A 144,179-nucleotide genomic window follows, 5' to 3' on the forward strand; every position below is an offset into this window, starting at 1 on the left:
TTGTTTAATTAGGCTTGTTTCAAAACACAATTCTAAATTGCTTAGTTTAAGGAAGCTTGTAGACCAGATTGAAACGAACATGTAGCATATCAACTGATGTGTTTTTAGTTGAAAGATTTATGTACTCAGGGAAGTTAGTTTTACAATATTAATTATGCGTAGCTAGGAACTACATCTTAAAGCTTTTACATGGTTTGTGTAAGAAGGGTATCTGGGGAAATATCCCATATGTATGAAGACACCCAATTGGCAAAAAGAAGGGTATATATATAGAAAGCAGTTCAAGTTTGTTAGGAAGGGTAAGAAACATCAGGAAGCGTGAAAGAAACGTGGTGTGACCACAATCCATTCCTCTGGCTTTGCTTTCTATGACAGATGATTTGTTTGTCTCCATCGTTGGTATTTCTTTTTAGCTTCTTAGCAATTGTACCTGTATTTTGTAATTTCGAAATGTTTTGTAAGATAGAAATCCTCTGGGAGTTTAAAAGTGTTTTAAGAATGTTCTTTGAATTTCAACATGTATCTCTGAGAATAAATGCAATGTTTTAAACTACAGCGCTTTGTCAGCTGGAAGAATCCTCTCCTTGGTAAGGACGGGGGCACACTGCTCAGATTGTGTGTGTGTGTGTGTGTGTGCACGCACGTGCACGCGTGCGCCCTTAACTCCTGGTAGAGTCGTCGGGGCGCCGTCATGACAAGCTTTTTGCACCAATCTTTTTGGTGTGCTCATCGTACGTTGTGTCTTGGGCATCTGAACCCTGGCGGAGCCCATCCCTGTCCAGGTTTTCTTTTACGAGGTCGAGTTGTTAGCTCGACACTCAACCCAGGCACGGATGGAGAGCTTCCAAGGGAGCCGGTTGGATTTGAACTTGAGACCTCTTGCCCCGAAGTCCAGCGCTGATGCCACTACGCCACCAGCCAGTGAAAATAGTGGGTATTGACAGCTAAAACTCACCATGGAGAGTAAACAGGGAATTAAACTAGTATTTGAATTAGGTAATTACAGCCTAATCCCCCTTTATTGCAAGTACTCATGGCTATTTACTAGATATCCAATAGGGCTTAAATTCTTTGTCTGAGTTTAGAACTTCATGGTCAGCAAACCCAATACCATCACACTCAATACTTTTGACTTATGAAGGTCAATGTGCAAAAAGCTTCCTTTATGACCCTATCTACTGTACCTGTGACTTCACTTTCAATAAATTTTAGATCTGTATTCCCAGATCGCTTTGTTCTACAGCACTCCTCCGTACTTTACCACTCACTGTGCAAGTCCTACCCTGATTTGTCCTAACAAAGTGTAACACTTCACACTTGTCTGCATTAAATTCCATCTGCCATTTTTCAGCCCATTGTTCCAGCTGATCCAGATCCTGCTGCTAGCTTTGGTAGTCTTTTTCACTGTTCACTACACCTTCAGTCTTGCTGTCACCCACAAATTTGTTGATCCAATTTACCACATTATCACCCAGATCATTGATAATAGATGACAAACAACAATGGACCTGGCATTGAACCCTGCTGCATACTACTGGACGCAAGCCTCTGGTTAAAGAGGCAACCATCTACAACCACTCTTTATTTTCTCTGGTGAAGCCAATGTCTAACCAAATTTATTACTTCATCTTGAATGCCAAGTGATTTAACCTATTTGACCAACCTCCCACTGGGGACCTTGTCAGAGGCCTTGCTAACATCCATGTAGACAGCATCCTCCACCTTACCATCATCAAGGTTACTTTCTTAAAATACTCTGAGATTGGTTAGACATGACCTACCATGCACAAAGTCATGTTGACTATTCCTAATCAGTCCCTGTCTATTCAAATATTTGTAGATATAGTCCCTAAAGAGACCTTCCAATAATAGAACCACTACAGATGTCAGGCTCACTAGCCTATAATTTCTTGGCTTATTCTGAAACAGTGGAACGTTAGTTGCCCTCCAATCCTTAGACACCTCTCCCGTGGCTAGGATATTTTAAATTCTGTAGTTTATTACAAACAATAAAACACATTATGCAAGAGCAAAAAAAGTAATAGGCAGTCCCCTTTGTTCTGACGTAGAGAATGGGTGGAGAGATCCCCATGTGGGGTGATTGCTCCAAATGGGTCAATTCACTTCTAAGGAGCTGCAATGGAAAAGAACTAGAACGGTGAAGAAAGAAATCAAAGAAACAATACACCATGTGGAGAGTTAGAGGCATATGTGATGTGGGAGGGGAAGGGCAGTGAACAGGGATGTAGGGAGGTGAGGCAAATTGAGAGGGTTGGTTGTTGGGAAAGGGGACAGTTAAGAGAGGGAGGTGGATGAAAGTACGGTGAGGAATGAAAAGCCAAGTTTTTGAGTCCTGCATTTGGTCTAATCTGATGGAAGATCCAAAAGGTGATTTGTTTTCCTTTTTACTCCCCCACCTAGTGTAGTTCTGAGGAAGACTGGCCTCCATTGCCCCATTGCTGGGGTCTACAAGTGATTTGGTGATAGAGCACCAGCTGCAGTAGGGAACCTGGGATCTGTATGTTTGGCAGTGTGCAAGAGTTTTGTAAGTAGGGCTTGTTTAGGGTGTCACTGTGCCTCACTTAGATCATGTGAGGGTCTGATGCCTCTCAGAACCATGCCCTCAGCTCCAAGTGACCTGGCCAACAAGATTAGATTTTTGGACAAGCAGTAAGTAAGAGTGGCATATTTTTATTCTTAAAGGCATATGAACTTATTACTTCAAGGACGTTTATGTTTTTTTAATGGTTCCACTTTAATCAATGTGCCTACTCTGTTAATCATGCAGTACACTGCATTCCATTTAAAAAGGTAACGAAAAATGGTTCCCAGTTTGTGAGTGGCTAGTCAATCAGCCTGATGTCAGTTATTGGTCACCAGAGTTCTCTTTTAAACTAGTTTCTGTTTGCAGTAGGTGAGGTAAAGGAGAAGCTTTTGCTGTAGGAATTGCACAATCTTTGTGTCTTTCAGTGCCAATGCATTATGTTCCTGAACATTCAACAAATTTAAACTAAAGATGCAATAGAGATGTAGTCTGCAAATAAAACAGAAATAAAGCTTTTGAATTTCCATGTAGAGTGTATCTTTATGAGTAATGCACTCATAAGTAGCATTTGTTGCATTTGGGCCTCTACTCACTGGAGTTTAGATGAATGAGGTGGGAACTTTTTGAAACCTGTCAAATATAAAAAGGTCTAGATAGAGTGGAGATGATATTTCCAATACAAAGGGAGTCTAGGACCAGAGGGAACAGCCTCATAATAGAAGAAATAGAATGGAGATGAGGAGGAATTCCTTTAGCCAGAGGGTAGTGAATCGGTGGAATTCATTGCCACAGATGACTGTTGATAGGGTTGTCAACTGTCTCGTATTTGCCGGGACATCCCGTATATTGGTTTGTCCCATACGGGACCGCCCTTGTCCCGTATTTCCCCCGCTAAGGTAGAGCGTTCCTATGAAACCGATCGTAAGCCGAAATGGCGTAAAGCAAGGAAGTAATTACCATTAATTTATATGGGAAAAGTTCTTGAGCGTTCCCAGACTCAAAAAATAACCTACCAAATCATGCCAAATAACACATAAAACCTAACATAACACTAACATATAGTAAAAGCAGGAATGATATGATAAATACACAGCCTATATAAAGTAGAAATAATGTGTGTACAGTGTCGTTTCACTTTACAGAATCGGAAAGATTAAACCAAAACCGATCTGTAGAAAAAAATCGGCACGTACACACACGCGCACGTCACGCATGCGCACACAGGTGCCTGTGCAAGGCTTCATGGTCATGGTAGTTTTTCTCGGGTTCAACACAAGTGTCCCGTATTTGACTGCTACTCTTGTCCCTTATTTGGGAGTGAGAAAGTTGGCAACCCCAGCTGTGGAGGATAAGTCAACAGTTAAATTTGAGGCAGTGCTTGATAGGTTTTGATTAATAAAGGCATCAAAGGTTATGGAGAGGTGGCAGGAGAATGGGATTCAGAGGGAAAGTAAATCAGCATGATGGAATGGCAGAGCAGACTTGATGAACCAAATGGCCTAATTCTGCTCCTATGTTCCATGGCAATGAAGAAAAGGCAGGCAACAGAAAGACTCTAAAATAATGGCCAATACTTTGTGTGTGTGTGTGTGTGTGTAGGTTAATATAATTGGTGGAAATATATGCGTAATCCACAACCACCGACATAGAGTTTAGAGTTCACTTTAAGACACAAGGACATTAACTATTTAATAACATTCAGATTTTTACATTGTAACTTGTTATTAATGTTCTCTAAACAATTTTTTTCTGCAGAATGATAGGTGCTAATAGAGAAGGGGTCCTTTTGTTAGAAGTTCATTCTGCCAATTAATGCCTTTCTTTGATGTTTTTGTTTTGAGAATTGCAAAATACATTCAACAAGAATTTAGGCAGTGTGGGCTAAGTATTGGGTTGTGATATATTGCCTGGTGTTAATTATAATGGTAACAAGTACAATTCCCTGCATCTAGGTCTCAAAAGGTTCCTGATTGACCTGGTAGTGAGGATAGTGATGAACAGGGAAATGCTCAAGTTGGCTTGAATGATTTTGTAATTAACTAGTCAATTTCCCGTGGCTTTGTATTTGGGGTATCGAATTGAACGCTATTATTCAGTTAAGCAGAAGTAGAGAATGGAGGGAGAGAACCCAAATGGGGAGAGGGTTGGATTTTTAAGATGGGAGGAGAAGATTTGGAATGAAATTGGATTGGAAAGGAACTGTCGAGGCAGTCATTTTCTAGACCAGAAGCCAGTGTTGGTGGGTCACAGAGTTAGTGCTGAGTAAGGATATAGGTAGAAACAAGGATAGATGGTTGCCATGAATGGTTTTGCATGTGAAATAAGCATGAACTGGACTGTCCTGGGGTATCTGTCCTTGTAATTTGAAGAAAATGATGATGTCCATGTGTTGTGTATTGAGAGGAAGAAGAGGAATTACGGAGAACAAAGTCTTGGTCAGTGGAACTGTGTGTATGATGACTGTCCTGAGAGAAGGCAAGAACAATCCTGTTAATCCCATTTCACCTTCCTTATTTCACTAACTCTGCAACTTGTTCCCTTTCATACTTGTCCATTGATTCTTTTCTCCTGTGTGAAATAGTCAGTTAATTCACTACCATAAATTACCACCGAATTTTACATGGGAATCACTTGGGTTAAGAACTGGTAAATTGGAGGAGCTAATAGAAATGTCTCATCCACTGTTTCAAATTTGTTTTGTATCCCTATAATCAAGTCCTTTGCTAACATCAGTTAGTTCACAGAACTGGCTCAGCAGAGGGCGAGGTGCCCTACAAAACCCATTAAACTAGAGCTTTATTGATTAGAAACTTCAGATCAAATAACTGAACAAGTGATTTTAGTAAAGGAGAAATGCTACACAAAACTTTAACGTTCAAAATTCAACAACATCTATTATCAAAGTATGTATACATTATACAACCTTAAGACTCGTCTCCTTATAGGCAACCACAAAGCAAAGAAACGCAAAACAACCCGTTTTTTTTAAAAAAGAAGATTGCCAAACATTCAATGTTCAGAGAGAAAAAAAAAACAAATTGTGCAAACAATAAAGTAAGCAAGTAGCATCCAGAACAAAAGTGGGTTCATAGTTTACCCCTTAATTATGGTATTTGGCACTAGATGGCTTATTGGATAATGATTGGATGGAGATTTTTTTTCCCAATTAATTTTCTGAAGCTCCATTTTGAAGTTAAAATTTGCAGTGAATTTGAAACCACCTTAAGGCAAAGAAATTTCATTAGGAACAAAAATAATTTAGTTAGATAATATGAGAGGAAAGAATGAAGACATCAGAGAAACTTGTGCTCTGTCAGTGGGCTGAATTGGTTGCTCTGCTGCAGGTGGTGTTAACTACAAATTATCCTAGGAACCATTGGTTCATCTTGGTTGTCTACAGCCAGTTTTATCACATAATTAAACGATTGATACATTTTTTGAATCTCACTGTAGACAATATTCTCAAAGGGTATATAGTGAATTCCCCAGCATTGAAAAACAAATAATGGATAATTATTGGTTATAGTACTTTTCCCACATTATGAAAATGTATTGAGCCAAAATTACATCAAAGAAAGGCACCCAACTGATACCATGGAAGTTAAGCATCGCAAAAAGTTTTGAATGAAGGCAGTGGTGCTGAGGCTGATGCTGTCCATGAATTGAAGCAATTCTGCTTTTAGCAGCTATAGTCAAGAACATGTTATGCAAATTAAAAACAAGGACAGCTTTGTAATTCTAAATTCTAAACAGAAAATGCTAGAAATGCTGTTCAGGTCAGATGGCATGTGTGAAAGAAGATGAGTTAACATTTCAGGTTGAAGACTATTCATCAGAACAAGGAAAGTTTGGAGTCTTGGGCTTCTTTCGTTGAAGTGACTTCAACAACATCAGGTTGGACTTCTTTCGTTGAAGGGACTGGTGCATGTTGGTGAGACAAACCAAGATTGTGTTTTCCTCCTGATGTAAAAGAGTCAGGCACAATTCGTTTTCAGGGATCCATGTAGTGAATGAAACCAGGCTACATGTCTCGGGGTGAAAAGTGGAGCTTTAAGTACAGATACTGTTATTAACTGAAATTAAAATCTTGAAATTTATTTTTATCCATAAATTTTAATGACCAATGAGGTAACTACAAGAAAATGCACCATTCCATTGAAGTCTCAGAAATCTCAAAAACAAAGGAGCTGGTTGTGGACTACAGGAGGAATGGAGACAGGCTAATCCCTATTAACATCAATGGAACTGGGGTTGAGGGAGTGAACAGCCTTAAGTTCCTTGGCATACACATCACCAAGGATCTCGTGGTCTGTACGTACCGGCTGTGTGGTGAAAAATGCACAACAGTGCCTCTTTCACCTCAGATGGTTGAAAAAGTTTGGTATGGGCCCCCAAATCCTAAGAACTTTCTACAGGGGCACAATTGAGAGCATCCTGACTGGACTGAATCACTGCCTGGTATGGGAAATGTACCTCCCTTAATCGCAGGACTCTGCAGAGAGTGGTGTGGACAGCCTAGAGCATCTGTAGATGTAAACTTCCCACTGTTCAGCACATTTACAAAGACAGGTGTGTAAAAAGGGCCTGAAGGATCATTGGGGACTTGAGTCACTTCAACCACAAACTGTACCAGCTGCTACCAGCCGGGAAATGGTACCGCAACATAAAAGCCAGGACCAACAGGCGCTGGGACAGCTTCTTCCACCAGACCATCAGACTGATTAATTCATGCTGATACGATTGTATATTATATTGACTGTCCTGTTGTACATTGCACATTTAGATGGAGATGTAACGTAAAGATTTTTACTCCTCATGTATATGAACGATGTAAGATATAAAGTCAGTTCAATTCAATTCAATTTTCCTCTAGTTAAAGACTTTGCACAGAGAAAGCAGAAAGGAAATAATAAGCACTTACTAAAAAGTATTTGTGTGTTTTGTTCCCTCTCCATCCCACCTCCCAAACATGCTACCTTCTCTCCCAACCATACTACCCTCCCTCCCACTCCACTTTTTATTATTGCCAAGATATGCTTTCCCTGTGTCTGACTTGCTGGTTAAAGGAAATTTACATTTATACAGAGCCTCCCTTGTTATTTCTGAAACATTCCAAAGTACCTTACAGCCAGGTGAGTATTTTCAATGTGTAACTTCATATGCATTGTAGGAATTGTGACAGGTGCACGTAGCACGCTTCTACAAACATTTGGCGAGGGCATCAGGGGTATTTGCTCTGTACTTCAAAATAATGCCTCTGGACATTTCCCTGTGAAACATGAGGCTGAAATACAAGGTTCTAAAAAATAAATTCTGGAACAATTGCTTTTGACCTTTAGAAGATAATGGTGCTTCAATAAGTAACACTACATCCTGTAGATATACTTTGCAGTGCTTAATACACTGGGGAATATATTTAATTAGCTACATCTTTGTAGATGGGTCAAAACTGGAGACTCTGCAAAGTTAAATAACCCACAGTGCCATGATCGTTCTGGACTGTTCACTCTCAATTCTGCTGCTTAGCTCTACGGTTATGTGTGCACCTATGCTCAAAGATAGTTTTGTGTAGTATTTCTGTAATCAAAAATGTTTTGTTGCTGTAATGTATATTACAAAATAAAAAATAATCCCAAAGCACACGCACTTACCATTCTAAATTTGATTAAAGATGAGACTTAAAAGCCTCTGAGTATAGTCAAGATTTAACAATCTCTTCATTGTTTTATTTTTGAACACAATACCACTTCTACTATAGCCTACGAGGAAACACAACATTTGAGAAGTGTTCTTGACTTGGGTTCTGGAAAAATGGGTAAGGCATCTCCACCTTCTGCTTGGACCTTTAGACAAAATTACACATTGGGTTCTAATTACACCTTCTGCCTTATCTGATTAGGGTTTCACTATCCCATTTGCTTTAAGTTGCAGTTAGAGAGTTTGGTGTGAGAACAGATTTAATAGGTTTGCTGGTTTCAATAAAATTCCCATTGCTAAACAGTCCCTTTGCAACCAATCTGGACTCCACTAGGTGAAGGGTTAATAAAATTGATGCAACAGGGCAAAAGTGTGTGGCAACATTCAACACAGCCTTCTATTCTGGGAAGGTCCTGCACCATTCATTTAACCTTTACTATTGGCAGAATCCCATCTATGAGATTCAGCAAAAAAAAATCCCTCAGGATGACATAAACCTTTGAACAGCCAGCTTTATTTTGGTATAATTACACTTAAAAAATATGGACACTTTTTGTGCAGATAAAAAACAAAGGTAGCTCAGTTCACAATGCCATTTTTTTAAGGAAAGAACAATGCCTTTTTTATATAGTATTAAGCACCTAATGGTTTATCTGTTTAAAAGATAACCCTGCCAGTTTTAACTTGTATTTATCCCATGCCATTACTGGTAATACTTGGTAAAATTTGGTAATACTTAAAGATGTTACTGTGATGTAGCTTGACAAGGAGGACTGTTGTTGATCAACTTTCTGAAACATTCCAGGAAGGAAACCCTGTATCACCGTTCCTTGAATTTTGCATTCTATTCTAACTTTAATTAACTTTTAATAAGGTTGAATCTACATGTCAATTCAAATGGGGAAGATTTTTGGCTATGAGTGGTATGGAGATGCATAAGGGCAAGATTGCTTGGTGAAAAGCTTGATGGAGTGGTCAGGAGGAGCATAACATAACATGATGGCATCATTGGAAATCTGAGGAAATGCTCCCTGGCTTAAGGTGTTCGGAGGGGGAAAAAATTTGGCATAGAGGATAATGGAAGGCTCTTTTGGTGAATGGAATCTGTGACCAGTGTGTAGCATAGAGGTTAGTGCTGGAATCCTTATTGTGATGTACAACAGTAATTTGTGTATGAATTTTAGAAGCAGAAGTTTGCAGATGATTCAGTGATATTGACAGAATAAAGGATAGTTGCAAGCTAAAGTGTGATAATTGATCAGTTGGTGAGATGGACAGAGGAATAGCAGATGGAATTGACTCCTGGTGTAAGTGTAAGTTGATGCATTTTGGGTGGACTAATAAGGGCAAGATGTGCAGTGCCCAAGAATTCAGGAATATAGAGGGACGTAGAGGGCGCAAGTCCATAGGGAACAGCAGAGAGTTGTGGGCACAGTTCAGCAGATCAGGGAAACCAGTCTCCTCTTTGTAGAAGCTGTCTATACTTCTCGTAGTCTTGATGAAGCAGCCTGCATAATTAAAGACCACACCCACCTGGACATTCTCTCTTCCCCTTCCTCCCAGTGGGCAGAAGACGCAAAAGCCTGAAAGTATGTGTAACCTAAGTGGCGGGAGGAGAAGATGGCGGCGTGACACAGTGCGCGTGGCCTCTCCGGTGATGATATCCATTATCTGTCAAGTAGGATACCGTGCACAATTCTGATTTGATGGAGGCAGATGTGAGAGCACAGAGGAACATCAGGAGAAACTTCTGAAATGCCCGCTTTGCTGCCGCCGCTACTGTAATCTCAAATCTCCGGAGGGGAAGGCCCCGAATCCTCGGCTTTGCCTGTTGCTTGGCGGCTGGGGCCGCGGTCGAAACGCTCAACAGAGATGGTGCTTGGTGTCGGAGGGCTAGTCGGAGGCTCGGCGTTTTCGGACGGACTCGGAGTCGGACTGTGGTCGGGTGTTTCCAGGATGCTGCATTGACAAGTTTGCGGCGCTGGAAGCTCATGGCAGGGAGAGTTTCTCCCTTCAACCATCTGCGTGAGATGATGCGACTTTCAAGAGACTTCGAGACATTTTTTACCATGCCCACGGTCTGTTCTTTATCAAATTACTGTATTGCTTTGCACTGTTGTAACTATATGTTATAATAATGTGGTTTTTGTCAGTTTTAGTCTTGGTTTGTCTTGTGTTTCTGTGATATCATACTGGAGGAACATTGTATCATTTTTTAATGCATGCATTACTAAATGACAATAAATGAGGACTGAGTGTCCTCATAATCTAATCTGACCATCAGGCTCAAGGATAACTTCCTTCTCACTGTTATAAGACCATTGAATGGTCCCCTAGTATGATAAAGATAGACTTTTGACCTCACAATCTACTTCATTATGGCCTTGCACCTTATTGCACGCTTGCACTGCTCTCTCTCTCTGTAACTATAATACTATTCTGCATTCTGTTATTGTTTTCCCTTCTGCTACCTCAATGCACTGATGTGATGAAATGACCTGCGTGGAAGGAATACAGAACAGTTTTTTCACTGTCCTTCAGCACATGGAATAGTGATAAACCAATTTATTAAGTCACTTTATGATACATTAGTTTGACCACAGCTGGAGTACTGCATGCAGATCAGTCCACCACACTGTAGGAAAGATGTGATTGCATTGGTGAGAATATAGATGAAGTTAACCCCAGGATGTTGCAATGGATGGAGTGTTTCAGTTATGAAGTGAGATTAGATAGTATTGATTCATTTTCTTTGGAACAGACGAGGCTGAGGAAGACCTGATATATATGTCCCTCATAACTCTATACATCTTTAAGCATTTTTTGAAGACAGAGAATAAGGGGAAAGAGGTTAAGAAGGAATCTGAGAAAGAACTTTTTCACTCATAGAGGGTGGTTAGAACCTGAAACATACTGCTTGAGTGTCTGATGAAGACAGGTACCCTCTTAACATTTTTAAAAGTATCTAGACAGGTACTTAAATCACTAAAGCATAGAAGTGCAAGAACCAAATGCTAGTAAATTATTATGGATAGTTACTTGTTGCTAACCGGAACATAGTTTGCTGAAAGGATGAATAATTCTGTGACAACCAAGACAGTGCAAGGGAGATGGGAACGGTGTGTAGGATTGGGGGGGAAATATTCTTCACACACCAACCATCTCCAGCTCATAAGCAAACTGTTGATTTCATTATTCGGCAGTCTTCTAGTATTGAAGCAAGGTTGTTATATAATCTAGCAGTAGTTTTATATGATCAGGGGTAATTAGAAATCCTTAACGTACTCTTCCAACAATAGTTTATAGCTGGAATACTATAACAAACAATACCAATTTACTTAACTTACAAACAATACAAGTTCTGGAAAGCTTATTTGAGAAAACCAAAGGGAATCTTTAATCCAATTAAGTGCAATTTCTGATAGGCTAGTGTACTTTTTATGAAATAATTATCCGGTTTATGGGAGGCATCAACGGCAAAATATAAATGGGCAACGAAGCTGATGGTTGATTGTGGCTTCCCTGAGGAAAAGGATCTGCATAAGCTGGAAGCGGTTTAGATGGTTAGTGCCAGGGTGGGTACGCCACCTTTCGTAAGGAAGTGTGAATAATCAGTGGCTGGGCATCAGTCTGTCTGAATTGCCTCTCTGAAAACGGTCGGAGTTAAACTTCCACACAGTCTTGCTATGGCCTGGCAGTTCCTACTGCAAGGGACATTTTCCAACGAGCTAGACTTCAACTCTCTAAACTAGTGGCTTGTTGAAAGATGCTCCTTGTAGTAGGAAGTGCCAGACAGAGGTAAATAAGAGGCTGAAGATTAGGATGTCTACCTGAAAGAATCCCCTGTAGAAACCACTGGGAACATTAGCTCCATTAAGATATTTTTCCTTAGAAATCTTGATATTGCCACTTTTTTTTTTAGGGGATAGGGAGTGGGGATAAAATAGGGGAAAAGAAAATTACCTCACTTTTCCCAGAGGTCTTCACTATTCACTCGGATCATAATGATTCCGAACTTTCTGAAAACTGCTGTGCCATTTTACTGCTGAATAATAAGCTGGTCTGTACATTTATAATAAGGTATGATACGTGCAAAGCCAATTATATTGCTGATAATGGTTGTGTAGGTGTCTAATTCATAGAGATAATTCTGTTTCCACAGCAGTGACGCAAAACTTGCAGCTGGTTCTGTGTAGCAATGACTATGCAATGTGCAACAAAAGCAAAAAAATACTGTAAACGCTCAGAAGGTCTGGTGGCATCTGTGGAAAGCAAAACAGACTTGACATTTCAGGTTGACCTTTTGTTTCGACTAGAATAGAGAGCAATTTTTGATTTTTTTCATTCTACGGAATGTGTTGGACTTCCCACACCCTATCCTATGGCTTGTTTTAAGGAAGTGAAACAGACATCAACAGACAGGCCTACAAAGAAAATATTTTAAATTAAAAATCTGGTGCATGTCAGTAATAAAAATGTCACCTTGAAATTACCTTAGGAGAGGCAAAAATACTTCAAAAATACTTTAGTACTTCAATGACGCGAGACTCAAATGTATGAATCTGGAACCAGGATCACTGCTGGAGCAACTGAACAAGTTGACCAGGATCAGAATTGGGGACAAGAATTGTTGACATTTTGGGTCAAAACCGTGTCCTGATGCAAATAATGAATTGGCCTATTTGTACCAGGCCAGTCCTATATTTGGCCTCCTGTTGATTCATCTTGTACAAGGTATATGTACCACATTTGTTGTCTAGAGAACATCTGTCAGAGCTGAATGAAGGAGAATGGAAGGTGTTATGTCTTGTAACTCCAGAAACTAATCAAAACAAAAGAAAACAAAGGAACCAGGATATGTTTTGTCTACTAAGTTTATTTTTACCTTTTCTTTAGCGAGGCATTCACTTATGACGTGGTGTAATAATGTATGCCATTCACATATTTCTTACTTATAACCCATAACTAATTACATAAACAAAGAATGATTAATCAAACAAAACACATGTACAATATTACTGAAATATTAAATACACTACTGAACGTTTGCATCAAAATAGCATGATTCATGACTTCAGCAAGTCCTCACACGTGTACAGAGAAATATTCACATGGTGCAGTCACTGTTGCATAGGAAATTGTGTAGCAGTTATTTGTGTACAGCAAAATCCCAAAGGATAATTCCTCTTATTTGAAGTAATGCTATAGCAATTTTTAATTCAGTATCTACCCAAGGAAAATAGCTGGCATGACATCTGATAAAATGCAGTAGATTCTCATTTACCACACTGGATTCTGCACCCAATTCTCTGAAGTAAGAACTGATTTCACAACCTTTTCAAGTTCAAGTTTATTGTTGTTAAAGGCATACATACACTATGAAAATTAGCCTTTTGCTGTGGGACAGTACATTACAAGGTGAGAACAAAAGTTAATTTAAACTAAAAATAACAAATTATACGTAACTTGCACGTGTGCAAAATAAACATGACACTAGTGCAAGATTAAGAGTGACAGAGAAAAAAGTCTAAAGTAGTGTTATGATTTTTCAGATTGGTTCAAGACCTTAATGGCAGTGGGGGAAAAAGCTGCTCTTAAACTTTGAAGCGTGGGTCTTAATGCTCCTATACCTCCTGCTTAATGACAGCATCGAGAGAGTGCAGCCTAGATGATGGGGGTCCTTAATGATGGATGCTTCCATCCTGAGAATTTATAGCATAGAATCAAAATTACTACCTACTGTGATACAGCTGTGGCTCCACTGGTATCTTTAACACATCTGAGAAGGAATAACGTCCAATTTTTTTTTCTGTACTCGTACATGTTAGGTTGCTGTTTGCTGGGAGAATGAGCTATTTTACTACAAACAGTATGAAAATAAGGTTCTTGCTTGGGAATATGACATTTCAGTCCCTGCAGGGATTGATGCATTAATGAGCATCATATTTATTAATTGGATAGATCTGTACCAGTCCATAGACAATGCATTGCAGCTGTGTTTGACTACAGGATCTGTACTTGACCTTCAACGTGACTACTCTTGTATAACGTCGGCAGTAGCCAGTTACTTACTACTCTTCACTATATTTTTACAACAAGTTAGATTGCCGATTGAACATCAGTGAATTTTCTTAAGTAAGTCAAAAAGAGAATGATCCAATTAATTCTAGGTTGCTTAATAATTTTCATGAAATTACAACATTTTTAAAATTCTAGAACAAGGTGTACAATTCAGCAAATTATATAAAGATCAGAACTAACGATTCATTAGCAAAAGGCAAGGAGTCAGTAAATACATGCTAATTACTACTTCAAAATAATATACTGAGGTGGACTTTGAGGTAACTAGTACTTGCAGTAATGATCCTTGATTATCTGTGCTGTTCTCATAAATGATATGAAAGACTCGATGGGCTGAATGGCCTAATTCTGCTCCTATGTCAGTGGCTAGAAATGACCAATGATATGAGCAGCTGAACTGAGGAACATCCCTTGCTCGTTGTTTGAGTGCGTGCTTTGACCTACTTAAACAATGGAATGTCATGTAAATCTTTGAACATATGCACATCACTGTACATTGTTGTTCTTTGGTAATTAATTCACTGGATGCAGACATTGCCAAGATCTGTAATCACCCGGTGAACTTGAGTGTTTATTTTAGATCATTTTAGGAAACATTACAGCTTAAACATATTGTGTCTGGGTGAGGTTGGCAGATTTCCTTAAGCTATCAGTGAAGCAGGTGAACTTAATTTATTTGGAGATACAGCACAGTAACAGGCTCAGCCGGCCTGGATCCACCCTGCCCAATTATACCTGCGAATTAACCCACTAAACTGTACTTCTTTGGAATGTAGGAGGAAAGCAGAACACCCAGAAGTTGTAGGGAGAAATGCAAGCTCCTTACAGACAGTAGTGGAATTGAACTCTGGTCGCTGTTGCTGTAATAGATTTATGCTAACCGCTGTGCTACTATGCCATACCCAACATTTATGAAAATCCAATGGTCATTCCCAAATCTAGGTTTTCTTTTAAATTCTGAATGCATTTAATTAGGGGAGGGAACAGTGGCTCAGACCATGAGAGGCCTGTGTCGGGCATTTTCATGCCTTACAAGGCGCAGATTGGAAGTCTGTGTGAGGCGCCACTCCTCGCACAGACTAGAGCAATGTGCGATTGAGTGCCTTGGTCAAGGGCACAAACATGCTGCCACAGCTGAGGCTCGAACTAGCAACCTTGAGATAACTAGACGTACGCCTTAACCACTTGGCCACGTGCCCACCGTATTTAATTAACTGAATTTAAAACCCCCACCAGTCTCAGCGATTGGGTCTCCGGCACTGAGTTTGCTTCTGTGACTCAGAAGACAAGGGGGAAAGAGGAACGGTATAGTGTTAGGGGATTCCGTAGTTGGAGGAGTAGACAGGAGATTCTTTGGGTGTGAAAGAGACACCCAGATGGTATATTGCATCCCAGGTGCCAGGTCTTGGATGTCTTGGTTCAGGCCACTGCATTCTAAAGGGGGAGGGTGATCAGCCAGAAGTCTTCGTACATATTAGTACCAGCGACATAGATAGGAAAAAAGAGGAGGTCCTGAAGAGGGAATATGAAGAATTTGGTAGAAAGCTGGACGTCCGGGCTCAATCTCTGGATGGTTGCCTGTGCCATGTGCCAGTGAAGGTAAGAATAGGATAATTTAACATATGAATGCATGACTGAGGAACTGGTGCAGAGGGCAGGGTTTCAGATTTCCGGATCATCTTCTGAGGAAGATGTGATCTGCACAAAAAGGATGGATTACAGCTCAACCCAAGGGAGACCAATTTCCTTGTGGGCAAGTTTACTAGAACTGTTGGGGATGATTTAGGCTAATTTGGTGGTGGGGTGGGGGGGATAGATAGGGCTAAGAGTGGGGCGGTTGGTATACAAGTTGATGCAATATGTAGTGACACTGAGGAAGGACAGGTAGATGATAAGGCAAATTGTCAGTCAGTGGGATGAGTGTAGGAGTAACATAGGGACAAAATCAAAAAAGGATGATGAATGCAGGACTGAAGGTGTTATATTTGAATGCACACTGTGTATGGAATAAGGTGAATGATCTTGTACACAGTATGAGATTAGCAGGTATGACATTGTGGGCATCATTAAGTTATTGCTGAAAGAAGATCGTAGTTGGGAGCTTAACATCCAAAGATACACATTGTATCAAAAGGACAGGCAGGTAGGTAGAGTGGGTGGGGTGGCTCTTTTGGTGAAAAATGAATTCAGATACTTAGAAAGAGGTATCATAGGTCGGAAGATGAAGAATCCCTGTGAGTAAAATCAAGAAACTGCAAAGATTAGAAGACCTTGATGAAAGTTATATACAGGCCTCTGAACAGTAGCAAAGATGTGGGATACAGATTACATTGGGATATAGAAAAGGCGTGGGATACAGATTACATTGGGATATAGAAAAGGCATGTCAAAGGGGAGTGTTATGATAGTCACGGGTGACTTTAACGTGCATGTAGTTTGGGAAATCAGGTTGGTGCTGGATCTCTAGAGGGGGAATTTGTAGAATGCCAGCAAGATGGCATTTTTAAAACAGCTTCTGATTGAACCCAGTCAGGGAAAAGCAATTCTGGATTGTATGTTGTGTAATGAAGCAGATTTGATGAGGGAGCTTGAGGTAAAGGAACCCTTCGGAATCAGTGAATGAGAGCGAGAGAGAGTGAGAAAAAGAAAAAGTCAGATGCATCACTGGTACTGTGGGACAAAAAGAATTACGGAAGGATGAAAGAGGAGCAGGCCAAAGTTGATTGGAAGGGAACAATAGCAGGGATGATGGCAGAACAGCAATAGCTGGAGGTTCTGGGGACAAGTTGGAAGGCACAGGAAAGATGTATACCAAAGATGAAGTATTCTAAAGGGCGGGTGAGGCAACTGTGGCTGATAAGTGAAGTCGAGGACAGCTTAAAAGGAAAAGAGAGGGCATATAATATATCAAGAATTAATGGGAAGTTAGATGAATGGAGAGTTTTTTAAAAAAAACACAAGGCAACTAAAAAATCCATAAGGAGAGAAAAGATGAAATATGAAGGTACACTGGCCAATAACATACTAGGGGATACCAAAAGTGTTTTTTTTTCAGATGTATGTATAAACAGTAAAAAAGACGGGAGAGCGGATATCGGATGGATGGAAAATGATGCTGGAGATGTAGTAATGGGGACAAAGAAATGGCCAACAAATTTAATAAGTATTTTGCATCGGTCTCTGTTGTAGAAGACACTCACAGTATGCTAGAAATTCGAGCGTGTCAGGGAGAAGAAGTGAGTGTAGGTTGCCCTGGCCTGATGTGCTCAAGTTGTGCTTGCATTTCTGCTAGATTGGCAATGAGTTTGTTGTAGAGTGGGGGACTCCTGTCCCCACAGCAGTCTCTGACTCTGCTTTATTGCTGTCTGACAGCAAACTGCATGACTGTGAGCTTGTGACAAACGATGCCAGTTCCTCTGTCACCTAATTTGAAGTGCCCTATTACCACAGGACGTGTAAGTAAGTGGCACTTCCAAGTAGATGCCGTAGGCAATGACTCCAACGGTCAGGACCATGACTGATGGATTTCTTTAAGATCACTCAGTACAAAGCTAAACTCTCTTGTACCTCTGTGTCTTTGGGTGAGTTTGAAGGGTTACGTACCTTTTGACGTGTGTTTGCTTGAATGTAGTGGACTCTTCGGTGACTTTAATTTTTTATTACTTAAATTAAATTGCTTTGATTATTGCTTGAAGTTCTTCCACTAACTCAAAGTGACACAAAGCATGTGAACATTTATAGTCCTGTATTGACAGAGCTGAACACAATTCAGAATTGTTATATGGATAACTGTGGAGATTTTCATCGGGTTTACTTAATGTCTTAGTAATACTGAAAGAGTCTTTAGGCTGACCGCATTTCCTAGCAAAACCTCAACCATAGTTGGTGGGTAGAATCTAATCTTATTTAACTTGGCATCAGGAAATCTTGGAGCCCGTGCTTGATGTAACGTTTGGGTTGTTCCGGGACCCCTCAGAACATTGTTGCAAACTCAGGATATTCAACAGTTGAATGAAAGTTTTTTTTCTCCCCCCCCCAGCTATGCAAAGAGTAGAAGAAAGGTAAAAGTAGATATCGGACCACTGGAAAATGAAGCTGGAGGGGCAGAAAGGGAGGCAAGAAATGGCAGACGAACCTAATAAGTATTTTGCTTCAGTATTCACTGTTAAAGATTAGTCTGTTACGAGCCTTGTGGCCCATCAGGCCGGTGCTTATGCCGGTTTCTGTGGCATGAAGCGACTGAGAGTACACTCTCCCACTCCGGATAGGATGCCAGTCTATCGCGAGGTTAACCCCCAGCATTTTTGCTGGTACCCATTCTCAGCTGGGTAGACGGATGCATTGTGTGGTTAAGTGCCTTGCTCAAGGACACACACGCTGCCTTGGCCAAGGCTCGAACTCACAGCCTTCAGATCGTTAGTCCAATGCCCTAATCACTTGGCCACTCGCCACCATGGGTTTGATGTCCACTCAAAAATCAGATGGCAAAGGGGAAGAAGCTGTTCCTGAATTGTTGAGTGTGTGCCTTCAGGCTTTTGTACCTCCTTCCTGACGGTAGCAATGAGGACACACATGCTGCCCTGGCCAAGGCTCGAACCCACAACCTTCAGATCGCTAGTCCAATGCCCTAACCACTTGGCCACGTGCCACACCAGTATTCACTGTGGAATACACTAACAGTATGCCAGTAATCCAAGAGTGTCAGGGAACAGAAGTGAGTGTGGATAATATTACTAAAGAGAATGTGAGAAGCTGAAAGGTCTGAAGGTAGATAGGTCACCTGGACCAAATGGACCACACCCCAGGTTCTGAAAGAGATAGCTGAAGAGATTACGGAGGCATTAATAATGATCTTTCAGGGATCACTAGAATCTGAAATGGTTCCAGAAGATGGCTTCGTCTAGCAGATCTTGTTCTCGCTCTTAAAAACTTCTACTTTGGCTCCTTCCACTTAATTCAAACAAAAGTCATAGCCATGGGCACTCACATGGGTCCCAGCTGTGCCTGACTTTTTTGTTGGCTACATGGAACGGTCAATATTCCAAGCCTACACTGGCGCCATCCCCCACTTTTCGTACGCTACATTGCTGACTCCATTGGTGCTGTTTCCTCCACGTATGCTGAACTCGTCGACTTCATCCACTTTTCCTCCAACTTCTATTCTGCCCTCAAATTCACCTGGTCTATTTTTGACACCACCCTTCCCTTTCTCAATCTCACTGTTTCTACCTCCGGAGACAGCTTATCCACCGATGTCTGTTGCACGGACTCTCACTACTACCTGGATTATACCTCATCCCAACCTGTTACTTGTAAAAACACCATCCCCTTCTCTCAATTCCTCTGTTACCTCCGCATCTGCTCTCAGGATAAGGTTTTTCATTCCAGAAAGAAGGAGATGTTCTCCTTTTTCAAAGAAAGGGACTTCCCTTTCTCCACCATCAATGCTGCCCTCAACCACTTCACACACGTCTGCTCTTACCCCATCCTCACGCCACCCTACCAGGGATAGAGTTCCTCTTGTCCTCAACCACCAAGTACATCTTTCGCTCCCCCGCCCCCTTCTGCATTCTGCAGGGATTACTCCCTATGTGAGTTCCTTGTCCATTTATCCTCTGCACTGATCTCCACCCCCCAGCACTTAGCCTTGCAAGTGGAACAAGTGCTTCACCTGCCCCTACATCTTCTCCCTCAATACCATTCAGGGCCCTAAACATTTCTTCCAAGTGAGGCGACACTTCACCTGTGAATCTGTTGGGGTCATATACTGTGTCTGGTGCTCCCTCTATGGCCTCCTGTATATCGGTGATATTGGAGCACCCATGCTCCATCAGCCAGAAGAAGTGGGATATCCCAAAGGTCACCCATTTTAATTCCACTTCCTATTCCCATTCTGATATATCAATCCATGGCCTCCACTACTCCTGAGATGAAGCCACACTCATCTTGGAGGAACAATACCTTGCATTCCATCTGGGTAGCCTCCAAACTGATGGCATGAATATTGACTTCTCAAAGTTCCACAAATGACCCCTTCCCCCTCTCCTTCACCATTCCCCATCCTCTTGTCCCTCTCTCATTTTATCTCCTTGCCTGCCCATTGCCTCCCTCCAGTGCTCCTCCCCCTCTTTTCTTTCTTTCAAGGCCTTCTACCTTCTCCTATTAGATTTCCCCCTTCTCCAGCCCTGTATCTCTTTCACCAATCAACTTTCCAGCCCTTTACTTCATCCCTTCCCCTCCCAGTTCCACCTATCACCTTGTGTTTCTCAAACCCCTCCCACTACCTTTTAAATCTGCTCCTCATCATTTTTCCTCATTCCTGCTGAAGAGCCTCAGCCTGAAATGTCAACTGTACTTTTCTTGCACAGATGCTGCCTGGCCTATTGAGTTCCTCTGGCATTTTGTGTGCTTTGCTTGGATTTCCAGCATCTTCAGATTTTCACTTGTTTCTTTAGCCAAAGTGGAGTGAAACTACGGAGGCCAAGTATATTTAAAATTGAGTATATTTAAAGTGGAGGTTGGTAGGTTTTTGATTAGTCGGGGTGTTAAATGTTACGGGGATGAGGCAGGAGAATGGGGTTGAGAAGGATAATAAATCAACCATGATTGAATGGTGGAGTCAACTGGATGGACTGAATGGCCTAATTCTGCTCCTATTTCTTACGGTCTTCTAGTCTGTTTGATGTGATTCAAACCCGTGTTTCTGGATTAATAGTATCACTGTCTGGATACTAGTCCAGTTGCTTAACTACTTCTTCGGCTGTCCATCGATTTTCGATGTTGACTGAGGCCTGGGCAAGGTTGTATGGAAGACCGGCAGTTGCCCATGCTGCAAGTCTCCCCTCTCCATGCCACCAATGTTGTCCAGGAGAAGGGCACTAGGACCCGTACAGCTTGGCTCTGGTGTCGTCACAGAGCAATGTGTGGTTAAGTGCCTTGCTCAAGGACACAACACGCTGCCTCAGCTGAGGCTTGAACTAGCGACCTTCAGATCACTAGACCGACGCCTTAACCACTTGGCCATGCGCCACACATACTATATTAGAGTAATACTATAAAACTGGCTAAATTATATGCCATATTTTGTATCAACATGACTTTGAAGCTTCTAAAGTATTTGTTAAAATCTGTATGTTATTAATTAGTCAATACATTGCAACCATTTTAACTTGTACTCCACAGTAAGCGAACATGAACAAAATTGCTTCAAGTCTGGTCAATGATTAATCTTTTAAGAGCTATTATACTTGAAATAATTCATACGAAGAGCACGAAGTGGCAACAGTTTTGGTTATGATGAAAGGTCTATGTCTTGCTTTGTTCTTGTTTTCTTAACGAGAAAACTGTCTTCACCCTGTAGTGGAGTGGAAGGGGAATTGTATGACTGCAGGTACAATGTTCTTAAAATGCAGAGAAATAACTTTATAATCTGATAAATTGTACTTTGTTTAAAATCCGCATATCTTTTTTTATAGAATGTGACTATTTCTCAGAATGCTTGCCACCTTTTGAAATTATTTTTCCATGTGGTGGAATCTATTATTTTTGGGACGTAACTGGGTCACTGTGTGAGATGTAAAGGCTGCTGCCTTCTCCCTCATCCAAATTCTTGATGGCTATCTGAAGCCCTGCAGCTGATGATACCATCAAGTTTATTACTTGTGTGCATCTGACCTCCTAAATATTTAACTAACCTTAAATAATCAAAACAACACACACAAAATGCTGGAGAAACTCAGCAGGTCAGGTAGCATCAATGGAAAAAAAAGTAGTCGACACTTCGACTGTACTTTTCTCCATAGATGCTGCCTGGCCTGCTGAGTTCCTCCAGAATTTTGTGTGTGTTGCTCGGATTTCCAGCATCTGCAGATTTTCTCTTATCTTGTGGTTTAAATAATCAAAGGTCCTGTATGTGTTTAAAAGGCCAAATTATTTTTTGTTAAGGATTTTATGTTAATTTGATATGCCAGACATTTTGGGTAATAAGTGGGAGGAAAGGGGGAAGAAATGAGATTTTTAGATTAGTCTGACTGAGGTATTTAAGGTTCCAAAGAGAGCTTGGCCAAAGATATTCCATACGACATACAATTCGAACAGCTTGCTTTTACTTCGGACCAACCGGATATGAAATGGTGGTTTTGCCAATGAAGCCGATATCTTGGGTGTGTCTCAGATACCTGTGATATTGTCAGAGTCAAACTGCACAGAAACAGGCTTCTTTGGCTCATTGAGTCCACCGTCAAGCACTCATTTAAGCTCATCCAATTTTTAAAAAAATTCTCCCTACATTCCTGTCAGCTGTCCTCCAATTCTCGCCTATACACCAGGGCCAGCTTACGGTGGCCAGTTAGAACCCTTAGATCCATTCTGAAATGCCAGTCCATGGCCTCCTTTTGTGCCAAGATGAAGTCACCCTCGGGATGGGGGAGCAATACCTTGTAGCCTCCCAATATGATGGAATGAATATCGATTTCTCCTTTAGGTAGAAAACATCCCTTCCCTCGCCTCTTCTTCTATTCTCCATTCTGGCCTTTTAGCTTCTCACCTGCCTGTCACCTCACCCCTCCTTCCCTTTCTCTTAAGGTCCACTCTCCCTCTCCTATCAGATTCCTTATCTCCAGCCCTTTACTTTTTCTAACACCTGGCTTCACCTGTCACCTAGTTATTCTCCTGCCTCTCCCGCATCATTTTCTGCTGGCACCTACCCACTTCCTTTCCAGTTCTGAAGAAGTGCCTTGGCCCAAATCATCCACTGCCTATTCATTTCCTTAGATGTTGCCTGACCTGCTGAGTTCTTCCTCTGTGTGTGTGTGTGTGTGTGTGTGTGTGTGTGTGTGTGTGTGTGTGTGTGTGTGTGCGTTAGTTACATAGGTTAGAGTTTTAAAATGGAGAAGTATTATCTTAAAATGGATAAGTTGTGTTCTAATTGTACAGGGTTGTGTTGGGGAACACCTGTAGTTCTGTTCACAGTTTTCATTTTTGAGGACATACCAGCATTAGAGACATTCCTAAACAACAGTTAGTTCCTGGGATGAAAGGGCTGGCCTTTCATAAACAGCTTGAAGGATTCGACTTGTATCCTCAGAAGTTTAGGAGAATGAGTAGTGATCTTATTAAAACATAGAACATCCAGGGGGAACTGACAAGGTAGATGTTGAGATCCTTCCAATGGTAAAAGAATCTTAAATGTGATGACATATTTGCAATATATCAGTGGAGTCTTTTAAAACTGGGATTTGTTCTCTAAGTATGGTGAATCTCTTGAATTCTCTAATCCAGGTGACTGCAGGTGCCAGAAGGCTGGAGGTATTTAATCACGGTCTGCTGCAAATATGTGCATTTAGGGGACAGTATCATTGTGTACGTTGCTGGAAACTGCTTGTGTTTGGGGACAGACTGTCAATTGGAATCTGTCTGGGTTTGCAGGAATTAATGTCAGTTTATAGGATGCTGGAATCTCCCTGTGTTTGAGACAGTAGATCAATGCTCCCACTACTGAAACAGTTCATAGGCAGGCAACGTGCCGTTAGTTCATTCAGTGCTGTAAACTTTGCTTGGTTGGTGAGCCTGAGCATCAGTGATGCTGTCCATGTTTGGTATACAGGCCGTCACCCTGCTGGACACTGTGGGTGGGGATATTGTATCAGCGGAACTGCTGCTGGGAACTGTCCATCTTTGATAAACTGATCTTTATAGTGTGCCCACGAACGGATGCTGCTCTTGTTCTGCACGATTTCCTGTCAGTGCCTGCACTGCTCTAAACTGTCAGTGTTTGCTGGACTGGGTATTAGTTTACCCATTCTCACTAAAATGTCCTTCTGGAGAACTGAGCATGGAGGCACACACAGCTGGGAACTGTCTGCATTCGGAGGGTTGTGTGTCATTGCATACCCGTAAGATCTAGGAGTAGTTTAGGCCTTCCTGCTTAACCTTCTCAACCCATTCTTCTGCCTTCTGCCCATAACCTGTTATGTCTTTACTAATCAAGAGGCTATCAACCTCCACTTTAAATGTACCCAATGACTTGGTCGATTGTGGCAATGAATTTACCACCCTCAAGCTAATGAAATTCCTCCTCATTTCTGTTCTAAAAGGACATCTTTTTATTCTGAAGCTGCACACTCTAGTCCTAGATTTCCCCACTATATGAAAGATCTTCTCAACATCCGCTATATCTAGGCCTTTCGATATTTGATAGGTTTCAGTGAGAGAAACCCTCATTCTTCTAACCTGCTGGAACTGTCTGCTTTGGGAGATGGACCATCGTTGTATGCTCAGCTTCAAACTCTTTGGTGCACAGAGCACCTGTGCTCTGCTGGTGATTGTCCATATCTGGTGAATGAAAATTATTGCATATATGACTGGAAACTGTTCCTGTTTCAGGGGACTGTACCAGCAGCACTTAGAGTTGTTCATGTTTACTGTATAGTACACAATGCTATACTTGAAGTCTCAGGAACTTCAAGCCTCCCTACCACGACAGGGTGATGACCCTTGGAGAAACCTACCTCCTGGTAGGGTCACCCATGGTGGTAAGGCCCAGGGGGAGGTCCCAGACCAAGACTGATCCAACCAAGACCTCAACGGGTTTGCTGGTGGAAGATGATGATACCTCAGTGGTAGTGAAGGTGCAGGAAGGCTGCAGTAGCGAAGGGTCCCCAGTTGTCTTGCATTCCATGCTGCTGGACCCTCACCCTGATATGTCAAGGACCATGTGGTGGCTGCCTACACATCATCCTCCCCACGTTAAACAAAGTCACGCCCGGGCATTCTCCATCACGGAAATCCACCCTAGCTTCCCAGATTAATTCCTGTGGTGATATGTAAGTGGTGAAGGGGGCAAGGTTGTAGCACCTGGAAGCCCTTAGTCACAAGCTGGCCACTGGAAGACCCACCAATGGACAAACCCTGAGGAAAACATTATACTTGAGTGATTGCACTACTGCACACTGCTGGATACAGTCAGTGCACGGAGGTGATACATCAGTCCAAAAGCTGCTGGAAGTATTTTTTTTTACAGCACCGACCCTAATATGCCTAGATTTGGATTCTGTCCTGTGTTTGTAGGACAGAGCATCATTAGTGCACTGCTGGCAATAGTGTTTTTGGTATACAGTACTTCATGTGAACGTGGCCTTTGTTGGAAATTGCATGTGTTAGCAGGACTTGGCATCAGCTCCTGCACTGCTGGGGACAATGTATCTGTGCATGCAGTTATGCAATATATCAGTGTTTGGGAGGAAAAAGCATTACTGCTCTCTCTGCTGGTTAACTATTTGTGCTTGCGGGGCAGGGAATGAGCACATTGCTGAAAATGAGCAGGCTTGAGAAGAGAATCAGGAGGCTACAGAGATTGGTAACTGCCCTTGTGGTTATCCTCTGCAATGAAGCTTTTGATCGCTCATCTTCATTGTGATGTAGTAATATGAACTTAGAACTAAGCATTACAAGTTGTTGGATTAGCAGGGATAACGGGCACAACAAGCAATAGATTTTTTAAAAAACTATTAATTATTTGGGAAATGGTCATTGCTGGTGAAGCCAACATTTTATTGCTCATTCCTAACTATCCTGGAGAAGGTGGTGAGTTGCCTTGAACGGCTGCAGTCCTTTTGATCCCGTAGTTCTGTTAGGGAAGGAGCTCAAGGATTGAGACCCAGTAATCGTGAACAGTCGTGCATTCCCAGGTGCATAGTAAGTGACTTGGACAGGGTGCTCCAATTAACATGTTAACCTTGTCCCTGGTGGAGGAGGTATTGAGGAATACTCCTGGCAAACATAGAAGGGATCAGCAGTGGAAAGGGTGAGCAGTTTCAAGTTCCCAAATGCCAACATCGCTGGAGATCTATCCTGGGCCCAACATACTGATGCAATTACTAAGAAGGTGCAACAGTGGCTATATTTCATCAGGAGTTTGAGGAGACTGTGGTGTGTCACCAAAAACTCGGGCAAATTTCCACAGATGTATCATGGAGAGCTTTCTAACTAGTTGCATCACTACCTAGGATGGAAGGGCCACCAAACGTTTACATTGTACTGTTGCCGCAAACAACATATTTCACGACGTATGCCAGTGATATTAAACCTGATTCTGATGAATAATGAATGGTGTGTAGGTAAAACAAATTTCATTTGTGAGACAATAAATGTGTTCCAGAAAGAGAAGTACTTTTAAGATGCAAAATGATAACAGTCCCTTATAGTCTATTGAGCCCACATCGCCCAGATAGGCCCACATGACCAATTAACACACTGACTTGTACATCTTTGGAATGTAAGAAGAAAGAGGAGCACCTGAGAGGAAACCCACACGATCACAGGGAGAACATACCAACTCCTTACATGCAGTGGTAGAATTGAACCTGGACTGCTGGCACTGTAGCAGCATTAAACTAATTGCTACATTACCATGTTGCCCAACGGTTGCTGGATAAAGGAGAAGGCAGAATTGAAGTCTTTTTTAAAATAAAATCTGTACTTTGATAATCTTTTTCCTCATTGTTTCTCTTATAAATGAATTTTCGTTGTGTATATTTTTATATTTAAAGAATATTTATTTAAAATTGTAAATGAGAGTGATAGGTATTTCTGATATTCTTCACTGATGTTCAGATGACATGTACATTAATTCTCATTATCCCCACAGCTGTGGTTAGTTCCTGGGCATTAACAGGCTGGCCACTGACAACATAATGGAAACATTCAGCAGTTAATTTCAGCTCGAGCTATACATCAGATAACATTCCCTGTAAGCGTTCTCAATTTTCTTAAATCTTCTAGTCCATCAAAATGCAGGATGATTCTGTCACAGGCTGCTAATGAACAATTAAAATCTGAAAAATCTCTCAAAAGGATTGTCAGAATTCTTTAGAACATGATTCCCATCAAGCAACTTGTCTCTGCTCAACGTGCCGCTGCTCTGTGAGCCTCCTGATTCAGTATCTTGCTGCATTTGAAGAAAAATAGACTCTATCCCACAGCAAATCAGTTCTCTGCAGAGAAAACAATCGAATCGCTATCCTTATGGTGATACATCAACAGCACTTCTTCCCTTTCAATTCCTGCCCCATTTTACCAGGGAATGTGGTGGTGGTATTGGGCAGGGAAGTACGGTCATATCAAATGCTAGAAATGAAAAGGCAAAACCAATTTTATTGTGTATAATAAATGGAACGGAACTCCTATGCTAATGCATCCATTCATTTCGTGTCGAGGAGGATGAAGACAACAGGTACATGGAATCTCCACCACCTAAAATTTCCAGCACCCTCTCACAAATTGTACACACCTTATCACCTTTCCTTCATATTGTCAGGAATGGTTTCTAGACCTTAACATTCCAGGCCACGAGATGTGCATGCTTCCTCCTGTAAGCAGAGCTCAGTGAGTTTCAAGCTGTTATTTCTATTAAATCAGCTGCCGTCAGAAGTTTTTTTTGAGCGATACAGCAAGTTAAGTTAGTAACACCAGATTCTACTGAGGCTCGGAATCTTGAGCAACTACAAAATTGCTGGGGGATCTTGGGAAATCAGACAGCGTCTATGTTTCAGACTTATCCCGAAATGTCCTGTGTTTGGTTTCGTCCAAAGATGCTGCCTGATTTGCTGAGTTTCTCCAGTATTTTGTAGTTGATTTGAACTTGGATGTGGAGTTTTTTTGGAACACAGTGAAGAGAAATTATCTTGAGTGGCAAAGCAACATCATTATTGGAATGTACACTCAACAGTACAGATCTGACTAGGAAGCTCAACTCAACAGTTATGATGACATCGCAGAATCAGGTTTAATATCATTGGCATATGTCGTGAAGTTTATTGTTTTGTGGCTGCAGTGCAATACATAATTTAAAAAACACTAAATTCCAATAAAATACATAAAATAGGTAAGTAGTGCAAAAAGAGAGAAAAAATAGGTAGTGTACCTGGATTCATTGCCGTTCAGAAATCTGATGGCAGGGGGGAAGAAGCTGTTCCTCAAACATTGAGTGTGTGTCTTCAGGCTCTTGTATCTCCTCCTTGATGGTAGCCGTCCTGGGTGATGTGGGCCCTTAATGATGGACGGTGCTTTTTTGAGACATCGCCTTTTGTCTTCGATGCTGGGGAGGCTAATGCCCATGGCTGAGTTTTTAACTTTCTGCAGCTTTTCCTTTCCCTGTAGTGGCTCCTCCATACCAGGCAGGGATGCAACTAGTTAGAATGAACGCTGTAGAAATTTGCTAGAGTCCTAGGTGATATACCAAACCTCTTCATGCTCCTATTAAAGTATAGCCACTGGCATGCCTTCTTCATATTTGGTTTTATATGTTAGGCCCAGTATAGATCTTCAGATGTGTTGACACCTAGGAGCTTGAGGCTGCTCACCCTTTCCACTGCTGATCCCTTGAGGCCTGGTGTGTATTCCCTCGACTTCCCCTTCCTGAAGTCCACAATCAACTTCTTGGTTTTACTGACGTTGAGTGCAAGGTTGTTGCTGTGACAACACTCAACCAGCTATCTATCTCACTTCTGTGACACTAACAATAGTTGTGTCATCGGCAAGTTTATAGATGGCATGTGAGCTGTGCCTAGCCACAAAGTCATGGGTATGCTCCAAATAGAGCAGTGGGCTATGCACACTTCTCTTGAATTCATTCAAATAAATGAGGAGCAGCTGAAAGTTTTTGTTCACAGAATGTAGCCGTTGCTCAGTAAAATTTTTATTGTTTGTTTTCCCATTCTGTTCCCCTTCAACTGAGTAGCTTGTTTGGCTCTTTCAAAAAAGTAAAGTCAGCCACTTAACTGTGGTTTAATTTCTTGCAGTCCTGCTAAGAAGAGTAGATTCCTTACCCTGAAGGGCAATAGTGAACCAAATGAGTTTTCATGGCAATCCAGCAATTTTATGGTCACCACTGTAAATTTATTTATTTAATGGTTAAATTTAAATAGGTCAGATGTCACCGTGAGATTGAACTCATGTCTTCAGATCAGTGGTCTGGGATCTGGTTATATGTAATGTAACTTATCCATTATACTGTACTAAAAGCATATTTTGCCAAATCTCTGGAGATCTATGTCACCCTTCATATAGAAGCATTGGTGTGTCCGACTGACTGGAAAATGCAATTAAGACCCAAAGCGTTTGTGTAGCAGATAAGAAAGTTGAGGCAAATACAGAAGTTAAAGTGAACATAAAGTAGGCAGGAGCAGGGCAGGGAGGAGGAAAGTCTGAAAGGCCAATGTGCATTTTCTTTCATGTAAGGACTTGGGGCATGAATAGATACATGGGTTGTGTTGAAGCTATCAAAGAAACATGGTTGAGGGAATGAATGGGAGTACAGATGCTAAAGGCAGGATGGAAGTGGAAGTAAGATAGAGGAGGGTGGGAAATTAAGGGGAAAATCATGTCCATGCTTGGGGCTGGAGAAGCATTCAGTGAGGCTACATGGGTAGATCTCAGAAATAAAAAAATATGCAAGGCCTTTAAGAATGTAATTAGTAACCTAGGTGTGAGGGTTGATTTCTTAAATGGGTGTTTCTCGTTTGTATTTACTGTGGTCTTGGGTGCTAAGGGAAGATAATTGTCAAACAAAAATAAAATAGATGAATTCTTGTGGCCTAACCATCTGTATCCTAAGATAGAAACAGTTAACGTTTTGGACCAAGCCCCTTCATCAAACCTGACCTGCTGAGTTCCTCCAGCATTTTGTGTGTGTTCTGCAGAATCTTTTGTATCCTAGGACATTATGGTAAGCCAGAGAAGCAATTGTTGGCATACTGGCAGAGATATTTTTATCGTTGAGAGCGAAAGGTAATACATAGACTAGAGGGTAGCTAATGTCCTTATATAAGAAGAGCTGCATGGAAAAGCCAATAAACTACAGGCCAGTGAGCCGAACGTCACGGGGGGGGGGGGCGGGGGGGGGAAGTTACTGCGACAAATTTTGAAGACAGGATCTACCTATGTGAAGGTAAGATTAAAGATAGCCAACGTGGCTTTGAGTTTGAGAAATTGTCTCAAAAATTTGATCTGAGTTGTTTTGAAGAGTTGACTAAGAAGATTAATGGGGACAGGGTGATAGATGTCTATGTGGACTTCCACAAGGCTTTTTGAGGTCTCACATACTAGGATGATCCTGAAGGTTAGGTCATATTGGATCTAGAGTGAACCAATGGCTGAATGGTCAAAGTCTTTTTCCCGGGCAGGGGTTCTAAAACTAGAGGGTAGCTTTTATGTGATGAGGGAAAATTTAAAGGGATTGGGAGGGGCAACTTTTTTCACACGGATGGAGGGTATAGGATTCAGATTCTGATTTATATATCCCATGTGCATTAAAACATACAGTGAAGTGCATCATTTGCATTAACAACCAACACACACAAGGATGTGCTGGGGGCAGCCTGCAAGTGTCGCCACACTTTCCCATGCCAGCTTTACATGTTCACAATGATCAGCAGAACAACACGGCAACAATAACAATCACAAAACGAGACAACTTTGCATGTTCACAATGATCAGCAGAACAACACGGCAACAATAACAACAATCACAAAACAAGACAACAGAAGCAAAACAATCCCCTATCCCACCTTCCCTCCTACCCACCCACTCACAGACACAGACAGGCTTCCAATCCCAGGGCAAGCTACCCTGGAATGTCTTTGATATCAGACTTGTGGAAGGCAGGCCCCCAAACTCCAATTCCTGGATCAGACTCTCAGACATCAGCTGTATGACATCTGAACAAACCGACTCAGGGGCTCTGACCTTCGGACTTTTATCTGTGGACTCACCAAGCCCTGGACTTAAAGACTTTTGCTTTGCCGTCCAGACTTTGCCAACCTCTGAGTATTGAGCCCCGGATTCTCTGATCACAGGTTTGACCTTCAGGCCTTGACTTCTAGAGTTGCACATCCTCCTACTCTGGTACCCTGGGGAGTCACCAGCCCTCACGACTTTCAACCCAGGAATTTTCAACCTGGGGATCGCTGGTTTCCTCAGCACCTGCCAACTCAACCTCCGAGATCACTGACCTTTGTGCAGTGCTTCGATCTGGACTTCAAATACCAGCTCCTGCCCTGACTCTTCATTTACCGCCCCTGACCTCGAAGTCTCCATCATTTCTGTCCCTAAACCCTAACTTGACCCCTAACTACCCACTTTGTCCCCAAAACCATCACAACAAACCTAAAACAACGATGGACATCACCACTCAGTGTCATCTTGACCAGAATATGATATGATAGGTGGAAGTGGTAGAGGCGGTACATCTACAATATTTAAATGGCACTTAGACAGGCTTAACGGGATTATGGACAAAATAGAGGCAATTAGGATGAGCAAAATTAGGCAACTGGTTGGGATGAATGAGATGGGCTGAAGGCCGATTTTGGTGCTGCATAGCTCTTGACTCCACATGGGGAGAACTGTATTGGAATCTGTACAGCATTGCCTGGAAATGTGGTGGAAGCACATCGATTAGTAGTGTTCGCATGAGACCTGGATAAGTAGTGGAAAGGAGACAAGGTTGCATGTTCCTAGGGACAGAGCAGGAAAAAACATCTCCAACAAAGAGTTGTCACATGTAAAGTGGTTTGAAATGCCTCCGACTACTTCTATTTTAGAAATATTTAGTTATTCCATACTCTATGTTATGTCCTATATTTGTGATTGAATATATAAAGTCACACCTGAGAATGACTTGAAGTCTTACTGCCGTGCATGATATACTAGGCATGCTCAAAACTATGCAAGGTTCTCAAAAAGAAAGTTAATTATTTTAAAAGGGAAATTTAATATGGTTACAGAACAAAAATTTAACAACAATGCAAAATGAATTGACAATATCAATGGAGAATATTCAACTCATATATAAGGAAAGGAAGATAATGAATGATACGAGGACAGACTTGTCTGGGGCTAATGGGAGGTACTCTAGGGGGAGAAAGCTGAAATCTGGGAACTGGTGCTTTGCTTTGATCCTGTTTAGATAGGGTTTCAGAGGGATAATTTGTAACCACTACTCCCACCCCAAGCCCTTAAATTCTACCCTTGCATGTACAGTATCTTTGGGCATTCCCCTGGCATCTGTTGGTGATGATGTAGTTACTGTGTCTTGCACATCTTCGGAGTTGCACAGCTTCAAAGCTGTCTTCTTGGATGCAGAGGGAGCTCCAGCATCCACCCATATATTAAGTGGATGGAACTAATCCCCTGAGAAGTGGGGAAATCAGGCCAAGGTTCACAGCGCTATCTGGAGAGCTGCCAGCCTTGCATTTAGCAACATAGCCAGCATTGAATGGGAGTTTGAGAGGAATCTCTCTGACACCAGGAATTCAGTTCAATTTAAGTGACAGCTGTGGACATTTCTTATTATTGATCCTGTATCTAATTTCTTCTTGTGATCATGGTGTATAATTCAAATATCTAAGTGGAAAACCGACTATATTTAAAAGGAGGAGAGGCACGTAGAGGATTATATACTCAAAGCACAAGTACATCACGACAGGGCAATAAAGATACTATGTTTTAAGTAAGCATCCAAAATATTTGGACTCGTAAATGGAGGTATAGAATATAAAAGGTAGATTGTTCTTACTCTGGATTTTCCTGCTGGAGCTTTAGCTTGGCAATGGTGACCACTTCTCAAAAGATGTCAAATTCTTGGAGCAATTATAAGGGAGAGCTGCTGAAGAGGATCTGTGGAAAACAGACATCAGGAGAGACCAGGAAAGTTGAGACGAAAGCTGTGTAAGGGAGTTTGATAGCATTATAAAAGAAAATCTGTCGCTCCCTTGTGTGCTCTTTCCAAATTTTCGTAATAACTGAAGCAAGGGTCACATCAGGAACATTGTTGGATATTGGCTGGACTGGACATACTTTTAGGAATTGCTATCTGCTGACCCTGCACTTGTTTGGCCCAGATATGGAGGCCAATCTCAGTGTCCTTCATGTACTGGAGACAAACAGCAACTAGGCCTTTGATGACGTAGTGGAAAGGTTTGGTCCCAGAAACATTTTGATGGGTACTGACAGGGGACTCAGCTAAGGTAGGGCTTTGTTTTCTGTCAAAGCTGTCATTGAAGTTATCAAGGTTTCCAATGTCTCTGACAGTCAATAAAAAAAATACAATAAAAAGATAAGAAATGGAAACAAGGGAAAGCCACTAGATAATCAAATCATTGCCTCAGCTCCACTTTCCTGCTCGTGATCCATAATCCTTGATTTGATAAAGCACAAGTTTGCTACTTCTCTGTCTATTCAGTGATTCACCTTCACAACTCTGGGTGGAGAATTCCAAAGGTTCACTATCCTTAGAGAGAAGAAATTCTCCCTCATCCTCATTTTAAATAAGACTGCCACCAAGTCACCAAGAAACATTAAACTTTTTTTCTGAATGATTTTATTTTACTTTTTCCTTTGTTTCCTAATCTGCAGGCCAAAAATTCTCACTCAGATCATTGGGACTTTAGATCCCTCAACAACCCTGGGACCAGATGCAAGTGATGGTGGACTTTCGAGTCCATAGGGAGTTTAGTGACAGTTTTGTGACCCGTACCCCAAATCTACCAGCAGGTCTGGACTTGCAGAGCATGTGAAACACTCAGACTTGTCTTTGTTTGAAGGACTGAATACCTGCATTTCCAAACAGCATTTTTCAATCCCATGATTTTCTGTAGAAAACATGGCTTATTGACCTAAAACACTTCCCTTCTCAACGATTGTGGCCTAATCTATTAAGTATTTTCAGCAATCTCTATTTGTCTTGGTATCTCTTACATCTGTAGTTATTACTGGAACCTGTATACAGATTATTTTGGATAAACTAGAGGTGAAGAGGAGAACTCTCAGCAAGCTAGAATATCGAAACATTTTTACAAATACTGTCCGGTCCTAATATGAAGCCTTTTTCTGGCTATTCAAAGGGAGATTAGCAGAAAGTGGAATGATAACCCTATAGGTCAAAGCTTTCTGGAGGCCAAATTCTTTCGAGTAGAAAACATTACTTGTATACTGTACTGGCAATGTTTGATCACTGTTGCAATGACAGGTAAATGATCGATTGCTTTGGGCTAGAATATGCCCATGCCTGGCTGGCTGGCTGGTCTGCCCAGCTCTGCAATACAGAATTCCAAGCTTAGACACTGTAGCATAGGTCAGATATGCATTTTCTCCCTGGATTTCCCATTGGGTCTAGGAATGCTTCAGTGGTTGCTGAGCTAGGGGAGATAAGTGTGCTTCATGTCTGGACCGTTAGTTTCACAGAAGGCAATTAAGTCTAAGTCAATCACATGCATTCATTCGAATGCAGTCACTGACCTTTTAAAGATTAGAGTCAAAGAGTCATACAGACTAGAAATAGGCCCTTGGTTCCAGTTTATCCATGCTGGTCAAGATGTTCATGTAAGCTATTCCTATTAGCCAGCTTTTGACCGATATTACTCTAAATTTCCCTATCCATGTAGCTGTCTAAATATCTCTTAGATTTTGTTATTGTACCTGAATTCGTCACTTTGCCTGGCACCTCATTCCATAGAAGTACCACCCCCTGTGTGGAGAATGTTGCCCCTCGGGTTCTGATTAAATCCCTTCCCTCTCTAATTCTTGATCTCCAAGCCAAGGAAAAACAGACTGTGCATTAACCTTTCCCTACACACCTCATGATTTTTTACCACTTCAAAATTGCCTCTCGGAGTCCCATGCTCCAAGGAATAACATCCTACCCTTCCCAGCCTCCCCCTATAACCCAGTCATCCGTGCCCTGGCGACAGCCTCACATCTCATCTGTTGTCTTTCTAGCTGAATGGTATCTTTGCTATAGCAGGATGACTGACACTGTACACAATGCTCTGTGTTGTCTCACCACTGTCTGGAACATATCCCAACCTCTATATACAGTGCCCAGACTGGTGAAGACAAACATACCAAAAGCCTTCTTCACTACCCTCTTTATCTAGTATTTTTTAACTCTATGTTTCTAAATTAACTACCAGTATTTTGGTATATAAATAACATTTAATCTTTTAAATTATTTCAAATACGTGTAAGTTACTCCAAGCATCAAAGCTTTTTGAAGCAGTGAAATAAAGTCCTTCTATGCTATTCTATCCTTTCTTGAGGAGCAAAGGAGCCAAATCTGTACAGAGTACCCTAGATGTGGCCTTGATACAGTTAACAATGTAATAGAGAGAATTGCAGGAGAGGATCATCAAAGAATTAAACAAGGATCATTCCACATATTCTACAAACAAAAACATGAGCATCCAACTATACATGACCTGGAGAAAATGAATGGAGTTGAAGGAGAAATTGCTGAAAGAGAAGGTGGAGTGGGATTGGTTGATCCTCTGTTCAAGGAAGAAATTAAGCATTCTCAGACCACCTTGGTGTGTGGTGGAAGCAGAGTGGAACCAGATGCCCATGGTGAAGATAAACTGGTTGGAGTTTGGGACCTGGAAAATGCTGACATGCCAGAGGCTACCAGATCTTATAGAGATGGAAGTGGGAAGGTGCTCAAAATAGGAGAAAGGATGGAGTTCAGGTGGGAACAAATACAGTTCAGTACAGAAGCCGTAGGCACAGGATGCCTAAGACTTTTGCACAGTACTATATTTGTCAATGTGGAGCGGGGGGTGAATTTGCAAATCTGACGGGAGCAAAGAATTTTGGGAATGGTGAGGGTTTAGAGCCCTGGGAGGAGTGTGGGGCAGGGGTGCAGACACACCCAGCAGGGAGACACCAAGCAAGGTCATTTGATTCCAAACAATTGGTTTATTGATCATTACAGAGGAACATTCCTTTGCTACTTCCTGCTCCCTCCCCTGTCCCTTCTTCTCCAACCCTAATTCCCTTCCCCCTACCCCCCCCCCCCACTGTCAGTCCACAATAGAGACCTATCTCAGAATCAGGTTTATAATTACTCACATATGTCAAGAACTTCTTTTGCAACAGTAGCAGTACAGTGCAATACGTAAAATTACTACAGCACTGTGCAAATGTCTCAGGCACCATAGCTATATATACAGTTGAAGTCAGAAGTTTACATACACCTTAGCCAAACACACTTAAACTCAGTTTTTCACAATTCCTGACATATAATCCTAGAAAACATTCCCTGTCTTAGATTAGTTAGGATCACTACTTTATTTTAAGAATGTGAAATATCAGAATAATAGTAGAGAGAATAACCATATAACCATTACAGCACGGAAACAGGCCAGCTCGGCCCTTCTAGTCTGTGCCGAACTCTTACTCTCACCTCGTCCCACCGACCTGCACTCAGTCCATAACCCTGCATTCCTTTCCTGTGCATATAGCTGTCCTGATATTCTGTAGTGGTTTCATGGTTTGGTTGAGCAGGCAGTAGGAAGAGGTGTCTGAGCACTGATATTCAGCTTCCACAAATTAGAGATTCATATCCTAAACCACCACAGTGCTGCCCTTATCAGCAGGTCTGACAGTGATGTTAGGATTGTTTCTTGCAGTGGAGTCGTGCTGTTTGTTAGTGGGTAGAGTGAGCAAGGGCACTGGAAAAATTGAGATGGTCAATATCAAAGTTCAAGGTAAATTTATTAACAAAGTGCATACATATTACATTGGCAGCTGGTGATCAAACAAATCCAGAGAGGGTAAGAGGCTGGAAGGAAGAGCCCAGTAGAATTAGGCATTCTAAAGAAGGGGTCTGCACAGAAATAAAGTCGTGGAGCTCAGAAAATCAACTTAGTTCATCGGTTTCCTCTTTATATTTCAAGCGCACAGGGAAAACCAACTGAAACCTTGAAATAATTCCTCAGAAACTGATGAACTAATACAACAAGAAAAAAACACAATGCTCTGGGTGGCAGAAAATCTACAAAAAAGGCATTAAATGTTAGAAGAAAGCAGTAGATCAGGCAGCATCTGCGGAGTAAGGAACAGATTTAACATTTGTGTTCAATGGCTCTCCATCACAGCAGTACTCATACATTATTAATGTATTGCGCAAGTATTGGCAGAGATTTGTCTCCCCAGTGTATTCTCCTAATGGCTCGCCATTCAGACAGAATAAATTTATTCATTCTACTTTCTGCCAATGCAGCACATATTAACAATTCAGCTGGTAGTTCATCTTTCCCTTTGCTTAACTAGTTTTGGAACAAAGGCATTTTGAAAACTGATAAGGGAAGACATCTTCCATTTCATCAAGTTTTTTTCATGACAGATGTTTCAACGTATTATAGGCATGTTGAAGATCCCCTATGGGATAAGATGGATAAGAAATAGGATAATAGATCTTTTAAATTATTCAATTATTCATTACTCAAGCAAAAGGCAATTGAAGCAGTTTGATTTTGAAACAAAATATTACATATTTGGCAATGGGAGAGTTTGCAAATACTTGCATTTGGTACTGTACCTTTTATTCACCGGAACCATATTGTTCTGGTCCTGGGGTCCAATGACCCCTTGGTTAATAGTCGAGGTCCATTGCACAAGCAATGTTGGGAACCCCTGCTCTAGAGCCTAAAAAACTAAACCTGATATTCTTAATGTGAGATTGTGGGGGGAGGGATTTTATCTTTAACATGAAACTTGAAACCAAGATTCTGTATACTTTATTGGGTGAATACAAAATGATCCCAATTCCTGTGGATAATATTTATTCTTCAAGCTGTATTTTGTAAAATGCATCTGGTCATTATTAGTGTGGGGTCTTGCTGTGCGCAGATTGGTGGTTGGGCGTCTTGCTAGCAGCAGTGACTAAAAATACTTCAATGAGATTCTAAAAAGGACGTCAAAAGTAACATAGAAGGGAGCTTCTATTAAAATTGGATAAATGCCTTTTGATGAAATATGATAGATACAATGAATATAAATAACAAAACAAAGAGTTTCCAAAAGTAACAATATCTAAACATTAAATGTTTCCTCTAAATTTTAACTTGAAGTATTTTGTAGTTGGATCTTTCTCCTGGGATCTCTAATCATTCTATCATTAAGTTTATGAGAAGCTATTGGATGAATCAGTGGTTCCCGGTCCACTGAAACTTCTGAGATTCAGGTCTAGAAAGGATGAGTGATGCTGTACATATTTATAATTTTTGAGATTTATATACAGAATCAAAACTCAAATGATGATGACATTGATATATTGCCATATACACTCCCTGGCTACTTTATTATGTAGAAGAGGTACATAATAAAGTGGACACTCAGTGTATTTTTGCATGTTCATGCTGCTGCAACCCGTCCACTTCAAGGTTTGAAATATTGTGCGTTCAGAGCTGCTCTTCTGCACACCACTGTTGTAACGCATGGTTATTTGAGTTAATATAGCCTTCCTGTCAGCTTGAACTAGCTTGGCCCTTCTCCTCTGTTAACAGTAACAAGGTGTTTTTGTCCACGGTATCACCACTCACAGAATGCTTTTTTTGTTTGTTTTTTCACACCGTTCTCTGTAAACACTAGAGCCTGTTGTGCATGAAAATCCCTGGCGATCAGTTTTTGAGATACTCAAGCCACGCCCTTTCTCATATTTCGCCCATAGCTTATATTTCTTCCCCATTCTGATGTTTGATCTGAACAACAGCTGAACCTCTTGACCATGTCTGCATGCTTTTATGCATTGAAGTTGCTGCCATATGGTTGGCTGAATAGATGTTTGCATTAATGAGCCACTGAGTGTATTGTCAGATGTTTTGAATTTTCACTGTTTCATTTTAGCTGGAAATCCACTATACATCTAATAGGACATCAGTCAAACCCACTACCTAGCCTAGTTCCAATACAACGCATTTTTAGAAGTAAAGAATTAAAACAGAAAATGCTGAGCAGAGAAACGATGGATCCTGAAGTACCCTAAAGTTGAATTTACTATAGACTAAATATCAGTTATGAAATCTAAAACTATAAAGCATGTATAGGTATAAATTCTTCAAATTATCCACCCATGTGGCTGATAATTTATCAAATGAAATTTGCATTTTTATCCTAAGAGAAATCGGGTACTAGAAATCAAATGTATTTTATTTCTTGGCTCTTAAGATCTGTACTTTTACCCCAGTAGCACTTGCAGATTTCCTCTGAGCATTAAACGCAATAAAGCATAAGCATATTTAGAAAGCCATAAAGCTGTCAGTAGGAGCCCCAAGTGTTCATCTGGGGGCATTTTGGTCAGGATATGCTTTTCCTGACTTGGATATCTTTGGAAGGCACTCAACATATTCTTGATACTATTCTCAAGGCAGTAATGAATAAAGCAGCTACTGATGCTTACTCTTTTATTAAGTAGACCACAGAACTAATAAATGCCATTTGAAAAGAAATGACATGTTTAATTTTATTCCAAGCTAGTTACTAACAGTTAATGCTTAACTTTAGTTTTGACACTATGTATGTTACATATCAGTGATGTCATATTCATGTTGTTACAGATGAGTTGGCGTTGTTTGAATTGCTTACCATATTGCAAATGATTGGAGATGCTTAGGTAATCAAACAGAAATAAAGACAAGTTCAAATGATATACTTTCTAGGTCTCTAAACTGCTTTTGAATTAATTATCTTGTCACCTTATTTCTTCAGAGAGGCTTCACAATGCATTGGCTAAGTATCTGCCTCCAGGGAGAGGATGCTAATACACATGCTGGGTATTTTCAGTGCTTGGAAACTTCACTCATTCACATGTGGTGATGTATGCTGCTTCACTGTCAGTCAAAGAAGAGCTGGTCAAGTTTAACGCAATGCAGCTGCTGCAAAAACTGCTTCACTGAGATGGAATGATTCCCAGCCGCCAAGTCTAACCGCACTCGGGTTGAAGTTAGGGAGAAGGGGCATGGCCAAACCCTTTGTCAGACTACAGCGATTTCTCCGACGGACACCCATACTCTTTGTTTTCCTCATTGTCGCTTACTTTATGGCTGGCAGCTTGCTGCTACTGCAGCGGTCGAGATTCTCCATCCCCCTGGGCCAGCGCAGTGCCTCCGATGGACTGGGAGCGCCAGCTTCTGCCTCAGCTGCCATAGAGAACTATGCTCCTGATACAGAAGGGATGTACAAGATGAAATACAAGTCCAGAATGCCTGTAAGCATGCAGATGTGGGATGAGCCAGTTCCTAATAGGAAATTTGGGCCACGATGGCTGATTTCAGGACATCCAGAAATTGGACATTTGAGAAGGAGGTGGTTTAACAGCTTTGTGAAGGAACAAGAACCAAGGCTACAATTGGAGATCGGAACGGTGAAGAAGACTGTTGGAAGCAAAGGTACTGTTTGCAATCACTAATCTATTTTCTCCTTCTTTTGACTGCTTTCTTTAAATTAGATAATTGATTTCTCTGGATTATATTGTTGACAGTTGGCAGATAATGAATTATTTCTCCAATGAGTAATATTGAAACTGAGCTAAGCTGAGCTTCGCATAGCTAATACTACTTCTATGCTCCATAGAGTTTAGGGTAGTGTTGTTCACTTTGTTGCATGGCAATCTAAATTGGCTAATAGTACTATTGACAAGCAAGGAAAACTGTAATAGATAATGGTGTATGATGCTGGGTATATGATGTTAACACTCATTTATGTAGAGAGTGGATTTTCCTTTGACCTCATTGGTGGTAATTACGTGAGATGAGTTTGTGACTTTTTAATGCTGTCTTCCCTATTTCATAACTACGGCTTGGCAAAGTATGGCACTCTTATATTTAATTGTAAACGGGTGTCGTTACTGATTAACTGGACTCTGACAAATCATTGCCATCAATCTTCAACCACACTTTATTTACTTGTGCACAAGGAGAATAGCCCGGCTCCTGATTCTGAACTGCTTGGAGGTTACAGCTGAGAATGGTCCATTACCCTACAGTTATTGATCCTCATGCAACTCCTAATTCCATATCTTCACAGAAAATACCGATCATAGTGCATATTTTATGTGTTAATAACCAATTAAATCTACATTTTCAAGGCCAGTCATACTTCAGAATTAGAAAAATAACCATTGCCATCAAGTCCTTCATTTGCACCTTCATCTCATCTTGGTACGTTGGTGACCTTGGTTCGCAGACTTGAAAATGTATACAAAAGCCAGTCAAGCTCTCTAAGATTTTGTTCAGCATGAGACTGTGTCTGCACTCTGTTCTGTCAACACACCATATTATCCCTTGCCTTGCTGCAACTTCCACACTGGGGAGCAATTTCACAGGCAGATGCTAGGCCTTTTGACCCTGCTGGGGAAAAGAAATGCTGGTAAGGGCAGCTAGGGCTAAAATTCTAGACTCTTGAATGATATGAAGTCACCTTCAATCCTCTTAAGTGGCTCAGAATCTTGTGAGCTGGTTGCACACTCTTTTATCACTTCATATAACTGAGATAAAATGGAAGCTAATTCTAGGCAGTTGTTCTGAAAATAGCAAGCGGTCATATTATTACCTAAGTGGTGAAAGTGAAAATTGCTTGTTGGGAGGTGCTGACTGTGGGTACTTTGGAATTTAAATGTGTTGATTCTGCTTTTAATGAAAAGGGGGAAAGTCTTTTTTTTTTGTGTTTGAGTTGCTTGTTATGGGTGATTTTACTTCCAAGGTGCACTGGCCTGATATGCACGAGTTGTTCTTGCACTTCTGGCAGATGGTCAATGAATTTGTTGTAGAGTGGGAGAGTTAACTCATTTACCTGTCTCCACAGCAGCCCCTGACTGCTTCGTTGCTGCCCAACAGCAAATTGCATAACTGTGGGCTTGTGACAAATGATGCCAGTTTCTTTCTCACCTCATTTGAAGTGCCCCATTACCACAGGACTTGCACTTTCAAGTTAGCGGCACTTTCAAGTCGGTGCCCCAGGCAGTGACTCCAACAGTCAGGACCGTAACTGATGGGTTTCTTTAAGATCACTCAGTACAAAACTAAGCTCTGTTGTGCCTCTGTGTTTCAGAGTGTGTTTGAAGTGCCTTTTGAAATGTGTTTGCTTAATTGTAGTGGACTCTGGTGACTTTAATCTCTTATTATTTCTTAAATTTATTTTCTTTGATTGTTGGTTAAAGTTTCTCACACTATCTCAAAATAACAGTTCCTTGATACGAAACAGATAATCTTATTTGCAATTTGTTAAATTCTAACCAGGTAAACATTTGTAGTTCTATATTAACAGTGCTGAACACAATTCAGAGTTGCTGTATGGATAACTGTGGAGATTTCCACTGGATTACTTGATAGCTAATACTGAAAAAAGTCTTTAGGCTGACTCAAACCCTTGCAAAACCTCACCCACAGTCAATGGGATGAATCCAGTCCCCGTAAATTGAACATCAGCAAGTCTTGAGATCCGTGCTTGATGTCATGGTTGAGGTGACCCTAGGATCCCATTGAACGTAGACTCTAACTCCGGACATTCAACAGCTGAATTAATTTTTTATTCAAATATATAAAGAGTAAAAGAGAGGCAATAATAATTAGAGTAAAAGAATAAAAATGAAGCTGGAGAGGTAGTATGAGAGCCAAAGAAATGGCAGACAAATTTGATGAGTGAAAGTTTGTTTGATTGCTGAGCTTGGCAAAATGTTTCCAGACATTTCGGTTCCAATCGAGTATCGGTGTATTGTGCATCTGTCTTGATCGTTGAATACATTAACAGTATGCCAGTTATTCAAGAGTTTTGGGATAGATGTGAGTATAGTTGCTATTACTAAGGAAAAGGTGCTTGTGAAATTGAAAGGTCTGAAGGTAGATAAGTCACCTGGATCAGATGGACTACACCACAGGGTTCAATTCTTACCACTGTCTGTAAGGAATTTGTACGTTCTCCCATGGCCATGTTGATTTCCTCCAGGTGCTCTGGTTTTCTCCCAAATTCCAAAGACGTATGGGTTAGTAGGTTAATTAGTTTAAAGTTAAAGCCTTATAGGCTCATCAGGCCAGAACTTATGCTGTTTTCCATGGTGTGAAGTGACTGAGAGTACAAGACTTCCACCGTGGCCTCCCCCCCCCCCCCCCCCCGGATAGGACGCCAGTCTATTGCGAGGTTAATTCCCAGCATTTTGCTGGTACCCATTTTCAGCAGGGTGGACTGGAGCATTGTGTGGTTAAGTGCCTTACTCAAGGACACAACACGATGCCTCAGCTGGGGCTCAAACTCACGACCTTCAGATCGCTAGTCCAACACCTTAACCACTTGGCCACGTGCCACAGGTTAATTAGTTACATGAATGCAATTCAGAGGCACGGGCTCATTGCTTTGGAAAGGCCTGTTCTGTGAAGAAAAATAAAATAAAATTTCTGCTCCTTGTGGAGTCCATTGAGGAATGAAGTTATAATTTTGACTCTTTTAGTGGAAATCCACAGAGGCATGGTGGGCAAAGCTGAACCTAGTACAGACATAGCTTCTTCATTGAAGTCACATTTGTTTTAAATTGTTTGGTTCTTTTAGTAATGGCTTTTGAATGTGTCTTTAAATATTTTAAATGTTTTGGATTTTAATCTTCAGACTTCTAGTGGTTTGATTAATTTTTAATATATTGTGTAGATTTCTGAATATTGGAAGCATTTGCTGTTGTTGACAGTGTGTTAACATCTGTAGAAGATCATTGCCTGGTTCTGCTCCCATCTCCCATCCAGTGCAGCTCCTCAGTTTGAGTGTGGGACTGTGTTCTTTGCGTGGAGGAGGGAGCTGTGTTTGAAAACTCCGTACGTTGGGTATTTAGTTCATCAGTATCTTGGTTATCCACAGAAATTATGTAGTGCTTTTATGTGCTTCAGTTTCATTCACCCAGCTGCTCTTACTGTTTGGAACCTATTAATATAACTAATGATCTTAAAAGTCTGGATACAATTGTACATTTTTTTTTGGAGTGGTTATCTTTTTTGAAACACAATTTGAAATGTAAATAGAAAACAAAAAAGCATTTCAAAAAGTATTTAAAATGCACAATTTTTTGTCATATGAAATTTTGCAAAGTGCAGGACAAACACCTCTGACTTTGAATGAATTCAATTTTCTGTGGTTGTCAAGCTCAAAAGGCCCATTAGGAGGACATTGGAGGAAGCTTCTTCTAGGAGAAGAGAGCTTCAGTTGAGGGTTTGCTTTGGGCATTAGGATTGTTGGTGAAGGTTTGGATTCAGATTTAACGTTACCTCTGCTCTAAATTGAGAATTGGTTTATTGTGTGAGGATATAGGGAGCCAAAAAATAATAAAAATTACCATGGATTTAACACTGCTTCTCTGATCTTATTCAAAAGCTCATTAATTGTTAATAATGGCTTTAACCTTCTGTTCCGATTAGAATGTCAGCCCACTTAACTGACACTCATCCACCACCATTGTTTCCCTTCAATGGTACACTGCTGCTGCACACAGAGTTTACTCCAGAAGCTGCTCCTGAGTCAACTTCTACCATCTGGAAGGACAAAGGAAGCAGTGAAGAAAAATATCACCATTTTTGGGGTTCTTCCTCAAGTCAAACACCATCTTGATTGAGAAAATAGCACTGGCCCCACATTATTGCTGGGCCCAAATTCTGCAAGTCTCTCCACCACCCCTCACCTCACCCCACCGCTCGTTCCAACAACTCTGAGAATCTTTACCACCACCTTCAAAGGGACACGGGTGGCTAGGCAATACATGGTAGTCTTGCCTGCACGTCCACCATCTATAAAAGAAAATAATCAAAACTAAAAGCTAGTCATTCCTTTTCTTTGCAATTGCAAAGAATCATGGCTTGAAGTTGAGCTGAATCATGCAAATTAACAACTTGGATAGGTAATTGATGTTCCTGCAGTCTCAGTGCATTATAAAGGCAAAGCTGTTAGTTGAGATTAGTTACCTGACGTCCTATATTCTGTGATTTGGCCCACTGGTTAAGGTGACAAGTAGAATGCATTAGACATCTGAGTCACTAACAACACATTATTAATTGTGAAAGAGTTTCTGCAGACTAGCAGTAACTAGCAGGGTACCCATATAGTACCATCATATAAATATTGATATTGATGTTCATTCCAAATCAAGGACTTCCAATTAAGCCACTTTTTGAGATTGTATCAGAATTAACCAGTTCTATCCTGCAGAGTGTTTCAAGCATTCTGTTTTTATTCTGAATTTTCAGTAATGGAAGTTTTCTGTATCTAACAATTTTACTTTTGCTTCTTGCCCTTGATATCACAGAACATTTGCAATTAACAAGCCTTCACCACTCTCTCACAGCTGGCATCACCAGTCCATTTGTTTTTTTTTAGCGTGTGCGTGCGTGTGCGTCTGCATGTGCGTGCGTCCATGATGTTGGCGGGAAAATGTGTTTTTCATTCCTTTACATGGCGCGGAGCAAGAGAGAGAGAGACCGTGTGGCGCGCCATTCCTCGCACAGACATTTCGCAGTATTTTTCCCTTTATTTTACGAGGTTGAGTTGCGATCTCGATCGACTCAACCCAGCACTGATGGAAAGCGTACTCGGGAAAGCTCCGACTGGATTCGAACCCGGGAACCTTCGTTCCAGAATCCGGTGCTGATGTCATTGCGCCACCAGCCGGCCCCACCAGTCCACCTGTGTTGCAGCCTCTCCTGGTATCTACCCTAATACTGATATTCCCTTTCTTCTGTCCAACCCTTGCCTTTCGTCTGACTTGTAACAAGCTTGTTTCATAACTTTTCTCAGCTCCAATGAAATGATGTTGATCCAATACCTTTACTCTCCTTTGCCAATTTTGCAGATAGTGCTGGGCCTGCTGATACTGTCAGTATTTTTAGTATTGAGTCTCTTTTTTGAAAAGAAAAGCATCCACTCTATAGCCTTTGAAGCTATATACCCTTTCGAAATCCATTGTATCTTGGGGCCACATTCATAAACCCCCTAAAAGTTGCCATGCAAGTTGATATGGTTGTTAAGAAGGCATGTGATGTTTTGGCCTTCATAGGTCAGGGAATTGAGTTCAAGAGTCAAGAGGTAATATTGCAGCTCTATAACACAGGTTAGACCACAATTGGAATATTTTATTCAGTTGTGGACAACTTATCATAGCAAGAGTGCAGATAAGATTTACAAGGATGCTACTTGGACTGGAGGGCATGTCTTGGGAAGGTAGGTTGAGCAAGCTAGGGGTTGCTCTTTGGAGCAAAGGAGGATGAACATGACCTGATAGAGGTTTACAAGATGATAGGTAGCATAGCTAGAGTGGATAGTCAGAGACTCCCCCCCCCACCCCCAAGGGTGGAAGTGGCTAGTACAAGCAGTCATAATTTTAAGGAGATTGGAGGAAGGTATAGAGGAGATGTTAGTGGTAAGTTCTTCACACAGAGATCGGTGAATGAATGGAGTACCTGCAGGAATTGGTGGTAGAAAGAGATACATTACAGGCATTTACATAGATGATAGAAAAATGGAGAGTTATGTAGGATGGAAGGGTTAGAAAGTTCTTCGAGTAGGTTATCAGGTTAACACAACATGTGTGCTGAATGGCCTACAGTGTGCTGTATTCTGCTATGTTCTATGTATTTATATATCTTTCTTTTAGCAGTAATTTATTTTGAACAAAAAGACTTGGGAAATTGGGTCTTTGCTGGAGAATGCAAGGAAGGACTGATTTGCCGTCAGCTGTTTGTGGCAACTGCCTGCACTGAATTTAACCTTCCTCATTATTATGGCCCATCTACCATCTTCACAAGAATACAAAATAGCAGGAGTAAGCTATTTGGCCCATCAAACTTGGCCTGCCACTCAAAATTATCATTGCTGATCTACCCCAGGCCTCAGCACTTCGTCTATGCCAATTCCTTGTAGCTCAAAAATGTATCCACTTCTAGTTTAAATCTCTTCAATAATTTACCCTCCAAAACCATCTGGAGTAGAGTTCCTATGATTCATCACTATGATCATCTTTGGGTGGGTGTCTCACAGCTATAATCTAATTTCATGATCTTTATTTATTTTCTATTCTGTCTATTGAAGGCGGAGTGTTGATTATTAATAACTGTTCCTTGCAGTGACATAAATAGAATTTTGGCAGCTACCTGGTCCCTGCTGCTAATGTTTTGCTGGTTTCTGCAGGAAAAGCAGCGACAAAATTTGAAGCTGTAAGGCATTCCTAAAGGGTGTTGTAATGAGAATGAAAAGCAAGCAGGAGAGTTAAGAAAATCCAGAAATCTGCAGATTTGGACATCCGAAATATATATAGAAGCAAAAGTGCTGGAGGCACTGTGTGGGTCAAGCAAAGAGAGAGACAAAATGAATGTTTCAGGCTGCATGGCTTACATGAAAGAGTTAAGCATTTGGCTCTAGAACATAGAACACTACAGCACGAGGACAGGCTGGTGATGTCTTCATCGAACACAATGTTGAAGTAAACTAAATCTCTTTTGCCTATGCATGATTCATATCCCTCCATTCCCTATTCACATGCCTATCTGATGGCCTCTTTCTTAAATGCCATTATTTGCTTCCACTATTGCCCCTGGCAGTGCATTTCCAGGCACTGTATATTTAAAACAAAACTTGTCCTGCACATCTCCTCTGAATTCTTTTCTCTTCTCACCTTCAAAGTGCGTACTGTGTATGTCACTGTATAACGCCTTATGATTCATTTTCTTGCAGTAACACAAAGCAGTACAATGGAATCGCTGAAAATCTGCACAGAAAGACTGACAAACAACCAACGTGCAAAAGAAGACAAACAGTGCAAATAAAAAATCAATAATACTGAGAACTTTTGTATTATTAGGTTACTTAACATACTCAATGTAATTAGTATATTGAACACTGAGGACCTTGAATGCATGACATCTATTTGACATTTTTATCCTGGGAAAAATTTTGGACTATGTATTTTATCTATGCCTTAAATAATTTTATAAACTTCCTTTTGCCTCTGGCATTCCAGAGAAAACAACCCAAGTTTGTCCAACCCCTCCTTACAGAAGTTAGAGTAGAGCTCACAGAGGAATATTTAACCACTTTACTTTATAGTTTAAGACACAGGCACTTGACAATAAAGTGACTGACTAGTTTCCAGAAGAAACATTGGAGGTGGGAGGGGGGCAACTAGAAAGGCCCTCAGCAATATCTACACCCAAGCTGTCAGGCCAAGAGCCAACATGGTGAATTGTGGATCCTACTCCACATCCAAGTCCTGCAGATGCAGTGAGGCGCGCACAAGCAACGCCATTTGGTGTATCCATTTTTGAAGGACAGCTCCCGCACAAGGCTTTACCCAAGCTCACTTTGTGAGCACTGAGCTGGACTATAAATACTGACGTAAACAGAAATGAAGATGTACATCATCTTTAATGTAAGACAAAGTCTCGTGGTGTTTCACAGGAGGGTAACAACAGGAATAGAATCCTCTTTTACACCACACACTGGGATGACACTATCATATCACAGACATTAATTCCACACACCAGATATCACTGCTGTGACCATCTGCAGCTTTTGTAAGTACTTCATAATCCAACTTGTATTTCAGATCTTTACCACATTCTCCATTGACTCCCTAAACTGTTTGTTTTGACTACATTATTTTATTTCAAAAATTTTTGGGGTCAGAATTGCATCCCACAGTTGAAACATCTGTGCAAGATTTTTTAAACAACTGCATCCGACAAATGGCAGGCATGTTCATCGGTGGTAGATTTACTGGACTAATTGACATTCATTGCAGCGGATTAAAAGCTTCTTGATTGCTTTTTAATTATCTTTAATAAGCCTTTAACTCATACTAATTTGGTAAATGATATAACAGTTTGTCATTTTGCCCTGTTGACATTTCAAAATGCATTGTACAAATTAGGTTCACTTGAACAGGGTGCACTTCAAGACAGTGACGACACAGTATTAACCTCTTCTGAAGAGTTGTTATTCTCCTTTCACAAATTAACATTCCTCGTGTCTTCTGTAGTCATAATCCAAGAGAAAGCGCAGCAGCAGATAAATCAAGTTTTTGTGTCATCGCCGTTGTGGCTTTTGTTATAAAGAATAGCTTGTGCTAAACATAATTAAGCAAATACTTAACCAGTGAAATCGAACTTCAACATACAAACGTACATTATGCCTAATGGAGCAGGCTTGGATTACTCATTTTGGAAGGAGACTTCCTTACCTTGTACTCTGTATAGCCACCTACCTCATCAATCTAGATTGAAACCCTACCATTTCAAAAGCAACGTCACCTTTGAGTGAAGTTTAATCATTCATAGGAGTTTTAAATACAGGTACAACCCCCACCCCCTCCCCAACACACTGCACTGTAGGTAATAGACTTTCACCACTACAGAATTCATAAGCTGCTTCCAAACAATCTGGGCTGTGGAATAAAAATTTTCTCTGATGAAATTTTTTGTGAAAAGAAGTAAATTAATAAACTTTTTTTTAAACCAACTGTTATTTTTTGACACATACTGGTGACATATCTTTGCCTTATGGAAAATCATGATGTGGATGATTTTTTAAGGACAAAATGTTGTTGTTGCCCTTTTTCAGGCCTCGTGGCGCATCAGGCGCTATTTTTCCATTTCCGTAGCATTTGACTGTTTTTTAGGAGGCTAAGTTGCCAGCTCGATGTTCAACCCAGCACAGATGGAAAGCGTGCAAGAAGCTGGCTGGATTCAAACTCGGGACTATTTGCCTCAAAGTCTGGTGTTAATTCCACTACATCTCCGGCTGGGTGAGGACAAAAAACCACTCCCGCTTAATTTGGGGATAATGGGGGGGTGTCACCTGTATTGAGTGAGTGGTGAATAATCAATTGAAATGAATGAGATTGATGAGATGAGTTTTGGTACAGAGAGGGAAGGTAAGAAAGCTTCTTTTCAAAATAGTTAATCTAAACTGTGGTTGGGCATGGCAGGGAGAGTTTTCTTCCTTCTACCGTCTGCGTGAGATGTGGGACTTTCAAGAGACTTTGAACATTTTTTACTGTGCCCATGGCCTGTTCTTCATCAGGTTATGGTACTGCTTGCACTGTTGTAACTATATGTTATAATTATGTGGTTTTTGTCAGTTTTTCAGCCTTGGTCTGTCCTGTGTTTCTGTGATATCACACTGGAGGAATATTGTATCATTTCTTAATGCATGCATTACTAAATGACAATAAAAGAGGACTGCGTGTCCTCATAATCTAATCTAATCTAATCTAAACCTGTTCCTGACTATGGTGGTACCAACAGAGCAGCGGCCTGTGTGCATGTACATAGAGAACAAGGGAGGGCTGGGGAGAGACTAGGTTCAGAATAAAATGAGACATTGCTCTTTGCTGCACACAAATGGGCTGTCATTTTTAAAATTTATTACAACAGTGACCAAAGCTGCTCTAATGCTGCAAAGTGCATTGGAATGAACTGAGGTGGTGAACGGCTCTTCAAAAATACGAGCACTTTTTACTTTTAAGCTATTTATTTTATTTGCATTAATGCATTTGCTTGTACAATTTCAAGGCATGTGTTTCTTTGCAAATAAATCCTTTTGGGATTCGCAAGCTTTCAGCACGGAATGTTAAATTGTTACAGTATGTTCATTTTTCTTTGAAGCTGTAATAATGGTGTGCTGCTTTAGTACTCAAAATAAAATACCTTGAATATATTTATAATTTAATCTGTTTTACAGGCCACCACACTGTAGTAAGGATGTAATTTTAATCCAAAGAGGGTGCAGGAAAGATTCATAACGATGTTGCGAGGACCATAGGTCAGGCACAGTCTAGCTAGACTGGGACTATTTACCAGGGAGCAAAGAGGAATCAGGTGACCTCAAAGATTTTATAAAGGGCACAGATAGAAAGTCCGTCTTTTTTTCTGACATGAGATTGGGGTCTAAAAGCAGAGAGCACAGTGTTATGATTCGTCAGCAAATGATTTTTAAAGGGGACCTGAGGGGCAAATTTTCAAACAGAGGGTGGTGGGTATATGGAATGAACTGCCAGAGAACGTGTTTGAGGCAGTTATAATTACAATACTTTTGACAAAAAGATAACTTGGACATGGACAGGAAACTTCAGAGGGATGTAGGCCAAAGGCTTTTTTTCTGTATAACTCCACGAATATGCTACTGTCCGCATTGTAGTTGCAAGTTTTGGGTAGTGGTTTTGCATCTTGGACATTTCCCCCAAGGGAAAGTCAATTGATGAAAAGAAATGCAAATTATGCTAGTTGTTAAATTCAAGGTACAATTCTGAAATCTTGCAAACCTTTACCTTGACTTTAGGGCCATTTTTTAACCTGAACAACAAAATTAAAAAAGAATTAAGTTTCATAAAGCACACAATAATATCATTTTCACATTAAATATAAAGAAGTAAGTTAAAGTGAAATAATTTAGACTTCCGGTTATAATGGCGCTACCAAACACATGTAACAGCTTACAGGTAGTTCAAATGGCAAGAAATTTGACTAAGATATCAATAAAAACATCTTTTCTGAGGTAAATTGTGTTAAATTATCCCCCCAAACAGATAGGGATGAGCGATGGCGAGGTGAGTTTGGGGAACAAGCTGGGCTGGTTTGTTGCAGAACCAATGCAAATGGAGTGAGCCATTCGGAGAGGAGAAGTCGGGGCTGCAGCAGAGGCGTTCTGTTATCCGTATAACTTCCCTGGGCGTGAGGTTGGATCGCTCTGGGCACCACACCGAGCAGATTTGAAGAGCTTGAGAACGGCTTCGGGCTGCGCGGTGAAATCTGAGCCCGGAGCAAGTCGCTGGGTGGCCTGTTCAAGGCTTCACAGCCGCCAGGTCCTACTGTGAGGCATGATCCGCTGTTTAGACAATTTAAAGGCAGGCCCAGATCGGAAGTGAGAGCCGACTTCGCTCTCTCTCCGCGATCTTCACTGCTCTTTCCAGGTGCCAGAGTCTGTTGCTGCAGTGGTTCCCAGGTACAATGCGGTACAATCCATTGTTTGGTCGATTTAAACACTGGCCCAGAAAAAACAGGGTGTCTGGATCCGAGGCGAGAGCCGATTTTGCTCACTCTCCACAATGGATACTCCTCTCTCCGTGGCACTGAAGCTACGAAGATAGCCTCGGCTGCTGTGCTTCATGCCTGTTCATATGATGAACTTATAAGCCTACTCCGGGCTGCTCCGGGGCTCAGATCTGAGGACAGTTTGGTGCAGAATGTTGTCGCTTGCTCAATTGTTTGCATGATCTGTATTTTTTCCCCCTTTCTCTTGTGCATCGGGTGTTGGCCTTATTTTAAATTTTTTTTTAAACTGTGTTCCTTTGGGTTTCTTGCTTTGTGGCTACCTGTGAGCAAACAAATCTCAAAGTTTGATAAGTTGTGTATTCTTTGATAATCAACGTACAGCACTTTGAACTTTAAATGCCATTTACCTCTTGGGGAACTTGAACTAAGAATCCCACAGGCAAGAAACTGATGTAGCAAAAATTAGCAAATTCGCACTAGAGGATAATGCTTTTACTAATTTGCCTAATTTTTGGCAACGCAGTAGTATCAGGCACAGTTAAACTGAATTACCTGTCTTCCTCCTAAAAGTGATTCTTGAAATGGTATGTCATCAACTGACTTGTCTTTTAACAAATTGGAATGCATACACTTGCAGCTTAACCTCATGGATGCAAGATAATTTTGTCACAGGAGTTAAAAGTGGGTCTGTTGGTTGATAGGTCTGAACTACTTCAAAACAACCTCTCTGCCAAGCAAAATCTAAGTATCACATACATCCCACCTCTCCCGGAACTTCTGGGAGTCTCCTGCATATTAATAGTGGCTCCCTGATGCCCGCAAATTATATACAATATCACGGAAATCAATTTTTTTGAGAGCGAGCGAGAGAGCAAGAGAGAGAGCGTGCACACAAGCGAGAGCAAGAAAGCGAGAGAGAGTGACTGAGCGAGAAAGCAAGCGAGAGCGAAAGCAAGAGAGGGAGAGAGAGCGAGTGAGAGAGAAAGCAAGTGAGAGCGCTTGAGAGCACGCGACCACGAGAGAGAGAGAGCGAGCGAGAGTGCGCCATTGCAGAGTGTTCCAAAAAAATACATAAAACATACGTCACCCCAGGCTACACTAAAGTGTACCCCTGCCTAATAGGGGTCAAAAATAATGACAGTGTTGCTCGCTGCACTCTTTGCAACAGTGTTTTTTCTATTGTCCATGGTGGGTTAAGACTGTAAAAGACATGTTGAGGTGAGCTTAACAGGTGTCATTCATTCATTAGCATTGCTAACGTCATTTAAACTAGCTGGCCAACTGCTAAGGAGCTATTCTATTGCAGACATCCCACCTCTCCCGGAAGTCTCCCGCAAATTGATGGTGCTACCTCCCTGAAATGAGTTTTTGCAGGGTGGGATGTCTGGTATTACGTGTAAATTTTCATTTTTTCTCATTTTTATCATTGGATGTCTGCTTATGAAACCAGTATTTTGTCACAGTGAGTTCCTATGTAAAATATCATGGAATGTTGAAGAGAAAGTCCACATTAAGTAATGCCATGATAGGAAAAAAAGGCCCATTAATAGATGTCATGTAGTACATTCATTATCCATTGCATTATATCTTCAGCAGACAGAGGCATCACAGTAAATCAAGGCAATTGTTATTATCAGCACCAAACAGTTGACTGAGTTAATGAAAGTCAGCTGAAAACCAAAAATTTTTCTTTGAATATTTGAATGAAATTTAGTTTCAGCATTAAATTTTCAGTATTCTGTTTCAAATAAATCATCCTTAGAATCTGAAGCAGCAAGTGTGATGTGGAATTTAAGGCAGCTTTGTTCTTCTTTACAGCAACACACATAGGATGCTTCAGAGATGAACTGAAGGAGAAGGCTCTGAAAGGAGCGGTGTTTTATGACTTCCGTAAAATGACGGTTTCACAGTGTCAAGACAGTTGTGCAGAAAGGTAAGGGAAGATGTGTTCAACATCAATTTTATGTATTTACCTTTTTTCACATTCCTGCATTTTTCCTAAATAGCTGTGACTACGAGAGGAACTCTATTAAAGTTATACTGAATTTGTAAAAGGACTGGTTGGTCTTAAAATGTCTGGTCCTCTCTTCATCCAGCTAATGTCACCAGTCCTTTAAATGACCTTTGGTGATTCGAAGATAGGTGGAGGGGAAGGTAGTGCTGAGGAAGCAATGTGATTGCAGCAGGACTTAGGCAAATTGGAAGAATGGGCAAAGAAGTGGCAGATGGAATACAGTGTTGGGAAATGTATGAAAATGCATCTTGGTAAAAGGAACAATAATGTGGAGTATTAACAAAATGGGGAGAAGGTTCAAACATCAAAGGTGCAGAGGGACTTGGGAGTCCTCGTGCAAGACTCTCAGAAGGTTAATTTACAGGTTGAGTCTGTGGTAAAGAAAGCAAATGCAATGTTGGCATTTATTTCAAGGGAAATATAATATAAAAGCAAGGAGATAATGCTGAGCCTTTGTAAGATACTAGTCAGGCTGCACTTTGTCAACATTGTCAACAGTTTTGGGCCCCATATTTCAGAAAGCAAGTGTTGTCATCGGAGAGAGTGTAGAGGAAGTTCATGAGGATGATTCTGGGAATGAAGGGGTTAACATATGAGGAACGTTTGACAGCTTTGGGCCTGTACTCACTGGAAGTTAGAAGAATGCGTGAGGATCTCATTGAAACCTACCGAATGTTGAAAGGTCCAGATGCGGGGAATGTGGAGAGGATGTTTCCTATGGTGTGGGTATCTGGAACAAGAGGGCACAGCCTCACAATTGAGGAATGACCCTTTCGGACAAAGCCAAGGAAAATGTTTTTAGCCAGAGTGTAGGAAATCTGTCGAATGCTCTGCCATAGACTGTGGCGGAGGCCAAGTATGTGTGTTTATTTAAGGTGGAAGTTGATCATCTCTTGATCAGTCAGGGCATCAAAGGATATGGCGAGAAGGCAGATGTATGGGTTTGAGTGGGATCTGGGATCAGCCATGGTGGAATGGTGGAGAAGACTTGATGGGCTGAATGGCCTAATTCTGCTCCTATGTCTTACGATGTTTGTATTAACGTCCTTTATGTTGTGAATTGCGTAACATCTTAAATCTGTTGGGGTATGTGACTATGTCTTCACTCATTTTATGAACTTAGAGACAATGCCTTAAGGAAAAGCAACATACATTAAGTTGCAGCACAACAAAATAAAAAATGCTGGACAAATTCGGCAGTTTGGGCAGCATGTAGGGAGAGAAATGAACAGTTGATGCCTTGGCCAGAGACCCTTCTTCAAAACTGAAAAGAAAGAGAGCAAAAGTCAGAATAGAAGAGGGGGGGGTGGGAGAAGAGCTGAAGCTGTTGGGTGATAAGATGGTGCTGCTAGCTTGCAGGATCATTGGAGTCAGTTTGTGATGAGAATCATATCATTTTAGAACACTCTCTTTTTTAAAAGACTTCCTTTGTAATCTGATGGCAAATTTGTCTTCACAGAGGTTACCTTTATGCTGGTTTGGAATATGGTGCAGAATGTTACTGTGGAAATCGAGTGACCTCAGCCAGTGCAAGGCAGGGTGATTGCAACATGGAGTGTAAAGGGGAGAAGCACACAATCTGCGGTGGTGTCAATCGACTGTCGGTGTACAAAGTAGAAGACCTTCGACCAAGCAGCAAACGATGTATGTTTCTTTCTTGGAAATACTTAAAGGAACATCATCCAACAGCAGGTTATAGAATGGTGCTCATTCATATAGCAGTACCTTAAACCCTTTAGTGGCTTAAAAACTTCAGCCAATTTACCTGTATTTATTTATTTATGGCACGTTCTTCACTGTATATTAATTCATGATTTTATCTATTATTTTTATGCGTTCTTTGTGATGCGAATATGGGGAAACAGCTATATGTTGCCAGGAAGTATGAGTATTTCTTTAAAAGGTTGCAAAGCTGAAACCAAAATGATCTGTCCTCATTATGTCTCTGAATCATCTTCTTCTTCATCTGCTTGTTGGTTTTTGTCCCAGCATAAGTTATCCATCTTCTAAGGAAAGCCTTTCAATGTAAGGTTACACACATAAAAATTGCTGGTGAACGCAGCAGGCCAGGCAGCATCTATAGGAAGAGGTATAGTCGACATTTTGGGCCGAGACTAACTGAAAGAAGAGATAGTAAGATAGTCAGTTAGTCTTGACAAAGGATCTCAGCCCGAAACGTCGACTGTAGCTCTTCCTATAGATGCTGCCTGGCCTGCTGCGTTCACCAGCAATTTTTATGTGTGTTGCCTGAAATTCCGGCATCTGCAGATTTCCTCGTGTTTGCGTCAACGTAAGGTTAGTAGCTTCTGCTTTGCTCACACTTTCCCTAAAAGGACCGATGTGGAGTCAAAAAGAGAGACCGCACAGAAACGGGCCCTTCCACAGACAAGTTGACTCCAACATTGACCACCTTTCCGGTCAAGATGGCGCTTGCGTACAATGCTCATTTGATCAACATTTTCTGCATAGATCATGAAAACACCTATATTTTACTCTAATCATACAATGAGCCCATTTTAAAAACTCTCTCTACGTTTACGTTAACTGTCCCAGATTCCACCACTCTTACCTATCAGGGGGAATTTACAGTGGTCATTTAACCAACTAATCTGTAGGTCTTTGGGATGTGGGAGGAATCTAGAGCAGCCAGAGAAAGCTCATGCAGTCAGTCGGAGAAGGTGCAAACTGCACATTGTGAGGCTAGATTTGAACCCAGGTCTCTGGTGCTCCGGGCAAAAGTTCTACTGAGTGTGTCAGTGTGTCATCTCATAATTTGCTCAACATGGGGCTTGAACGTCCGACCCTGAGGTTAAGAGTCTTGTAGTCGTGAGTCTTGTACTGACTGAGCCAACTGGCCTCCTTTTCAATTTCCTCTTGGGGCAAGATCCCAGACTTCTTCTAAAGAGGAGACAAATTGGGTACCATAACCATTAATTTGAGTTCATATTTGAATTACCATTGTAGAACAGAAAATATTTATTTGTTTAGAAATTCCTATCTAGTTGGTAGTACAAAATGAGCTGTATAATCACATCAGTACAGCCCTCTCTGCCTCATTTCAGCGTATTGACACTTATACATTGAATCTTGGAGGCAATGGCATCCAAAACCTGGGATTAAATTATTATCTATTTATTAATAGTTGTTGAAATATAATCAGCACCATTGTCTTCAATAAGTCATTATAATATGACTTTGTGTTTATGATGGACATTCCCTCGGTGGCTAGCTTGCCAGCCATTCTCACCAGAAGTGCTTCAGGATAGCTTTTCTTTTTTGTAAAACAAGGTAATACAACAAATAGATTAAATTCTGGTGCATTAGCCACGTTTGTGTATAAGTAGCTCTCCTTTTTGGGGTATTTAATTTTAGGAACAACTGTACCTTCAGTGAAAACTCCAGTATCTGCTCTCGATTTAACCAGCAACTGAAAATTGTAAACACTAGCACGAGGTGCACAATGTGAGAAATCTGAGGCAGGTGGAGCACCAAGACCAGCACTGGTAGTTGTGGGGTGGGGGTGGGGGTAGAGTATGCTGTGCTCTACTGGGAATTGAGAAGCCTTCCTGGCACTTGAAGTGGGTGCAGGGAGATAGTCTGGCTGCAGGAATGAGAGTGAAAGGTGGGACATCAGAGACAATGTGACAGGTGCAATGTGATCTCAGCTGATGTCATGACAGCCCAGAATAGATTTCAAACTTGTATCTTTCCCAACAGACCACAGATGTCAGTGGAGCTGCAGAGTACTATGAGATTCATGGGTACCATAGTTCAGACCATAGATTTCTTGGAGTGTTTTATGTTTTCCAGCACTGCTGAAAAGCTATTGACTGGATCAAAGTTTAATCAAGGTGGCAGGAACGGAAACATGATCCAGCAGCCTGGGAGTGTTCATTCTGGCACTGGATATGGCAAATAGAGTGCCCAGGCCTCCACTAGGAGTGGAGAGGCAGATCGTCCTATCTTCCACTGGGAATTGAAAAGTCTTCCTCCACTTGAAGTGGGAACAGAGAGATGGACTGGCAGCAATGATTGGGAGGGGAAGGTGGGACATCAGACATAATGTGATCTCAGCTGATGCCATGACTGTCAGGATGGAAAGTTTGATGATGTACACGTGGTTAGAACTTGTGCACAATCTCCTTCCACTAACTTTATGCAGTTCTTGAAAACAAATACTGGAGAATGGACAGATTTAACTGCATTTCTTGATCAGAACATCATCTTAAATTACCAAATAGAAATTTAGTTGATTTAATGGTGAATTTTTAGTCAATTTACTGCTGTATGAGAAATTTCCTACATTTTCTTTTCCAACAGTCTGGAAAACAAAATTTCTTACATAGGTCTGTTATGTGCAGTTTCTGTGATTTGCTGAGAGTACAATAAATACTCCACATTAAACTGATTGAAATTAAAGCAATTATCATTAAATTTGTCAACCACTGACTTTAAGTAGAGATTGCTCATGGTTTGGAGAGGATCGTGTGTAAATTATGTGTGCTCAGTCAAGGGTCCTTGACCTTTTAAAAAGTCCATTGCAGAGTGTATTGTCTTATATACGTGAAACATAAAGAGTTCAAAGGAAGTGTGCACTGTTTATGTAAGAGCTCTTCACAGTCTGTCTCCCAGGAATTTTCTGTAAATTATATATTGTTACCATCCAGTCAGTCACAAGCCAAAATCCCTGTAATAATTGGTGTCCTCAGCCTATTTTATAGCAACTACACCATGATCCTCCCTGGGTCTGAAAGAGCCCATTCAGATTTCAAAGCAAAAAGCCAAAGAATGCAGATGTTCTGCATCTGAAATATATATTTTAAAAAATTGCTCGAGATATTTAGCAGGTCAGACCATATATGTGAAGACAAAAAAAGAGACTGAATGCTTGAAACCTTGCAGTCGTATTACATTTTAGGTCACATTTGGAGTGCTGTGTCTGTGCATTTCTGGTCGTTACCTTACAGGAAGGACGTAGAGGCTTTGGAGGATGTGCAGAAGAGGTTTACCAGGATGTTGCCTGGATTAGAATGTATTGGCTATGAGGAGAGTTTGGACAAAATTAGATTGTTTTCTCTGGAGTGCCAGAGACTGAGGGAGATCTGATAGAAGCAAATAAAAGTTTGAGAGGCACAGCTAGGACAGATGGTCTTTTTTTCCCTGGGTAGTCATGTCTTTCAGCACAAAAGCCAGATGCAAATTATAATACGGCAATATCATTCCTTCTGAAATTTAAATGTTTGCCACTAAATAGTATCAGGTGGAGACCAATCAGAGAGCTGAGGAAAACTACATGGATTCACCCCTGTGGTTGTACAAACCAACATCTCCCGAAGCTTGTAATATATCCTCTCTGAGCTGATACTGAAGCCATCTGCTTTTTTTGTTTACAGAATGTCATCATTACAATGCCAAGACTTTGCTCTGTTCCAGAGGCCAGTCAGTCTTTTTATAAATAATGCTTGTCGACTGAGTAAAGTTGTTTCTTGAACTTGCCCTGCAGCAGCGATTTCACGTCCATTCCTTAAGACCATAAGATATAGGAGAATAGAGGGGCGTCCATTTAGAATAGAGATGGAGAGGAATCTCTTTAGCCAACGGATAATTAACCTGTGGAATTAATTGCCACCAGCGGCGGTGAAAGCCAAGTCATTTGGTGTATTTAAGGTGGAGGTTGATGGCTTCTTGAATAGGCAGGGCATGAAAGGTTACGGGAGGGAAGCAGGAGATTGGGGTTGAGAGGGAAGTGGATCAGCCATGATGAAATAGTGAAGTGACTTGATGGGCTGAATGGTCTAATTCTCCTATATCTGAAATATCTGAATTGGGCTGTCAGTTAAATGGAACTGCTACTAATTTGGGACAATCCTTAAAGAACAAAAACTAATCGAGGAAATAACAGGGATTCTCTTCATTTATTTGGGACAATATGCCCCTTAATTGGAACAGGAGACTTTCAATTTTTTTTTGAAGTGGATAGTTTGACAGTTGCTGATTTCTCTCTACTTCCATCTAATGCTATCTTTACAGACCTCATGTGATCGGGGACTTCCAAAGCAGAGGACAGAGGTCAGGGTAATGAGTTCAACTTCCATCATCTAGTTACTTTCGATTCAATGAGGGACTGTGGATTCCAGTTTATTGCGCTATCGGTTAGTTAGGGCAGCCACTTGTTTGGGACCACTCTTAAAGAACAAAAGCAAATGAAGAAAATTCCCTTTGTTAATTTGAGACACTGTGCCACTTAATTGGGACAGACAGCTGTTGCCAAAAATGTTCTAACTAGTGTCAGTTGCGTGCACGTCGTGTGGCCATTAAACACTACACTACTTAGTGAGAACAGTCTTCAAACGGCATCAGTTGCAAGTGTTTCTGTTCGAAAAGCCATGATTTTTGTCACTGATAATAAGCAAGAAAGAAGCAGTAAGACAATTCATAATTATTTTGCTCACTACGGTTACATGCATTCAGGCCTGGAGATGCCAGGAATGGCTGGGGAGTGAAAGTGAAACAATGTCACTACTTCAACAGGTTAGGAACAATGAAGAATTTGAATGTATTGACACTCACTTTGAATGCTACAATGAAAATGAAAACTTGTAAGATGCAAACGTCGGAAGTATTGTATGAACACGGTCTATAATCTGTACTAGGTGTCTGCCCTGATGTTGCTCATTTACAGTCAATCAAAACTAGATGGGAGCACACCCCGAATAAATTTGTCTATTGATGACTATTAGGAACTAAGACATGGTTTTATAGCACTGCAATAGCACTGGTAATATTCTGGTTTGTTCTGTATTTCAAATGATATAATTTGTTCCTCAGTGGAATGATAGGTTGTCTTTTTTTATACTATTTTAACCATTTCCATAAAACGTTGGCCAGTTGGGATAGCCACTTAATTGGGCCAAAATGCACAGGTCCCAATTTACAGGAATCCACTGTATTTGTGTGAAGGAGCAGGCATGGGGTGTACCTAATAAAGTGGCCACTAAATGTATGTTGAAAGGTTTGGGCAATGGAGATGACCTTGTACATTTTGTTTCATTTTCAAAGATTGCACATCTGCTCTAACCTGCAATAGTTAGAGCAAGCCAGCATTTCTGATCCATTAAGTTTCTTGATCTTTCTTTCAAATGAGTCTGAACTTTCTCCCTTTTTTGTCCTTTCTAGTCCTTTTTGGTCTTTGATTCTTTTGTTGGTCCCTCTGAACTTTAGAAAAGACAGGTCATAGCTACTTGATTGAATACTTTCATAGGATCTCAAAACCTATGATTATCTTATCTCCCCATCTCCTCTTTCTCAGAGGATCTATAGATCCTTGAAACCTTAAGCTAACTCTACGTTCTGGTTTATTTCACCTGTTTTGCTATTTTAACCTCTAACACTGATGGTCTTGATCTCTTAATTTTGTTTCCTTCATCTAAAAAAAGCATCAAGTTCACCTTTAAGGAATAGATCATCGTAGAAAAATTACTTACAATGTGATTGTTTTGTGTATATCCTGCACCAGGGAGAGAAAATGCTTGTAATCTGAAATCTCCCTTGATGCCTGTTAGCTATTTTTGCAGGTCCTGTGGTTCTACAAATGCAATTTATGCTTTTAAACTAGAATCCATCTGTGTTATCATATTTTATTTAGAAATCAAAATATAATGTAGTAAGATGCACTACTTCAATGTTAGTTTCTCATTACCTGGGAGGTGCATGAGATGTTCAGAATTAACACTGACCCTCAGCTTTTCTCTGCTACTGTCTACATTCAGCTTTTGATGAAGTGATAGATATTGCATTATAAAAATCCTCCCTGATACTGAAAGTAATTACCATGAGTAAATAGAGGCAAAATTTCAAATTGTTCTTCTTTTCGATTAATATTCTCTTTCTCTATGGACTGTAATCTTAGTCAGAATTGAGAGTTCAGATTCATTTATTTAGCAAATGCACAGTACATCAAAACACACACAGAAATATGTTGTTTGCGTTAACAACCCAAGGATATGCTGGGGACAGACTGCATGTATCGCCACACATTCCCACAGCAATGTCTTTTTAAAAACATATAGATTAGATTATGGGGACACTCAGTCCTCGTTTATTGTCATTTAGTAATGCATGCATTAAGATGTTTCTCCAGTATGATATCACAGAAACACAAGACAGTCAAGACTAAAACTGACAAAAACCACATAATTATAACATATAGTTACAGAAGTGCAAAGCAAAACCGTAATTTGATAAGAGCAGACCATAGGCACGGTAAAAAAAAGTCTCAAAGTTCCGGTAGCCACATCATCTCACGCAGACGGTAGAAGGAAGAAAAACTCTCCCTGCCATGAACCTCCAGTGCCGCAAACTTGCTGATGCAGCACCCTGGAAGCATCCGACCACAGCCGACTCTGAGTCCATCCGAAAACTTGGAGCCTCCCACCAGCCCTCCGACACCGAGCACCATCTCTGCCGAGTGCTTCGACCCTGGCCCCGGCCGCCAAGCAACAGGCAAAGCCGAGGATTCAGGGCTTTCCCCTCTGGAGATTCTGGATCACACAGTAGCAGCGGCAGCGAAACAAGCATTTCAGAAGTTTCACCAGATGTTCCTCCGTGCTTCTCACGTCCGTCTCCATCAAATCAGGATTGTGCACAGCATCCTACTTGACAGATAACCGATATTCATTCTGGATTGGCGGCTGCACGCTGCATCGTGCTGCCATCTTCTCTTCTGCAGATATATTTGAAGTCCAGCTCCAACCTGGGTTTAAAAGAGGCTGGACAAGAAAGAGTCAGTTCAGTTCATAGTGTATCTGAGTTTGATTGCAACATTTATGAAAGGTATTGGATAAGTACATGGATGCAAGACGTATGGAGGGTGAAGATCCAGGTGTGGGTCAATTGGACTAAGCAGAATAACAGGTTTGTCACAGGCTCAATGGGCCAAAGGGTCTGTTTCTGTACTGTAGGGCTCTATGGCTCAATTAGGTCAGTAAGTTATTGACACTAACACTTTTGACCTAGCATGCTTTGTAAATTTAATAGAACCTAGGAAAGCTGGGAGCTAAAGGCAGGTGAAAACAGCTACTACAGGAAAGTAAGCGATTCGCACCTTGTGCTCCCAATTCCCACTCCCTCAGTCCCTCAAATTATCCTCTTTCAATGAGGTGAGGTGTCAAATCTCACATCTATGGTCAATGGGCTCCCACACTTCCAGAGAAGCATAACATACAACTTACTATAGGAGTACTCTGCTCTGGAGGTGCTCACCACAGATTAGAAGACTAAAACCGACCAATAAGATCAACTTCAGTAAACATGAGAAAGTCTTCAGAAGCTAGAAATCCAAAGAAACACATAAAAAATGATGGAGGAACTCAGCAGGTCAGGCAGCATCTATGGAAATGAAGGAACAGTCAATGTTCTTCTGGACTGAAAAAGAAGGGGGGGGATGCCAGAATAAAAAGTTGGGGTGAGGGGAAAGAGGCTGGCCGGATATTATATTATGGCAACTTCCATAGTATGCAGGGAATCTGAAATCTTTGCTTTTCCCAACAGAACCTACCCCTCTCTGCTCATAGAGCTTGCTGCTGTTAAAACTCGGTTCTGAATTCTACTGCATCTCAGTTGACTTAGAATTCACCTGTTCTCAATGACATTTCGTTCTCAGTCCCTGCATTATTTTCATGGTTCTCCATTCTCATTGGTTAGTGAGACATCCAGTGGCGGGTTCTGAACAATCAGCCAACAAAATATCCAATCAAAAGGCAGTTAAGTAACGGCAGAAGCTGTTAGCTGCCCTGAAGCTGCAAAGTACTGCCCAATACTGTATACTGAACACATTTATTTCCATACATTAATTTGGCAGTGCACAGTGGTTAACATGTCTTTCATGTAAGGGCCCTTGACAGTAACTTTATATTCCGCATGAGGCCCAAGACCTCACATGCAATGAAATGGGTGGAGAGGGAATGGGGTAGAGGAACAGTTGGTGCATCAATGAAGGGGTGGAGGGCTGGGTGAGGTGGGGGTGTGGAAAGTGTGGTCATGGACAAGATGGGATTGGATTGTTGGGGAGTGGGGGGAAGCAAGGGAAAGACTCAGCAGGGGGTCTGTAACATAAAGATCTACCTATGTTTAGGTAGATCGAGGCACTGAACTTGATAGGCCTGGATGTGCCCAAGGAATTTAAGGATCAACAAAGTAGGCCTTACATTCTCAGTTAACTGCCCGCAGGGGCATTCAAACAACCATATCACGCCTTTGGATGCAACTGCACCGATTCTAGGACCTATGTCCTGTTGTGAGCACTGTGTTTGGAAAACCAGAGAGGAAAATTTCAAACCTTCTAAACCATGCATGGGGCAAATAAATGCTGAGCTACAAAATAGCACTTCTGTGTCATGTTATCTGACACCTTAACAAAAACTTGCCTTTATCAAAAAAAATGTTTTTATGGAAGTGAGTCAGCAGGGTTGTGTAGCAGCACTATTACAGCACCAGCATGGATGTCCTCTGGTTTTTTCTCACATTCCAAAGACAAGCACATGGTTAGAGTTAGTAGGTTGTGGACGTGCTATGTTGGTGCTGGAAGCATCGCGATATTTGTGGGCTGCCCCAGCACAATCCTCACTGATTTGATGCAAATGACGCATTTTACTGTATGTTTTGATGCACATGTGACAAATAAAGCTAATTTTATAAATCTTACAGAGAGAAGTTTACAGCATTTTGCAGTCAAAATTTAGCCCCAAGTTACAAAGAACAGGCAGTCTAAAGACAGGAGGTCTGAGGAGAAAGACAAGGGGGACCTCCTGTCCCATGATCCTCTCATATCCCCTTTGCCAATCACCTGTCCAGCTCTTGGCTCCATCCCTCCCCCTCCTGTCTTCTCCTATCATTTTGGATCTCCCCCTCCCCCTCCCACTTTCAAATCTCTTACTAACTCTTCCTTCAGTTAGTCCTGACGAAGGGTCTCGGCCCGAAACGTCGACTGTACCTCTTCCTAGAGATGCTGCCTGGCCTGCTGCGTTCACCAGCAACTTTGATGTGTGTTGCTTGAATTTCCAGCATCTGCAGAATTCCTGTTGTTAGAATTTACAAATCATTTCAAGTGTTACAAGCACAAGAAACTCTCCAGATGCTGAAAATGTTGCATAACAGTGCTGGAGGAACTCAGCAGGTAAGGCAGCATCTGTTGTAGGGAATAAACAGTCGACATTTCGGGCCAAGATCCTTCATTTGGACTCAATTTGTTACATTTATTTTGTCTTGTGTCTTTTTCTCTCTCCAAATCTGATACTTCTCTCCTTTTCATTTTTATTCTATTTTGAATCTGTTTAACTCCCAATCCTCACTCCATCAATAAAAAAAAGATAATTTTTTTTTCCTGCTTTACACTCCTCTTGTCCCTCCAAAATTACCTCCACCTTCAGGAGGGAATAGTCCAAAATAAAAAAGACACAGACCAGTAAGGATTGTTGAAACAGAAATGGAGACAAAGTAGGTTACTACAAGCTAGTTAGTTCTATATCTGTCGGGGGGAAGGGGAATATTAAAAAGCTATTTGTAAAGCCATTTTAGCAAGTCACTTAAGATTTTTTTAAAAAATCAAGCTAATAGGGCAGTGGTTCAGTCAAAGAGAAATCATGTTGAAGTCATCTATTTGAGCTCTTTGAAGAGGAAACATGCTGTTGATAAAGGGGAACTGTGAAATTGCAATAATTTGATTTCAAAAGGCAATTTATACATTACTGCAACAGAGACTATTGTGAAAAATAGAAGCCCATTGTATAGCTGTTAGAAAATGGGTTGGTTATCAGGAAAAAAAGCAAGCATAAACAGATCTTTTCCTGGTTGTTAAGGTGAAACACCAGGCCCCAGCGGTGATTACAATTAATTCAGACAACCTGTGGTGTAGTTGCTAAACCTGCTGATGTGGCAAAGTTAGACAGTTTAGTGGATCATGTAGAGCACATGCGGTGGTGCTGTCTGATCTGCTGAGTTCCTCCGGTATTTTGTGTGTGTCGACCGTGTACTGATACAGATAGATTAAGTGAGTAGTGAAAGTTCTGTCAAATGAAATATAATATAATAAAAAACAAAAATTGTCCATTTGGCTGGCGAATGCAGAGACCTGAAGTGTAATGGAATCTAGGTGTCTGAGTGTATGGTTGAGAAAAGGCTAGAGTGCTGGTTTCAGCAAGTCATTAGGCGAGCTATCAGAACAATACAGTTTATTGCCGAGGAATTGAATACATTCCTGGAGTTTATGCTTCAGTTTCAGCTTTGGGAAACTCAAGCCTGGAGTACTGTGTGCAACATCCGTTTCTATATCTAGAGAAGGATTAGATTATGAGGACGCGCAGTCCTCTTTCATTGTCGTTTAGTAACGCATGCATTAAGAAATGATACAATGTTCCTCCAGTGTGATTTCACAGAAACACAAGGCAGACCAAGACTGAAAAACTGACAAAAACTACATAATTATAACATATAGTTACAACAGTGCAAGCAATACCTTAATTTGATAGCGAACAGACCATTGGCACGGTAAAAAAGAAGTCTCAAAGTCTCTCGAAAGTCCAATTATCTCACGCAGACATAGAAGGAAGAAAACTCTCCCTGCCATGAGCTTCCAGCGCCGCAAACTTACCGATGCAGCACCCTGGAAGTACCCGACCACAGTCCGATTCGGAGTCCGTGCGAAAACTTCGAGCCTCCGACACCGAGCACCATCTCTGCCGAGCGCTTCGACCCCATCCCTGGCTGCCAGCAACAGGCAAAGCCGAGGACTTGGGGCCTTCCCCTTCGGAGATGTTAATGCATTGGCAGCATTTCAGAGAAGGTCCAAAGGGTCAGAGATTCAAAGTACATTTATTATCCAAGTATGAATGCTACAACCCTGGGATTCGTCTTCCCATCCACAGTCACAGGACATCGAAACCTGTTCAAGGAAAACATTAAACACCCAACACGCAAAATAAAAGAACATTTCATGCAAGCTGCAAAAATGAGCAAAAACACTGAATATAAAACATCAAATCACAATGTCTTTGAAATGATCTAGGAATATTCAGTTCAGTTCAGTTCAGTTTAGCAGTATCAGTTGTTTACTGTAGGCCACAGAGCCAGTCTGCCCCGCTCAAAATTGCACAACGTAACAACTATAAAAAAGGAGTAACCAAAAACCAGAAACACATCATAACAAGAGCTACAGGGTCCAATTTACAAACCGCATCGATTACACCTTCCCCAAGACCCAGGACCCCGGCACCATCTTCCAGCAGCTTCAAGTGAGAGGGAGGGAGTAACCAGTCAAATACAGGTGGACTGCACTGAATATCCGCTCATCTTCTGTTCGCATCCTCATTCATTTCAGTCTTGCTAGGTGCTTTAATTGGTGAGATCAGCGAGAAATTTATTACATCTATACGTTGAACTGGCATGTTCTGTGAGATGAGGTTGGGCGTGCTATCTTATATGTGCTATAGTTTAGAAGAGCAAGTGGGGATGACTGAAGGTGTCGGAACCCTCAGGATCTTATATCAGCATGGATATGAAGAGGATGTTTTTTCTTCTGAGAAATAGAGGTCACTGCTCTCAATGTGAGAGTTGCCTTGTGGCATGGTGATTTTTCTCTTCTTTCAAAGTGTTGTGAATCTTCAGAACACTCTCCCTCAAAGTAAGTGGAAGCAGAATGTTTTTATTTTTAAGGCTAAGGTTGAAAGATGCAAGATAAAACTAAAGGGCTATAGGGGGTTAAACTCGGTGTAGGTAGGCCAGAATGCGGAGCTGAGATGAGCTATAATCTTGGTAAATAATGGAACCGGCTTGAAAGGCCAAATGCCCACTCCTGGTCCTAACTTATATGTTTTTGTGTATCACGTGCAGCAACCACACCTATCTGACCCACCTCCAACCCTGATCTAGTAAAATATGTCCAATATTCCTGCTTCCTTCACATAATGCATTCTGTAAAACATAAGACATTGGTAAAATGAAAGGAATATGTTAGTACGTACAACTCTGATGATGATGGGGCTTTAATGACCAAATACTGAGGAAATGTTGGCGAAAAGCTTATTTTGACAACTACTGATTTGTTTACATTGGCTATGAAATTTCAAGGTTATGAGTGCAATCCAATGTCTGGCATAATATAATTCAGTCCAGCTAGTATTACGCAGCTCTAAATACTGTAATTGATTCAATTTCTGTGTTGCCCTGCCTTTCAGATTTTTGTTTATTAAATTATTTATTAATTTTGTTGCAGACATCGACTAGAGGTAGTCAGGTTGAACCTTTTTTGGATCCGTTTTCCTCTTTTGTTCAGCCGTGGACAGTCTGCAAATCTGCTTTTTAAGTGCAAGCCTTCCTTTGGTGTTACAGCTGGCGCAGGTGTTCCCATAGTGAAAGAGTAGGAGATGGCATATCTAAGGGAAGAAAATTCAATGGAATAGTGATCACTTTATCCAGAATTGTAGTGACAAATATATCACAACATGAGTCGGGCGTTAATTATTGCAAGAGCCAAAAAATAGACCAAATTGTAGGGAGAGAGATTTCAGAATATTTAATTAGGCTGTGCATCTCTAATCTCAAGTACATGTTTTGCTGGAAGACTGCACTGTTGACTTGCATTCTTGTTCTCTCAAGATGTAACGACAATTTCCCTTGTTTTAACTTAATTGTTTTGTCACATATCGTAATTATATTGGTTGTTATTATCATACAATGCATTCAAGTGAACACTTCAATAGCAGCGGAGAAGGTACGGCTGTGAGGAGAAGAGTGCGTTCAACTTCCGATGCGGACTTGGGTTGGCGGAATAGAGAGGGAGCTGCAAGAAGACTGCATCTGCAAGCTCCACTGCATTAGCTAGGTATCTTGAGATACAAAGATGGCGCTTTTCTTTAGCAGGGAGTTAGGGTGGTGGTGGTGAAATTTTGATATTAAGGAGGATGCTGTAATTTTACAGATTTTTGGGCAGGTGTTATTGTCATGGAGTACTACAGCACCGAAGCAGGCCCTTCGGCCTATCTAGTCCATGCCAACCTGTTTTTTCTGCTTCGTCCCATGCACCCGCACTCAGAGCAGAGCTCTCCATACCCCTTCATCCACGGAACTATCCAAATTTCTCTTCAGTGTTGCAGTTCAACTGGCATCTACCACTTCTGCTGGCAGCTCGTTCCACCTTCACATCACCATCTGAGTGGAAAAAGATCCCCCTCAGGTTCCCTTAAACATTTCACCTTTCACCCTAAACACATCTATGCCCCTCTTAATTCTGTACACCTCTGAGATTCCACCTCATTCTCCTGCCCTCCAGAGGAAAATCCTAACCTATTCAATCTTTCCCTATAATTCAGGCCTTCAGATCCCAGCAACATCCATTGACTTATGAAGGACCATGAGTCCTGTTGAAGGGTCTCGGTCTGTAATGTCAACGATACGCTTTTCCGTAGATGCTGCCTGGTCTGCTGAGTTCCTCCAGCATTTTGAATGTGCCAAAAGCTGTCTTTGCAGTCCTATCCACATCTGTCATTACTTTCACAGAATTATGGATTTCTATTCTTTGATCTCCTTGTTTACCTCACACCTCAATGCACTATCATTCACTGCGCAAGTCCTACCCTGCTGTGTCCTCCCAAAATTCAACACCTCAGATTTATCTGCATTAAATTCTATCTGCCATTTTGCAGCCCATTTTCCCAGCTGGTCCAGATCATGCTACAGACTTTGATAGCCTTCTTTGTGGCTTACTGTGCACCCAGTCTTGGTGTGAACCGCAAGTTTGCTGATCCAGTGTATCATCTAAATCTAGAACGTAGACAGTAACAACAGATGCAGCACCAATCCCTGAAGCTCACTGCTATCCTGGGCACTTTCTACACAAACTCTAATGGGAGTTTCTCTATCTCTATCTCTATCTATCTACCTCTATCTTAACTCTCTTAACTATCTGTTGCAGCCTGATCTGCATTATTGCATTGTCTGTTTTCAGATTTCCGTCATCTGCCATTTTGATTGTTTTGACTAGCAGTTCGACCGTGCTCTTGTCCTAGGTATTTGGTTGTCTGATACTATGTTAAACCAAAGTCCTGCCAGGCAAATAATAAAGGTCTTGTGCCCAAGTTGATAAAGAGTATAGAGATCTTCTAGCATCCAGCCCGGGTATCCTCTCACCAGCAATTATCATCAAAAGTATTATTAAGTGACTTGTCAGCTCATTCCTGTCTTGTGAGACCTTGTTGGCTTAGAATACCTGCACTTCAAAGTGATTTGCAGTGTGTGGACTTTTAAGGTATGTTAACAGGCCAAGGTACCCTACACATTCATTTTGAGCACCCCTTTCAGAAATGCTTGGGGCTAGGAGTGTTGCAGATTTTGGAATATTTGTATCTATATAATGATATTCCTTGGGGACGGGACCCAAGTCTAAACACAAAATCCATTTACATTACACATACAACTTATACGTATACCCTGAAGGTAGTTTTATATCATTTTTAATGGCTATCACTATGTTGGTCACACAGGTAGACAGTCAGTGGCTGTATGGCATTGCTATCATTCCCAACCCTATGTAGCAAGATGGCGCCAGTGACCAACGCAATTGATGATGATGTCCTGCAAACAGTTCACAAAACTACTTCTTCTTCGTTTAAATATATGTCTAAAACTAATCTGTGTACGATTGGAGCCTGTAATTTACATTTTGACAATGTGTTTTTGGGCTGACTCAGCGATCTGTTGCTTTTGCTGTCTCTGAGGGAGTTTGGCCTGTTGCGGAGCGAGGCTGATAACTGTATGTGCAGCCTAATGGCAGATCGCGAACCCATGATTGGCTCCATTACTCGCCGATCCCGCCAATTAAATCGCCGAGCAAGTGAGAGTGGACGGTGAGTGGGTGTTCAGCACCATCTGCTGTGTTTCACCGGACTCTCTCTGACTCTTGCTGCTGCCAGAGGAAGGTGCAGGAGTCTTGGGTCTTGGGCAAGGTTTCATCAGCAGTTTGTGGATTGGATTCATTTTTTATGGGGCTCTGCAGTTCTTGTCGTATGTCTTTTTTGTTTCTGGTTACATTATTTTTATTGCTATTTTGATGGGAGTACTTCGATGCAGACTGGCTGTGCAGCCTACAGTCAGTGAACAACGTAGCGTTAAATTGGACTGAAATGAACTACGCTGAACATTCTTATACTGTTGCAATAACTCTGCAGTTTGATGTTTAATATTCTGTGTGTTGTTCGTTCATTTTTTTGCTGCCTGTGTAATTTGTTCTTTTTTAGCGCAGACAGTGTTTGATGTTTTCCTTTGAACAGGGTTCCATGGTGCTTCTTTGTTTTGGGGCTGCCTGCAGGAAGAGTGTGTACATACTTTGATAATAAATGTACCTTGAATCTTTGACTTTGAATTTATCTGCTGCCAGTAAGCAGTCTTTGTCTTACACTTAAACAAGAAAATCTGTAGATGCTGAAAATCCAATTAACGCACACAAAATGCTGGAAGAGCTCAGCTGGCCAGGCAGCATCTATGTAAAAGAGTAAACAGTTGACGTTTTGGGCCGAGACTCTTCACCAGACCTGATGAAGGATCTTAGCCCGAAACGTCGACTGTTAACTCTTTTACATAGATACTGCCTGGCCTGCTGAGTTCTTCCAGCATTCTGTGTGTGTCGTTCATCACACGTATGTATTGATGCAGACATTCAGCATGCCAGATTTTTGTCAGCAACTATTTGGCCAACTCATCAATGAGTTTCTGTGCTGCTTTGTGATCAGCTGACATTTTATCACCACAAATCTCTAAAAATTTAATGCCATGTATTTTCTTGAATTTTTACAACCAGCCTGCTGAATATTTACAATTACCTTCAATTTTCAGTTTTTCGTGTTAGATCTTTGCTTGCTTCATGATCAGGATATCGTTAAGCAGCATATGTTCACTCTGACACTGACAAATCCACTCCCTCAATACACAATCAAATATCTTCATTTTTCACTTTATGCAGTGTTTTTCTATTTTTCATTAACTTCTGTTCTTTACATATGTGAGGTCACTTCTCTGAACTGTGGTGCACCAAGACCTACCTGCACATCACCTGGGAACCTTCCTAGCGCCTTATGGAATTTTCCAATTGTGACATTATGTCAGCGCTCAAAACAATTTCGGGTTTCTGATGTTTTCAGATTTTGAAATTTCGGATAAGGGGTGCCTAACCTGTAATATTGTTGCTGCTTCAACCTGCATTATTGTTACGACCTTTGCAACAGACACTGCCAGTCTTGCATTGCTTCTGTCAGCCACAGATGGCACTACACAAACAACCTAGATAGCCAGGACACAATATCCATGGTCGATCTAGACCAGCGAAAGGCCATACCATATAACCAGTTTACACTCTATGTATAGACAATAGACAACAGGTAATAGGTGCAGGAGTAGGCCATTCGGCCCTTCAAGCCAGCACTGCCATTCACTGTGATCATGGCTGATCATCCACAATCAGTACCCCGTTCCTGCCTTCTCCCCATATCCCTCAACTCCGCTATCATTAAGAGCTCTATCTAACTCTTCCTTGAAAGCATCCAGAGAATTGGCCTCCACTGCCTTCTGAGGCAGAGCATTCCACAGATCCACAACTCTCTGGGTGAAAGAGTTTTTCCTCAACTCTGTTCTAAATGGCCTACCCCTTATTCTCAAATTGTGGCCTCTGGTTCTGGACTCCCCCAACATCGGAAACATGTTTCTATATTCTAAATATAGAATATTTAGCATCAGGAAACACGCATAAACAGATGCTGGTGAATTTTCCTTTAGGATCATCTTGGCCTGTCAAGACATTAAAACCACTTGCAAGACTTAATGAAGTTTAAGGAGAATAGTTCAATTTAAAACAAATAATTTAGTTCTGTTTTCTATTGATAAAAATCTTGGAATAGATCTGAAATTTTGGAAGTGTTCGGCTGGTGAGGCAGCTTTCTTGGAGAGGAAATCAGAATTCATATGCAGTTCAATGATCTTTGAAAAGAATAGTTATACTAAACCAAGAAATCATCAACTTGAAATATTAACTATTTTTCTTTTTACAGATATTTGACTTTCTGAGTTCCTCCAGCATTTTCAATTTCACTTTAGATTTTTAGCATCTGCAATTTGTTTTTATATAAAAGTGACTGAAAGAGGCAAATAAAAAATAATTATGAAGTTTACAACTTTATTAGAATATCTGTAGATTGGAACGGAATTAAAGCCAAGCATGCTGCTTAGAAGCTGATAATGATTAATACTCTAATTGAGTTGAAATCAGTGGGATAAACAGAAATCTGTTTGCGATCATTTGATGTGATGAACCATGTTGTGATTATTAAATAGAGCTCAGCTTTTTAAAACAAATCACAGCGGATCAATGTGTAATTCTGGTATCTGCTTGGATTTTATTTGGAAACAGAACAGAATTAATTTGATCCATTGCAAGAGCAAGAACTTGCATTCAAACGCAACTTTTAATGGATAACACGGTCCAGTTTGATTCACGGACATCCTCCGTGTGACAACAAATTGAAGAAAGAAATGTTCAAGGAAAGTTGTACCTTGATCAAAGAAATATTTTGAAAGTGGATCTTAAAGAAGAATGGAGAGAGAGAGAGAGAGAAGAGCATAATACTAATTGGGCTCTTACAAATTAATGAAAAAAAAATTAAGAAGGACAAGAAATGTGATTATTCAGTATTTGTTAGGATTAGAGCAATAAAGGAAACAATGTTCCTTTGAACCTTAATCCTCCTTCTATTCTTAAATTAAAAATAACATTATATTTTGGGCAACGTTTCAAGATAAAATATTACCAGCAGCAGACCCAGTACTCTTCCTTCTCATTCAAATAAAATATAGTTGCTGGGTCAGTCAGCAGCTAATCGTCACTACACATTATCTGCTGACTTTCATGGACATAGCCATGAGTGAAATTCTGTTATTTCAGTTCTCAATAATTGTTTAGCAACCCTTAACTCTGCAGTTCTATTCAGATTAATTTATCGAACTATGAGGTATCCTCTATCATATCAAGTATCACTTCATCACGCTCTCAAATATATAACTTTTTAAAGAATTAGAACAATTTTGATTCATTAATAATTTAATCTGTATATTGTCACATTCTCAAGTTTTTAATATCAATTCTATGCTATTAATTGAGGTTTTTTGTCACTGGTCCTCATTTGTCTTGGTTTTATCTTTTGTATTGATTACGCTCCACAAAGAAACCAAATGTTCTTTCCTTCTATTTAATTCAAGTTGCTGCTGTTATCCATATGTATTGACTGCCATTCTTAGTGTTTGAAAAGGTTGTGAAATGTTTCTTCAAAAATCTCCCACAGGCAACCAAACTAAAGCTGCAGTCTCTGGTTTGGGTGAGCAGCACTTCCAACGCAGTTAGCAGAGTCATAGCCTATGCTCATTTATGAAAATAAATTGTCTTTTCAGTAAATGCTTCAACAGTTCCGTTGTTGTTGACTTAAAGTAATAAGCCCTTTTATGTTGCTTCAGATAGGAATGTTCTCTATCGAGGATGTTTCAAGGTACCTGCGAATCTAACAGAAACCTTCCCCGTCTATTCGATCCAGCCTAACCTGACTGTTGTTAAATGCACTGAGTTCTGTACTAAAAAGGTAAGTGCAATTTTCCACTATAGAAGATCAGTGATTGTAATAGCGTGTAGGTTTTGGTCTTTGTTTGAAATGTGTAAAGGCTGAAGGTGTAAGATTTACAAAATTCCCAGGCAAACGTGGAAGTTCTCACTTGACATGACTCCTCATGCAGTGTCTGTTGTGTAAGCTGAAGTTCCTGAATTGATTCTAGCTGGTTTTGCTCCTCAACCAACTAAAGATTAAACTTTTGAAAATAAAGATGCTTGCTCAAAAAGTGTGAAGGCAAAATCAAAAAGTATATTGAAGTCACATGTTCTCCTTTTCCTGACCTGCTCTGTCATACAATGTTGAGGGGAAAATAGACTTTGGCTTTTTCACATGCTTGCAGCAAGCTGGCATTCACTGGCTTGTGATTGTTATCTTACCATATTCTCCTCGGGGAGCCGTGTACTCTCTATCGATTTCTTCCATTGTACCGTCTCTGGGAGGGCATTTTCCCCTCTCTTCACCAGCCAATCCTTCGTAAGAAACAGAAACACAAACAGAAAGAGGAGTAAGTCATTTGGTCATTCAAACCTGCTGGACAACTTAGGGTGCTCACGGCTGATCTTTTTAAAATTCAAAACCTTGGCTGGGGTATGCAGACGAGGAGGAGGAGAAAGAAACTTGCCTAGAGACCAAGCCCTGTTGGCAGTGTTAATTGTTTTATACAATAACTACACGCAATACACTTAAATTTATTTCCATTGTAATATCATCCTTGGGTAAATGTCTGTCTAATGATGCTTGATCATTATCATCTGAGCATCATTGCATGGGATAGTATTTCCCTGTGTTTTTGTTACATTAATGTGCCTTTTCTTTCTGCGCTATGACAATGGACCAACTTTGTTTATAGTATTTTTCTTTACACTTCAGTTTTTTTTTCAGATTCTGATTCATTTTCAATGAAATGATGGGCCTGAACATCATATTGAGGAAAATTGACAAAGATTAACTATTACCTATAACGTGAGAGCTGAAATCAGTGGAGTTATGTCATAGGGTATGGTTACACAATGTCATTGCAGTTTAGAGTTACAGGGATGAGCTGTGCAAATACAGGGGAAGCTAATACCTGATGTGGTGTTTTCTATGGTCATAAAGAAGCACTGCTTGTGAGCATGGTAGTAAATCCTTTCGAATGAAATTTCAATGAATCACAGCAGAGAAGGAAAGCATCAATAAGCAGCCATTCTTTTGCAGCTATTGGGCATAAAAGGTCTAAACCAGTTGGTCACAAACTACCTCCAGCCGTCAGATCAGTTACAGCCTTCAAACCAAAGGGCAGAGCCTCAGCAGGGGGAGCTGATCCCACGTGAGCCACCTGGTCCCATTCAAAACAGTAAAATGCAACATTCTCAAAATCAGGACAAATCACTTTTTTGTCTTAATCATTGTGTCATGAGATCTTACCATGCACGTGCAGCAATAAACCACCTTCCTTTGCCTTCTCATTAAGATATTTAAAAGCCAAGGAAAGAATAGCTCAATGTTAAAATCAGTCACTAAAGTCCCTCAATCATCCTCTTGCCAGCAATTTTAACCTGCTCTCCTGATTTGGCGTTTGGGCTTTTCCTGTGGGTCCAAATGAGAGTGTGACTCGAAAGGCTCAAGAAAGTAATTCTCCTGGCTCCAGCTGATAATTAGGGTAAGGGCCATTGGTATTAGTATTCACACAAATTTTCTATACTGGTAATTACCTGTGAATCAGGATCATTCATTTGATATGTGGGGAGTTAAAAATGCTGATGGTCTGCACTAGTTCACCTCTGAATAATTGATCTGCTACCCTCAAGAGTAGAATTAGATTTATGATAGTAACCGTCCAGTGCTGTTGAAGAAGAAGAAGAAGAAGAAGAAATCCCTTAACTCCGAGTGGAGTCATCGGGACGCCATCATAACGGTGTATTTTTTTGGCAGGCTTTTTTATTTTTACGAGGCCAAGTTGCTAGCTCGACCCTCAACCCAGCACGGATGGAAAGCATGCAAGAGAGCCGCTGGATTCGATCTCGGAAGTCCGGCGCTGCTGCCACTACACCACCAGCCAGCCCAGTGCGGTTGAGGATCTTGTAAAAGCAATGAGAGGAATAGTCATTTAATCTGTTTTTCATGGTATTGGTGGAGGAATGAATATTGATCACAGCATCAGGCAACCCAGTGTGATCAGTCACATTTACTGGAATTGTACCAGGATGAGATGGCAAGAAAATTACCTTAACCTCTAATTTGGGCTAAGGTAAACTGAAAATGCAGCATTGTCACCATCCTGACCTACACCCCAAAGACAATCCTCCATTTTGGGCTTGGTAGCGTAGCAGTCGGCATAATGCTATTGAAGCACCTGCAACTTCTGGTTCACTTCCGCCGCGGTCTGTAAGGAGTTTGTACGTTCTCAGAACTGTGTGTGTTTCCTCCAGATGCTCTGATTTCCTCCCACGTTCCAAAGAAGTATGGGTGAGTAGGTCAACTTGTCACATGGTTTAACTGGGTGGCACGGGCTCATTGGAACCGAAAGGTCTGCTCCTGTGTTGTATTGCTAAACTGAAGTGTAAGGGTTTTTTCTTTTATGTTACTGCGTAGGCTAATTAAAATGGCTTTTTTGTTATGTTATACTTGAGATGGCTTCTTTGTTATGTTAAATGCTGAGAAAGTTCTGGTGCTAGCACTTTGCTTGGGTTATAATATAGATAACAGAGTAAATGAACCAATTGGGATAGATGTTATTCTTTCTAGTGTGTCTGTAAGTTATTGTGATACGTGGGTTTTGTGGCAGAAGGCGCGACAGAGAGAGAGAGAGAGAGAGAGAGAGAGAGAGAGAGAGAGAGAGAGAGAGAATGGGAGAATGGACAAGGTACCGTGAGTTGGCTAATGGGGTCGGACCCCGAGCAGGAGTCCGAGGTCCAGGGGCTTTGGCAAGGAGAGGAGACGGAGACGGACTCGTGTGGAGTGTCTGGTCGACCACCGTTGTTGGTCCCAGGCGGCAGGTCGAGGTGGTCAGAGGGGATCGAATGGTGAAGAGAGGGTTGTTACTGGAGCTCCAACTGTTTGTGCACGAAGAGATTGAACTTTGATAAGTGTGGCGCCTTTTATTTTCCTTTTATATTTTATCTCTATTAATTATATAGTTCCGTTAATATCTATAAACTGTAATTCATTTAATCGTATCGGGTGTATTATCTGTTATTTGGGCGGGGTGGGGTACATCACACAGCATCCACACAAACTAATTACCCAGGTTGGCGGGGCCAAGGGCTGTTTCCCTAGATGACAGCGAGCCGAGCGACACTGAGGCTTGCCGGGGGGGCTATAGAAGTATACGATCTGCTGATTCGCCATTGGGAATGGCAGTAGACAGCCCAATGCTGTGAGGCCTATGTGAAGGAAACTACTTACCATCCAAGTCTACAGTGGGAAGTTCCATTTTAATCCCAACAGTAATCCTGCAGAAGCAGTTTTGCATATAGTTGCTGTTATGGTATTGCAGGTGGACAGAGTGGTGAGGAAGGCTTTTGATACACTGGCTTTTATTATTCCGTGCATTGAGTATATCAGTTGGGATATTTTGTTGCAGTTGTACAAGATGTTGGTGAGGCCACATTTGAAATATTGTTTTCAGTTTTCGTCACCCTGCTGTAGGAAAGATGCCATTGAGCTGTAAAGAGTGCAGAGCAGATTTACGAGGATGTTGCTAGAACCTGAGGGGCTGAGTTACGGGGAGAGGTTGAGCAGGTTGCAAATTTTTGCCTTGGAGCATAGGAGAATGAGGGATGATCGAATAGAGGAGTTTAGATAGGATCTATGTGCACAGTCTTATTCCCAGGATTTAGGAATCAAGAACTAGAAGGCAAAATTATAAGGTGAATGGGTAAATATTTAATAGGAGCCTGACAGGAATCTTTTTAAACCCAGAGGGTAGTGGGTATATGGACTTAGCTGCCTGAGGAAGTGGTTGAGGTACATACATTAACAACATTTAAAAGGTATTTGGGCAAGTACAGGGATAGAAAAGTTTTGGAGGAAGATATGGTAAAAATGGGACCTGATTATATGGGAATCTTGGTTGGCATAGACCAACTAGGCCAAAGGGCCCCTTTCTATGCTATATAACTTTATTATTTACTATTATTGTCTTCACTCAGTTTTTATTTGTGTGTTGAAGGATTGTGTATGAAGGCTCAAGTAATCTTTCACTGTTTATTGATGTGTGTTTTGCAATGGTGTACTGAATTGCATTTACTTTTGTGGCCTTAAAAGCAACTTATTGAAGAATAACAACCATTAGAGCATAAGCCTGTTTTAATAGAGACCAGTAGGCTTAAAAATGGGTTATTGCTGTCAGCGGTTAAGTGTGGGTCATAACAGTAAGCAAATTTTATACAGAGCATAATTATGGCCCACATCCAAGCGTTCTGTGCTTAGCTTAAAGCCAAGACATTTATAAGCCTTAATGTAAAGACTAATTTTAAGTAGGCAAGATATTTTAAAAATTTAAATTTTTTGACGCAGTTGTAAAAGTTGCAATGACGTCAAATTTCTCTTTTGATGTGAGAGCATATGAATGTAAGAAATAGGAGCAGGAATATACTACAGGTCCACAATCCCTTATCCGAAATCCTTGGGGCCAGTTGTATTTCAGAATTCAGAATTTTTCGGATTTCAGACCCCGTCTCCCCCCCCGCCCCCCCCCCCACCGATACCAAAAAAAACACGTAAGCTCAAGTCCCTTATTTAACTTGTTTCAGTGCGGTGGACTTTAAGACCCCAGCGGCACACCAAACCTACACACATCCTCCGGTATACTTTAAATCATCTCTAGATTACTTACAATACCTAATACAATGTAAATGCTATGTAAATAATTGTTATACTGTATTGTTTAAGGAATAATGACAAGAAGAAATTTTATTTCCAACAAAAGCATACAATAAAACATAAAAAATATACAGCTTCAAATGAACCGAATCAAACACATGGTAAATGACTTATTGGAATAGATGTAGAATGTCACTGTCACTATAAAACTTCAATAACTTGTCTTTTTATTTATATCACATACAGTGGTAGTTCCGACACTATTTTCTTCAGTAAGACGCCGCACACACACACCACGATCAAGCTTCTGCAATAACTCCACTTGCTGCGTTATTGATAGAGAAGATTCCTTCTCTTTTTCTCATTGTTACCCATAGGGGTATCTGCAGCTCTTTTTGACATTTTCGCAGTGAAATTAAACACAAAGTCAACAGTGAACACAAAGTATCAGCGAACAGCAAATGCACGTGTAACCAGTACGAGCGCTGAGCCACAACTGACGTCGGTTTTCAGAGCTTTCTGGATTTCAGAATTTCAGATAAAGGAATGTGCACCTGTAGTTGTCTGTTTGGATCTTTTCCGCCACCTAGAAAGACCATAACTGACCTTCTACTTTGTCCCAATTGTTTGCATTACCCACCTATCCCTTATTTCACCCAGTTTCTGCAAACCTATGCCCTCATTTCTGTTCTAAGCAGCTTTCTCCTTGTTATGGTACCGTAACCTCTGCCAAGGTAATGACAACCAAGGTAAACATCCTCACTACATCCATCCTGTCAAAGCCTGTATTTACTTTTCAGTTTCAGTTAAGACCATAAGACACAGGGACAGAATTAGACCATTCAGACCATTGAATGCACTCCAGTATTTTATCATGGCTGATCCATTTCCCTCCCAACCTCATTATTCTGCCTTCTCCCTGTAACCTTTCAAGCCCTGACTAAACAAGAACCTATCAAACTCCGCCATAAAAACAGGCAATGACCCAGCCTCCACAGCCGCTTGTGGCAACAAATTCCACAGATTCACCACCCTCCTGCTAAAGATCACCCCTCATTCATCGAAACTCTGTTGACAGCAGACGTAGTTCACTCAGTTGCTCCTTGAAGAGCAAACCTGACAATCCTGGAGCCAGTTTGATGAAGGTTGTCGCTGTTCTTCTATGGCAAGTGCACCATTTTTTTCAGAAAGGAGATACAGTACAAAATACAGTACAATACTGCAGCTGTGATGATATCAAAATCCTAATTGTCAGATGACATCTTTATTCCTGCAACACACATAAAAATTGCTGGTGAACGTAGCAGGCAAGGCAGTATCTCTAGGAAGAGGTACAGTCGACATTTCAGGTTGAGACCCTTCGTCAGGACTAACTGAAAGAAGAACTAGTAAGAGATTTAAAAGTGGGAGGCGGAGGGGGAGATCCAAAATGATAGGAGAAGACAGGAGGGGGAGGGATGGAGCCAAGAGCTGGACAGTTAATTGGCAAAAGGGATATGAGAGGGACAGGAGGCCGAGGGAGAAAGAAAAGGGGGAGGGGGGGAAAAGCCCAGAGGGTGGGCAAGGGGTATAGTGAGAGGGACAGAGGGAGAAAAAGGAGAGAGAGAAAAAGAATGTGTGTATATAAATAAATAACAGATGGGGTATGAGGGGGAGGTGGGACATTAGCGGAAGTTTGAGAAGTCAGTGTTCATGCCATCAGGTTGGAGGCTACCCAGACGGAATATAAGGTGTTGTTCCCCCAACCTGAGTGTGTTTTCATCTTGACAGTAGGGGAGGCCGTGGATAGACATATCAGAATGGGAATGGGATGTGGAATTAAAATGCGTGGCCACTGGGAGATCCTACTTCCTCTGGCAGACTACCTGATCAGCACACTAAGTTAACTTATCTGATTTGAGGGTGTAATTTAGCTACTAAAAGTTGCTACAGTATCATCTGACAAAAAAGAAGCAAGCTGAGATAGGGTGTGGGCTCCCTGCTGAAAGTTACATGGATTGCCAACCAGTTAGAGGGAGCTGTGCGATCTTCTGTAATAGGCAGCTAGTATCCATGTGTATTGTGGCAGCTTTTTGAAGGGTCAAAGGGTTTTTGACCCTTCACAGCGCAGTTGTCACAAACTTTATAAAAACAGTTACAGATGAATATGTCCCCTCAAAATCATTCAGAGTCTTCCCCAACTAGAAGCCCTGGATGAGCAGCGAGATCCACAATCTGCGGAGGACCAGGTCAGTGGCATTCATGTCTGGCGAACAAGTAAAAAAAAAGAGGTCCAGGTACAACGTCCAGAAAGCCATTTGAAGTGTGAAGTGGCAATTCTGGACTAAACTTGAATCACTGAAGGATGCTGAACAACTATGGCAGGGCTTGAATGAAGTGAAATCAAGTGACATATGTGTCAATAAGGCTTCACTCCCAGCTGAGCACAATGCCTCCTATGCTTGCCTTGACCATCAAAGCATGGAGGAAACTTCACAAACTCTCACAGCCCATGATGATCCTCTGAGGCCAATGTGAGAGGATCCTTCAGGAGGGTGAACCCACAGAAAGCCTGATGGGGTACCTGGTTGAGTACTAAAGGCCTGTGCTAATCAACTGGCTGGATATCCTTGACCTTTGACTTTGGTTGTCTGACGACCCCACATGCTTCAAGCAGGCTTCAGTTATACTGGTGCCTAAGAAGAACGTGGTAACCTCTGTCAATGACTATCATCCAGTAACACTTACATCCATTGTGATGAAGTGCTGTGAGGGGTTGTTGATGAAACATATCAACTCCTGTGAGAAGTGACTTAGATCCACTCTAATTTGCGTACAGACACAGCAGGTCCACAGCAGACACCATTTCACTGGCTCTTCACTCAACCCTGGATAGCTGAAAAGCAAAGATGCATATATCAGGATATTCTTTATCGACTACAGCTGCGCATTTAATACCATCGTCTCCTTAAAACTAATCAATAAGCTTCAAGACCTTGGTCTCAATACCTCCTTGTGCAATTGGATTCTCGACTTCGTCACCCGCAGACCCCATCAATTCAGATTGGTTACAAAATCTCCTCCACGATCTCCATTAGTGCAGGCACACCACAAGGCTCAGTGCCTAGTCCCCTGCTCCACACACTTTATACTTACAACTGTGAGGCTAAGCACAGTTCCAATGCCATATTTAAGTTTGCTCTCATCACCACTGTCGATGGCTAAATCAGAAGTGATGACAAATCAGCATTGAGGATGGAGATTGCAGACATCCCACCCTGTTAAAATTCATTTCAGGGAGGTAGCGCCACCATTTCAGGAAGGTAGCACCCCCGCCCCCGCAACCCCATATCCCCCCTTCCCAACCCCACCCCCCGTCGACCTCCAAGGGTGTATGTAATACTTTGTTTAGTGATTTTGTCTAACCTGTAAACAAAGTTGGATATATACAGAAAATGTGGCATTAAAATATATACATATATTATATTATGTTTATTCTATTACAACTTTAAGTAAGTCTGCAGAGAGTTTGGCATCATCACGTAGGACATCAATAGAGTAGCTCCTTAGCAGCTAGCCAGCTGGTTTAAATAACGTTAGCAATGCTAATGAATGAATGACACCTGTTAAACTCACCTCAACATGTCTCTTACAGTCTGGGCCATCATGGGCAATAGAAAAGTCACTGTTGCAAACAGTGCAGCGAGCGACACCGTCATTATTTTTGAGGTCGATTGTAAAGCCCGCCCACAGAGAAAACTGATAGGTCTATTTAGCACGAAGAGGGACCAATCAGGATGCTCGCTCTCCCTCCCTCTCTCAAAAAAATTGATTTGCAGAATGTTGTATATAATTTCTGGGCATCAGGGAGCCGCTATCAATATGCGGGAGACTCCCGGAACTTCCGGGAGAGGTGGGATGTCTGAGATTGAAAATCTGGCTGAGTGATGCCGAACAACTTAGAGGTGGAGAGGGTCAGCAACTTTAAATACCTCAGTGTTATAATTTCAGAGTATCTGTTCTAGGCCCCACGCATAAGTATCATTAGATTCCCAGTTGCCCATATCTGCCATGCTTTGTTTCCCAACAGTCACTTAGCATCCCATCTGGTGTTCGCTAATCTTGCTGTCCTTGTCTTTCACTCTCACAGGAACATATCTGCTTAGAATTCTCATTATCTCCCCTTTACAAGGCTCCCACTTATTGCACTCCATGGGTCCTTTGTTCATCAACACTCCCGAGACCCCCCATGGTTATCCTACTGTTTGTTTATCTTCCCAGAGTACACCTCCTCACATTTACCATTGCACTGATTGACTTTCCAGCTAACATTTTTTCCTGCTGTCACCTTAATCAATTTTCCCTTCTATCCACATCATCATTTTTGTATTATCTGCAAACTTAGTAGCCATGTACATTCACGTCCAAGTAACAAACATCACGTGTCATAGCATAGATCCTTGTAATGTACCTACAGTCACAGACTCCATCAGCAGCTCTTCACCACCATCTTCTACCTCCTATTACCAAGCTGACTTTGCCAGCTTGCCTTGAATCTCATGGACTTTAACATTTTGGATCAGTCTCCTGACTGATCTCTCCCTATCACCTTTTAAGACTCATGTTTATTTGGCCCTATTTCACCTACAAGCAGCTGCACCCAATCTATTCGTGCCAGGTTTTGCATTATGCTATCGAACAAAGGTTCTCCCTCCAACTTAGGACCCTGACTTGCAGACCGTCCTTATCCCTCTTCAAGTCTAATCTGAAGCTTAAAGAATGATAATTACTGTTCCCAGTGTCCACTCTCTAGCATTTCTGCCATTTGCTTGGCTTAATTTACCAAAAATAAATCCAATAGAGCCCCTTGTCTGATATAATCATCTACATATTGCCTCAAATCTATCTTGGAGAAGTTCAGAAATTCTTCCCCATCTAAGACCATTTCCAGTCAATATTAATAAAGTTAAAGCTCCCACAATGATAACCCAATTGCTTGTGCACCTTTCTGCAAATTGTCCGTATTCACTCCTCCCTCTACAATATTTACAGAATTTGTCAATAGAGATGCAAACCTTGATACTGAAATGTTTTGCATGTTACCATTAATGGGACAAGATGATTTCTCTCTGAAGGCATTTTGTGCAGCAGAAACATATTAAAAGGAAAAGCTATTCTTTTCCTTATAAAGATTAAATTGCAAGACCTTGGCAGGAAAGTATGAGATTAGTGATGGCCGACATAATCCATGCTACAGAAATGCATGTACATTTGCATCCATTCTGTGGGAGTTTGCACGTTAAAGTTAATTCTGAAACCCAATTAAATCTCCTTTTCAGGTGTGCATTTATGCAAAAAAAAACTGTTGGAATAATAATAGAGCAAAATATTTTTAATATACTGCTCCATTTTCGCATTCTTTATTTTGTTAACACATCTCTGCCTGTTCATGCATTTATTTTTTCAAGTGTACTATGGGAGGTAAGATAGAGCCCCAACAGGATGCAGAAACAAAACATTAATTCTGAAGTTACATGTGCTGATGATTTAAAACCTCAAAACCTGAAAAAAGTTAATTCCTTTAATTAGTGGTGCAGAACAACATGTTTATCCTTAATTTATTTCATTTTGGGAACAAATAGTATGTTTATATTGTTTTGATAAACTGGTGTTGGTATTTCAGATGGATAATCTTTCCATTTTGTCTGATCTTGTTTATAGCATTTTTTATTTGTATTTCGGATTTCCAGAACGCATGTATATTTTTTCTTTCTAAATAATAACTAGATGACTGCCCCATTTAACATTTAATTATTTATTGAGATATAGTGTGGAATCGGCCCTTTGAGCTGCACCACACAGCAATTCCCCAATTTAATCTTAGTCTAATCACGGGACAATTTACAATGGCCAACTAACCTACCAGCCAGTATGTCTTTGGACTGTGGGAGGAAACCAGAGCACCCAGAGGAAACATGTGAGACAAACAAATTAAAGCAAAGGATGAGAAGTGGGTAAAATATGCTTTGTTGATCCTTGGGAATTTGCTGCATTTATTCGAGCTGATGTATCTCTGAGTGGTGGTATTAAAAATGAAATTAATATTCCATTAACAATTCCATTGTTGGTCATTTAAAGTTGCCATCCAGTTAGTAACAATGTGATCAGTATTAGTAAAAGGTATTGGTACTGGTACAAAATGCAAATAAAGGGAAATCATTTCTCAAGTGATATCAAGCAGGTTTGAATCTCACATTACTGGTTTGATTTCTGCCTTTCTGAGGGAGATCTTGAATTAAAAAAACTAATTTTTTTTTATTGCAAAGCATTGTAAAACCTCTATGTTGTCAAGCGTAATTTATAGTAGATAAAAAGGATAGGTAACTGTGGTAACAATACACTGAGGATTTTTTATTGCCAATTAGTTTGGGATTCAATATTGATATTTTGCAGGAGACTCCACTCTGCTGCTGTGAACTGACATGCTCCTGTCTCAGCAGTTTTTTTTATCTGTTGGTTCTGATGCCAAAGTAGATGTTTGATGAGGCTCGAGTGTGTTTAGATAGTAAGAATCTTATTTTAATTAGAAACTATTAATAGCTTATGAAGCCCTTGATTATTGTATAATGTATTGCACTATTGCTATAGTCATTGAATAAACCTTTGTTTAAAAAAAAAGTTTGATTGCAATTGTGCCCTAAGGTCAGTTGAATTCCTTGGGGTGAATGTCTTCAACCTTCATCTTATTTTTCTTGCAAATGCCATGCTGACAATTTTTCAGAATACATATAAAAGAATAAAGAAGTGTACATTGTGAACCCCCTCCATGAACCAGATTGTAAAAGCAGAGGGTAACTAAAACTTTCAGGCCATAAACTGTGGCAATTAACTGTGCTACTCTTCTGATTCTGTCATGTTCAACTTGTTCACTGAAGCATACAAGAGATAAAACCATTATGGAACACCACCCACCAGCAATGAAGGTCCATGTCACGCTCCTGAAAAATGCATACCTTTTCCCAATTCTCAAGACCCACCCATCAGTGAAGGTAGACACCTATCAGTGAAATTTACTATTCCATTTTCAACGCACTAGCACAGTCTTCGACAATCTAAGCAAAGTAGTATTTAAAGTTCAAGACCTCAGATATGGCATAGAGCTCATGGGTAGCAGAGTTTCTTACTCTTCTGTGTGTTCTGAGAGACAGATTACCTACAACAATCTGTAGTGGAGAGAAATCATCAGTGCGGTCTGTATATAAAAAATATTCTCCAAATCCCCACTGCCAGTTTAAGTGAACCAATGCCGACATCCTCTGCCGGATCAACATCGCTAGCAATGAGGCCTTAATTATAGTCTGCTAGAAAGGGAAGTCTATGTGGTTCTCACACCTGACACCAGACTTTTTAAAACTGCTTGAAGCTCCATCATGGTAAGAGATGACAGAGTAAAAATTCAGATCCTCTTGGAGAGTGGGGTGGTGGGTAAAGTGGTGAGAAAAAAATGTGATATCTCACTGACATAGCTCATCAGTTTCTAAAATGAGAAAGAGCATTCTGGTTAGTACTTCGTTCAGTACCACAGTTGTTAGTAGTACACAAAAGCCCATTGCCCCATTTATGACATATTGGTCCCATCAGCCACATTAGAATCCACAGAACTAGAAATGGAAGCAAGAAATTCTTGATCCTGTTGGACTACTAGGCAGCACACTACCAGGAGAGCTTTCTTTTGATTGAAACGTTGAACAAAGCACTGACAACTGCGCTGAAGAAGGACAGTTGAGTCCTCCTCAGTGTCCTAGCAAATATGTCTCCTTCAGCTAACATCATTACAATATAAAAAACTTATTATTACAAATTTCTCACATTTCCCGCACTTGCGACAATACTTCAAGGTTACCCAATTGGTTGTGAAGTACTGTGTGATGTTCTAAGATTATATGTACATGCCAGATTTTGTATTTTATCTCATCTGAGGAAAAAGGATTACATTGGGTTTCAGTGTGACAGAAAATGGCCAGGAGAAATCATTCCACATCTTGAAAAGCCATCTTAAACGCTTCTCATTTTCCAGTTCGAGAAGCTAAAAATGTTTGAGATTGTTTTCAAAGCTACCTTTGGAAGACTAATACCCCCAGTGACTTGCTGAAGTATGGTTCTCCTGTATCTTTTCTGGTTTTGACAAAGGATTTTTGACTGAAATGCTAACATTGTTTCTATCTCTGTAGATGCGGCCTGGTCTGCTAAGTATCAAAAGCATGTTGTTTTAATTTCACACAAGTGCCTGTACAGAAATGTGAATAACTTGCATACAAATATCTTCCATTGGACTCCCATTCCTGCTGTATAGCTTCATACTCTGGATTCATTCAAGTTGTGTTGCACATGCACTTCAGCTCTGGCTGAATGACCAATTCATCTAATGTAATGGATCTATTACTGGCTGCAGCTGGAATTGATGACAAATGAACTTTCTGACAGTCATCATACATTAAGGGAAATCTCTGGCAGCTTGGAATAGACCCAAATGTAGATTTCACAGGAGTAGCACATAGGAATGACAGTACAGGTAGACTACCTCCTATCAAAAATTATAAAATCCAAAAACTTTCAAAACCTGAATTTTTTTTGAGTGTTGACATGATGCCACAAATGGAAAATTCTGCAAGACGCTGGGCAAGTTCCCAGTACTTGTGCAGGTCTTTGCGCACCACAGATAATTCTGAGAAGTGACCTCATGCATGCAATAAACAGAAGTTAATGAAAAATAGAAAAACACTGCATGAAGTGAAAAATGAAGATCTCAATTGTGTATCGTAAAAGTGGATTCATCAGTATTGAAGTGAACATTTGCCGCTTAACGGTTTGCTGATCATGAAGCAAAGATCTACCGTGATGAACTGAAAATGGAAGGTAATTGTGAATATTCAGCAGGCTGGTTGCAGAGATTTAAGAAAAGGCATGACATTACTTTTTTAAAGGTTTGTGGGAATAAAGTATCTGCTGTTCATGAAGCAGCAGAGAAATTCATTGATGAGTTTGCCAAGATTGTCACTGATGAAAATTTAACTTGCTGAACAGCTGCATCAGTACATATGTGTGATGAACAAGTGCAAGGCCAAGGCTGATTACCAGTGGAACATAAATTCAGTCAGAGATGGCGGTGATCCCCTATAATGTTATATATTCAATTTTTTTTTTAAAAATCCAGAATCCAAAACGCTTCCTGCCCCAAGCATTTCGGATAAGGGGTACTCAATCTGTATTTTGCATAATAAGAGAGAGATGCAAAGAACACAACCAGGAATTGGACACTCTCAGGACAGGTCGATATTGATTAATAATTTATCTTAACAAAATATGAAATTCTTTGTAATAAATATCATAATAGAATATTAAGCAATCAATTTTGGCAGCTATTATCTTTAATGGCTTGGTTCATTGCATTAAAATTACATTAAACTGCAAAAAAAATTACTGGATTTAAAGATATGTGTAGCAGAAAATATCTTCATGAGGTAAAATCACCTGGAAATGTATTCCCTGTCTGCAGTGCTAAGCATACTGTTTATTGAATAGATTTATACTCAAAAGGATCGGCACCATAGAAAACTTTGTCAAGAAGTTTACTTTAGTGTCACTAACAAAAGAAGACTTGGGAGGTGAAGTTTTCTTCACTAATTTTGGCAAAGTACTTGGGCTTTTAAATTCATTTATCATTGTTCTAAAACTCTGTAAAATTTGCATTGGATTACTGTTTATGAGCAATCCCACCAACGTGCAAGCCAGGGTCTAAATACTCAATTCCTTTTTGAGGAGAACAACACGATTGCTTTTTTTTAAGTGTGCAGTCAACAAGAAGAAAGAACTCTTTTCCTCACTTGACAGCAAAGATACAGCAACTTGCAGGGTACCAGCTTAAAAAGAGATTCGGGAGCCCATGTCACAATTTCATGTAATTTTCTTTGACAGGAATTTCCCCTCGTTGTCATCAGAAGAACAGAATGTTACTGTGGATTTGCCACAACTCACTTCACGCTTCATGACATTGTGAACGACCAGCTCTGTGGGAGGCTGTCAAGTGACACGACAACAGAGTTCTTAGGAGATGAGAATTACTGTGTTATCTACCAGACTCCTGTTCAAGGTAAACTGGAACATCACGTTCTGTGGCACAAAAGTGACATGTTGATTTTGAAACCTGAAGGCAACAGAAATTACTTTCAGTAGGATCTGCATGCTACAGTTCCAGAGGAAACATTGGATTGCGTAGAGAGAGAGAGACAGTTTAAAAGAAGTGAGTACAGGCAGTCAGCACATTTTGCATGTCACAGTTCCTGAGGAGACATTGGATTGTGTATAATTAGGTACTTGGCAAGATCCAGTAAAAACAAAATAGGTTTAAGCTGAGTGGCCATTGTGTGAGTGACTTGGGGCTTTTGCTTATTGAGGATTTGTTGAGGAGAGGCATAGGCCATGAGTAGTTTTTTTGTTATTTATTCTTTCTTTCTGCACATTTAGGCAAGATAGTGGAATGCTCCTCTTATGGAATGATGGAAGGCTGGGAAAACTCCAGTGTCCCTGATGACTACACCTGTAAGAAGTGCATCCTGCTGCAGCTTCTAACAGACTGCGTTAAGGAGTTGGAGCGGGAACTGGATGAAATTTGGATCACTTAGGAAGCTGAGGGGTTGATAGACAGGACATACTGGGAGGCAGTTACATCCAAGGTGCAGGACACAGGTAGATATCGGGTGACTGTCAGGAGGGGAATAGGGGATTGGCAGCCAATGTAGAGTACCCCTATGGCCATTCCTCTCAGCAACAGGTGCTGTTTTAGATACAGTTGGGGGTTGGATGACCTAGCAGAGGAAAGCCACAGTTGTCAGGTCTCTGGCACTGAGTCTGTCTCTGTGGCTCGGAAGAGAATGGGGTAGAAAAGTTGAGCTGTTGTGAAAGGAGAATCATTGGTTCGGGAAACAGAAAGGAGGTTCTGTAGACAAGAACGAGATTCCCGGATGGTATGTTACCTCCAGGGTGCCAGGTTCAGTGACATCCTGTATTGAGTCCAAAGCATTCGTAAGTGGGAGGGTGAGGAGCCAGAGGTCGTGGTCTCCATCGGTACCAATAGCAGGGGTAGGAGTGACGAGGTACTGCAAAGTGAGCTGAGGGAATTATGTGCTAAATTAAGGGATGGGGACCTCTTGGGTTATCATCTCAGGATTACTACCCAGACCACATGTTAATCAGGCCAGAAAATGGAAGATCATACAGTTTAACATATGGCTAAGGAATTGGTGTAGGAGGGAGGACTTCAGATTTTTGGATCTTTTCCAGGAAAGGTGGTACCTGTACAGATGGGATGGTTTGCAGCTGAACTGGAGGGGGACTAATATCCTAACGGGAAGGTTTCTTAGCGATGCATAGTGGGGGGAGGGGGGTGGTGTGCTTAAATTAGAGTTGCATGGGGATGGGAACTAGAGCTCCACAACAGATAGTGGAGTGGTTATTGAGAAAGATATTGTTAAGCCTATATACAAAGTCAGGAATCAAAAGGATGAGCATAGCAGAACTAACAATCTGAGCTGCGTATATTTCAGTGCAAGGAGGATAGTAGGAAAGGCAGATGAGCTTATAGCATGGATCAGCATATGGAGTTATGACATTGTAGCCACTCGTGAAACTTGGTTGCAGGAGGGGCAGGACTAGCAGCTCAATGTTCTGGGGTTCTGTTGATTTAGACATGATAGCGTGGAAGGCATTAAAGGGGATGTGGTGGTATTATAGTCAGGGAAAATGTCATGGCAGTGCTCAAACAGGACAGGCTGGAGAGCTTGTCTAGTGAGGCTTTAAGGGTAGAACTGAGGAATAAGAAAGATATGACCATGTTAATGGGATTATATTATAGACCACCCAACAGCCAACGAGATTTAGATGAGCAAATTTGTAGAGAGATTGCAGCCTGTCGCAGGAAACATAATATTGTGATAACAGTTGATTTTAACATTCTGCATATTGGCTGGGATTCCAAAACAGTAAAAGGGCTAGATAGGAAATAGTTTGTCAAATATGTTCAGGAAAGTTTCCTTAATCGGTACACAGAAGTCCCAAATAGAGAGAGTGTAACACTGGATCTCCTAATAGGGAATGAGAGCGGGCAGCTGACAGAAGTTTGTGTAGAGGAACGATACATCTAAGGATCATGATGCCATTAGTTTTTAGGTAATTATGGAAAAGGATAGGTCTGGTCGTCAGGTTGAGATTCCAAGTTAAAGAAAGGCTAAATTTGATGGTTCAAAAAAGGATCTTGCAATTGTGGATTGCGACAGATTGATTTCTGGTAAAGGCGTACTTTATAAGTGGGAGGCCTTCCAAAGTGAAGTTTTGAGAGTACCAAATTTGTATATTCCTATCATTGCAAAAGGTAAGGATACAAATTTTGAGAACTTTGGTATTTGAGAGATATTGAGGCCAGGGTTAAGATAAAGAGGAGGGTGCATGTAAGAATCCTTGGCAGGTAGGAGCAAATGAGGTACTTCAGGAGTATAAAAAATGCAAAAGAACATTTGAGAAGGAAATCAGGAGGGCCAAAAGAAGGCATGAATTACTCTAGCAGGCAAGGTGAAGGAGGATCCTAAGAGCTTCTACAGATATATTAAGAAAAAAAAGATGGTCCTCTAGAAGATGTTTTCCATGCATGGAGCTGAAAGAGATGAAGGAGATCTTAATGGATTTTTTTGCGTCTGTATTTACTTGGGAGACGGACACAGAGTCTATAGGGTGTGAAAAAGTGAGGACATAGACAGTTTACAGACTACAGAGAAGGAGGTGTTTGCTGTGTTGAGGCAAATTCACTATCATCAGCATTGTCATTATGTGCCATGTCATATGCTGTAGGCGATCATGGTCCCATGACCATCCTTGTTCATGGCAAATCTCTCTGCAGAAGTGGCTTGTTATTACCATCTTCTGGGCAATGTCTTTACAATACAATTCTCTTCAAAGATTGTCTACCTGACATCAGTGATCGCATAACCAGGAATTGTAATATGCACCAGCTGTCCATACGAACATCCTTCACCTGTTCCCACAGCTTCTCATGAAACTGATCGGGGGATAATCAGGCAGCTTGCAGGCTAGCGGAGGAAAGGAGCACCTTAAACCTCCTTCGCTAGAGACCTATCTCCACCTCATCACCCGATGAACCCAATCAGGGTGGATAAATCCCCAGAGCCTGACAAGGTGTTCCCTCTGACCCTGTGGAAGGCTGATGTAAAAACTGCAGGGGCCCTAGTAGAGATATTTAAAACATCTGTAGCCACAGGTGAAGTATCAGAGGATTGGAGGATAGCTAATGTTGTTCTATTGTTTAAGAAATGCTCTAAGAATAAGTCAGGAAATTATAGGCTGGTTAGACTGGTAAGCTGTACTGGAAAGTTATTGAAAGTTATTCAAAGGAACAAGATACAGTAAATAAATTCTTGGATAGACAGGGACTGATTAGGGATAGTCAACGTAGCTTTTTGTGTGGTAGGTTATGTCTAACCAATCTTATAGAGATTTTTGCAAGAGTTATCAGGAAATTTGATGAAGGCAAGGTAGCGAATGTTTGTCTACGTGGACTTTTAGCAAGGCCTTTGAGAAGGTCCCGCATGATCTCACATGGGAGGTTGGTCAAGACGGTTCAGTCGCTTGGCATTCAAGACGAGGTAAATTGGATTAAGTATTGTCTGTGCTGGAGAAGCCAGAAAGCGGTAGTAGTTGGTTGCCTGGCTGACTGGAGGCTTGTGACTATTGGTTTGCTGCGGGGATCGGTGCTGGGTCCAATGCTACTTGTTATCTGTATCAATGTTCTGAATGATGATGTGGTAAACTAGATTAGGATATTTGCGGAAGACACCAAAATTGGGGGTGTAGTGGACAGTGAGGAAGACTATCAAAGCTTGCAGCAGGATCTGGAATGGATGAAAAGATGGACTGAAAAATGCAAGATAGAATTTAATGCAGAGAAGTGTGAGGGGTCAAATCAGAAACGAGAAAATCTGCAAATGCTGGAAATCCGAGCAACACACACACACAATGCTGGAGGAATTCAGCAGGCCAGGCAGCATCAATGGACAAAGTACAGTTGACAGTTCAGGCCAAAACCCTTTGACAAGACCCAAGTGTAGGGAGTTGCACTTTAGAAGGACCAATGAGGATAGGTCTTTCATGAAGAGCCATGGGCATTGAAGTGTGGAGTAGAAGAGAGGGATCTGGGAATATAGATCCATAATTCCTTGAAGATGGTGTCACAGGTAGATAGGGTCATAAAGAAAGCTTTTAGCATGTTAGCCTTCATAAATGAATGTATTGAGTACTGGAGCTGAGATGTTGTGTTGAAATTGTACAAGATGTTGAGGAGGCCAAATTTGGAGTATTATGTGCTGTTTTGGTCAGCTATCTGCAGGAAAAATGTAAATAAGTTTGAAAAAGTGTAGAGAAAATAACAGGATATTATGAGGACTTGAGGAAAAGGTTGAATAAGTTAGGACTTTATTTCCTAGAATGTAGAGGATTAAGGGGAGATTGGATAGAGGCATCCAAATTTACAAAAAGTATAGATAGGGTAAATGCAAGCAGGCTTTTTCCACTGAGGTTGAATGAGGCTACAACTAGAGGCCGTGGGTTAAAGGTAAAAGGTGAAATGTTTAAGGGTACCTGAGGGGGAACTTCTTCACTCAGAGGGTAGTGAGAGTGTGGAACAAGCTGCCAGCAGAAGCAACGAATGCAGGTTCAATTTCAACATTTAAGAGAAATTTGGATAAGCACATAAATGAGAGGGGTATGGAGGGTGATGACCCAGGTGCAGGTCGATGGTACAAGGTAGAATAATGGCTTGACACACACTAGATGAGCCGATGAGCCTTTTTCTATGCTGTAGTGTTCTGTGACTCTGGGCTTATAACATGTGGCTAAATATACCGGGAAATTAGACTTAGGTTTAGATCTAGACTCAGATTTAGATTTATTCATCATATGTACATCAGAACATCAGATTATTCACATTAATCCAGTTATTCTCCCTTTAATATTTTATTTGCTTTGTATCGGTAATTGTGCATGCACATTTTAAGCACCGTCAGTGTTGAAAAATGAAACCCTTTACAGTACAAGCCAATAAGTGTTTTAATTAAGCACTTGGGTAAAGTATTTCTGCATGACTGCAAGGACCTGCAATAATGGAGCAAAATGTTCAATCAGTCTACAATTGCTTTCCCAGTGAAACTCTCCTGCCCTGGCTTAAGCTTCTCCAGTGAAACCTGCTCTGAGCTTTTCTGATCTGCAATGCCCTCAAATAAACAGGATTTTCCCAACCAGTAGTTTCACTGTAGTCACACTGCCAGGCCTGAACCGACTCTCCAAGCTTTTACAAGGCTCGATTAATCACATTAAAAACAATTAAAAATAATCCCTCTTTACAACTAATTGTTAAAAGTTAAAGCATTAAAACAAAAAGTTACAAAATGACTAATAATTAAATTAGTTCAATTGAGTAAAAAATAGGCAAATTGCCTTGCACTAGCCCTTACCCTTCATGTATAAACCAGAAAATCTTAACTGAGGAGTCCAATATCAAGGTGCAATTGAAGTAAAAACAACAGCAATCAGCTGTGAGGAAATTCAGGATCTCCACTGTGGAACTGAAAGAATTAGAATCAGGCTTAATATCAGGTTTAATAGTGAGGTAGTGTTCATGGGTTCATTGTCCATTCAGAAATCTGATGGCAGAGGTGAAGAAGCAGTTCCTGAGACATTGAATGTGTGTCTTCAGGCTCCTGTACCTCCACTTTGATGGTAGCAATAAGAAGAAGGCATGTCGTGGGTGATGGGAGTCCTTAATGATGGATTCCACTTTTTTGAAGCATCGCTTTTGAAAGTGTCCTGGGTGCTGGGGAGGCTAGTGCCCATGTTGGAGTTTCATACGGTGCTCCTAATTTTTAAGGGGAACTTTCAGGCTACTAATGCTCCTCAGAGCCACCTTAAAGTTGCCACTGACTATGCCATTTCCCACCACCTCCCTAAGTAAAATTAACCATGCCATATCCAGTTTGGAACATGTTTGTATTGTGCACTTATACTCGGTGATTAACACCACTCACTTTGTGTAACTGAACACGCTAGCTGGGCAAGTTTCCATTCTGCAGCATTAAATGCTTAAGAATTCAAATCAACATAATCACACAGATTCATTGAAGTTTTCTCACAAACAGGGAAATGTGGAATCTTGCTCATAACTAGTCAGAAAAGAAGGAAATCTGTAAATACTAACCACCTCCTTGTTAAATTGTGTTTAATTAAATCCAGTATAGAATAAATGAAATAAAATATTAAAAGAAAAATCCATACTGGGTAGTATTAATTTGTTGTTGAAGGCAAATTTTGAGAAAATTCTAGTTAACAAAAGAACTAAACAAAAGTGCTTAAGCAAATTGCTTGAGGAATTCAGCAGGTGGAGCAGCATCGGTACAGGCAAAGGGATGGTCGATATTTCAGGTTGAGAATTTGAACCAGCATCTCGTTATCTCCAATAGTAAAAAACAAGAGTTAAAAATAGCAATCATGGACTATGACTGTAATCATCCACTTTGGATTGTTTATAAAAAACTTGAATCAATGTCTTTGTTAAGTTTTAAATCTCAGTTTGTGCTGAGTTAGTAGATTTACTAAAGATCAACCTTGGGGTGAGATCTACGTCTAACATGAACAAGAACCCCAAGGGCCACCTCCAACGGATATAGGAAAAAGCTCTGTCAGCATCAATATCTGTGGATCAAGGAACACAATAAAAACAACTTTTGCTTGATTGCTGTTTTGTAAATGCTTGTATGTTAGAATAGGATCATAACTGGGTCTCCTTGACTACATTGGCATAAATCATTTCCTGAAAAACCTTGAAGGATAGCTCTTGTATAGGGGACAGCCTTCCTGTAAGTGTTTAACGCAAACGGTATTCAAGAAAAGATGGATAATTATTTCATACTTTATTCCTTTTGCTCATGGTATGTGATTGTTGTTCTTCTGTGCTAGCCAAGATGCAGATTATGCTGAGTAATATGAGAAGCTGGTGCATATCACAAGTCCTGCTTATGCGACCACAGATACCAGGCAGACAATCTCTGAAGAGTATTGATAATGGCTGGGGTCACCCGTCTTGTCAAGACACTGCCCAGAAGAAAGCAATGGAAAACCACTTCTGTATAAAAATTGACCAAGAAGAATCATGGTCATGGAAAGACCATGGTCACCCATGTCATACGACAGGGCATATAACAAACGAATGAACAAGCATCCATAGTTTAGTTTTGGCAAAATAAAGAACTCTCTGTATATGTTGTAACAAGAGGAAAAGGCTTTTCTTCTCGAAGAACATACAGAAACATTCAAAATTTGTTGCGATAAGTACAGGGATCATTGCCACCCAAATCAGAATGAGTCCCAAAACCAACATATTAACCTGCACTGGTCACTTTTGGACTGATTCATATCCATATAGATTTGGTAACTTCTATACTAGTTGTCTCCAAAGCAACTCACTTAAAGCATTGATTCTGAATTGGAATATTCTGTAGATGATCCTTTGTGTGATTCTGTACTTACAGAGCAACATTTATTTGGAGAGGAAAATAAACTCCCAAAAAAAATCTACTTAACAGGAATTAATTCAGACTTCCTTTTTTAATCTGATCTGTTGAATTTTCCATTATTGGATGAACATATTGCATGCTCAGTCAATCCTTGACCAAGTGCATGGTTCTGATCATATGTGCCATAATTTTAAATGTGATAAAGGGATATATTGGCAGAGTTGTAGGTACTCTTGCATGACGAGCCCCTACTGCAGCAGTGAGAGATTGCATAGTCCCTGAAGCCGCTGACAGATGGAAGCAATAATGGAAGCTAAGCAGCTGATAATCCAAGAGGGAATCAAGAATTTGCATCAAAATCTGAAGGCTGATAAAACAACAATAACTAACCTTTCAGTCTAGTGTAGAAAGAAATTGAGGCACCACATTTTGATTGAAGGCCTGATAACCCCATTCTTCTCCATTCCCTAATAACTTGTCATTCAATTGAATTACCTATATTATATTTGTGACACTTTTTTCACAACCAAACCTGATCATCTCAGGCCTGATCAAGATTAAAATGTTTATCTTTCAGTTTAAGTGTTCACCCTCTAAATGCTATGCAAAGTCCAAGATTGACATAACTATACATACAGATGGATTATGTTGGAGATGTCTGGCCTAGCAGGTCACCAGATCAATGCCTGATGTTAGCATCTAATTGACCAAATGAAATATTCTTGTAAACATAATTTGCTCACATTGCTTGGAATTAATCAGAATGCTTATAGAAATGCAACCAGTGGGGAGAGAGTATTTATAAATAACTTGACTAACTTGTCCATTTTTATTATGGCTATTTTATCTACATTTAAAACACTAGGAACCAGAAGTTGACTTATTTCTGACTTTAAATCCATTTCAAATTTAGATTTTCAATTGGGCCAGTTGCCACTTTTCAATTTAAAATCCAGAGAGGGCAGATAGAGGTAAAATGAAAATAAGAATCCAAAATTGGACAACTGTTGAGAGGCCAAGTCTTTGAATATATCTAATATGGAGGTAGATAGGTACTGAATTAGTAAGGGTGTCAAAGGTTATTGGGAGGAGGCAGGAGAATGGGGTTGAGAGGGAAAATAAATCAGACATGATTAAATGGCAGAGCAGACTCAATTGGCCAAATGGCCTTATTTCCTCCTCTGTTTTTTGATCTGAAATCCATTACAAGTGATTCACTGGAGTACAATGGAAATGGTCTTACTCAGATCAACTCACATTAACTCGCTTAACATAGTGGGAAAGCATGCAAATCCACCAGAGGGACTACTTTAAAACTTGGGGCAATTCAGTGAAAATCTTTAGGCTATAGAATGTGCAATAGTTTGATCATTTTTCTCACCAAATAACTACAAAATACTGAATGGCATATATTATCAGAGGTAAATCACTAGCACAGACCACACTACTGCATGCATTTGAAAGCATTTCTTCATTCAAATCATCCAAAATTGTTTCAAATTAAATGTTGCTTTTCTCCCTTGAGGTGTCTAATCCATTTCTCATTCAAGGTCATGAGCCTAAAACATTATATCTCTCCCTCCATTGATGCTGCCTATTGTGAAATGTACTTCCAGCACTTTTATTTTTATTTCTTATTTATAGATGTGCAGGTTTTTTTTTTCAGTTACTATCAGGCAAAAAAAAAGACTCAAGAATGTTGAGATTTCAGACTCCCATTTCTTTCCCAGACACCAGATGTACTGACAGGAAATTTCTGCCTACCAAAACAAAGGCAATGGTTGCTCTCTCTAGTTTCCCAGGTGCTGGGAATACATGGGCCCGCCATTTGATAGAACACAGCACTGGATTCTACACTGGAAGCTATTATTTTGATGGGACCCTTTATAACAAAGGTATGTGCTGTTCCTTATCTTGCCATTTACCCAACAACTGAATGGTAAAGTTCTAGCTCCAGAGAGCCATCTGCTTTAGTGATGGAAACCTCGTGGGTAATGTAACCATGTAATAAATTATGTTTAAAGTTAGTTTCAGAAACTATCAGTTAAATTTGTGAAACCTGTTTCATGTGATTGTATTTAGATTTGTGCAGACAGTAATAGTTCTTATTTGATTAGCAAAGTAGAGAAACAAAGCCAAATTCAGCTATTCAATAGCATACAGTTGACATGAATTTTAATTATAAATTGATACGAAATCTGCCACTCAATATAAAACTACTGGAATCAACAGCTCAAATTGAAATGTATGTGTTATAATGTTTTGCATAAAAAAATCTTCCACACTGCTTAAGAAACATATTTTCCTTAATGGCAGATCCAGATTTACGATGAGTAAATAGATTTTAGGTGTACGCACACTTATTCTCTGAGAGCTTTGAGTCTAAATGATAAAGCACCATATATATGAGTGTTCTCTTTATCATTGTATCCAATTTCAGCCAATCCCAATTGAATTACATAATTTAACTTCTTGTCCAATTAATATTGTGTAAAAAGACCTAGCAGGTAGCTATGTGATCTGAAACACTGATGTTTGCTTCATACAATTAGGTGATAATGTCGTGGCAAGACCCTTGTATCGCTTACAATCTAGTACAGTGCATTTGATTTTTATAATATGATTTTGTACATATTGAAAAATCCAAACACAAATTGATGGACAGCTTTGTGTAGCACCTGCTTTTTGCCTACAAGCTATCCCCAGGCTCTCATTTGCTTGTCACTTTGTCTATTCGTCTCCCACTCTGACCTACCTTGGACATGGCCTTCTGCAATGTTACAATAAGGCCCAATATAAGTTTGAGACCCAGCACCTCGTCTTCCATCTAGGCATGTTGAAGCCTTTTAGAGTCAAAATAGAATTACACAATTTTCTAATAACTCACTGGTCAGTTCCATTGAAAGCTCAATGGCTACTTTATTAGGTACCTGCTGTACTTAATAAAGTGAAAACAGAGTGTATGTTTGTAGTCTTCTGCTGCTGTAGCCCATCCGCTTCACAATTCAACATGTTTTGTGTTCAGAGATGCTGCTCTGCAGTACTGTTGTAACACATGGTTATTTGAGGTACTCTATTACCTTCCTTTCTGTTTTTGCCAGTCTGGCCTTTCTCTTCTCACCTCTCTCATTAACAAGGCATTTTCACCCACAAAGCTGCCCCTCAGTGGATGCTTTTTTTTTCTTCACACCATTGTTTATAAACTCCAGAGACGGCTGTGCATGAAAATTCCAAGAGATCAGCAATTTCAGAGGTACTCAAACCGCCCCATCTGGCACCAACAAACAGTCCACGGTCAAAGTTATATCACACTTCTTGCCCATTTTGATGTTTGGTCTGAACAACAGCTGAACTTCTTGAACATGTCTACATGCATTCAGTTGCTGCCATGTGACTGGCTGATTAGATATTTGCATGACCAATTTTGTGGTGCATGTGTAACTAATAAAGTGGCCAATGAGTGTAGGCCATAATCCTCTAAGCTCTTCTCTCTTCACTAACATAACCTAAACATTGGGCATTTCCTACAGCTCTGCATTTCACAGCTTTGTTTGTGTTCTATGTCTCAATCTACCTTCATTAACTTGTCAACCAGATGGCTTCATCAATTGCTTATAACCATGGCAACCTGGCATCACTGTATTGGATAATTCCCCTTGTCCTATACCTCCTCCCTGACAGCTTTTGCGTTATGATTTCCAGTTTTGACAGGTGATTTTTGACCTAAAACATTAACTCTGAATATCTCTGGAAAAAGAAGCAGTGACCATTTATACCCTCTGTATTTTGAATTAACAAACAAACTGATTCCATATTTGTCAGGCTAGGTAGTATCTATGTTCTTTTAAGTCTTATTTCTAGTTAATGTTGATATAATTACTTAAACTCTTAATTTCTTGCATCTGATGCATTTGCCTTTATACTGAAAATGAGCGATATCAATCCAGCTGATTCGCGGTAGGAATGATCACAGGCAAAAGTCAAAATAGAATTACAGAAGGACAGTAATATTATTCATTCAGGTATTGGCATCTGTCACACACAAGAAGCTATTTTGCTAGCATTAGGCTTGCAACCAAGCAACTTTAATCTTCCTTTTGAATAAGCTCATCATTATTTCATAAGATAGCATCTGGAAGATTCCCATTCAATCCTCAGACGACAGTGTTAATTTTTAGCAACACACACAAAATGCTGGTGGAACGCAGCAGGCCAGGCAGCATCCATAGGAAGAAGTACAGTCAACGTTTCAGGCCAAGACCATGTTAATTTTTATTTTCCTCCCTCTTAGGTTTCAAAGGGGAAAAGGATTACTGGAAAAGTGGCCGAACTATCTGTATAAAAACTCATGAGAGCGGGAAGAGAGAAATCGAAACATTTGATGCAGCCATTTTATTGATCAGAAACCCCTACAAAGCTTTGATGGCAGAGTTCAATAGAAAGCGTGCTGGCCACTTGGGGTATGCATCAGAACGCCACTGGAAAAGCAAAGGTAAATTGGTAGACCCTGCAAAGCTTCAGCGGTTGTGTTTCTTATAGCAAATCAAAATCCCTGATATATCCGATGTACTTTTCAGGTCAGTGATTGATGGAAAATTTTCAGTAGTCTGACAGTGTGTTGGCAGATTCTACTCATGCCTGGCTACTCGATGACCTCCCAAATGTCAAGTGAAGTCTAAGATATAACTGAAATGAGTGAAAAGGGAATCTGAAGGGAAAGTCACTTTGATCAAAACCTGCAGCAGCGGCAATGTGTGATTACACAGTATCTTTAGTGTACAAAATGCTCCATGAATATTCTGCTCTTCTGAGGCAGATAACCACAGGTTTATCCGAGAGATTAATTTCAGGAATGCAAGAGATTCTGCAGATGCTGGAAATCCAGAGCAACACAAACAAAATGCTGGAGGAACTCAGCAGGCCAGGCAGAATCATTGGTGAGGAATAAATAGTTGATATTTCAGGCTGAGACCCTAAACATCAATTGTTTTTTCTGTATAGATGCTGCCTGACCTGTTGAGTTCCTCTAGCAGTTTTGTTTGGTGCTCTTAATTTTCATGCTTTTTTTTTAAGATACAGAGAGAAACCAAGTTCTGGATTGGTAAGGAATAAGAATTCAAGAGCTATATCAGCCAAGAGACTGCAGATCTGAACTTTGTAGCAAGAAAATAAAAACTGCTGGAAAAATGCAGTGAGTAGAGCAGCATTTGTGGAGGTTTCATGACAATACTTGACAGCACATCCTGATGTAGGGTCTCTAACTGAAACAGCGACTATTCCTCGGCAGATGCTGCCTGATCCACGGAGTTTGTCCACCAATTTAATTTTAGTGCATATTTTGTATTGGGGGGGTGGAATAGAAATGGAAGATAGGTAGATGGCCAGACTTAAATGACCAGAAAATCAGAAGGGCATGAACCTGAAGTACTTTGGAAAATTGGGTGAGTAGGATATAATGATGTATGTATGAATGGTGTTGAGAAGAAACAAAAGCAGTCCTTCGTGTAAAACAGTTGAAATGAATTGAATTAAATGTACAACAGCGAGCACAAGTGGTTGACACTGTCTGAGTTTAGTGCTCTTGAATAGATACTAATTTCTCCCACTTTAATGCACCGAATAATCAGCTAGAGTAGAGGCGAAGTGCAAGTTTTAAATAAGCTTAGAGTTTATGGAAGGTGGAAGTCAAGTAATTGATTGGTAAAACAGGGACAATCCTCTAGAAAGTTTGGATCTAGCAACATATATGTCAGATTGGTTGAGGACGGTATACCATCTTCTAAAATGGATAACAATGAGCCAAGTGAATTTTTACATAAGTCCAATAGCTTTTTAGTCACTGATAGTGAGACAGCCTCTTATTTTCATTGACACTATAATGGAATTTAAACTTGCCTCCTGATCATTTGCCCAGCCCTTAGAATTACCAAGACATGTAGTAAAACTGTGAAGCTTCAGCTTCAAGCATGCATTATTAATGACCTCAATTCAAACTCTTCCTCTGCAGAATGGCCAGAATTTGTAAACACCTATGCGTCCTGGTGGGCCTCCCATACTCTGGATTGGTTGAAATACTGCAGTCGTGTGCTAGTGGTTCACTACGAAGATTTGAAGAGAAATCTCCTTCCAGAGTTGAAGCGTATGGTTGAGTTCCTGAATGTCACGGTGTCAGATGACAGACTGTTGTGTGTCGAAACCCAGAAAGATGGAAACTTCAAACGATCCGGCCTGCGGCAGAGAGATTTTGATCCGTTCACATTAGAGATGAAAAATATCATTAACAGTTACATCAGAATGGTGGACGAAGCTCTTAAAAAGAAAAATCTCACAGGACTACCTGAGGAGTATGTTCCTGGATGATGGAGCCAATGAGGTAAATCAGTGTATCACCACTTCAAGCCTGTGTTTATAAGATAGAGCAAGAATGACAACTGCATTTAAAGATCAAGTGGAAGGGGAAAGAGTGGGACCTCATCACACGAACAGATCAATAGCCTCATGCTTCAGAGGACTTGTGTCAAGAAAAGAAGTCTCAGTTGTCTTACATGACACAAAATACCCTGACCTAAGTCTTGTCATCATACAACTCTTGAATTTTTACAAGGTGCAGGTAGATTTGATTTAACTCCTTACTGGATGTTTCCTCCTGCAGATACATTAAATCAGAGAGAACTTGCAGCTTGTTTATTCCACTATACCTGTCACTTTTCTAAGGAATGTGAAAATCTTTTTTGGCAATTCATTTAGCCCTCCCTACAAGTTGGTCCTGCCTACAATGCGCCTTCCATTGCAAATGTGTTAAATCAAAATTGTCAATAAGAAGAGAACTGTTGTTTTGAGGATGGTTAGCATTAGATAGTTCCTTGAAAAAATGTTTTACTGTGAGAATTGAGGACTGTTGGCATAGATGTTTTCTTGAAAAATCTTTTACAGTGAGAGTACTCACAGATCTTAATGAACCACATTTCACTGCAGAAACAGTGCACAGAACCCACAAGCCTTGCAATCGCTGTCACATGTACAATGTTCTTTCAACCATCTGAAAGTTAGAATTAAACCCCTTCTTTCAAAGCAACGCACAGTAATTCATTAAGAATATGGAGACAAATATTTAATAGCAATTTCAAAGCTGTAATATCTGAATTTATTTTGGCATTAAGCACACCTTTTCCTTCCATTGTCTCCTTCATTTTCTAAACTGCATCAACAGGTATTCCCTTAATGCTACTATTTTGCCTTAAAATGAACATATTAGTCACCTTTTGCAAATGTTTAACTTTCTGGTTTTAAAAAGAGATTTCAGCAATTCTGTGTAAAATAATTCCCTGCTTAGTTATGGTGACATGTGACAGCTCATTATGAAGATAAGCCTACATTGCAGTTATTGATTAGTGTCATCATCAGAAATGAATGAAGTAGGCATCTCTGTCAGTAATTGACGTGGAGTGGCTACATTTACAACGACCTCTGCTTGATCTATGAATTACTCTACAATTGGAATTGGTCCATTGATATAAACTGCAGCTGGAGCACCATCCCTTTGTAACTTTTTCATTGTAAGTTATGCTCTAATCCTTTGTTAAATCTGCATTTGCAGTTCCAACTTTTGCAGTTTCCTCAGATGTGCTGCCAATTTCATTTAGCAAATGGCAGCACTGTAAACTCTGTTAATGTCAACAAGGTCCAATTAAATTAGAAAGTTGATTGATTGATGATTGGATTGCCGAAAATCTTATTGTTAAGCTATTCAATCTTCATTGGTTTCAAATGGTCCAATGTTGTTTGTCATATAAATGATCTGGATGATGGGGTGGTAAATTGGATTAGTAAGTATGCAGATGATACTAAGATAGGTGGCGTTGTGGATGATGAGGTAGGTTTTCAAAGCTTGCAGAGAGATTTAGGACAGTTAGAAGAGTGGGCTGAAAGATGGCAGATGGAGTTTAATGCTGAAAAATGTGAGGTGCTACATTTTGGTAGGATGAATCAAAATAGGACATACATGGTAAATGGTTGGGCATTGAAGAATGCTGTAGAACAGAGGGATCTAGGAATGATGGTGCATAGTTCCCTGAAGGTGGAATCTCATGTGGATAGAGTAGTGAAGAAATCTTTTGGCATGCTGGCCTTTATTAATCAGAGCATTGAGTATAGGAGTTGGGATGTAATGTTGAAATTGTATAAGGCATTGGTAAGGCCAAATTTGGAGAATTGTGTACAGTTCTGGTCACTGAATTATAGGAAAGATGTCAATAAAATTGAGAGAGTACAGAGGATGTTTACTAAAATGTTGCCTGGGTTTCATCTCCTAAGTTACAGAGAAAGGTTGAACAAGTTAGGTCTTTATTCTTTGGAGCGTAGAAGGTTGAGGGGGGAATTGATACAGTTGACATGGATAGGTTTTTTCCATTGAGAGTAGGGAAGATTCAAACAGGAGGACATGAGTTGAGAGTTAAAGGACAAAAGTTTAGGGGTAACATGAGGGGGAACTTCTTTACTCAGAGAGTGGTAGCTGTGTGGAACGAGCTTCCAGCAGAAGTGGTGAGGCAGGTTTGATGTTGTTGTTGTTTAAAGTTAAATTGGATAGATATATGGACAGGAAAGGAATGGAGGGTTATGGGCTGAGTGCAGGTCGGTGGGACTAGGTGAGAGTAAGAGTTCGGCACGGACTAGAAGGGCCGAGATGGCCTGTTTCCGAGCTATGTGGTTATAACCTTCACCCAGAATTCCATTGAAGATCAAATACACTTTTCCCATTGTAATTCTGTCTTGACTTCCCACCTCTTTGTACATTCACCTCAGTGTTTGACTTCTTGTTCAAACTCGCCTGTCTCCTGGCAATTCTATTCCCATCCACTGTAGTCTTCTCAGACCTGTTGTCTGATTGTTCATCAGTGACAGAACCTCCAACTGTCTCTGGCCACACTTTTGAACTGCATCTTCTGAAGTTTTTCCTCATTGCTGCATTCCTTCTCTCTACAAAATACACTTAAACACTTATTAACCTCCTGTAATGGACCCTCCTCACAATTACCTACAGTTATGAAATGCTTTTACGTATCTTGTTCAGTTGGAAGGATGGATGTGTTGTGTAGTTATTAAGATATTATTTAGTTGAAGAATATCCAATGCATTTAATTTGGTATAGTTGGAGTTTTTAGCTAACGGTTGGCATCTTTCCAGCAGAAAACAATCATGGTTGCTCTAAATTTTTATATATAGTCTTGGGTTTTCCCCTGAATCAGTATACATCAATTAATAACTCACTAAGCCATTCTTCAAAAGTCTTACCATTACATAAGGACAACAGTACTCTCTACTGTTGAGGCATCGATCTTTAACTTTTCGTGTGTGTATTGAATGAGTATGACCAGTTTCTTGTCTTGGGATGGCGCTTGGGTTCTTTTCCAATTGGATGACACGATTAATATGATGCAATACATGATATTTTAGAATCCGATTCATCACTAGTAGAGCCAGTGCCTGACACCATCAAAGAGCTGGGATTGACCCTGACCTTGGGTGACACTGGTGTGGTGTTCGGATGTTTTCCCTGTGACAGCGGGGGTTTCCTTTGGTGTCCTGGTTACTTGCTACTTTCTGGAGAGTGGCAGATTAAATGGCCACTATAAATTTCCCTAATATGTGTCCAAGTGGTAGAATCACAGTGGAGAATGTAAAAGGGATACTTGATGTTTGGTGCCTGTTCAGTGGACCAAAGAACCTTTTGGTGCTCTCTCACTGTCTTGCAGCACAAAATCAGGCCCTTTGGCCCACCTTATTCATGTTGACCCATCTAGGACCTATTTTTACCAGTCCTGTTTGTTCCTGCCCATCTGTGCCTTGGTGATTCATTTACTTGAATGTTGTGGGTGCATTTGCCACAACTCACTCAGATGGTGTGTTTGGAAATATTACTATGGATTATTGCATCTACAAATTACAATTTGTGATTGGATTTCTCTAGTGGTCATCATGGAAACATAGGGGTGCCACAGTAGCCTAGCAGTTAGTGCAGTTCCATACCAGCTCGAGGCGTTCCGGAGTTTGGAGTTCAATTCTGGCGCCATCTGTAAGGGGTCAGTATGTCCTCCCCATGGAAAGCAGGGGTTTTCCCCGGGTGCTTCCGGGTTCCTCCCACAGACCAAAGTCGTACCTGGTTTGTTAATTGGTCATTGTAAATTGTCCCATAATTAGGTTTGGGTTCTTCGGATTTGTTGGTGGCTCATGGGCCCAGAAGGGACTACCCCCTGTGCTGTATCACTAAATAAATGTTAGGATTAGAAATAGCATTGAATCTCATATTTATTCCAGTAAGTTCATGGCCACTACGCTGGAGGTATTAATTGCAAAGCTAGTTCATTATACTGCAGACCCATACATAACTTGCATAGAAAATATAATCCTAGTAACTTTTTGAGGACAAATTGTAGATTGGAGTAGACTTTTAGCTTGTCATCCAAACAGAAACTAGTAATATACAGGAGCATAAAATGTATTTCATTTGTTAAGTTGAAAAGTTAATTTATATTGTCAATCTGGTTTGAAGTTTATTTGTTTCAACAAATGACCCAAGGAGTGTTCATGTGACAACTCAGATTAACTGCGAAACAAAATTGTAATCCCCATAGAGAGTGTGGAGGCCTACTGTAGAGACCTAGAGATACAAGTTTGAATACTGTCATGGTTGTGGGAGAATTCTGTAATAGCAAGTTAGAATCAGCCTGTTTAAAAAGAAACTAATCAATTGTTGAAGAAAACATGTGGGTCTTGTAGAGAAGGAGATCAGCCATCTTCAGCTGGTCTTGTCTATATCTGATTCCCTGCTGCCTTAATGATCCCAGTAAACCCATCCATTTAAGAGACAATAGATCTTACTTTTGCCAAGAGATTATATGAAGGGATAAAATGAACAAAATATAAAACTTATTTGCCATTTGTTGTAGAGCTGTTTTGAAAATTGTTCCCCTCCAGCGATTTATTTCCAAGGTTTTCTGAAAGTTTTTTTTTGCTAGAACAAACAATAGCATTTAGGTCATGTTAAATTCTGTGGAAAGGTTGAGTACAATTCATTCTATTGTTTCTGAGATAATTACAATTTTCTAACTGCAAAAACTGAGCATTAGCAATAGCACTTGAATAATTTGTGTTGATGGATGGACTGCATCATAATCATGACAGCAATACCACGACCTCAAACACTTAACAGCCCACCCCCCTCCTGCATCTGCACATTTAGAATATGGTGTGCACTTCTGAAATGACTCACCAAAACAACTTATCAACAGTGTCACCCAAACCTGGTTCATTGGTTGTGTGGAGAATTAGGACCGTTTGGTCCACAGGAACATTGACTTGGGATTATTGCAGAATTTATGTTATTCTGCAGTGCACATTAATTGATGTTCCTCCAACACAACAGGGAAGCTCCCTACACAGACTTCATTAGCTAACCACTGCCTTCTCAAGGGCAGCTGACTGTCAGTGAAGCCACATCATAAAATATGTTTGTAAATGTGTGGGATGTTGGAACTGTGAGCAAGAGAAAGTCTCAATGCTCAGAGAGATTATTATTATTGATCTTTCATCCATCTCTTACTAAAGGATATCGGTTTCAGCCAGGTCTATCTTTACATTAGGATCTCAATTATAAAATTAACAATTAATTGAATATCAGTTGCTATTTGCAGAAGACATTGCCAAACATTTATCTGCCTAAGTCTTTCCAGCTCCTCTCCTGAAAGGCCTGAACCTGAATTTTTAAAATTATGCCTCGTGGTGCTAGCCTCTCCTTTCAGTGGAAAGAGTTTATTGGTATCTAACCCACTGCTTTCTTTCATTGCCTTGAAAAGGTCAATCAAATCTCTCATTAACATACTATATTCCAGGGATTACTTATGTTTTCTATAATAATCTAACTTTGAAGTCCCATATAGGATTTGAGCAAATCTTCCCTGGAATCCCTCCAGTAATTAGTTATCCTCCTGGATTATGGTGTATTAGGTAGAGACATACACTTGGTGGCTGCTTTATTAGGTACTGTAGTAGAACCCATTGTGGTCTTCTGCTGCTGTAACCCATCCATTTCAGGGTTCAATGTGTTGTGCATTCGGAGATACTTTTCTGCACACCACTGTTGTAACGTGGTTATTTGAGTTACTGTTGCCTTGCTGTCAGCTTGAACCAGTCTGACTCTTCTCCTCTGACTGCTTTCATTAACGATCTGTTTTTGCCCACAGAACTGCCGCCCACTGGATGTGTTTTTTTTTTGTTTTTTGCAACATTCTAGAGACCATTGAGTGTTTAAATCCCAAGAGATCAGCAATTTCAAACCACCCCATCTGTCACCAACAATCATACCATGTTCACCGTCACTTTCTTCCCCATTCTGATGTTTGGTCTGAACAACAATTGAACCTCTTGACCATGTCTGCATGCTTATTATCCATTGAGTTGCTGCCAGATGATTGGCTGATTAGATATTTGCATTAATGAGCAGGTGTACAGGTGTGCCTAAAAAAGTGGCCAGTGAGTATACAGAATGAAACAGACTGATCAGCCCACTGAGCATCAATCGTTCATTTTACACTTATCCACTTTTATTCTGCCCGCCTTCCTGTCAATTCTCCCCTCAGCTGTTAGCACTCACCTAGTACTGGGGGCAATCAACAGAGAGAAATTCAACCCCTCAGCTTGTACATGCAAATTCCCAAATAGACTACAGTGCAGGTCAAAGCTGAACCTGTGTTGTTGCTGCTGTGAGTCAGCAGCTGAGCCATCTAACTTAAGGCGTGTTCTAACCTGGATTTTATATAATTGCAACATAACATTAACACTTTGTATTCAAGATTTATCAAAGGCATTCTACGTGTCTTTTGATTATTTTCTAGAAATCTGTGCCCTTCTTCAACATCCCACTGCAAGCCCCATCACTGTTTCTAGTACGTATAAGCAACTAGTTCAATATCCAAGTCTAAAAAGGGAAAACCTTCAAGTTCTTTAATCTTTGGTACAGATTTGACATTTCTCGGTTATTCAAATCGTATAGGAGAGGTATGAAATCTGACTGGTGATTCTGCTGTTGATGGACTCACTGTAAAGCAGCTTTTGATTTTGATCTCTTCCATCCGCTGCTGCTGTTGAGATTGAATTTCACCCATGAGACATTTTAGACAGTTACTTAAAGAAATACTGCATTTGATTTCATTTAATCTTCTATCAAATAACTGCTGTAATGGTGCCTGAAAAATTGATAAGGAGAATTTCTTCTAAGTTGCAAGGTGGCTACCATGGCAACTTCTAATAAAATAATATCTGGACATTTCTGGAACAGAAACCTGACATTAGACTCCCCTGTTAATAACAAAAGTCATTATATTTTCATTGAAATATAGGAATTGGACAAGTTGTTATGGAAACATGGATATGTACCATATGTTTTTCTTATCACCATTAATCTCATTTCTAGCCACCCAAAATGCTACAGACTTGTCTCATCTTGCACTGAACGCCTAACATCAGTGTGATCACGGGCCAGGGACTTCCAGCTCAATACACCAAGATTTTGCCTTATCTTCCTCTAATTTAAAATAATATTTGCTTGTAAATTTGTCAGTAGTTGGTCATGCTATATAGTGAAGAAAGCATGATGTACTTTGCATTGCATTTATAATTCATTTGGCTTTGGTATAATGCTGTAGGTATAATGCTATGCTTGTATCACAGCTAAGTGACGATGTCTTGCAACATGGAATCAGGCCCTTTAGCCTAAATGGTCCATGATGACCAAGCTGCCATTTAAGCTAGTCCCATTTGCCAGTTTCTTCTTCTTCTTGTAAAGTTTAAGGCAGTTGGCAGACCAACGTAAGATGCATTACCACCACCTTCTGTGTTGGAGTGTGGAGTAAAGACACAGGAAGTATACCTACTAAATTTCCCCCCTCACCAAAAAAAAACTCAAATAATATCAAAATGAAGCTTTTCAGGAACTCAAACATTATAATAGTACTGATATTCTAACAAACTTTCCATGTTAAACTGTGTCTGCCCCAAAGATCTCAATTTAGCTATTAAATGTTTCCTTTGCTCCTCAGAGGAAATGCTTTCAAGCAATATATGCTGCACCATTTCTTAACAAGTGTGTACTCCCTACAAATACCGATATCATGTATATTAATTCTGAACAAGGAATCATTCAATCTAGTATGTCCAATATGTTAATGTGTAGGTATAACTACTTCCCCCCCTTTTTTACCCATTTTCCTGTTGAATTTCCACTTCCTCTTTTCCTTTGCCCAACTTTGTTGCAGCAACAGTCAAATAGGTTTTTTTTAATTATTGCTTTCGCCTTCCCTTTATGCAAAGGCATCAGTACATTTACATCCTTAATTTTCAGTGATTACTTGGCTAGAATTCTTGCTTGCTCATTTCCTTCAATCACAACATGGGCAGGAACCCCTCAGAACTGCATGCACCAAATGAGAGAAACTCACACAAAATGCTGGAGGAACTCAGCAGGCCAGGCAGCATCTATGGAAAAGAGTACAGTCGACGTTACAGGCTAAGACCCTTCTTCAGGTCTACAGATGTTGCAGCCTCAACAGATGTTGTCTAATCTCAAGAAGAATATCCGGCATACAACTTGAAATCACATTTTAATGGACATCAAAAGCTCAGAGTACTGAAGTACATAAACAAGGTATACTTATTTGACCCATTCCAAGGTTAAAATGATAGCAACCATCGCAGACATGAATACTGATATTTTGCCTGATATCTTTTCCTAATAGTCACCTGAAACTTTGGAACATAAATAGAAACTCCTGAACAACCTGTCACTGGATCTTCTGAACTATCTGTTTAAATATGTAAGAAGCCTTAATACCTGCCCTGCATATATTGCTGAACTACCTGTGCCACTGATATAAATCAATCTTGACTTTGAAGGATTTGACCCATAACCTTCCAAGACTTTCCTATCCATGTACCTGTCCAACTGCCTTTTAGAAAGTTGTTATTGTATCTGCCTCAAATACTTCTTCTGGAAGCTCATTCCACATACATACCACTCCTTTCTGTGTAAAATAAGATGCTGTGTCCTCAAGTTCCAATTAAATCTTTCACCGCTCACCTTAAATCACAGCTCTTTAAGGGTCTAAGAATGACCATTTAAATTATTTCTTTTTCCGGTCAGTGGTTTTCACTCCTAGACATTTCATCTTTGCAACTGTAATGGCTATTTGATGCAAAAATATCTATGGCAAGATTACATGGTCCACATCTGCCTACATCTTGAGTTCATGCTACAGCTACTACCATGCATGATACAAAATTAGATGTGAATCAAATCTGATGTACTTAGATCTAAGGAGCTATAAAGTAATGCCTCTATCTTTGGTTGCAGCCGTTGAATTTGTTCAGCTATGGTTATGATAGAATTAACTGACAAACCATTAGCAGAAAACATTGACAAAACTGCAGAGACTAAACACAGGTGAAAACTAACATTATCTAAAGTAAAATGGGTGGCTGTTAAAAGCAATTATCAAAGTGATTTCAACAGCAAAAACAATTACAGGAGCAGGTTAGTTGCCAAGTTAATGATGTGTCTCCCAGCACCTGGTCTGTGAGACCATTATCCATTGTCGAGGAGTAACAGCAAGAGATGAATTTAGAAAAGAACTACAAAGTGAAAACACCAAAGCTAACTCATCAAAAGAGGTCCCTCCATCACAGCTAATAAACAAGGCTGTAATAATAGAAATTGGATTGATCTACCTATGATAAATACCACAATTATTTCCCCCACGCTGAATTAAGCTTGATGTAATGCTTTTAACCCATTTTAGATTATTTGCATAGCTATAATTTACTGCAGTCCAAGACTTTGCAGGAACACACTATTATTTTCTGGTCTCGCCTGGTATAAATTTATTTTTCCCAATTTAAACTCAAGTGCAAATGCTTTGAAAAGCTCCAGTCAGCCAGGTCTCAAAGACAGAAACAATATGTGCACAGGATTGGTAGGTAGCAGTCATGAATCAGGACTGTATCCAACGGGGAGGCAGTCAGTGTCTTGTCAACTGGTGTCAGTATACAGCAGGGAAACAATGTGATATTAGTATCTCATCTCGCCATTGGAATGCGCTATTTGTTCCCTTCGCTACCTTGCCAATTTTCGTGCTTGCCCATCATCCCAGCAGCATGATTTTCCTCCCACTGGCTCCATTGATTATTATTTCAATTTCCTTTCCCTCCCATAAGAACTCTGTTAATTCAGTAATAGGTTGTGCTGTGAGCTAATGGCCGATGGAATTCCATGCAGACTTAAAATAAAATGTAGAAGTTCATCTGGCTATCATATATTATCTGAACAGCAAGTTAAAAGAAATAAAATAAGATTTCATTTTTTATAGTTTGAAGTACTGAGCACCCACTGTTTCCTTCAGTGTTTATACTAACAAGAAGCTGAAAGATCTGTTTTGCCTGAGTAGGATTCTTGGGGATTAAGATCAATTCAGCCTGGAAGAGCAGCCAGAAATCTAAATAACTGTAAACCATGATGTGTGCCTGACTGGTTTGTGTCTGTTTTCTGTATGTACTGACTTCTGTGCCCACTATTTTTAACAAGGGCCTTATTGAATCCATCTAAATTAACAAATATCTTCTTAAAACTAAAAGACAAAGTAATTTCACATGGGCACATTACACAAAGTGAACGCAAGGTTTAGGTAATTGTTTTCAATGTCACTTTGTTGAGGAACAAGTGCAATTTTGTCTTCTCATCAGAGCATGGGAGCTAATGTGTTTTGCAGTTTGTCCCTAGTAACACTTTGTTAGTGGCATTGCTCATCTAGTAGGGATAATTGTATGGCAGATGTTTGAATCAGGTCATTTTGTTTTCCTTTCATGATTCATCTCTTAAAGTGATAGTATAGGGTTTCCTTATTTAGAGACAAAATATGCACTGTTTTGCTGTATTGAAGTCTCCTTAAATGCAATTCCAATTTTGTACCAAAACTAATCAATGAGGGAAGTGATTACTTCTAATTTCGTATAAATAATCCATCTCTCTATGTACTTCAAACTCAAGCATCAGCTACAGAAAAATAATTACGGATTAATTGAAGTTCATAAATTTGTTCTGGCAGAAGAAAGGGCCATTTGGCCCATCATGCACTGCTTTTATACAACAACCTAATCCAATCCATTCCCCAATTAGCTTTGAGGATTATTTTCCCTTAGGTGTCTGACCAGTTCCCTTTGTAAAGCCCTGATGTGTGAAATCCTATAATCATCTACTAAGGGGAACAGTTTCCTTCTCTTTGCCCATCTTGATCTTGTACAGCGCTTTTCCACCAGAAATGTCCCACTAAAAACATCACCTTCCCCAGTATAAATTTAACACCAGAACCTCTCATTGTGATGGTGGATCTTAGAATCAGAGAATCATAGCAATCTACAGCACATTGCAGGTCCTTTGGCCCACAATGTTGTGCTGACCATGTAACCTACTCTAGAAACTGCCTAGAATTACCCTACCGCATAGCCCTCTATTTTTGTAAACTCTATCTAAGAGTCTCTTAAAAAAAAAGACCCTATTCTATCTGCCTCCACCACTGTCGCTGGCAATGTATTTCACATGCCCACCACTCTGTGTAAAATAAATAAATAAATAAATAAATTTCTGACATCCCCCTTGTACCTACGTTTGTACTTCCGATCACCTTGAAACTATGCCCCTTCGTGTTAACCATTTCAGCCCTGAAGCCACTGGCTATCCACACAATCAGTGCCTCTCATCATTTTATACACCTCTGTCAGGTCACCTATCATCCCCGGTCACCCAAGGAGAAAAGACCAAGTTCACTCAACCTTTTCTCAGGAGGCATGCTCTCCAATCTAGACAACATCTTGGTAAATATCCTATGTACTTAAATCTTAACCGTACTCTCTTGGATTTGCCACCTATTGGGGTGCGTACTGAGACTAAGTCACTCGTGATTTTTAAACCTGTTACCCATATTTTAATTTCATAATTGAATAGAATTATACAATCAAAAATCTTGTAGCACAGAATGGTTGATGTCCCATGCCTCCTCTGCCGTTTGAATGAGCTGACCATTTGAATGTTTGTAACCCTGCAAATTTGCCAGTTGTGCAGAAGAAATTCCTGTTGTATCGTGCACAGACAAGCGGCTGCTGGCTGCATGTCAGCGGGTTCTGATCTCACACGCTCTGCACACCATGTCCAGACCGCAATGAGGTGAGGTGCTGGGTAAAGTTTACATCTAGCCCCTCTGTTTTCCCTTAGCATCAGCTGTTGAATATAGTATAACCACATTCATTTCATAGGGTCACTAAGGGCAGTGCTTTTTAATTGATGTTTTAAATGTACAAATTCAATATGGTTTCATATTATTAATATTTTATGTTATGTAAATATGTTTAACTATTTCTTAATGTCAGTGATCATTGGAGACATTCGGGACAGAGGAAAAGTCCTTTTGTAGTATGAGCTTTTCTAAGCCATCAGGATAGTTGGTGGATAGAGCCAAAGTTATTTTGCTGCCAGTAGCCTAATCACTACTCATAAACTGTTCTGCTTTATGAGTAGACCATGGCAGCAAGGCTGTCAGGACATTGGAAGCCCTACAGACACTGTAGGAAAGTACAACCGTGAACATCTCTGAAGAGACAAAAACAAGAGAAAACTAGGCTCATTAGACTTGGGCTCTTATCAGATTCTCATATAAATTATTTCAAATCTATTATTCCTAGTTGATAACCCGCTTGACAAAGGAAGCATTTCTACCTACTACCTTTTCCTATCAAAATCTTTCATTACTGTGAGTATTGTTCTGTTCTATTTTGATTTTCTTTACAAAAACAGTACCATCCCAGTTTCACTGCACGCCAGAGAACTGGAGTCCCTCAGTTCTAGTTTTCTGTAAGAAGCCTCTTCTGTTAATGCTCCAAGGTCTTGACCTATCTTCCTATGTGAAGTGCTTAAAATTGTACATGGTCCTCTAGCTAAGAACTAAATTTGGTATTTGTAAAAGGTTTTCTGATCAATGGCCCTCATTCATCGCAATGCTTCACTTTTACAATCAAAGCCCATCTGTTAAAACATTGCGTTGAAAGCAAAAACATTATATCCATAAAGTGCATCCTGATTCTCTAATTAGAACCCTTTATTAGAATGTATAGGTCCAGCAATCCTATTTATATTTTAAAAGATAATTTTTCCAGGGCTCAGGCTATATTTTTGTATGTTCATTGGCAGCCTAATACTCAAAATTTTATGTATTTGAAAAGTTGGCATGCTCTTTTCATTGATCCAACAAAATCAACCCATTTCACTTGACTGCAATTAATTGTAAACTGCTGGAAATATGGAGGAGATTAAAGGTGGTGAACACAGTTTCTTGCTTCTGGGTTTTCAATGGCAGAATGCCAGTGGAGAAACTCAGTGGTGAAACATCATCCATGAGATTTACAAATGAAGACCGGTCAATTCTGCCAGAGTAGCAGAGGTCCAGTTGTGCCTGCAGGTGTGTTCAGCATAGATCACTCTTATTTCTTTTGCAAAGCAGGAAAATGGTGGACGGAGCGAGAAATTTCCTTCATGGTTTTTTAAATCAATTTTTTCTCTCACTGTGGTAAACTCAAACTCAGATTTACTAGAACAAAATAAATGTGACTTAACTTGTAATAGTGTTTTTTTTCTAATTAAAAATGTATGAACAAGTATTTGGAATACATAAACCATATGTTATGATCATATAAATTTATTCAACACGAATCTTGATGCTATTAAAATGCTGCACAAGAAGGGCAAGTTACAAACACCCTAATGTTGCAAATTCCAAATGAATGTTTACAGGATCAGTTATTTGCATTTAAACCTAAGCATCTTTGTGCTTAGGGAATCTAAACAACGGCTATCTGATGAAGAGGGAGAACCACATTCAGAACCCATGAGCCACAGACCACTTAAAGATGAGAAAAAGAAAGGAAAATGCAGTGATGTGCTGGAAATTTGAAACAAAAAAAGCATGAAAAATGCTGCAGCATTCCAGGCAGCATCTGTGAAATGACAAACAAGAGCTAATGTTTCTGTTCAATTGATTGATTAATAGCAGAGATTCTTAAAACTGTTCAATATTTATTAGTCTGATGACCTGAAATGTTAATGCTTCACTCTCTGGAGACATGTACTGAGAATTTCCTGCATTTCGTGTTTTTAACTTGGCAAAGAGAGTACTATTATGATTAAGCATGGTATTCCATTGATGGCATAGGGAAATTCTAGCACTTTGTGCTTTATATCAAAATTGATCTTTTAAAGAGATTGTTCATACAAATAGTGAAATTGAAGCACAGCTAGGAACTGCTTGCCTTGACCTGTTGCATTATGAACCCAGCTTAGAATTCACAGGAGGGGGAGCTTCTCTCTGCCCCGGGCTTCAGCATCGAATTTACAGCTCAGTTGCAAAATGATTTTGTTTTGCATCAACACTGAACTCACTGCCTCTACCCACTGGAAGCAAGATAGCAGTGAGTTGTAAACACAATTGCTTCATGTACCAATTAGACCCATTCCGTCCTGGGCTGGCCATCACCAATTTGGTCAGATACAATCAATGTTGAAATCGATTAAGAATTGCTATCTTCATTTTTTAGTGTTTATGTGAATATATCCAGCAGTAATACAACATGCTTGCATTACTTTTGCAATGATCATATTAGGGGTTTAAAATAATATGATATTGTACTAGAGACATACAATACAGATACGGGACCTTTGGCCCACAGTGTCCATGGAAGCATCAAGTAGGAGCTGGAGTTGGCCATCTGGCCCATCGAGCCTGCTCTGCCATTCAGCGAGATCATAGCTGATCTGGCCACGGACTCGGTTCCACCTACCTGACTTTTCCCCAGAACTCGTAATTCCTCTACTATACAAAAATTGATTTCACTATGTCTTAACTATATTCAGTGAGGTAGCCTCTAATGCTTCCTTGGGCAGAGGATTCCACTGGTTCACTACTCTCTGGGAAAAGCATTTTAAAGTCATGAATCACTACAGAACAAAAAAAACAGACCCTTTGGCCCATCTAGCCAGTGCCAAACTGTTATTCAGCCTAATCCAATCAATCCGCATCTGGAATAAGCCTCCTGTCTATGTTCTTATTCAACCTTCTCTTTAATGTTGCACTCAAACCTGCAACCTCCACTTCTACTGGCAGCTTGTTTACACTCACACCACTCTCTGAGTGAAGAAGTTCCCCTGAAATACTTCACCTTTCACCTTGAACTATGACCTCTTAATTATAGCCTCACCCAACCTCAGTGGAGAAAGTCTGCTTGTATTTATCCTATCAGTGCATCTCATAGTTTTGAATACTTTTTTTCAAATCTCCCTTCATTCTCCTCGCTCCAGGGAATAAAGTTGTAACCTGTTCAACTTTTCTGTATAGCTCTGGTTCTCAAGTCCTAGCAACATCCTTGTACAAATTTTCTCTGTACTCTTTCCATTTTATTAATATCTTCCCTGTAGTTAGGTGACCAGAACTGTATACAATTCTCTAAATTTGGCCTCACCAAAATAGCATCCCAACTCCTGTACTCAGTACTTTGATTTATGAAGTCCATTGTGCCAAAAGCTCTCTTAACCACCCTACCTACCTGTGACACCACTTCCAAGGAATTATGTATCTGTAATTCCAAGGCCCTTTTGTTCTTCTACACTCCTGTGCCCTTCTGTTCACTGTGTATAACCTACCTGGTCTGTCCTCCCAAAGTGTAACACCTCACACTTGACTGAATTAGCTTTGTGGCCTTACTCACTGTCCACTATGACCCAATCTAGGCATAATCTGCAAATTTGCTCTTCCAGTTTACCTCATTGTTGTTCAAATAATAAAAACAGCAAACAGCAACAGTACTGAATCCTGAGGCACATCACTAGTCACAGGCCTCCATCAGAGAGACAGATATCTACAACCACTCTCTAGCTTCTCTCACTAAGCTAGTGTTGAATCCAATTTCTTACTTCATCCTGAATGTCAAGCAATTGAACCTTCTAGACCATCCTCCCATGCGGGATTCCTGGCTCCTGCAAGTGAAACTCTCAAAACAGTAAAAAGGAGAAACCTACTAGAAATTCATCTTAGCTTCTGCTTCTTCATGTCCTTAAGTTCACCACGCTAACCCTGTAACAATGGCTACTTCCACGATGTGCACTCTGTTTAAACCTTAAACTCTTCTTTTATTAAAACTCACAAACAACGAGACTTGTTCTTTTCAATACTTCCCACTTCCACTCATGATCCTCCAAAGTATCTATTTATACCATTCAAATTTACTATCACTTCTTCCCTAGCCATCTATACCTTGGCAATTCAAGTGCTCTTCCAGATACTTTTAAATGCAAGTAAGATAGAAAATGTGAAGATCAAGACCGAGCCATTGGGCTCCCCCTAATGTCAGAAAATACACAGCCTCTGTTCACTTAGATAACTTTGAATTTAAATTTAAATTTCATAGCATTACACTTTAATCTAATCATATGGGATTCTTCTGCCTTACTACAAATGATTGAAGTCTGCATATGATCATAAGAGTGTGATCAAAGTTTCCACAATCACTATCAATCCATCTTTGTTAGTAATAGAAGAATGTAGAGAATGTTATATGATCTCTATCATACTAGGTTGTTACATTGCCTTGTTCTGTCACTAAAAACAATAATTGGGACAAGGGTGAAAGACAAAACATATGAGAAACTTGCACAGGCCTATTGCTGCAAGTACAGTAGGACTGAATCAAACTTGTCATAGCCTCGGTGAGTTCTGACCTTTGATGCTGTCTGTGTGCAGTTTGCATGTTCTTCCAATGATTGTATGGGTTTAGAACATTTAAAAGATGTGCTGGTTGTTAGGTGAATTGGCTGCTGCAAATTACCACTGGCATAGATGGTTGTTTAGGAATCAGGGAAGTGAAGGACAGCAATGGGGGTGTGTGAGAGAATAGATTACAGGAAGATGAGTGGGTGAATGGATTTAATGGCTGTGAGAACCAGCATTGTCTCACTAGACTGGGTATCCTTCTGTATCACAGGTAAATATAAGTGGCAACATTAAGCTTTTTCATTCACAATAAGTTATGATTTGTTGATCAATTAGCACCTTTTGCTGATGTGTAATCTTTCAAGGATAAGCACTCATTTTTAGTGTATTACATTTTGCCATCCCAACTTAAAATAAATAGATAAAATATGAAAAAGAATTAGAAGTATTTAAATTGATTTGGTGAAGAGGTTTCAAACATAAATATTAAATCTGTTTCTCCCGGTGCAGATGGAGTATGATTTGCTGAGATTCTGCAGCACATTCAGATTACCATACTATTTTGCCCTCATTTGTATGATCATAGATCATACAACCTCGCTTGTTCAGCATTTTCTGATTTTCCTGTCAAGATGCAATATTCTTCCTTTGTTTTACAGAAATCCTATCAGTATTAATGCAGTATTAATAAGAAAAAAAATCAGTCAAGCTAAAACTTGGCCTTCTGATGCTAAATCAGCAGCTCTCCTAATGTTGTTAATGGAAATCCAAGTTTTACATAATTACACAGTCATGATCTAACCCATAAATAAAACATTCTGATCTGGGTAAGTTTTTGATCTCATTCATGAGGGCAAGAGATGTTATAATTAATTTCAGTATATGTGAGAGTAGTCAAAGACCATGCTTCATGCATTTCTATTGGAGGAGCCATGGCATATATTGTACACATAAGGATTAAAAGCATTTAAATTGAAGCAAAATGCACTGTACCTGTTAAGCAGAATTTATGAAGATTTCAATCATAAACCTAAAACATTAAATAAGTTGCTCTCTGTACAATTAGAGTCTGATTCAAATATTCTGCACCATTTTAAATCAGTATTTCAGATTACCACATTATTTTGCCCTTATTGTATTTGTATAAGATTAAAATTGATCTTGGTACAGATGCCCTACCTTAGTAGTTTCACATGTGGGTTGTGGAACTTCAGTGAGGTACTGAGGTGTACTTTGCCCAGAGACCTGGCATCACAAGAACACCACTATGAAGTGGGGAACAGAGTTATCATGATGGGTCACTAATTTAATTTATGATATTAAATGTATAATTCAATATGAAAGAAAACATTGCATTGAGGTCTGTGCTTTCAAAGTGATTTAGGTAAATAGAAAATCAACTGTTTTGATCTGGTAAGTCAGAGATATTTTGGATTGTTACTGTATATTTTTGTGAAAAAAATGGTTAGAAATAGCTCATTGATTATATGAAATAAAGATCTATCTGAATATGTGAAATGGTTCTAACATTGGTATTTTAATAGTTTAAATGTGCTGAAGGTTACAGTTCCTGTAAGATGACGAACATTGCATTTATCCTTTTGTATCAACAGAATTTATTTTTGTACAAAGCACTTTTGTATAGCAGCTTTGAATCATGTATGACCAATGTAGAAATAAACATTTTTCAAAAACCAGTATCTCTGACTTTTATATAATCTTTTGCATTTGGATGATCCTTCTTCTATGAATTAATACATAAATTGTGCTTCACATTCTGTGTTGGTGCAAAGTTGTTTTGCATAATACTGGATACACTAATGCAAATTTATCCCAAAAGCTGACCTTGCAACTGTGGATTCGGAACAAAGTGGCTTCTTACCAACTCCAACATAATGACTATCATCACACAAAGTGATAAATGTTCCAATAGATCTTTAATGACTCATAAAATTTTGATATTAACAGGGATCATTGATGGTTCCCTTCTCTTGGTTAGAAAGAAGAATATAATCATCAGCCTAGAAGTCTGACTTTATCCACTGAGAAATATGTGTAAAACAACCCCTAATTTATTGTAAAAGAATCCCTCACTAAAGTAAAACTTGGAAGTTAATTACAGAAAATCATAAACATCCCTATTCATATAGAACAGATGAGTTAGTAATAATACCAGATCCAGCCACAGTGGAGATGATTGGATGACTCCCTGCTGTACTTGATTGTGATTGAATTTTAGGGACATAATTTAGCAATACCTTACACTTGCTGCCTTATCTCTGGAGAAATAACCCAGCTTTTATTATAGATGATGTAGTTTGTGTATCCTGTTACCTTGCTAAATTTACAACATTTTACTATTTCATATCCTGTCCCACCTCCATTTCAATGGTCAGTACAATGCTTTAACACTTTGAAATCTTGGAATTAAAAATATATATTCCAATTTGAAAAAAATATTTTTGTAGAATAAGTACACAGATTTGCTTTGCTCTGTTTTCTGTTATATGGTGCATTTTTTCCAAACTATCAGTTTATTACCCAATCACTTTCAACTGAGTTAGATGATAGAGGGTCAAATCTCAATCTTCTGACCACAGCATTTAATCTTGTGTCCTGCCAGGACAGGAGGAGGGTTAAGCACCATTTATCCTTTAATAAACACCCAACAGCAAGTTTTATGTAACCTATTGCTGTTTGTGGGAGATGGCTGGGCACAAAGTGGCTACTTAATTTTTTTAAAAACTGAATAAGATCAGGGTTGATCCGATCTAAGACTGAACTGCACTTTCCTGCTTGTTTCATATAATCCTCAATTTTTTTTTTTTGCTTTGAATATATATACATAACTCTCCCACAATAGAAAATTCTGTTTACCTGGTAAAGATGTTTATCTTTAGAAGCTTTTTATGTGACGCATGGCTCCGGGGTTGAACACCTAATGGTTTTTTTTCCCCTCACTTTGCTTTAGTAGCGGTTTTTTTTTCTGTCTTTATTTTGTCACCAAAATGTTTTCAATCTTTAAAACAATGTTTTTTTTTCTCTTGAGACATTGTAAGTGTTGCCTACTTCTATGTACTCTTGTTAATTTTGGATAATAACAATAAAAAGATTTGAAAAGAAAGAAAGAAAATTCCAGAGCTTTAACACCATCTGGGCAAGTAAATTCTCATCATCTCAGTATTAAGTGAATTATTCTGAAACAGATATCCCCAATTCAAATGAAAGTTTATTGTCATCTGACTGTACAACGAAACAATGTTCCTCTGATCCAGGGTGGACCCACAAAACGTATAACATACACAGCACATAAACCAAAATAGTACCATAAATAAGTTATTAAAAATAATTCAAAATGTATGCAGCACAAGTGGAGTATACAGTAAACAGCACACTGACCTAGTGATGAGACCTCAGTGGTGGCAGGGTGTCCATTCCTCTCACAGCCTGTGGGAGGAAGCTGGTGCACAGACCGTCCTCCTAGTCCTAGTCCTGATGTTTCTGTACCTTCTTCCTGATAGTACTGAGTCAAAAAGATTGTGGGATGGGTGGTGGGGTTCCTTAACAACGTTTTGGGCTCTTCGCCTGCAATGCTCTCATTAAATCTGACAAATAGGCTTGAGGGAGATCCCAATGATCCTCAGGGTGGTTTTAACAATCTTCTGTAGGGTCTTGCGTTCTGATGCCTTGCAGCCTCCGTTCTTCATTCCACTATTAGGAAGACATTCCCACTCAGCATTTATTTTACCAGATTACCTTATAATTATAGACATGAAGTCTTACTCCTTGGTAAAAGGACCTTTAGCCCATTTCATCTGTAACAACCATCAAACATTTACGTTAAACTTAAAATAATCCTATTTTATTCTCCCTTCTTTCCTATCAATTCTCACTCAGATTCTACCCTACATACTAAGAGTATTTAAAAACCTACTATCCCCATACTCCAACAGACAACATCTGAGATTCCTTCAAGCAGTTGTACATAGAAATTGATCATTTAAATGAGGCGTCAGAGCACAAACAATCCGCCATCAAAAAAGTAAGGGAAAATAAATATAAGGTTCACAAGAAAATGGTGGCTCCAAAGCAAATTATTAATGTTGCCTTTTTTAAAATGGATTTTTCATAGTTGCAAAGAACTTTGTCCTATAAAGATCGTTCAGCTATGGACTTCGTTGCCAAGAGCATTAGAAATGTTCATTTTGAACAGCACCACTATTACTTCCTGTTTTTCAGAGCAACACACTCAAAATGTTGGAGGAACACCACAGGTCAGGCAGCATCTATGGAGGGGAATGTACAGTATACATTTCAGGCTGACACCCTTCATCGGGACTGGAAAGGAGGAAGGAGGGTAGAAGAGCGAATTAGAAGATGGTGCAAGGGGAAGGACCACAAGCTAGCAAATGATAAATGATAAGTGAGACCAGGTGAGGAGGAGGGAAAGAAGTGAGAATCTGGGAAGTGATGGGGGGACAGATAAAGGGCTGAAGAAATAATCTGATATAAGAGGAGAGTGGACCATATGAGAAATGGAGGAGGAGGAAAAGCACCAGAGGGAGGTGATAGGCAGGTGGAGAAGGAGTAAGGGAGGAGCCAGAAAGGGGAATGAAGAAGAGAGAAGCAGGAGGGGAGGAAGAAATTACTGGAAGTTAGAGAAATTGATGTCCTTGCTATTGTGTTGGAGGCTACGTAGACAGAATAGAAGGTGCTGCTCCTCCAAACTGAGACTGGCTTCATTGTGGCATCAGAGAAGGCCATGGACCAACATGTGAGAATGGGAATGGGAAGTAGAATTAACATGGGCAGCCGCCCAGAAATCCTGCCTGTGGTGGCAGAGGAAGCGAAAGCAGTCCCCTAATCTATGTCGGGTCTCACCGATGTAGAGAAGTCTGCACCGGGAGTGCTGGATGCAGTGGGTAACCCCCACAGTCTTGTGGGAGAAGTGTTGCCTCACCTCGAAGGACTACTTGGGGCCCTGAATGGTGATGAAGGAGAAGGTGTAGGGGCAGGTGTAGCATTTGTCCCACTTGCAGGGACAGAAACCAGGAAGCAGATCAGTAGAGCGGGTTGAGTGGACAAGGGAATCACATAGAGAGAGATCCCTGTAGAAAGCGGAGTTCGGGTGGGGGGGGGTGTGGGACGGAAAGATATGTTTGGTAGTAGGAGCCCTTTGAAGATGGCAGCAGTTTAGTATGAATAATAGAAACAAAATTATGCTGAGTTGAATTTCTTGGAAGCTTAAATTGGGCTTAAGATCAGCTCCATTAATAATTTTTATCCACAGTAAGCCAAATGAAAATTACTTTTTATAGTTTTGTATATTCTCATAGATTATTATAATAACTAAATGCTCCATAATATTTTCAAAGCTTACAGACTTACAGAAGTTATTGGAAGGTATTCTAAGGGACCAGATATTTGAGTATTTAGATAGATATTGACTGATTAGAGATATTCGGCATGGCTTTGTGCATGGTAAGCCGTGTCCAACCAAATTTATAAAGATTTTCGAGGAAGTTAGCAGGGAAGTTGATGGAGGCAAGGCACGGAATGTTGGTTACATGGACTTTAGCAAGGCATTTAACAAGGTCATGAATGGGAGGTTAGTCAAGAAGGTTCAGTCACTTGGCAGTCAAGATGAGGTGGTAAACTGGATTGGACATTGGCTTTGTGGTAGCCGATGGTTGCTTCTCTGACTGGAAGACAGTAGTCAATAGACAACAGGTGCAGAAGTAGACCATTCAGCCCTTCGAGCCTGCACCACCATTCTGAGATCATGGCTGATCATCTACTATCAATACCCGGTTCCTGCCTTGTCCCCATAACCCTTGATTCCCCTATCCATAAGATACCTATCTAGCTCCTTCTTGAAAGCATCCAGAGAATTGGCCTCCACTGCCTTCTGAGGCAGCGCGTTCCACACCTCCACAACTCTCTGGGAGAAGAAGTTCCTCCTCGACTCTGTCCTAAATGACCAACCCCCTTATTCTTAAACCATGCCCTCTGGTACTGGACTCTCCCAGCATCTGGAACATATTTCCTGCCTCTATCTTGTCCAATCCCTTAATAATCTTATATGTCTCAGTCAGATCCCCCCTCAATCTCCCTAATTCCAGCGTGTACAAGCCCAGTCTCTCTAACCTCTCTGCGTAAGACAGTCCGGACATCCCAGGAATTAACCTAGTGAACCTAAGACTAGTGGAGTGCGGAAAGGATCTGCGCTGGGTCTATTGTTTATCAGCTATACCAATGACCTGAGTGATAATGTGATAAACTGGATCAGCAAAGTTGTGGATGACACCAAGATTGGGGGTGTAGTGGATGGCGAGCAAGACTTTCAGAGCTTGCAGCAGAATCTGGACCAGCTGGCAAAATAGGCTGAAAAATAGCAGATGGAATTTAATGCAGACAAGTGTGGGGTGTTGCACTTTAGGAGGACCAACCAGAGTAGGTCTTATACAATGAATGGTAAGACACTAAGGAGTGTGGTAGAACAAATTGATTTGTGGATATAGAAACATAATTCACTGAAAATGGTGGCACGGGTCATAAAGAAAAAATTTAGCTTATTTGCCCTGCATTAATCAAAGTATTGAGCACAGGAGATGGATATTATGTTGAAATTGTGTTAGACTCAGCTGAGGCCTAATTTGGAGTATAGTATGCAGTTTTGTTCACTTACCTACAGGAAAGATGCAAATAAATTGAAAGAGTTCAGAGAAAATTTACAAGAATGTTGCTGCGTCCGTAGGACCTGAGTTATAAGGTAAATTAAATAGGTTAGGACATTATTCTTTGAAAAATGCAAGCAGACTTTTTCCACTGAGGTTGGGTGGAACTTCAATTAGAGTTCATGGGTTAAGTGTGAAAGGTGAAAAGTTCAAGGGAAACATGAGGGGAAACTTCTTCACTCAGTGAGTCGTGTGAGTGTGGAACAAGCTGCTTGTGCAAGTAGTGCATGAAAGTTTAATTTCAAAGTTTAAAAGAAGTTTGGGTAGGTACATGAATGATAGGGGTATGGAGGGCGATAGTCCCAGTGAAGAGTAATGGGAATGGGCAGTTCAAATGGTTCAGCACGGACTAGATGGACTTAAGGGCCTGTTTCTGTACTGTATTTTTCTATGACTATGACTATAATTTGACAGTACTGTTTTCTCCTCATGTATTTGAAAAGCTGTTGACTAGGAGATATATTTAGCTAATGGTTAATAAGAAGCCAGCTGTTGCAGGTTTTGGACTTGTCCTTGCTGTAAACTACGCAGTAGGATTCCTACACAAAGTAATTCAAGGAAGTACTCACATGTCACCTTTGTCTTCTTAACTACAGGTATTGTGCAAAAGTTTAGAATGCTCCCTAGTGGTTCAATGAACAGCTTGGAAACTTTCTCAATCACATTTTTAGTCTATTTATGGTTGGTCAAAGGGTGACAACATTGTTAATATTAAAGTCCAACTGATGTTCCAACATGGAGACCTCATTTTTCCAACCACTTCCATCCCTACTCTTGGAATATCGAGACTCATACACCCTAATTTTAGTGTCCCATTGCTGCCTTCAGCTATCTAAAGTTTAAGATTTTGAATTTCATTCCCAAAACTCTTGCTCCTGTTACTTCTCTGTTTCACTGCTGCCTCAAACCTATATCCTTTTAACAAAGCCTTTAGTCACTATACTTGGTATCTTCATAAAATATTGTGTCAAATTGTATTCAATAATATCCTTGTAATTCATTGAGGTTGTTTCCTAGTTAAATAAACACAGATTGGTGTCATGAAATGTTATGGCATCATCAATCCCTAATGCAACACAGGATTTTAGTTGCACTAAAAGCAATAACTGAGAGAAAATGTTTGTGACCTTTTGGAATGTTTGACCTTTAAGAGAAATTAGAGTTAAAGAGTATCGTACAACAGAATGGAGGTGGTTAAAGATTTCATTAGCCATAATTTTATGAAATAGCAGAGCAAGTTTATAAAATATTACAATACTCTGCTAGGCAGCATCTGGAATAAAGCATAAAATTCTTGTCACCCCATTATACAAAGGATATTGAGGCTCTGAGATCCTGCAGAAGACATTTATCAGGATGGTTCTTGAATTGGGAGGACATGTGCGAAAGAACAGGTCGGACAAACTTGAGTTGTTTTCTCTGGTGAGGTGGAGGCTGGGGAGAGACCAAATTTAGTTTATAAGATTATGAGAGGCATAAACAGAGTAGGCAGCCATAACTATTTTCCCAGGGTCAATATGTCTCATACATGACTTAAGATGAGAGGTGGGAAGTTCAAAGGAGATGTGTGGAGCAAATTATTTTTACTAAGCACTGAAAGTGGTGGGTAACCTGAAACTCATTGCCTGGAGTGGTAGTGGAGGCAAATATGACAGAGGTGTTTAAGAGGAACTTAGATATTGAAGTTGTGTAGGTAGAAAGGGTTAGATTAGTTAGGAGTTAAGTACTAGTTTAATTACTTCGGCACAACATCATGGGCCAAAGGCCCTTTTCCTGTGCTTAAATGTTCTGTGTTCTAAGTTGAAGAAACTACACAGCATATTCCTGCTCTTAATTCCTTTCATCAAGCAAAGAGTGTTAGTCACTCAGTGTCAATTGCTTACCTTTTCCAACCCCACTGTATTTACAACTGATATACAATCACAATGACACTTGGTACGTAACGTCGGAGTATAGATTTAAAATTATTGGAAACAAATCTGGAAGGGAAATGCTGGTTATTATTCTATGGATTGGTGATGGGATCTGAAACTCTATCTGAAAACATGGTGGTGGCTGATTCTGTAATTAATTTCAGTAGCAACTTGGCAACTACTAGACACCTGGGGGCCTAATTAGAAACTTCAAGTTGGGATTCTTCCAAAGAGCCAAAGGGGCGCACAGTGGTGCAGCTAGTAGAAATGCTCCAGTGACTCCCATGCAATCCTGACCTCCAGTGCCATCCGTGTAGAATTTGCATTTTCTCCCTGTGACCATGTGGCTTCCTCCGGGTCTCTAGTTTCTTCCCACACCCCATCAGGGCTGTGTGGATTAATTGGCCACTATAAATTGAGTTTAGTGTATGAGTGTTAAAATCGGGGAGGAGTTGAGGGGAACATTTGGAGAGTAAAAGGAATTTGTATAAACTTAATGTAAAATCAGTGCTCAATGTTTGGTACAGAAAGTGGGCTGAAGCGTCTCCTTCCATGGGCCAAATGGTTACCTGCAGTGTAGGCCTCTTCTTCGAATACAGTGGGATGTGGGCCGTTTCTAGTTGGCTATTGTTGAAGAATATCTGGAGTTCTGAATGGCAGTAATGACGTGTGGCCTCTCAGTCACTAGGTCTGAGGATGTCTTAGAGTGGCTGGAAAATGTTCTCAAGGGCAAAGGGTGAGCAGCCAAAGAGTGTGGTGCATGTTGGCACCAAGGACACAGGCAGAAAGGGGGGGGGGGAGGTCCTGTGCAGCACTGGAGTTAAAAAGAGGCTGATAAGCAGAACCTCCAACGTAATAATTTCTGGATTACACCCAGTGCCACATGCAGTCAGGGCAGCAGGAGAAAGATAGAGCAGATGAATGAGTGATTGAGGAACAGGTGCAGGATGAAGGATTTGATGTTGTTGGATAATTGGAACTCTTCTGGGCCAGGGGACCTGTACAAGAGGAAAGGGCTGCACCTTAACTCTCGGGGGAGGGGGGAGAGATTAATATCTCAGCTGCAGGATTCACTAGTGCTACTCAGGAGGTGTAAACTAGTTTGGTAGGGGTTGGAAACCAGAGCACCGGGTCAGAAAGTGAAAAGAAGGTGGACATCGTGTTCAGAACAGGCAGGAGCAAGGAAGTAGACATAATGGGATGGACAAGTTGAATTGTATGTACTTCAATGCAATGAGTATTATAGTGATGAACTTAGAGTATGGATTTATACATGGAATTGTGAAGTTGTGACTATATCAGAGACATGATTGAGAGAGGAGAACTTAGTGTTCCAGGAAAGTTAGAGGAGCTGGTGGAGGGGGGTGTTATTACATTGATTATCGGGACAAAATCACAGTTGCACTCAAAGGCGACAGAACAGAGGCTCATCAGCTGAGGCTATATAAGTAGTGCTCAAAAATAAGAAAGGTGCAATCACTATGGTGTGATTATACTAATGACCACACCCCTCTCTAATAGCCAGCAGAATATTGAGGAACCCGCACTTACCATCTTGTCTGGCAGCTCATTCTTCACACAGAGAGTGGTGGGAGTGTGGAATGAGCTGCCAGACGAGGTGGTAAATGCGGGTTCTTTTTTAACATTTAAGAATAAATTGGACAGATACATGGATGGGAGGTGTATGGAGGGATATGATCCATGTGCAGGTCAGTGGGACGAGACAGATAAATGGTTCGGTACAGCCAAGAAGGGCCAAAAGGCCTGTTTCTGTGCTGTAGTTTTTCTATGGTTTCTATGGTTCTAACAGATACGTAGATAGATTAGGGAAAGGTGTAAAACCAGCAAGGACTTTAACTTCCCCAATATAGACTGGGACCTCCTTAGTGCAAGAGCTCTAGACAGGGAAGGGCCATACTACAACTGGTGTTGGGTAATGAGCTTGATTGGGTGACTGATCTTTCTGTGGGAAGACAGTTAAAGACCAGTGATCACATGTCCTTAAGTTTTAAAGATAGCTTTAAAGTATGAGCATTTCAGAAGAATGTTAAATTGGACCGGGACAAATTACAAGAGTGTTAAGGATAGTCAATTGGGAAGAGTTGTTTTTAGACAAGTCCACATCTGACATGAGGAGGCTGTTTGAAGGCCAACTGCAAAGACCACAGATACAGGTATGTTCCAATCAGAAGGAAAGACAAAGATGGTAAGATAAGGGAGAGAGGCTACAGTCAAACAATTCTCAAGGATGATAAAAAAAAAGCTAGAAATGAAATCAATAAGGGAATTATAAAAGCCAAGAAGGGCCATATGGAAAGACTTTGGCAAGTAGGATTAAAGAGAACCCCAAGGCATTCTATATGAAGATCACAAGAAAGAGGATACTAGAGAGAGGGTTGGAACTCGAAACATAAAAGGAGGATTATATCCTTGGAAGTAGAGAATGTGGGTGAGGTCCTAAATGAGCAATTTGTATCAGTATTCATTAAGGAGAAGGACCTGAAGGATGGGGAGATCAGTGTGGAGTGTCCTCATTTGCTAGGGCATTACAAGATAGAGGAGGAGGAAGAGTTAGTTCTCTTAAAGAACATTAAAAATATCCCAGGGATGAAATATACTCCAGTTTATTGAGGGAGGAAAGAATTGAGATTTCTGGGGCCTTAACCAATATTTTTCTGTGCTGTCTAGCCATAGGCAAGGTCCTAGAGTACTGGTGAGTAGATCATTTTGCTGCATTTTTCAAGAAAGGAAATAAGAATAATACTGGAAAATATAGTCCCTTGGGTCTCATCTAAGTGCTAAGGAAGTTACTGGAGAGGATTTATGAGTATTTGAAAACCCATAGCCTAGTTAAGGACATACAGCTTGGCTTTGTGTGGGGAAAATCATGCCTTACTAACTTGATTGAGATTTTGGAGGAGCTGCTGAAGGTGATTCATGAAGGTAGAACTGTGGTTGTTGTCTACATTGATTTCAGTAAGATATTGCATAAGGTCCTTCATGGGAGGCTCATTCAGAAAATTAAGATATATGGGAAATGTTACATGGGCAAGTCAGTTTGTAATAGGTACGTTGACAGGTGGGATAGTAAGTTTGCAGATGATATGAAAAAGATTGATGGATATTGTAGAAGACTGGCAAAGGATAGAGCAGTATAGAGATCAGTTGATGATATGTGCGGAAAGATAACAGATGTAGTTGAACGTGGCTAAACATGAAACATTTCACTTTGGGAGATCAAATGTAAAGATACACTGTTAAATGGCAAACTTTAAAGTTCAAAGTAAGTTCATTATCAAATACATGTATGTCATCATATACAACCTTGAGATTCATTTACTTGTGGACATACTCAATAAATCCAAAATAGACTAATAACCATAATAGAATCAACAAAAGACTGCACCAGCTTGGACATTCAACCAGTGTGCGAAAGGAAACACCATCAAGCTGTGCAAATACAAAAAGAAAGAAATAATAATAAATAAGCAACAGATATCAAGAATATGAGATGAAGAGTCCTTAAGAGTGAGTCCATAGATTGTGGGAACATTTCAATGATGAGGCAAGTGAACTGGAGTGAAGTTGCCCCTTTGGTTCAAAAGCCTGATGGTTGAGGGGTTAGAACTGTTCATGAACCTAGTGGTGTGAGTCCTGAGACTCCTGTACCTTTTTCCTGATGGCTGCAGTGAGGGAAAAGCATGTCCTGGGTGTGGGGATCTCTGATTATGGATGCTGCTTTCCTGAGACTGTGTTTCGTGTAGATGTGCTCAATGGTGGGAAGGGCTTTACCTGTGATGGACTGGGCCATATCCACTACATTTTGTAGGATTGTCCATTCAAGGGCATTGGTGTTTCCATACCAGGCTCTGATGCAGCTAGTCAATATACTCTCCACTACACATCTATAGAAGTTTGTCAAAGTTTTAGATGTCATGACGAATCTTCACAAACTCCTGAAGAAGAAGAGGCACTGCTGTTCTTTCTTCGTAATTGTACTAACGCGCTGGGCCTAGGACAGGTCCTGTGGGGAATTTAAAGTTCTCATAACAATTCCGTGAACAGTATTGATGTGCAAATGGATGTTAGTATCCACGTCCGTAGCTTCTGGAAAATGGCTACGGGTGATGATGGAAGGTGGGGGGAGGGGGTTAAAGATATATGACGTGCTTGCCTTCATTAGAAGTGGAAGAAGTATAGGCATCAGTAAGTTATGTAGTAGCTTTATAAAACTCTAGTTAGACAACATATGGAATATTGCATTCTGGTCTGACTGCCCTATTATTGGAAGGATATCAAGGCTTTAAGAGGGTGCAGAAGATTTTTACCATGATGCTTCCTGGATTAGAGAAAAGACTTGTGGTGTTTTCTCTGGAGCTCTGGAGGCTGAAGGGAGATCTGATAGAGTTTTATAAGGTTATGTGGCACAGATAGATAAGATAGCCTATCTTTTTCTCACAGAGTTGAAATATTTAATACTCGAGGGCACGTAGTTAAGCTGAGAGGGGGCAAGTTCAAATATATTGTGTGAGCAAGTATTTTTGTGTAGAGTGATAGGTGATTGAAATGTGGTAGTGGAGGAAGATATGATGGAGGCATTCAAAAGGCTCTTAGATAGGTTGCCGGTTACTAGTGGTGTTCCGCAGGGGTCGGTGTTGGGGCCGCTTCTTTTTACAATGTATATCGATGATTTAGATTATGGATTAAATGGTTTTGTGGCTAAATTTGTGGATGACACCAAGATAGGTGGAGAATCAGGAAGTGTTGAAGAAGCGGAAAGGTTGCAGAGAGACTTGGTCAGTTTAGGAGAGTGGGAAAAGAAATTACAGGTGAGATACAATGTTGAGAAATGTACAGTTGTACATTTTGGAAGAAGAAATAATCGGGCAGATTATTATTTAGATGGGGAGAAAATTCAAAAATCAGAAGTGCAAAGGGACTTGGGAGTCCTCATGCAGGATACCCTAAAGGTTAACCACCAGGTTGGTCGGCAGTAAGGAAAATGAATGCTATGTTGACATTCATTTCAAGAGGTGTAGTGTATAAGAATAAGGAGGTGTTGATGAGACTCTATGGGGCACTGGTGAGACCTCATTTGGAATACTGTGTACAGTTTTGGGTCCCCTATCTTAGAAGGGATGTTCTGATGTTGGAAAGAGTTCATAGAAGATTTACGAGGATGATTCCTGGAACGCAGAGGCTAACATATGAGGAGCGTTTGTTGGCTCTTGGACTGTATTCATTAGAGTAGAGAAGAATGAGAGGGGATCTCATAGAAACATTTCGAATGTTGAAAGGGTTGGACAGAGTAGATGTGGAAAGGCTGTTTCCCTTGGTGGGTGAGTCCAGGACAAGAGGCTACAGTCTTATAATTAGAGGGTACCCGTTTAAAACAGAGATGAGGAGAAATTTTTTTAGCCAGGGGGTTGTGGATTTGTGGAATTCGTTGCCACATACAGCTGTGGAGGCCCAATCATTGAGAGTGTTTAAGGAGGAGATTTATAGGTATCTAATTAGTCAGGGTATCAAGGGATATGAGGAAAAAGCCGGAAATTGGAACTAGATGGGAGAATAGTTTAGCTCATGGTGGAGTGGCAGAGCAGACTCGATGGGCCGAATGGCCTACTTCTGCTTCTTTGTCTTGTGATCTTGTGACAGGCATATGAATGTGCAAAAATTGGAAATATCAGGATTTTGTGTAGGCAGGAGGTGGCCAGAGATGTCCTCCTCCTTTAAAGAATGGGATTTCTCTTCCGCTACTATTGATGCTGCTCCAACCTGCTTCTCCGCCACTCACCCCATCTGAGGAAAGAAGGGGAAGACTTGAACATTTCTTTTCCCGATAATATTATCCGCTATTTTAAACTGCTTTCAGGCATCTGTTTTTCATAATTATAAAGGCACGTTAAATTATTTCAATTTTAATTATTTTTAAACGTTTCTGAAGGCGGGTTTTTCAAAATGATTAAAACTGATGTATATCGCTGACAGCTGATAAAGCTGGCAGTTCTGTTTAGCAAGCTGTCAAAGTATTATGGTAACACAAGAACTTCTGCAGATGTAGAAAAGCACACATAAAATGCTGAAGGAACTCAGCAAGTCAGACAGCATCTTGGAGACAAATTAGGACTGTCCTCTTGTTGGGTGTCAGCCCAAAACATCAGCTGTTTATTCCCCTCCATAAATGCTGCCTGACTTGCTGAATTTCTTTCTTCCTTCCTTCTGCATTTTGTGTCTGTTGCTAAAGTCTTACTGAGGCATTTTTGGAGCACAACCTCCAGAGGTATTGCTGTTGGACTCGTTCTTGTATGTTGATGCTGCCATTCACATCTATTTCATACAGGTGGTGCATGAGAAAGATCTAGTATTATCAGTCAGTAATAAGTTCCTACTGGGAACTTCAGCATCAGATGCCATAATCATTTGAGACCTAGTAGCAACTACTGACGTGCACAGTTTTTAGATAACTGACGAGTCAGAGCATGTTTAAAGTTTGAGGTGAGGACAGTATCATGCCATTAATCATCAATACATCAGCTATAGCCTTTCAGAGGCCAATTATAGCCTTTTACATTTGAAGCACGAATGTATGTGATGTGGGATGGAGGAGACAGAGTTAGGCCTAACTGCATAACTCTTCCAATGAGGCCTCACAGACATGTGCCTGTGGTCTCCTATAAATATAGATTCAGCCTTTCTACACCAGAGTTAAACATTAGGAATGCAGCAACACTTACTTAAAATGCTGAAGTTAACTTAAATTTCACTGAGTAAAATAAATTTGTTTGAATTCAGCAAATAGTCAAGACGGTAGACAGAACTTTCCTGAAATCTGGTTTCACTAGAACTGGAACTCCTGTGGTTAGGTAGGGTGTGCTTTTCTTCAGACACCTCTGACCTTGACTTCGGGTTAATTCCACTACAGGAAAGAATCCCTTAAAGCCGCCTTATTTTATTGAAATCAAATGTTAAATTAATAGCTACAATTTCATTTACTGCAATGATAGTATAGCTCTGCTGTTATTATTTGCGTGATTTCGAGGCAAGGACAAAATCAATTTGGCTGAGTTTTTATTTTTGTGCCAAGTGAAGCATTTCACAACATGTTTTTAATATTTATTGCTTCAATTTGGAAAACATCATCTTTCTATTTTTAACAGTTAATGCTTCAGCCACAGGACGAGAGCCTGCTTGCAAATTTAATTTCTTTTTCAGCTTTTATTTTGTTACTCAAGTAAGTGTTTTGCCTCATTTCTAGGGTGGCATAGTACTGTAGTGGTCGGCGGAATGCTTTACAGCGCCAGCTGTAAGTTCGGAGTTCAATTCCTGCCATTGTCTGAAAGAAGTTTGTATGTTCTCCCCGTGACAGGCTCCTGCTTCCTCCCACATTCCAATGACTTGTGGGTTAGGGTTAGTACGTTGTTGGCTTGCTACGTTGGCGATGGAAGCATGGTGACACTTGCGGGCTGACCCCGGCACATACCGAACTGGGTTGCTTGTTATGTATGTGTCATAAATAAAGCTAATACAGTGATTCTTTATTTATCTACCAGGGCCTATTGATTAGGTTAAAGACGTAATAATGTACCTCAGATGTAAGTGGTATGATTGTAGATTAATACATTTAGACAGACCCCATAATAATAAATACGTGTGTATTGATTTGTTGATGGTTTAATTACAAAATTATCAAATTAGTATCATTAACACTGACAATTGTTCCCATTTGTACAGCTTCTTGAATAAAACAAAAATATTCCGAAGTACCTGACAGGAATGTTACTCATGGAATAGAAATTACCATGAGCCACATTGATCCATTAGGGTAGAGGGCCAACGTTTAGGTCAAATAGGGGGGAAAAGAGAGAAAGACTTAGAAAGGTACTGAGGGGGAATTTTGGAGAATAGTGCCAAGCAACTGAATAGATGGCCATCTGAGATGGTGTGCTTAAATTCTGGATCCCTAATTTCTTCAATCCAAAATGTTATTCAATGAAAGAATTCCTTCATTTAATTTTTTAACCCAATAACTGCACTTCTACTGTGCTTTGTAGTTTGTTTAATTCTGAGTTTTGGTAGCTTCAAAAGTACAGTTAACTCCTTAACTCAACAAAGTTCTCGAACTTCTATGATATGTTTTCTCACTTCTAGTGACATTGTGCACATTGTGCTGTGGCTCTCTTTTCTCAATCAGGTTCATGATTCATTCTAGGAATCAGAGTTAAGTTTTGCCTAGTTGTCAATTCAAGAAACAATTATTTTACACTTGCAGGAATTAGAAGAACTGATTCTTAAAAATATAACAATGTAGAAAGAGCTACTCAGACTATCAACTCTCTGCTTGTTTCTTGCAGTGCAGTTTATACAGACTCATTTCTCTGCTCATGGTCCTGCAATTTATTTTCTCTCAATTGCCTATCCATTCGAAAATTCTTCTAGTTTATATTTGCTCCACCGCTTAAGGTAATGAGATCTAGATAATGGCCACACTCCACTTAAAAGTGTTTTTTGGCTATATTCCTTCTGAATCTCCAATTATCACTTTGAAACTATGCTACTTGATCTTCAAACTAATGGAAATACTTTACCCCAGTTCCCACAAGTAAACATAGCAGGATTGTGTCCTCTCAACTTTATTGCACAATCTCACCTTCTGCAATCTAGATCAGAAGTTGTTAAATTCATCACCTATTTGAATTCCTTTCTCTGGTAAATCTGCACTATTTCTAGCACCTTTCTGGGACCTTCTTACTTCCTAGTTTATGGTGATTATGAATGAGCAAATTTCTATGTTAACCTGACCACTTGCTTCTTAACCAGAGGCCCTAAATGGAAGCTTGCCATCAAGGCAACAAATTGGGATTTGTGAAGAGACTGAATTATTCATGTGGGTGATGAGAACATGGAACTTGTAACCACAGGAAGTGATTGAGGTAAACAGAGTTTATGAAGTTAGTATAAGCAGGAAAGGGATTCTGTCAAATTTCGATCAGGAATTTTGAATCAAAGCTCAAAGTATGATTGGTGCAACAAAGGTCTGTCTGGTACTAATTTTCATATGTAAAACTTCACCGAAAACTTCATTGGCATAAACACCACAATATTTCAGCTCTTGGTTAAATTGTAATTAGAGCCATTCTTATGTGCATGCCGATAAATAGACAGTTCAAATATTTCATTTTCATCCATTTGCTTTCTTGTAAGTGTCTGTACATGTGTGCATAAAAGCAATTATTTCTGCTTTCTGTCATTAATAATCCATGAAGGGAAGCCAAGAAAGCAAATTTATGCTCAATAGAAACAAAGAAGATTAAAGGGGATATATGTTTCCAACTTTTAGAATTATGTAAAGAACCAATGAATTGGATAGTCATGCAAAACAGTTATAGAAACCCCACTGGGCATGATTATAAACTAAGGAACCCATAAGTTAAGCTTGGTATTAACATGCCTTTGATTGATGGTGAAAACCAGCATTGGCTATAATAAAATCTCAACTTCATTCAATTACTTAAAAGGGGCTCCAATTAATTCCTCTATAATTTAGTTCTCCCTTCCCTGCTCCATCAGTTCTTCTTATCTACAGTTTATTTGTGACATCACCCACTTTTACAACTACTAGCTTCACACAGGATCAGATCAGGCTCATCAAACCTTCTCAGATTTGCTTCCTGCTCTCCAGATGAACAAACTATTCTCTGTCAGTTGGATGTATAAACCATTTTAAAGGCTTTAGCCCAAAATGTGCCTGGCACCAAATCTCATTTTAGCACAGTTTAACAAAAGGTTAAAAATTGCATTTCCTTAACTTCAAGTTTCATTGTTCTCGATGAGGGGTTTTTCCAGACATGTCACCGTAAAGGACATCACGGGAAAGACCAGATAAAGCTCCGTTATATTTCACAAAGGTTTTACAAATTTTCAGAACTTTACTAGAAATTAAACATATTCTTTGATGTAATTAAAATTTTAAAATAAGATAGGGAAGGTCAATCATTTAATCAGGACAACACTCTCAAGGAATTTCTAATGCCATCTATGGGTTGAGAGATCAATACCACTGTACATCCAGACCACGGCTGAAAGTAGCAAAGCAATTTTGCTTGCATTCAAATTTGTTATGAGTTATAAAACTTTTCAAAATGCAATTAAAATGGATGATTCACAAGTTGTTTATTCAACTAGACATGAGAAATGTATGTAACACAATAAATTACATATATACTGACCTGAACATTCTAGCATTATCTCTTAGAGAAGAAAATTACTTCGTAATTAGTGCGATTATAGGAGAAGCTTGGTGTATTCAGTTTATTTAATCAAATATGTTTCTGAAGATAATTATAATTATTCACAAAATTTAAAATATCAAAGACAAGTTTTAACATTGTAGATGTTAAGGTGGGGTGAGTTTATACAGATTTAAATAATCTCCTTTCTAAAACTTTATCTCAAATAGGAATTTACAATACCCTTTATTAAATAAATAATTTCAAGGCATAATTGTGAAAAATAAGAATATACCTGCCTTTTATGATTGTATTTAGTGTGAATCTGCAATTGTAACATTTGGATAATGCAATGGAGGAGTGCACTGCAGGTTTAGTCATTATGCAGGAGGGCCATAAAAATTTAATACTTCAATTTGACATTTCCTGCATAGATATTAATTTTGCAGGATGTTTTCATATTTTAACTCAGCTCGTCTTTGTGAACCACACCATTTTTCTTTCCAAAGCCTCTCAGAGTTTGCACTGGCAGAATCAAAGTACAGACTTCTGTGATAAGGTAACGCTCAAGACAGAGATCTCATTTTCAAATTACTTTGCTCAGACTTTGTATGGATTGCTGTGAAGTAGAATAACTAGAAATAAACAACTTTTTAGCATTGAAAATAAGTAAAAAGTTGGAACTACAAATTACAAAATTTATAAAAATTATATATTATTCAGTAACCTGAACTCAACCAAATCTTTCTCACTTCCTCAGGGAGTTCTAAATTTATTTTTAACTGTTATCTGTTTTAAAAGTGCAATAACAATTGGTACATACAGAAGCATAACTAGATTCACACAAGAGATTCTGTAGATACTGGAAATCCAGAACAACACACACAAATTGCCGGAGGAGCTCAGCAAATCAGACAGTATCTATGGAGAGGAATAAACTGTTGACATTTCACCTTTCATTAGGACTGAATCCCCCTCTCTCCCACCTTCTTATTCTGGTTTCTTCCAGCTTCCTTTCCAGTCCTGAGGAAGGGACTCAACCTAAACAGTTTATTGCTATAACTAGATTGTGTGTTCATCAACATATTTCAAGAAATAAATAAATGAAGAAGCAGTTGAAATGCTGTTGTGATGGTGGATTGAGTTTTATTGAGGTAGATATATTGACCCTGATATAAACGGAACTCACTGCTGTCCTTTTCTGAGTAGGCAGTCAGTGCCTCTGTAAACGTCTCAACCAGAGGATGTGGTGGGCAGTGAGGGTACATTAATTCACACACAGGACTTCCAGAGAATGTTCCTTGGATCATTATTGGCAACAAGACTTTGAGTTAGCATTTGGATTAGCTGATTCATTGTCAGTGGATTGTGAGAAGGAAGAAACAATTATTACAAATAAAAATTACTGGGAGTACAGAGCAGTGAGGCAAGAAAGGGATGTTTGACTGTCATGAGCAGAGGAGGGAGACAGAATACTAGTAATTCCAATATGATTTGCAACTCTACCATGCTTAGATACCTGGTTCAGTGAGTAGTCAAAAATTCATAGAATACCTCCACAACTACTAGGCTACAATCAATGTTTCTGTGGCTGGCAAATTAGTGGCCCATCTTTGTTCTGCATCTGAGCATCTAAGAAGCAGATGCTGCCCACTTTCTGTGTGCAGCCAGCCCAGGCACGAATGCCACAACAGTGGGGTGCTAAGGGCCAAACAAGGCACCAAGAGAAAAAATGGAAGCGGGGAGGGAATGCTGAGTTAATAGGGATAGTTTTCTGACTATATCCTAATTGGAGGAATCCAGTGAAGTGCAAGAACAAAGAAGAAAATAATCTTGGAGTTCAAAGTTCAAAATAAATCCACTATCAATGTACACATATGTCACTATCTAAACCGCTGATATTTGTTTTCTTGTGGGCATAATCCATGAACCATAATAGAATCAATGAAAGACTGTACCCAACAGGATGGCCAAACAACCAATCCACAAAAGACACAAAACTGTGCAAATATAGAAGGAAAAAAAGAGATAATAATAAATAAATAAACAATAAATATCAAGAACATGATATGAAAGTGTCACAATGGGGTGCTGGTAGCAGACCCAAATGCGAGACACAGACACTGAAGTACAAGAAACAGGACTTCACTAGAGTAGGGACGTGACAGGATACATACAGGGAACCCGGACAAGGAACTATGCACTAGGAGCCTGGGCTTGGGCTCCGAGCCAGAGACTGGACAAGGACCCAGAACCTGGGTCTTGCTTCAGGCTAGGGTTCCAGAACCAGGCAAGGACATGACATGACTACAGGACAGGACATGGCTGGGGTTTTGGTCTTGAGGCATGGAGGCTGGGGTCTCCAGGCTTGGGTTCTTGGAGCTTAGCTTGGGATCCTCAAGGCTTGGGTTCTTGGAGCTTCCCCTGGGCAGGACGTGGAACTCCTGGGCAGGACTCAGAACTTCACCCCATGGAGGCAAGGACAGGGAGGGACAGACCCAACCACAGGGTAACGGCAAGTGGCCTGCTTACCCGACAGAGGCAAGGGACAGGAAGGGACAGAACCAACCACAGAGTAACAGCAATTACAGCCTGGCTTACCCAACAGAGGCAAGGACAGGAAAGGAGCTCAATCCAGGGTGGTTCTGAGTCTCGGAGCAGCCAGCAACCTTGGCTGGCTACAGAAACAGCCAAATCCATACCACCATGACTGCTCCAACAAGTGGCAACAAGGCTCCATGAAGCAGTGGTCCTCCAACCAGGCCTAGAGATCACAAATGGTTTCACTAGCTTTCCATCAGCAGATTGCTCCAAGGGGGACTGACAAGACAAACCAGCAGCTCACACTCAACCCCAAGGCTACTTATATTCCAAGCCCCAAGATGGGAATCAAGTGCCTATGCTTAATCAAAACAAGGGACAGCTGGAATACCTGGAGTCCTGTGTCCAGGGACCGGACTGTGAACCGGAATGCAGACTTCACGGACTGGACCATGATAGAAAGTCCCTGAAAATGAGTCCACAGGTTGTGGCAACAGTTCAGTGATGGGGCGAGTGAAGTTCAATGAAGTTATCCTCACTGGTTCAAGAGCCTCATGGTGGAGGGGTTATAACTATTCCTGAATCTGGTGGTATGAGTACTAAGGCTCATGTATCTTCTTCCTGATGGCAACAGCGAGAAGGAGCATGAGCTGGGTGGTGGGGGTCCTCGATGATGGATACTACTTTCCTGCGACAGTGCTTCATGTAGATGTGCTCACTGGTGGGGAAGGTTTTACCCATGATGTACTGGGTTGTATCTACTACTTTAAATAGGATATTCCATTCAAGGGCATTGGTGTTTCCATACCAGGCTGTGATGCAACCAATCAATATACTCTCCAACATACATCCATAGAAGTTTGTCGAAGTTTCAGATGTCGTGCTGATATTTTGCAGACCTCTAAGGGTGTAGAGGCATTGCCATTCTTTCTTTGTAATTACACTTATGTGATAGACCCAGGACAAGTCCTCTGAAATGATAACACTGAGGAATTTCAAGTTGCCAATGATCTCCACCTCTGATCACCCAATGAGGACTGGCTCATGGGCCTCTGGGTTCCTACTCCTGAAGTCAAGAACCATCTCCTAAGACTTGCTGACATTAAATGAGGTGTTGTTGCTATGGCACCACTCAGCCAGATTTTCAGTCTCCCTCTTACATGCTGAATCGTCTCACCACCTTTGATTTGGACTATGACAATAGTGTCATTAGCAAACTTGAATATGGCATTGGAGCTGTGCTTAGTCTCACAGTCATAAGTATAAAGTGACTAGAGAAGAGGGGTAAGCACACAGCCCTGTGTTTTAGAAATATCTAAAACCAGAGAACAGAGAAAATTACCTCTGAGAATTTGAAACATTTTTAAAATTCTGTTCATCGGATTTTAAAATTACGCAGAACAGGATAAGAAGTATACACGAGTATTTTCATAAGGCGTATCCTAGCTTACTTGTTTTAAACAGAGGTTTTAACCTAGTTAAATATTATGTTCATCTTGGGCTTCTTTCATGATGTTTAACAACATCCATGAGAAAGACTGGATAGGTGGGTAGTCTTTGCATAACTTAAAACTAAAAGGAAACATTTAGGTTCAGTTGACCTATGTTCTACCTCGTCTGTTTTTGACCATCATAATGCATAACAACACCCCTTTTTAAGCCCCCTTACTATGGCCGTTCTGCATCTTTGAACAGGGCAAAAAGACTTTTATTGTCGAGAAGAAGGGTAAATCTGAATGTATTTCTATAGATCACTTTAAACCAGCCCACCAAGATCAGGATGGTTCCACTACCGTACCCGCTGCATCACGATATTACCATGTGCGTCTTGGCACACCCCTGGATGATTTGGAGGCACCTGCTGTTACTCCAACCAAGGGACATAGGACCTGAGCTGGGCAGCTCGTATGAGCTCCAGAACAATTCACAATGGCAGTTTTGGTGAATCCCAGGTGGGAGTCGGGCGGGTGGTATAGGCTAATGTAATGCATGACAGATGACACATACTGTTCATATTAGGAAATCCTCTACATGATTCACAAACACCATCATTGGGTTGTTCTGTTCACTTTAAGAAGTGGTGTCTGATGTAATGATGCCAAAGTAAGGTGACTGCTTTTGGTTTATTCGTAATGGAAGTAAAAGGCAGTGCCTTTTTTTTTTAAGCACAAGATAAGTCTCTGCCATGTCTTATTCACAGTGATGCAGCCAGTTCGAATGATCTCCATGGTACATCTGCAGAAATTTGAAGTACTTTTGGTGAAATGCTAAATCTCCTCAAACCCTCAATGAAATATAGCTGCTGTCTTGTCTTCTTTATAGCTACATTGATAAGTCGAGTCCATGTTGGGTTAGGTCCTCAGAGATACTGACATCCAGGAACTTGAAGTTGCTCACTCTCTCTACTTCTGATCCCTCTGTGAGGACTGGTGTGTGTTTCCTCATCTTACCCTTTCTAAAGTCCACCATCAGTTCTTTGGTCTACAGATGTACTGTGGAGACCATTCTAACTGGCTGCGTCACCATTTGGTATCGAGGGGGAGGGGTGCTACTACAACAGATAGACATAAGTTGAAGAGACTTGTAAACTTAGTCAGCTCCATCTTGGGCACTAGCCTCC

The 144,179-nt window shown here is 40.3% G+C and overlaps 1 protein-coding gene across 1 annotated transcript; it reads left to right on the top strand.

Annotated features, from left to right (window-relative positions):
* The first annotated feature begins 40,103 nt into the window (after window positions 1–40,103).
* Window positions 40,104–103,646, top strand: wscd1a (WSC domain containing 1a). Its single transcript, XM_072243124.1, has 8 exons — window positions 40,104–40,542; window positions 53,983–54,097; window positions 55,638–55,822; window positions 74,723–74,844; window positions 89,632–89,806; window positions 99,017–99,181; window positions 101,578–101,778; window positions 103,294–103,646. The coding sequence occupies exons 1-8, from the start codon at window positions 40,113–40,115 to the stop codon at window positions 103,644–103,646; spliced, it is 1,746 nt and encodes a 581-aa protein (XP_072099225.1). The 5' UTR covers window positions 40,104–40,112.
* The last annotated feature ends 40,533 nt before the right edge of the window (window positions 103,647–144,179 follow it).

Source organism: Mobula birostris, chromosome 25 (genome assembly GCF_030028105.1).
Source record: "Mobula birostris isolate sMobBir1 chromosome 25, sMobBir1.hap1, whole genome shotgun sequence".
Lineage (NCBI taxonomy): Eukaryota > Metazoa > Chordata > Chondrichthyes > Myliobatiformes > Myliobatidae > Mobula > Mobula birostris.

Coding starts and splice junctions, on each gene's coding strand:
- wscd1a (XM_072243124.1), top strand. CDS start 40,113: ATGGCCAAACCCTTTGTCAGACTACAGCGATTTCTCCGACGGACACCC. Junction 54,098..55,637: donor CAAGACAGTTGTGCAGAAAG/GTAAGGGAAGAT, acceptor TTGTCTTCACAG/AGGTTACCTTTATGCTGGTT. Junction 99,182..101,577: donor TGGGACCCTTTATAACAAAG/GTATGTGCTGTT, acceptor CCTCCCTCTTAG/GTTTCAAAGGGGAAAAGGAT.